The 144,179-nt window shown below is 44.4% G+C and overlaps 2 protein-coding genes across 2 annotated transcripts in view; both read left to right on the forward strand.

Annotated features, from left to right (window-relative positions):
* Positions 1 to 36,429: 36,429 nt before the first annotated feature.
* On the forward strand, positions 36,430 to 96,622 carry unc93a (unc-93 homolog A). The gene is made up of 8 exons (XM_059986544.1): positions 36,430 to 36,625; positions 67,915 to 68,096; positions 69,962 to 70,191; positions 73,530 to 73,664; positions 76,823 to 77,034; positions 83,471 to 83,606; positions 91,117 to 91,248; positions 93,799 to 96,622. The coding sequence occupies exons 1-8, from the start codon at positions 36,533 to 36,535 to the stop codon at positions 94,134 to 94,136; spliced, it is 1,458 nt and encodes a 485-aa protein (XP_059842527.1). The 5' UTR covers positions 36,430 to 36,532; the 3' UTR covers positions 94,137 to 96,622.
* Positions 96,623 to 125,943: 29,321 nt separating this feature from the next.
* ttll2 (tubulin tyrosine ligase-like family, member 2) overlaps positions 125,944 to 144,179 on the forward strand; it is an 18,991-nt gene continuing 755 nt past the window's right edge. Inside the window, exons 1-2 of the mRNA XM_059986545.1 lie at positions 125,944 to 126,075; positions 141,809 to 144,179. The exon at positions 141,809 to 144,179 is cut by the window's right edge and continues 755 nt beyond it. Of these exons, the coding sequence (XP_059842528.1) occupies positions 141,833 to 143,761 (1,929 nt within the window). The 5' untranslated portion in view covers positions 125,944 to 126,075; positions 141,809 to 141,832 and the 3' untranslated portion in view covers positions 143,762 to 144,179. The remainder of the gene's footprint in view (positions 126,076 to 141,808) is intronic.

Consider the following 144,179-nt stretch of genomic DNA (forward strand, 5'->3'; position numbering starts at 1 on the left):
CATCTGGACCAGGGGATTTATTAGCCTTCAGTTCTACCAGTCTACTCATCACAGTGGTCTTGATATGCTGCCTTGTTCCAACACCAGGGCCTCTCTTTCCTGTATCTGTCTCTCAGCTGGAATGATACATTTACATTATTTCCAGCTATGACCTGGCCTTATCCAGATACTCGAGCACAAAACCGTTGCTAAAACGAAGCCGTTGAAGCTTTTAAATTGAAAAGAGGCTTTTCAACATTTTTCTGTTCCTTCTTCCTAACGTGGAAGTTAAAAGTTCAAAGACCAAAGTAAATTTATTATCAAGTATGTATTTGTCATCAAATACCACCATGAGATTCCTATTTTTGCAGGCATCCACAGCAGAACAAAGAAACACAATAGAATCAATGAAAAATCACACACAAGGACCTGCAAGCACCCATTGAGCAAAAGAAGATAAAATGCAAATACACAAATACAAATAATCAATCAGAGAGCATGAGTTGTAGAGTCATTGAAAATGAGTCCATCGGTTGTGGAATCAGTTCAGTGTTGGGGTGAGTGAAGTTATCCACACCGGTTCAGGAGCCTGATGTGTGGAATCAGTTCAGTGTTGTGGTGAGTGAAGTTATCCACACTGGTTCAGGAGCCTGATGTGTGGAATCAGTTCAGTGTTGTGGTGAGTGAAGTTATCCACACCGGTTCAGGAGCCTGATGTGTGGAATCAGTTCAGTGTTGAGGTGAGTGAAGTTATCCACGCTGGTTCAGGAGCCTGATGGTTGTAGCGTAAGAACTGTTCCTGAACCTGGTGGTGCAGGACCTACGTCTCCTGTATCTCCTTCCCAATGATAGAAGTGAGAAGAGAGCATGGCGTGGATGGTGGGGGTCCTCGGTGATACATGCTGCCTTCTTGTGGGAGCACTCCTTGCAGATGTGCTCAGTTGTGGGGAGGGCTTTGCCTGTGATAGACTAGATTCTATCCACCACTTTTGTAGGCTTTTCCATTCTTGGGTCCTGGTGTTTCCATACCAGGCCATGATGCAACCAGTCAATATACTCTCCACCACACATCTACTGAAGTTTGACAAAGTTTTAAAAGACATGTCAACTCTAAAGTAAACTTTTAAGAAAGCAGAGGCTTCAATGATTTTCTTCCTGATTGCAATACCTTTGCCATAGCTAGTCTGTTATGTTGTTAATGTTGTGTGCAAGTGATGCCTCAACTTTTTTCTATATAATCCTACCAACTAATGAATACCTGAAAACACATTCATGGACATTAAATAAAACTGTTACACTTCCTTGTTTCTGCACAGGGGATGTGCAGACCCAGGTTTCAGACAACAGGCCTCGACTGTTGGACTTCTGATTGACCTTTGGGCTTCAACCACCTCAATAAACATTATCATCCATTACATAATATTCAAGTTGGCATTGTATTTCTCAAAACTGCATAAGAACAAGGGGACTGGGATCCTCGTGTCAATGTGAAAGAACTGGGACTGCTTTCCTCAAACTCATGTACAGTGTTTCAGACTGGGATTGGAATTATTAAGAAAGGATTCTGCTGGGGTTGGCATACTTTGATTACTCATTGACATACCTGGTTCAAAAAATACAATCTTAGTTGCAACAATTATGTCATTTGAAGAGTAGTTGTTGCTGCAAAGAATTCATTGATCAAAACCTCCATGAACAGCACTGTGATCATCGGAACATGAAATTCTCCGGACTCAGAGATGGGGAAAAAATCACTGAACAATGACTCAGACATACATCGTTAACTAGAGTGAACCCTTAATGTGTAAAACAGAAAATGTTCAAAGACATTTTTTGATTAAAATACAAAACCAATACATTATTGATTTCCTTAAAACTAGCACGATTGCGATCACATCAATGTAAAGTGTATAGGTGAAATATCATTTAAGTGTGACTAATAAATGTTCAGGTCCAGGATTATTAAGTAGAGAATTTGTTATTTATTTAGAAATATAGAGCAGAAAAGGTCCCTCTGGCCCAACAAGCCACACTACCCTGCAACCCACCTATTTAACTCCAGCACAGTACAATTACCAATTAAACTGCCAATCAGTATGCCTTTGGTATGTGCGAGGAAACTGGAGTGCTCAGAATAAACCCATGCATTCATGGGTAGGATGTACAAATCCTTACAGTCGATGCCAAAATTGAACTCCAAATTACGACAGCCCAAGCTGGCACCTTCCAGGTGGCTACAGTTAGAAGCTTAATTATCAAGTGACTTATTCCTTTTTAATGAGACTATACATTTCATAAATTTAGATAGTTTTTTCAGATGATAGAGTCCTGGTAGCAGTGTTTGTTCCACCTCAGGTCAAGGTCAGGCAGATACTGGAGGAGCTGAGCAACATTATCAGCAGGCACGTAACTGTGCACCCTGATGCCTTTCCTATCATTGTGGGAGATTTCAGCCAGGCCAGCTCTGAACCAATACCACCAACACACTTGAATACTGTCATGCAACCATCCCCCGCCCTCACTTTGGGAAGTCGGATCACTTGGCTGTACTTCTACTCCTAGTGTGTAGACAGAGTCCAAAGGTCACAGCACCAGTGCTGAGGACCAAGAAGGCATGGTCAATGGAGGCAGAGGATCGCTTACAGAACTGCTCTGAGTCGGTGGACTGGACAATATTCAGGGATTCAACTTCGTCAAGACCTGTATGGATGAGTGAGTGCCTTTGGGAACCTACTGGACATATACAAACCAAAAGCCGTGGATGAACCAGGAGACTCAGAGTCTGCTGAGGGCTGGATCTGTGGCAAGACCTCCAGGTATGACCTACAGAAGGCTATTTTAAGGGTGAAAAAGCAATTCAATTGATGTTAGAAAAGGAATCGGATGCACGTCAGCTATGGCAGGGTTTGCAGGCCAGTACTTCAGACAAAGTGAAAGCTAACATCAGGAATGGCTGTGATACTTCACTCCCAGATGAGCTCATATCCTTTCATGCACACTTGGAAATGGAGAATAAAGCCATTGCTGCGGTCAGAAGTTCCCACCTGTTTCAGAAGGAAGACAATCATACCAGAGCCCAGGAAGAGAGAGCAGGGTGAGCCTCAACAACTATCGCCCGGTGGCACTCACATCTACTGTACTGAAATGCTTTGACAGGTTGGTTATGACTAGAATTAACTCCTGCCTGAACCCACTGTACTTTGCTTATCACCACAATAGCTCTACAGTGGATTCAATCTCACTGGCTCTCCACTCTGCCATGGACAATAGCAATACCTACATCAGGCTGCCATTTATCGATTACAGCGCAGCAATCGATAAGCTACAAACCCCGGGCCTTTGTACTTCTCTCTGCAGCTGGATCCTCATCAGGAAACCAGATCAGAAATAACATCTCCTTCTCGCTGGCGCACCTCAATAATATGTGCTTCGTCCTCTGCTCTACTCTCTACACCCATGATTGTGTCGTCAGCCACAGCTCAAAAGCCATCTATAAATTTGCCGATGACAGCTATTGTTGGCAGAATCTCAGGTGGTGATGAGGAGGCGTACAGGAGTGAGATGGATCAGCTGGATGAGCGGTGTCACAATCAGTAAGACCATTGTAGACTTCAGGCAGAAGCTGAAGGAACTCACACCAGTTCTCAGGGAACAACAGTGGAAGGGGTGAGCAGTTTCAAGTTCTCTATGCAGGGCTAAACATATTGATACAATTAAAAAGAAGGCACAACAGTGGCTATATTTCATTAGGAGATTGAGAGAAATTCGTATGCTATCAAAGACAAAAAATTCCTACAGATATAAATTCTGACTGGTTGAATCACTGTCTGGTACGGAGGGGTCACTGCATAGGATCAGAAAAAGCTGCAGAAAGTTATAACCTCAGCCAGCTCCATCATGGGCACTTGCCTTTCCAGCATCCTGGACACATTCAAGTGAGAATGCCTCAAAAAGGCAGCACCCATCATTAAGTACCCTATCACCAAGGACATGCCCTCTTCTGCTTGCTACCAGCAGGGAGGAGGTACAGGAGTCTGAAGACATCATTCCGGCAATAGCGTTTTCCACTCTACCATCAGATTTCTGAATGGGCAATGAACCCATACATATGGATAGATATCCTTATTGTAATTTATAGTTCGCATTATTATGCATTGCACTATACTGCTGCCACAAAACAATAAATTTCACAACAGTCTGCCAATGATGTTAAACCTGCCTCTGGTTCTGATTCTAATAGATTTGAGAGTGGGACTTTGCCATTGCAGCATGTACATGACATAATAATTGGCATGTAGTATTACTCTCTGCTTTATACATTATTAAAACTTGCTTACAGGGGTTTCTCCCTAGCTGAAGATGGAACAGAAGAAAGCCTGCTGTTCCCATTTGTGCCTTTTATAGTCTCCATAAGACTAGAAGACATGGGAGCAGAATTAGGCCATTCAGCCCATCAAGTCAGCTCTGCCATTTCCAACATGGCTGATTTACTATCCCTCTCAAACCCACTCTCCTGCTTTCTCCCTGTATCTGTCAGGAAACGTAGAGGAGGGTTTATCCACAATCAGAGCCAGCGGAGATGATTCAGAGGTAAATGATAACTTTAATAATAACCTACAAAATAGCAAGGCACGAGGGGCCACAAAACAAAAGGGAAGAGAAACTAAATGCAACAGGTAACAAGGTGAGCTTTAGGCAGGGAGAGGCAAAGCTCAGAACGACTGGTTGAGGCTGGCTGGTTTGTATACTGACCAAGGGCTGTGGACGAGAACTGGGAAGAGGCTGCAGATGGAACAAGTGACAGGGGAATCTGACTTGCTGGCTGCAGACAGGGAGGTGTCGGCAGGTGCGGGCGGGAGGCGTCAGCAGAAGCAGGCCTGACAGGGCACCCCCCCCACCCCCCACCGCCCCACCACCCCTACGGTTTAACGCCGACTGCCCTGGGCAATCTGGATGAGTCCGGCGGGAGTCATTGACGAGGAATGGATCCAAGACGTAACTGGACAACATCCAAGACCCCTCATCTGGGCCGTACCCTTCCCAGTCAACAGGTAACCCATCCATAGAGATGTGAATCCAGCAACTGGTGACACTTCCACCGTCCTTGGTTCTGGAGGTGCAGGCTCAGGTTTGCTAAGTGGTCCATGGACCACGGTCTTGAAGCAGGACACGTGGAAGTCAGGTGTGTTCCTGAGGTTCTGTGCCAGCTGGACGACGCTAAGGGGGATTGGGTTGATGCCAAGGCTAGTCTTAAAGGGACCAATGAACCGGGGCGAGAGCCTGATGTGTACAGGGGCGGATCTGGGGTGGACAGTCAGATGTAGTCTGGCTGGGCACTGACGGTGGTTGGCCGGGCCATGGTAGGTGTGAATGGCAGCGAGGCTGGCCCTCTTTGGGCATCAGTGAACCAGGGTCCTGGCAGCCCTCTTCTCTTGTAAGGAAATGAGGTTTTGGTGGCCTCACCAGATCAGAAAGAGCCTGGAGTTTCCCATCAGACAAAGCGTCCATTCCTCCAGGGCCCATCTAATAGCGAATAGCCCTCTGTCTCCTACTCCATGATGGCACTATGGGGGTTATGACGCCATCTTCCACTCATCCCATGGTGAGTGCGGATCAGGTTAGACGAGCTCTGTAGATCCAGTTTGGTGAAGATCTGGGCCCCGCAGAGTGTTTTCAAATGCGCTCTCATCAATGGGAGAGGGTAGCAATTCTTAATGGTGGTTTTGTTGAGTCCAAAGCAGTTGATGCAGGGTCGAAGACCCCATCTTTATTCTTCACAAAGAAGGACCCTGCACCGGGAAGGGAAAGTGAAGCCATGCTGTGATGTAGTCATGCACGGCTCGGGGAAGAGAGGGAGAGCAGATGGCCACGGGGAGCAGGGTAGTGCCCAGGAGGAGGCTGATTGCACAGTCGTGTGATCTGTGAGGCCGCTTCCCTTTTACTGAAAGCAACGGCTAGGTTATGATATTCCAGTGGGCGTTTGGTGATTTCTTCCGTCTCCATGGATTAATGGGGTGAAGTCAGCTGAGGCTGCAGGCCCCCAACTCAACGGTGAACCGGATGGCTGGGGGAGGAGAGGGTCGTGAGTGGACAGCCAGGGGTAATCCAAGAAGATGAGGAGAGTGATGGAGGAGGAATTGGATGGACTCCCGATGCTCTCTATTGCTCACCTGCACAGGCCGAGGGTTCACTCTGACCATCCCAGACCTCGAGGGATATCTGTCAGTGGCCGTGATGCAGGGGGGTGAGAGTCACGTTCAGTGGGGATTTCCGAGCGCTGACGCAGAGTCCGGTCCAGAGGGTTGTCTCTGTACTGGAACCCTCTGGACCCTCCTGAGTGCGTAGAGCCGGCCAAGTGTGGGGGGGGGGTGTGGGACGAGGAGCTGTGCTCAGCTGGCTGGGTAGAAGGCCCCTCGTCTCTAACTGGAGGGGGTATTTCCCTGACATAGAGGGCATCTGATGCTTTGGTGATCAGCTGCTCTGCAGTAGGCGTTCAAGTGCTTTTCCACCAACGCTCATGCTCAAGGGGGGGGTGAAGGGAACTCTCCTTAACTGTACCAGTTCTGGAGGCATTGATGATGAGGGTCCTGCAGTCTGAAACGGTTCTGGGAACGGAACTGAGCACCAGGCTGATGAGCTGGAGGGTTGTTCCACAAGACACTTAGCAATAAAGAGGGCCAGGGTGATGTGGTTTTCAAGGCCAGGTAGACAGATTGTCCTTCAAGTACTCCAAGAAGCCATGTTGGTAATGAGCCAGTAGCTCTTTGACATTCCAGTCGCACTCCACTGCCAGGTTTCTGAATTCCTTGGTGTAACCCAGCACAGAGCACGAGCCTTGACACAGGCCATGTATCTGATCTGCTGCCTGCCTTCCACTTCCTGGACGGTCGGCAACCTCAGCAGTGAAATCCGCTTGTTTGAAATGGTGCTTTTATTGACCCAGTTAACAAAGGCCAAGGTCAGAGTTCGCACAGACAAGAGAGAGGCGAGGAAAGCGATCCCGGGCCAGTCCACGGAATTCAGAGACAGTCGAAGTGTTCAGGCACGAGATTCGGAGGGAGTGCAGCTGTTTCACCATAGTGGAGAGCCGGTTGAGAGTGGAGAGAAGCTGGCCAATGGTTCCCTGCTACTTTCGATTGTGAGCTAGTGTCAAGAGAGAACTTCCTTTAGGTGAGCATAGTCTTCCGGGTCAGTTGAGGGTTTGCTCATCTTGTCAGGAAATGTAGAGAAGGCTTGACCCAACAGTAGAGCAGCTGAGATGATTAAGAGGCCCATTGGTTCAATGAGTGAACCTGCTCTGAAGATGAGAACTAGGGTTAAATAGGCTGCAGGCAATGATTCTGGAATGAGTGGCAGGATGGAGACTGGGAGGTGCCTGCATATGCAAGCTGGAAGATGTCAGGTGGGAGGAGGCCCAGCAGTAACCATTGATGCCCTTACTAACCAAGGACCTTTCCACATCTGCTTTAGATAAACCCATTGATTTGGCCTCCACAGATTCACCTTCCTCTGGCTAAAGAAATTCCTTTTCAGCTCTGTTCTAAAGGGACATCCTTGAATTCTGAGGCTGTGCCGTCTGGTCCTAGACTCCCCCACTGCAGGAAGCATACACTCCACATACACTTTACCTAGGCCTTTCAATATTTAATAGGCTTCAATGAGATCTCCCCTCATCCTTCTAAACCCCAGCAAGTGCAGGCCCAGAGCCATCAAACGTTCCTAATACATTAACCTTTCCATTCCTGGAATCCTTCTTATGAACCTCCTCTTGGACCCTCTCAATTCCAGCACATCTTTTAGATAAGGACCCCAAAACGGCTTATAATATTCCAAGTGTGGTCTGGCCAAAGCCTTTTAAAGTCTCAGCATCACATCCTTGCTTTCATGTTCTAGTCCTCTCGAAATTAATGCTAACATTGCTTTTGCCTTCCTCACCACAGACTCAAACTACAAGCTAACCTTTAGGGAACCCTACATGACGACTCCCAAGTCCCTTTGCAACTCTGACTTCTGATTTTGCTCCCTGTTTAGAACAAGGTCTATGCCTTAACTCCTTCAGCAGAGCCAGAATGCCTGCTCTTCAGTAGAAGTATTGGATCTCGACCAGCCAGTGGAGCAGCTTCATTGAAATACAGCTCCCGTCAGCTCTGAGAAAAGATACTCAAGCAGTAAACGTCACTAGCCCAAATCACAGCCATATATCGTAAAAACATAATCTTTAAAAATTCAACCTTTCTGCGTTTCCTTCCCCAGAGACAGGCTTCGTTCTGGAGCCCTTTGCCTCCTCAAGCCTTAACCTTGTCTCAACAGGATGAACACCGAGCCAAACATAACACTTTTTCACTGTCAGGTACATTGCTGGCATTGTTAGTCTGAACACAGAGTGAGCAGTGTGCAATGTGTATTGAGATGTTTCCAGTGAACTTGGAGCTGCTTTGTGAGGGTTTCAAAATCAGAATCAGAATCAGGTTTAAATCCGCAGACATGTATACTGTATGTCATGAAATTTGTTGTTTTGCAACAGCAGTACAGTGCAATAAGTTAATAAAATTAAAATTACAGTAAGAAAGGTTTACTAAAAATTGAATTAAATTAGTATTGCAAAGAGAGAGCAAAATAGCGAACAAGTATTCATAGTTGCAAAGCAAGCACAAGGAAATCTGCAGATGCTGGAAATTCAAACAACAACACAAAATCCTGGTGGAACACAGCAGGCCAGGCAGCATCTATAGGGAGAAGCGCTGTCGACGTTTCGGGCCGAGACCCTTCGTCAGGACTAACTGAAAGAAAAGATAATAAGAGATTTGAAAGTGGGGGGGAGGGGAAATGCAAAATGATAGGAGAAGACCAGAGGGGGTGGGGTGATGTTTGTAGCTCCAAAAAGTAACTGACAGAAAAACATGGGAGCTTGTGGATAACGTGTACTTAGTATTCACTTCTAATGAGACACACACCTATATGTTGGTGTAATGATATATGCTGTTCACATACTTTTACATAATGAATGATGTAAACAACAAAGAATGCTTAATCAAACAATATATTTACAATATTACTGAAATATTAAACGCACTACAGGTTGGTTCAGAAATCTGATGATGCAAGGGAAGAACCCAAAGCACAGGAGGTCCCTAATAAAGTGGCCACTGAGGTTGTTCTTATTTCCGGTAGCAAGATTATTACAATGCATTTGTCTCCAAGGAAACTTGCTCAGCAAGCACGTCCATCCAGTAAATCTAGTAAAATCAGCAAAGGTTACTGTGGCGTTTCAGGAATAAATACCTCCCCTTTAATACTTCAGGATGGATCTGTTGCTGAGTATTAAATATTGAAAATGAGCAGTGGGAGCTTGACAACATAGCCTTCCCTTGAACAGAGATAATATAGCACATTGTCCCTCCTATATCAGTACCCAGGTTTATTATTAACAGAAGCTAATACCAATATTCAGATGCTAAATGTAGGATTTGCAGTGTTGCACTACGAAGCTATTTGTCATGCTGAAGTCCACACAGACTGTAAACAATTGATTGAAAAATATTTTAATTGTTAGCATTTTTGTACCTAATTTTTTAAAACTCCAACTATACTGTGAAAGTTGCTGTTAGTTTTATTTTAATTATAAAGGCTGTGTTAAAAAAGACTTCCCAGAATTCCTGTACTATACTTCTTCAGGTAAATATTACAGCGCCAGCGATGGTGTTGAAATCCAGCCACTGTCTGTAAGGAGCGTGTACATTTTCCCTGTTTTCCTCCAGGCGCACTAGTCTCGTCGCACATTCTAAAGAGGTCCGGTTTGGTCACATGGCGTGATTGGGCGGCACGATCTTGCTGGGCATTAAAGGCCAGTTACTGTGCTGTATTTCTGAAAAGAATTAAAAATGATAAGTAACTATGGGAAAATTACTATGACAAATAGTGAATATAACAGTATCAGATACAACAGCTATCCACATCTCTTTAAACAGGGATAAATATCAATCGAATGCTTGCAGCGTAACCATGTTTAATTGTTCTGCAAGTGTTAGTGGACTGTAACTTTAAAGAAGATTCAATGTTGCTTGAAAATGTTCATTTTGCAACTCAACTAGAGTCAAGTGGGCCTATAACTGGAAATACGGTGAACGGTTTTAATTTCCACATTGATGGAAGGATGTGCTGGAGTCTCCTTGGAATGAAGAAAGTCTCGTATGAAGAAAGGTTGAACAGGTTAAATTTGTAATTATGGAAATGTAGAAGAACGGGAGCTGATCTTATTAAAACAACAAAATTCTGAGAGAGATTAACAGGATGGATGCTGAGAAGACAGTTTCCCACATAGGACAGTCCCTCAAGTCTGTTCTCCATTCAATAAAATCACAGCTGATCCCATCTTGGCTTCCGCACCACTTTCCCCCACCTGTCGATTCCCCTGTAGTTGAAACATCTGTCTAACTCTGCCTCTAATATATTCTACAGCCATGTTACCACAGCTTTCTGGGATACAAAATGCTAAAGAGTTACAAGACCATAAGACATTGCAGCAGAATTAGGCCATTTGGCCTATCTTTCATGCCTGACATTTTCTCTCTCAACCCCATTCTCCCCCTTCTCTCTGCAACCTTTCACACTTACTAATCAAACCCCGTTTTAAATCTACCCAATAACTTGGCCTCCACAGCTCTCTGTGGCAATGGACTCCACAGCTTCACCACCCTTTGGGTGAAGAAATTCCTCCTTATCTCTGTTGTAATGAGACATCCTGGTATTCTGTTGTGCCCTCCGGTCCTAGACTCCCCCACTAATGGAAACATCCTCTCCAAGTCCACTCTATATAGGCCAGATCAATTGTCAGAATAGATTTTCACCCCATCTGCATCTGAAATTGGCAACTATTATTTTGAAACTGTTTTCCAGTTTCTATTGTCCCCGTGAAAGTGGGGTTAACAGACTTCAAAAAGAGCTTCAAGTAGAGTTCAATGTTTCCAGGTAAGAATGAACTCCGCTGAAGCTAACTATTACTTGCAGAGCTATACAAGTATTTGTTCACAGTTAAACCTGTTTAAAGTAAAATGGAGCCAGAAAAAACATGTAATGTTGTAATAATGTAGGTTTTGCAACTTCAAAATTTTGCCTTCCTCCGCTTTAACACCTCTTGCCTTATCTTCACCGTTGGTAGATTGGTTTGTTATTGTCACAGTCACCGAGGTACAGTAAAAAACTTACCTTGCACACCGTCCGTAAGATAATTTTAGTACAACAGTGCATCGAGATAGTACAAGGTTAACGAATAGCAGAATGCAGAATCAGTGTTCCGGTTCCACAGGAAGTGAAGTGCAGGTCGAAAATAGGGTGCAAGGTCATAACAAGTTAAATCGTGAGGTCAAGCGTTCATTTGATTATATTGAGGGACCATTCAATAATCTTAAATCAGCCGTGTAGAGCTTGATGGTACATGCCTTTAGGTTTTCCTATCGTCTTCCCAGTGAGGCGAAGAGAAAAGAGACTGTTTGGGGTGGGTGGAATACTTCATTATGCTAGCTACTTCATTTGTCCTCAACTTCAATAATATGATAGCAACATCCATTTATTGAACACTATTATTGTGGCAAAATTCTCAAAGGGCATTTCGTGAGAGCATCATATAACCATATATCAATTACAGCACAGAAACAGGCCACCTCAGCCCTTCTAGTCCGTGCCAAACGCTAACTCTCACCTAGTCCCACTGACCTGCACTCAGCCCATAACTCTCCATTCCTATCCTGTCCATATACCTATCCAAAATTATTTTAAATTACAATACCGAACTTGCCTCTGCCACTTCTCCTGGAAGCTCACTCCACACAGCTACCACTTGCTGAGTAAAGAAATTCCCCCTCGTGTTACCCTTAAACTTTTGCCCCCTAACTCTCAACTCATGTCCTCTTGTTTGATTCTCCCCTACTCTCAATGGAAAAAGCCTATCCATTTATCCCCTTCATAATTTTAAATATCTCTATCAAGTCCCCCCTCAACCTTATTCCAAAGAATAAAGACCTAACTTGTTCAATCTTTCCCTGTAACTTAGGTGCTGAAACCCAGGTAACATCTTAGTAAATCTTCTCTGTACTCTCTCTATTTTGTTGACATCTTTCCTATGATTCAGTGACCAGAACTGTACACAATACTCCAAATTTGGCCTTACCAATGCCTTGTGCAATTTTAACATTACATCCCAACTCCTATACTCAATGCTCTGATTTATAAAGGCCAGCATACCAAAAGCTTTCTTCACCACCCTATCCACATGAGATTCCACCTTCAGGGAACTATGCACCATTATTCCTAGATCACTCTGTTCTACTGCATTCTTCAATGACCTACCATTTACCATGTATGTCCTATTTGGATTATTCCTACCAAAGTGCATCACCTCACACTTATCAGCATTAAACTCCATCAGCCATCATTCAGCCCACACTTCTAACTGGCCTAAATCTCTCTACAAACTTTGAAAACCTACTTCATTATCCGAAAAACCACCCACCTTAGTATCATCTGCATACTTACTAATCCAATTTACCACCTCATCATCCAGATCATTAATGGATATAACAAACAACATTGGACCCAGTACAGATCCCTGAGGCACACCACTAGTCACCGGCCTCCAACCTGACAAACAGTTATCCACCACTACTCTCTGGTGTCTCCCATCCAGCCACTGTTGAATCCATTTTACTACTTCAATATTAATACCTAACGATTGAACCTTCCTAACTAACCTTCCATGTGGAACCTTGTCAAAGGCCTTACTGAAGTCCATATAGACAACATCCACTGTTTTACCCTTGTCAACTTTCCTCTTATCCTCTTCAAAAAATTCAATAAGATTTGTCAAACATGACCTTCCATGCACAAATCCAAGTTGACTGTTCCTAATCAGACCCTGTCTATCCAGATAATTATATATACCATCTCTAAGAATACGTTCCATTAATTTACCCACCACTGACATCAAATTTACAGGCCGATAATTGCTAGGTTTACTTTTAGAACCCTTTTTAAACAATGGAACCACATGAGCAATATACCCATCCTCTGGCACCATCCCCGTTTCTAATGACATTTGAAATATTTCTGTCAGAGCCCCTGCTATTTCTACACTAACCTCCCTCAAGGTCCTAGGGAATATCCTGTAAGGACCCAGAGATTTATCCACTTTTATATTCCTTAAAAGTGCCAGTACTTCCTCCTTTTTAATCATCATAGTTTTCATATCTTCCCTACTTGTTTCCCTTACCTTACACAATTCAATATCCTTCTCCTTAGTGAATACTGAAGAAAAGAAATTGTTCAAAATCTCCCCCATCTCTTTCGGCTCCACACATAGCTGTCCACTCTGATTCTCTAAGGGACCAATTTTATCCCTCATTATCCTTTTGCTATTAATATAACTGTAGAAACCCTTCGGGTTTATTTTCACCTTACTTGCCAAAGCAACCTCATATCTTCTTTTAGCTTTTCTAATTTCTTTCTTATGATTCTTCTTACATTCTTTATATTCCTCGAGCACCTCATTTACTCCATGCTGTCTATATTTATTGTAGATATCTCTCTTTTTCCAAACCATGTTTCTAATATCCCTTGAAAACCATGGCTCTCTCAAACTTTTAACCTTTCCTTGCAACCTAACAGGACCATAAAGATTCTGTACCCTCAAAATTTCATCTTTAAATGACCACCATTTCTCTTTTACATCCTTCCCATAAAATAAATTGTACCAATCCACTCCTTCTAAATCCTTTCACATCTCCTCAAAGCTAGCCTTCCTCCAATCAAAAATCTCAAACCTGGGTCCAGTCCTATCCTTCTCTATAATTACATTGAAACTAATGACATTGTGATCACTGGACCCAAAATGCTCCCCAACACACACCTCCGTCACCTGACCTATCTCATTCCCTAACAGAAGATCCAACACTGCCCCTTCTCTAGTTGGTACCTCTATGTATTGCTGCAAAAAACTATCCTGCACACATTTTACAAACTCCAAACCATCCCGCCCTTTTACAGTATGGGCTTCCCAGTCTATGTGTAGAAAATTAAAATCTCCCACAATCACAACCCTGCGCTTACTACAAATATCTTCTATCTCCTTACAAATTTGCTCCTCCAATTCTCACTCCTCATTAGGTGGTCTATAATACACCCCTACAAGTGTTACTACGCCTTTCCCATTCCTCAATTCCACCCAAATAGTCTCCCTAGACAAGTCCTCTAATCAATCCTGCCAGAGCACCACTGTAATATTTTCACTGACAAGCAACACAACACCTCCCCCTCTTGTCCCTCCAATTCTATCACACCTGAAGCAACGAAATCCAGGAATATTTAGTTGCCAATCACACCCCTCCTGCAACCATGTCTCACTAATAGCTACAACATCATATTTCCAGGTATCAATCCATGCTCTAAGCTCATCCACCTTTCTTACAATGCTCTTAGCATTAAAATAAATGCATTTAAGAAATTCTCTACCTCTTCCTCTCTGTTTATCTCTAATAGTACAAAGAGCTTTACTGTCTTTTTCTTCCTTCTCCCATACATCTGTTCCTACACACTAATTCCCCTCCCCTCTTGTACTTAGTTTAAATCCACTGGAGCCTCTCTAGCAAACCTACCTGCAAGACTACTTATCCCCCTCCAGTTCAGATGTAAACTGTCCCATCGGAACAGGTCCTACCTTCCCTGGAAAACTGCCCAATCATCTATAAATCTGAAGCCCTCCCTCCTGCACCATGTCTTCAGCCACGTGTTGATCTGTGCTATCTTACTATTTCTAAACCCAACTGCACGTGCCACTGGTAGCAATCCTGAGGTTGCTATCCTGGAGGTCCTGTCCTTTAACTTGGCACCTAGCTCCCTAAACTCACCTTTCAGGACCTCCTCACTCTTCCTACTCACGTCATTGGTCCCTACATGGACCACGACATCCGGCTGCTCACCCTCCCTCTTGAGAATACTGAGAACTTGATCCAAGATATCGCAGACCCTGGCACCAGGGAGACAAAATACCATCCGGGATTCTCGATCTCTTCCACAGAACCTCCTATCTGTCCCCCTAACTATAAAATCCCCTATCATGACTGCTCTCCTCTTTTCCCTCCTTCCCTTCTGAGCTGAGGGTCCAGTCTCGGTGCCAGAGGTGCAACCACTGCAACTTGTCCCTGGTAGGTTGTCCCCACCAACAGTATCCAAAACGGTATACTTATAAAAATTGATTGCAGGGTATATGCTAAGGCAATGTCCAAAGACTTAGTCATTTTAGTAGGGTCTTAAGAGCATTTTATAATAAATGGGCTTGTTTTGGAACTCCCGCAGCTTTAAGCTTTCATAGATCAAGGTACACTCAGTGAACAATTTATTAGCTACACCTGTACGTTTGATCATTAATCAGCCAATCGCGTGGCAGCAACTCAATGCCTAAAAGCAGGCAGACATGGTCAAGAGGTTCAGTTGTTATTCAGATCTAACATCAAAATGTGGAAGAAATGTGGTCCAAGTCACTTTGACCATAGAGCAATTGTTGGCAGTTTGATTGTCTCGTAAACTCTGGATCTCCTGGGATTTTCACTCACAACTGTCTCTAGAGTTTACAGAGAACGAAATGAGAAATAATGAAGAGACCCAGTGAGTGAGAGTACTGTGGGTGAAAATACCTTGTTAATGAGAGAGGGCAGAGGAGAATGGCCGGAGTGACTCAGGCTGACAGTAACTCAAATAACCATGTGTTACAACAGTGGTGTGCAGACAAGCGACCCTGAATACAAGTGTCGAACCTTGAAGTGGATGGGCTACAGCAGCAGAAAACCATAGACATATACCTGTGGCCTCTTCATTAGGTACAGGAGGTACATTATAAAGTGGCCACTGAGTGTATGTATACCAGTGGTGAAATGATTAAACCTGACCTGATTTGAAAGAATCATGGAGGGATTCAAAAAGGAATAAAAAGCTGAAACTGTGAGGTGCAGGGAAGTCGGGTGAGGGGCTTGTGTGATTTAGACTGACGGAATGAGGAGAGAGCAAAGGTTATTACTGAAGAATTGAATGCGCAGGCCACTTTTCAAGAGGAGTTTAAAGAGTTTCATAATAAGGGCTAATGTTTAGACTGAAAAGAAAACACAGGTATCTGAAGAGAAAGAGACAAAGTCAACATTTCAGGTTAGTGTACTTTCACGTAAAGGAGTTAGTAAATTATAGCTGAATTTCTGCCACTCTGCTCCTGCAAAGTGGGCCCTTCAAGATATTAACTACTTCTGCCTCTTCAGATGGTAGTGGTTGTGTAGTCCACTGTACTAATTTTATTAATATAGCAAAATTCCAATAATCTGGCATCTTCAAGACTTTGGTGATGCTGGATGAGCAGATTTATTGACCTATTAGATATAAGGTACCCTTATTAATACACTAACACCATTTTCATTTTTTAAATGTTACTACATCTAGAGATCATGGGTTAAAGGTGAAAGGTGAACTAAAGGGGAACACGAGAGAGAACTGCTTCACACAGAGAGTGGTCAGAGCGTGGATCGAGCTACCCATGCAAGTGTTAGATGTGAGTTCGATGTCAACATTAAGGAGAAATTTGGATAGGTACATGGATGGGATGGTATGTTGGGTTGTGGTTTGGGTGCAGAATAGAATAGAATAGAACTTTATTGTTATTGCTCAAGACAACGAGATTGCACAGCTACTCCAGTCCGCGGAAAAAAAATAGTTATAATGCACGTGGGACGGCTTAATTTTAAAAAATTCCTAAATTTACATGCAACAAGTGACTTTGATAGTCCATAACACTCAAAGGTCATTGGCAAGCCGGGGCGTAGCATTGTTCAGCTGCACAACAGGACTCGGGAAGAAGCTGTTTTCCAGTCTTACTGTCTTGGCTAAGATGTTTCTGTATCTCTTACCAGATGGCAGGAGATTGATTAGCAGATGATTAATAGTTAATGGCAGATTAATCCTTCAGCATGGACTAGATGGGCTGAAGGGCCCGTTTCTATGCTGCGGTGCTCTATGACACAATGGCAGGATAAAATTGATGAATTGACTTATTTTTGCCAAATGGACTGAAGAACAATGAAAAACTTATATTCTGTTTCGATCTCATTTTATTACAACAGTGTATTGAGGTGGTACAGGGGAAAACAATGATGTGATGCAGAGTAAAGTCTCACAGTTACGGAGAGTGCTCAGTGCCAGCAGGCAAAAAGGTGCAAGGCCCGAGCGAGGTTAGGAGTCCATCTTATCATACTGAGGGGCTGTCTGGGATAAATGCTGGATTTGAACCTGGAGGTACACGTTTTTGTATCTTCTGTCTGATAGGGGTGGCAGGGGTGAGACCCCATCCAGGATGGGTGGGATAGTTGATTATATTGGTTGCTTAATGATTTTTCCTGTGAACCAAGTGAGCTTAGAGGGATTTGAGGAAGTCAAACCATTGTCGAAAGCGGAGGCCCGGTGGGCTACAGGAGCATGGGAACAAAGTCCCAATGAGTCTAAAAGGAACGTGGGCGAAGGACTCCTGATAATTTTAAAGCAGATTGGAAATGGGAGACAGGGAATTTAAAAGAAGCGATGGAAACAGGGTGCTGGTGAGTTTAACAGGAGTGCAGGAAATGGGGCAGTGCTGAATTTAAAGAGAATGTGTGACAGAGTGCAGGGAGCATAAGAAAGTGAACCGACGAGCCAGATATTGAACGATCAGGACATCCAGACAATAACAGAGCAGATTATCAGAGCACATTGTCGACCTATGAGAGAGCTTTTGCCTTGCTTGAAAAGAATCAGACCTTCCATTAAGCAAATGAAGGCATCCCAAAGCAGTACAGAGTTTCATGCCATCAGGCACAGTGCCTCCGGCAGCAGGGTGACAGAGCTCATTCTCTCAGCACTGAAGCCTCACCAACACCCTACGTCCACTGCCCAGCCCGGGGCAGTCCATGCACAGAGGGTTCAATTCCCCACCTGGGCTTCCTATGCAAAACCCCGTCACAGACAGTCACAAGCCTGGCTAGGAAAGGAGGAAAATTGTGCATGGAGCAGGTTAACACTATTCCATAAAAACCCAGAGCTACAGAAACGCCAAAAGAAGCTCCAAAGACCTCATTCCTGGAAGACGTATGAATTCGTGTTGTGAAATCTGTAGGTTCATGGAAGCCACAAGACCGATCAAATTTCTTCATCCAGGACTACCACCAACGCAGCCTGGGACAGAGCACTTTGACAGTAGGGGTGATGGGTTTAAAATGTGAAAGCAAAGCTTTCTATGCAAGAGCTGACAACAAAGAACTTTGATAGGCACCTGCTAACTTTGGCTCTGCCACAGAGCAGCTCTTTGAAGGCTGGGACTAAGACTTTCAAAGCAGCTTGAAAATAATCTCACGGCTGCCATGATAGTGCAGTGGTTAGAGCAATGCTATTACAGCTTGGGGCATCGACGTTCAGAGTTCTCTGTAAGAAAGTTTGTACGTCCTGACCACACTGGCATGTGTTTCCTCTGGGTGCTTCTCCCATAGTCCAAAGACGTACCAGTTAGTAGGTGAATTGGTCATTGTAAGTGGACCTGAGATTAGGCTGGTGGGCTGATTAGTGGAGCATGCCATTGGTCCGGAAGGGCCTGTTCTGTGCTATAAATAAACTAAATAAAAGAAAATCAGGAGTGAATGATGAGCAATGGCGCCAATTTCGAAAATACTTTCAGATTGGATCTAATTGATATTATAGTTTTATTTATAGATGGTGAGATTGAGGCAATACTCCATCGCATGTTTCTTTTTAAATTTTCTACCCGACCTTTCAGCTTCTAAAACACAGAGTCATCGTGCAGACAGCTGGGAAGCAATGACAAGATAAACAGCCTGAGAGAGCGACGGTGGTGATGATTTGGACATCACCAAGCTCCACAAGATAGTGCCATCTTCTTCTGTCACGACGAACACTTCAAATGTATTGCTTTCAATCTGTGTAACGTTCTCCTTCGGGTGTAACGAAACGCCGAATTTAACGTCCGGATAAACCACAGCCAATGCAAACCAGATCGCAGTAAGATTAACCATTTACTGTTCACTCTTCACATTAACATATGGTGAAAACTGTTGATAAAACAATACAGGATTGATACAGTATTTGTTCCTTCCTTAATATCACATTTCAAGTGTAAATACTTGCAAAGGTGACTATAACTACATTACACTAAGGTGCAGTATACAGGGAGAGTTTACCTGCTCCATTGACTACTTTAAATACACTTCCATGCAAACTATCCGCGACTCTTTAACTAACGAAAGCATAAACATTATCTACCGTCGTTACCTCTAACAGGATCAGCATTAACATCTTAGTTCAATATATCGATTATCTATTAACTTACAGCGTTGCTCTCACTGTGATTTCTCATGCCTGCAAAACTGCTTGTGCTCAGGTGAGCCTCGTGGAAAGCCCCCACCCTCGCGCTAATTTCAAACCGGTGTTTTCCCACAAGACGCGGCGAAACCGGATGTGACGTCATCGCATGCCGATATATTTTACATGCAATGAATACACTTTAAACACTTCTAATTCTAACTAGAAAATACTATTGAATGAATTACTAAGCGAAAATATTATAAACTAAATAACTGTCGTAAAGACAGCACACTCCCCACTTGACCTTCGTAAGGTCACAATGAGCAGAGTACAAAACTTAGTCTCTTAATCAGTCATTGGGTAGAAGTAGAATAACTTCTGTAACTGGCCCTTGGTAAATTTTCACATCGCCTTGGTCGGTAGTCTTCAATTCGATCTTCCTGACATGTCCATCCTCGCTAGGGAATGTAGCAGTGATTCTGGCCATTGGCCTGCTGTTGCGGGTGGCTTGCTTGTTCCTGAGCAGGACTAAGTCTTCAACTTGAAGATTCCTTCGGGGTTCTGTCCACTTTTGTCTCTGTTGCAACGAGTGTAGATATTTCTGTCTCCAGCGAGGCCAGAACTGATTTGCCAGAGCCTGGACTTGTCTCCATTGCTTTGTGTACAAATCCTTGTCTGAGAAGTCTCCTGGTGGAGGAGGTGCTCCTGCCTTCTGCGTAAGGAGCGTTGATGGCGAAAGTATAAAGGGGTTTTCTGGGTCAGAAGACACAGGTAGGAATGATTGTGCGTTTATAATGGCTGTGACCTCTGCCATTAGGGTGCACAGTACCTCGTGGGCCAATCGGGTGCGTTGCTGCATCTCAGGTTTCCTTTTCCGGGTTTTCCGTAAGGACGTGAACCGTTTGACTGCCTGCTCTTTGTTATCTGGTGAGCGCTGGCATGGTTCTCTGATAGGCAATGGGGCAACCCCATTATTTGCTTCATCTCTGAAGACCTTGGTGTCTTTGGTTTTTAAAGAAATGGTATCTTGAGCTGATTGTGCAAGTTTGTTTCCGTCCTCGGTTTGAACGAAAACTGACTGACCTAGCGTCTCATCGGTTGCTTTACACTTGGTAATGTCTTGTTGTGCTTCTTTAGGGTATACCTCAGTGAGGCAGATCTCGGAACAAGAACGGCTTGACTGAGTTTGACCGCAAACTTCTGTACAGTTCGAGCTGACAATTGTTGTCCTGGAGTGAACCTCTCCCTCCCCGCCGTCCTGTTGTGGGGGTGAAGGAGCGTTGTCGGTTCTTTCATTCTTGACTTCATCACGGAGCCGTGAGGGTAAATTTCCTTCCTCGTATGGATGTGATGCAATCGTGACTCTCTGAGGTTCCTCGTAGCTGGGGAAGTTATCGAATACGTATGGAGAGGGGAGACGAGCCTGCCTGTCTATTTGAGATTGTACATAGTCGCTTGTGCATTCCAGTCTGGTCCTTTCTAAAGTAGATCTTGCTTCGGTCAGATCACGCGACCCTTCAGCTTCTTTTATGTACTTTGCTTCCGCCATGGCAGCTTCTTCTTCTCTTTCTAGCTGCAGCACTTGCAACTCTGTCGATATTTTTGCCATTTCCAACTGGATTTCGGCTTCTCGGGTGGCCGCTTCGGCTTCTCTGGTGGCCAGTTTCATTTTCAAAACTGCTTCTCGTTTGGCGTAATGCAGTCGCACCTTGGCGGCTTCTGCCTTGGCTCTTGCCTGTGTGGACTTACTTGATGTCGGTTTACTGCCCCTGTTGCTGGGCGGCGTCGACTTGATGCTGGATTGAGCTGACATTGCAGCACTTGAAACACCTGATAATGCCGCTTTTTCACTGTAACGTTCTCCTTCGGGTGTAACGAAACGCCGAATTTAACGTCCGGATAAACCACAGCCAATGCAAACCAGATCGCAGTAAGATTAACCATTTACTGTTCACTCTTCACATTAACATATGGTGAAAACTGTTGATAAAACAATACAGGATTGATACAGTATTTGTTCCTTCCTTAATATCACATTTCAAGTGTAAATACTTGCAAAGGTGACTATAACTACATTACACTAAGGTGCAGTATACAGGGAGAGTTTACCTGCTCCATTGACTACTTTAAATACACTTCCATGCAAACTATCCGCGACTCTTTAACTAACGAAAGCATAAACATTATCTACCGTCGTTACCTCTAACAGGATCAGCATTAACATCTTAGTTCAACATATCAATTATCTATTAACTTACAGCGTTGCTCTCACTGTGATTTCTCATGCCTGCAAAACAACTTCTGCTCAGGTGAGCCTCGTGGTGAGCCCCCACCCTCGCGCTAATTTCAAACCGGTGTTTTCCCACAAGACGCGGCGAAACCGGATGTGACGTCATCACATGCCGATATATTTTACATGCAATGAATACACTTTAAACACTTCTAATTCTAACTAGAAAATACTATTGAATGAATTACTAAGCGAAAATATTATAAACTAAATAACTGTCGTAAAGACAGCACAATCTGCTTGAGGTGCTTTTAAGACAGCACAAAGAATGCTATAGCATAGTACAGGCACTTTGTTGTGTATTACATCTTTCAGTAATCTTGTATATATTGTTTGATTAAGCATTTTTTGTTCATTTAAACAATTCATTATGGGTTACAGGTGTAAATACGTGAATTACATACATCATCACGCTACCATATGATACGTGAGCATCTTGCTTTACATAAAGAAGAAAATAAGACTTGCATTTTTTGAAGTTACAGCCCATGATGTTGTGCCAACATTTCATTTAACCTACTTTTAAGATCAATCTAACCCCTCCCTCCTATATAGCCCTCCATTTCCCTATCATCCCTGTGCCTATCTAAGACTTTCTTAAATGTATCTGTCTCTACCACCAAACCTGGCAGGGCAACCCACACGCTCACTGCTCTCTGTAAAAAGCTTACCTCTGACAAAACTCCTCCCCACTTTCCTCCAACCACCCCTAAGTTATGGCCCCTGGTATTAGCCATTTCCACCTTTGGAAAAAGTCTCTGACTATCCACTCGATCTACAGTATGTCCCTTTTCATTTTCCCTGGACACCTTTATGTCACGTTATATACGGATATTAAGTCACCTTAGGTACAGATTCTCCAGTACCTAGTATCATTTTATATGTAAACAATCAGTCTATTTTTTAAGTTTGTTTGTTTATTTATTTATTTGTACACAGTGCAGAATAGGCCTTTGAGTTGTGCCACCCAGCAATCCCCTGATTTAACCTAATCACAGGACAATTTACAATGACCAATTAACTACCAACTGGTATGTCTTTAGACTGCGGGAGGAAACCGGAGCACCCGGAAGAAGCCCAGGTGGACACAGAGAGAATGTGCAGAGTCCTTACAGGCAGCAGTGAGAATCGAACCCGGGTCACTGGTACGGTAAAGCTTTGTGCTAACCAACTGTGTATCAGCTAATCTTATGTACATATTAAATCTGCATTGAATCCAGAGTGACAATCATTTCACTCTCCTTTACACTGGTGTACTGAAGAACAACAATAAACAACCTGGAATCTGGAATTATTTTGTCTCATTATTCTGCAGGACAGAGCAAATTTCATGCGGTGAATCAATTCTCTCTTTCGGGTTAGAACAGTGTTCATGCAGCTTTTGCTGTATCACTATTCTGTGTCACTTTCATGGAACTGGCAGATTGCCTCCTTCTGAACATCGTGTTGTCAGCACTGAGACTGGACGACAGTGTTTGGTCTACTCATACGATTGGCTGCAGTTTACCATCACTCCAGGCCCTGTACATGTCCAAAGCAAAGAAGAAGGCAGGAAAAAACATTGTGGACAATACCCACACAGCAAACTCGGAAGTTCCCTTCTGGGCAGCGCTGTGGGGCTATTAAAACAAAAGCTTCATACCATCTTAAAAGTTTATTTCCCAGGCAGTTAATCTGATCAACCATTCTAGTTAGCCCTCCCCCGTCCCCTCTGCCTATAACCCTCATCAGTGCACTCACTGCACAGTCAACACTTTAATCCCAGAAGCTGCTGACCTCCTGGGACTTTCAAGCACAACAGTCTCTAAACAGTTTGCAGAGAATGGTCATCCAGTCCTGTGGACGAAAACACCTTGTTAATGAGAGAGGTCAGAGGAGAACGGCCAGACTGGTTCAAGCTGATGGGAAGGTGACAGTAACTCAAATAACCACACATTACAACAGTGGTGGTTTGGTAGGAATATGGGGAGGAGGGAGGGAAATTTTTTTTGCACTTCATTTATGAGTGTGATGGTCTGCTGGGGGAAGGGTGGGTGTTTAGGGAGGTACAATGTAAGATCTGAGGGAAAGTTGGGCATGTGCACGGATGGGAGGATTTGGAGGGTTGTGAGCAACTGGGACTAGCTTGGATGGGCATTGAGGACAGCATGGAAAAGATGGGCCAAAGGGCCCATTTTCATGAAGTGTGATTCTCCATTGCTGCTTCCTCCTGGTGACCTTAACACCTTTGACGCACACTTTGAAAGGGAGAATAAAACGACACCTGTGAGAATCCCTACAACCTACGATGGCTCCCTGACCTCTGCCTCATAGGCCAACGTCAAAATATCTTTCAGGAGACTTTCACAAGGCATCAGATCCCAATGGTGTACTTGGCAGGGTTCTTAAAAACTGTGGAGACCAACTAGTGGGAGTGTTCAAGGACGTCTTCAGTCTCTCACTGTTGTGGTCAGAGAGTCCCACCTGCTTCAAAAGGGTGAAAATGCCCTCGGAGAGCAGGGTGAGCGGCCTCGACAACTATCGCCCGGGGCATTCACAGCTACAGTGATGAAGTACTTTGAGAAGTTGCACCAAACCACCCAAGTCCATGAGAAACCTGTGTCCAAGAACCTTTGCTGTAGGACATCCTCCCTATTGTCCACCTGCACTGCACTTCCTCTGTAGCTGTTGTACCTTATTCTACAATGTTATTGTTTTACCTTGTTCTGCCTCAATGCACTGTGCAATGTTCTGCACAGACTGTAAGCCAGACAAACTTTTTACTGCACCTCAATAAATCTGACAACAATAAATCATTTGTAATTCATTGGGGAATGATCGTCCACAAGGATTTTGATTGATTCAAGTCAAGGGTCTCCGTCGGTCGGAGTTGACCATGGATACCGTGTCCTAGCTGTCTAGATACGCAAGCCTGGGCAGTACAATATGGAGAGCAAGCTGTTGCCCATGTACAAGCTCCCCATCTCCGTTCACCTGGAGAACCCAAAGGAACGGCAGAGACCGATGCAGTTTGGTGCCAGACAGCACTGAACTCAATGTCGGACTGCCTTAGGGGCTCCGGCTCGGGATCTTTCCCTCAGGGTTTACTCCCAAAGCCTTCCCCATGAGCGGGTACAGCAGAGGCTTGAGATCAGAGTTTTCCTTCTCCCAGATGAGCTGCCAACCACAGCTGACGAACCCCACCTGTCCGGAGCAACCTCTGGAGTTAAGGTGCCTGTAACTCATCTTTGCCCCTTCTCCTGTCAGTAGAAACGGTTCCTCCAAGCTTAGTAGCTGAGCCACACGTGAAGGCCAGGAGCTGGACTTGGTTGTCAGAGGCTATTCGAGACGTATACCATTAAGAGCATTGAATAGGTAGTGGGAGCTTATCCCCATATGACCCCTGGCTATAACAATCTTTAGAAACCATTTGATTGATTAAACACTACAATTGCACGTTTGTGCTAAAACTGAAAAATTCAATCACACAGAATTGCTCTATATTATTGAAATTCTAGTCCAGATAATCTACTTCTTTTGGTGAGTCAGACAGAACAAAGGTGCACAATTTTATAATTGGGCAATCAGGAAATTATGCCAGGAAATAGGTTTTTCTGCATAAGCAGCAATAAAAATGTAAAGTTATCTATCTCCTCTGTCATTACTCTGGCGTGCTGTGGGAAGTTCCAAGATTCAGCAATTTACTACTTTTTCCTAATTTTAGTAGTGAATATTTTCTGCATAATGAGCCAAACCTTTTTTTTCCAATTCCGTCTCATCCAAAACTAATTTAAAAGGAACTCGAAATACAGTGCCTGGCACTCAACACAAAATGCTGGAAGAACTCAGCCTGTCAGGCAGTGCCCATGGAGATGAATAAACGGTCGACAGTTTGGGGCAATAGTCTCCATCAAAACTGAGGATCCTGTAGTGTCCTGTTGAAGGATCTCGGCCTGAAATATCAGTTCTTTATTCCTCTCCACAGACACTACCTGGCCTGTTGAGTTCCTTCAGCAATTTTATATTACTCTGATAAGCTGCTGAATATTTAAGAGTGATAGATAGAGAGAGAGAGATAGAGGTAGAGAGAGAGAGAGAGAGAAAAGGAGAGTGTGAGAGAGAGAGAGAGAGGTAGAGAGAGAGATGGCGAGAGTGGGAGAGGGAGAAAGACATTGAGGGAGAGAGAAAAGGAGGGAGGGAGAGAGAGGGTCTTGCAAGAAGATCTGTGTACGGGAGAGAGGCTGTCTTGCCACAGTTAATAAGAGCCAGGGTGGGAGAGCACTCCTGCTTTCAATGTGGTGCATCCTTGCAAATGACCTCTGGCCCCACCTTCTCCTCAGAGTCTGTGGACGGGAGATAACTGCGACCGCACCCCAGCCCTGCCCCAGGAGCATGGTTCTAAGCCAAAAGGTTGCATTTCAGTAGCTCCCTGGGCACATCAGGGTTTCTGACCTGAGTCAGAGTAGGTGAGCGGTGCCAGTCTCGAGCTTCGGCGGACAGCTGCCAACTCTCGTCCCACTCAGGCAGGGCAGAGCCGTCACCCTCCTCGCTCTGGCAAGTTATATTTTTCCTCACAAAAAATAAAAGACTGCAGCTCAATTAACACAGAAAGGCGGTTGAAGCAACAACCTGACTCATGGGCCTTGTTATTGAAAGGGGATATGCGCAGCATTTTCAGTAGATCCATGTCATGAGGGACCACTGAGAAATGGTAGATTTTGAAGACTTAAAAGACAGCAGATTCTGGAATCTGCGGAAACCAGTAATCTGCTGGAAGAAGGTAGTGGGTCGGGGAAATGGGTGAACATTTTAGATCAAAACCTTACCTGAATACTGAGTATAGACAGTCAAGATAGTCCGCAGATCTTGTAGGTCTTTAATGCATTATTGAGGTCCCCAACAAACAATTGCAAGTGAAACAAAGAATGTCATCAGCATTAGCTTCAGATTTGAGTTTTGAACCCAATTTGCAGTTTGTGGCCAGCATGGGAGTGTCACAGTTAATGTAATGCTATCCAGTGCAAGCAACCCAGGTTCAATGCCCTCCATTCTCTGTAAGGAGTTCGTACGTTCGCTCCATGTCGGCGTGGGTTTCCTCTGGGTGCTCTGGTTTCCTCCCACATTCTCAAGATGTACAGGTTAGTAGGTTGATTAGTCACATGGGTGTATTTGTGTGGTGCAGGCACATTGCAATGCGAGGGCCTGTAACTGTGCTGTCCCTATAAATAAATTGTGGAGGAGCAGCTTAGGAGGACAATGGTGCCTAACGGCAACTCCTTTGCTTGCATCTTTGGAAACAGCTCTATTTCCATCTTTAGTATCTCTATTTTCCCTCTTCAGGGTTCTTCTGAAGACCCTGACCTGGAGTTACATGCAGACTTCAGTTCTTTGTTGGAGCGGGACCCGCTCACGGGGTCTCACGACTGGCCACTATTCGATATACCAAAGACGTGGCCCAGAAGACTAGTGCGCCTTCAGGGTTCTGAGATTCCATGGCTTTGGAAGCGGGTGGACTCAAGTTTGGTGCTGCCGCCTCGTAATGTCGTGGGAGACGGAAGATCGAAAGCAGCAAGCCAGCTGTCTGCCCAGAGACCTGAGTTCTTTGGGCACAGAGCTCGGAAGAAGCGATGCAACAGATTTTGAACACCATAAATCAGTGAGTTATTTTGTTATGTCTCTCCTCTTCCTGTGAAATGGGGACACCTCTTTTTCCTTTATTAGGGAGAGAGAGAGTGCACCTGTGGTAGGTCGAATGCCAAGTGAACGAGTAGTCTTTGGGGCACTGCAAGTCTGTGTCTCTATTGAAGCTTTGCTGCATGTTGGAGTGATTTCAACTGCAGGTGAGGAATGGTTCCCTGATAGGTCGACGTGCCAATGTACAAGTTAAATCTCTTGTGCTGCAGGGATCAATGATAGAACGTCCACTTTTTAAAGTTTATATAAGTGACTTGGTGAAGGTAGCAAAGGTGTGACTGCTAAATTATCAGGTAATACAAAGACATCAGTTGTGCAGAGGACTTAAGGAGGGCACATAATGGTAGGTGAGTGAGCAAATATTTGTCAAATATAGTATAGTGTGGAAATATCCAAAATTGTCCATTTTGGCATGAAAGTGGAAGAGAAGTATAGTATATTACCAAAGTGGTAAATGTCACAATGTGTACTGGCAATATCAGAATCCACATGCGGAGGAAAGACAGACTTTGATGCAGAGACAGCAATGAGAGTTTATTCATAATAATAGTGTTCATGGGTTCATTGACCATTCAGAAATCTGATGGCAGAGAGAAAGAAGCAATTTCTGAATCACTGAGTGTGGGTCTTCAGGCTCCTGTACCTCCTCCCTGATGGTAGTGACAAGAAGATGGCATACCCTGGATGGTGAGGGCTTTTAAGGATGAATATCGCTTTCTTACGGTGCAGCCTCTTGAAGATTTCCTCGATGGTGGGGAGGTGGAGCTTCTGATGGAGCTGGCTGAGTCTACAACCATCTGCAGCCTCTCGCAATTCTGCACATTGGAGGCTCCATACCAGCTGAGATGCAGCCGATCAGAATGGTCTCCACTGTGCACCCATAGGAATTTGTCAGAGCCTTTGGTGCCATAACAAATCACCCCATCTCCTATTGAAGTACAGCTGCCAGGGTGCCCTCTGAGATGTTGATACCCAGTGATTTGAAGCTGCTCTCCCTTTCCCCGACAACCCCTCAATAAGGACTGGTGTGTGTTCTCCCAACATTCCCTTCCTGGCCCACAATTCATTCCTTGGCCTTGCTGATGCTGTAACGACACTACTCAGCCAGCCAACCTAGCTCGCTCCTGATTGTCTGTTAATGCCTTGGAGAAGGTTTTGCAGTGTAATAGTATCTGGAAGTTTGATTGGACAGGGGTCAACCTGTAGCCTTTGAAGTTTGGAAGGGTGAGAGTGATCTTGATTGATATAGGTCCTGGTGATTATAGGGATGACATTTCCTCTTCTGGGAGAATAGAGGGTTCACTTAAAAAATGGAAAGAAATGATGAAATAGAACAGAGGTGAGGAGGAATTTCGTTAGGCAGTGGGCATTGAATTGGTGGAATTCATTGCCACAGACAGCTGTGTGGGGGGCAAGTCATTGGGTATATTTAAAGTGGAGGTGAATAGGTTCGTGATTAGTAAGGGCATCAAAAGTTATAGGGAGAAGGCAGGAGAGTGGGATTGAGAGGGATAATAAATCAGTCGTGATGGAATAGTGGAGCAGACTCAATGGACCAGATGTTCCCACATCTTATGGTCTTATGCTCATTCAGAAACATAGAAAAGTATGAGCAAGAGAAGGCCTTTGGCCCAACGAATCCTACCCTGCTGTTCAATATGATCATGGCTGATCTTCACTCCCCGTATTCTCCACATTCTCTTTTCTCTTTTATACATGAGAATTTATCTCCTTTACACACACACACTCACACACACAAATATTTGGTGACTTGTCCTCTAAAGTCTTATGCAGTAGCAAATTTCATTGGTTCTCTATGCTGCAAGTGAAGCATTTCCTTCTGAGATCAGTTCTAAATTTCCTTCATCTCCCAGTAACTGCTTATTCTAGATTCCCCAGCCAGGGATCTTCCTCCTCACACCCAGTCTGTCTAACCTTGTCAGAAGGTTGTAACTTTCAATATGCTCTTCTCCTGTTATTCAAAGCTCTGGTGAGCACAAAAACTAACTCCCCTCAGAAAACAGTCCCAGGAATCAGCCAGAGTTGAAATGCAACTTCTTTTACTCTATCAGAAGAGTGTGAGTCTTTGGAACCAACTTCCTCAATGTTTGGTGAATATTTTTAAGCAAATGGAGCTAGATAAGTGGTAAAAGGCTACTAGGGTAGGCAGGGCTATAGAGTTCCTGTAAGATGGTGACGTGCTCGCCCGCAGTGGCCTCTCATCCTTTCTATCTTTTATTTTACGATTGCTAGACCCTGCTGGACATTAAGTGCATCAAGTACTACATGACCACCCCGCTTGCGAGCTGCCTGATGACCGTAGACCTGGACTTGCTGCATACCGTGTTGCTGCCTGCTGCTGTGACCCAAGGGGGGAGGCGTGTGCGGTCCAACAGTCGGTGCAAATGATTGCCTTGTGATCACAAGGCCCTGTTGGACATTGATAATGTAGAATGCTGCAAGTCCGGTTCTCCGGTTCTTTGGCAGGGGCGTTGCGTGGGCCATGCCCTCGTGCCGCAGGGTCACGTGTGGCAGCCTGCCCGGGGAGGAGACACCAGAGATGGTGTGGGAGAGAGCTGGAGGCCATGCCCGGTCGAGGGTTAGCTCTCTCATGTCCGGTGTAAGGCGAGCTGGATTGCATTTGTCTGCAGCTGCACTAGTGCTTGATGAGAAACTCCTGCGGGCTTTTTCTTGCAGAAACATCGCTCCAGGCCAACATCCCATACATCATCAATCTACAGGCCCTGACAATCAAGGACTCAGGCTATTTTTTGTCAGTGTTGTTTTCTGCTATCGTAGTTCTATGTGCTGTATGTTCCTTGTGCTGTGTGTGACTGTTGGTACTGTGTTTTGCACCTTGGTCACACAGGAACGCTGTTTCGCTTGGTGGTGTTCATGGGTATGGTTGAATGATAATTGAACTTGAGTTGACACTACAATCTGATCAGCCATGACCTTACTGAATCAAACTAATTGGCTCTTAATATGTTGAGTTAATTCATCATAAAGTGTAGGGGAAATGCGGTAATTGGCTTGGCAACCTTAGACCAAGGAGAGGGTGAAGAGCTTGTGCGTTGTTCCCGGTCACTAGGCATTGAACGTACACTCAGACAACTAGGATGTTCTGGCTAGTGTGGAAACGGGGCCAGTGTGATGTTCTGCCTACCCCCAGGCTAACTCTGAGGATGAGGGGCTGTCCGACAATGAACAGCAAATGGATCTGTATATGCCTGTTTCGAAGAAGCTGAGCTTCGAGGAATGAGGGATGTTCTTTCTGAGGTGTTTCTCGGGGTAGAGTTCCAAGCAAGGGGATAAACGTACACTCAGTGGCCAATTTATTGGGGTGCAGAGGGTGATGGATCTGCAGAATTCTCGGCCCCAGAGGAAAGATATTGTGCAAATGTTTAAGGAGGAAGCAGATTTCTTTGTTTTGAAAGGCTGGGAACTGAGGGCTTTGGGAAAGAGATCAGTCATTATCTTATTGAGGAACTAGGTGACCCACTCAGACACTTATTTTCATGTGTCCTTAGCGTCCCAGAGCACAAAAGCAGGCCCTTTGGGCCAACTAGTCAATTCCAATTTAAATTAGTCTCATTTCCCTGCATTCAAAACCTTTCCTATTCATGTACCTGTCCAAGTACCTGCTAAATGCTTCTGTACCTGCTTCAACCATGTCCACACTCCCTTCGTGGCTACACAGCAACTACACCAGACTCACAAATAGCTACTGTCAGAATGACCATCATCTCCACCCCACCACCACTATATACACATCGCTGCTCCTTTAAACAGATCCTCAGCACCTTTCATCCCCCCCAGTTCACACTTACATTGCACACCTCACACCTACACTGACACAGTCACTGTTCCATTTACCTTGCTGCTGCCTAGAAGAGTTCCTCTTCTCAAGACTCACTTTGTCACTGAATCACTTCCTGTAAGAGTCACCCTATATAGAGGTACTCCTGCCCTAGCATCACTATGTACATGTGATCAGTCTATCTGTATAAACTAATCTTGTGTATATATGGCCACACTCAAGCTTACATTGTGTTATATACGACTGCTTTTATATTTATATTTATTTTGTTTTTTCATCACTGTATCAGATCCATAAGACCATTAGATAGAGAAGAAGAATTAGGCTATTTGACCCATCAAACCTGCCCCGCCTTTCCATCATGGCTGATTTATCATCCCTCTCAACCCTATTCTCCTGTCTTTTCCTCAGAACTGTTCACACCCTTACTACTCAAGGACATATCTACCCCCATTTTAAAAATACTGAAAGATCAGGCTTCCACAGCCATTGATGGCAGTGAATTCCACAGGTTCTGGCTGAAGAAAAACCCTCTGGCTGAAGAAATTCCTCATCTAAAGAGACATCCTTGTACTCTGAGGCTGTGTCCTCCGGTCTGGGCCTCCCTGCTTTAGGAAACTTCCTTTAGCCTGCATAGGCCTTTCAATGTTTGATAGGTTTCAAGGAGATCACAGAGTCATAGGGAAGTACAGAACAGAAACAGGCCCTTTGGCCCATCAAGTCCATGACAAGCCATTGAAACTACCTAGTCACATCGACCTGCACCCGGACCACAGCCCTCCATACTGCTGCCATCAATGTAGCTGTCTAAATTTCTCTTAAACGTTAAAATCGAGCTCCCATGCACCGCTTGTACTGCCAGCTCATTCCACACTCTCACGATCCTCTGAGTGAATAAATTTCTTATGTTCCATTTAAACTTTTCACCTTTCACCCTTAATCCATGACCTCTGGTTGTAGTCCCACAGAACTTCAGGGGAAAAAGCCTGCTTGCATTTACCTATCTATACTCTCATAATTTTGTATACCCCTATCAAATCTCCCCTCAATCTTCTACATTCCAAGGAATAAAGTCCTAACCTATTCAATCTTTCGATATAACTCAGGTCCGCCAGACCGGGCAACATCCTTAGAAATTATCTCTATATTCTTTCAACCTTATTTACAGCTTTCCTGCAGTTAGCCAACCAAAACTGAACACAGTACTCAAAATAAGGCCTCACCAATGTCTTATACAACTTCAACATAACATCATATTGATAAAGGTAGAGCAGTGAATGTAATGCATATGGATTTTAGTAAGGCATTTAATAAGGTTCCCCATGCATGGCTCCTTCAGAAGGTAAGGAGGCATGGGATCCAAGGGGACATTGTTTTGTGGATCCAGATTTGGCTTGGCCACAGAAGGCAAAGAGTGGTTGTAGACGGGTCATATTCTGCATGGAGATCAGTGACCAGTGGTGTGCCTCAGGGATCTGTTCTGGGACCCCTACTGTTTGTGATTTTTATAAATGACCTGGATGAAGAAGTGGAGGGATGGATCAGTAAGTTTGCTGATGACACAAAATTTGGGGGTGTTGTGAATAGTGTGGAGGATTGTCAGAGGTTACAACAGGACATTGATAGGATGTAGAACTGGGCTGAGAAGTGGCAGATGGAGTTTAACCCAGATAAGTGTGAAGTGGTTCATTTTGGTAGACCAACTTTGAAGACAGAATATAATATTAATGGTAAGACTCTTGGTAGTGTGGAGGATCAGCGAGACCTTGGGGTCCGTGTCCACAGGACACTCAAAGCTTCTGCGCATGTTGACAGTGTTGTTAAGAAAGCATACAGTGTAATGACCTTTATCGACCGTGGGATTGAGTTTAAGAGCTGAGAGGTAATGCTGCAGCTATATAGGACCCTGGTCAGACCCAACTTGGACTATTGTGCTCAGTTCTGGTCGCCTCACTACAGGAAGGATGTGGAAAGCATAGAAAGGGTGCAGAGGAGATTTAGAAGGATGATGCCTGGATTGGGGAGCATGCCTTATGAGGATAGGTTGAGTGAACTCGGCCTTTTCTCCTTGGAGCGACGGAGGATGAGAGGTGACCTGATAGAGGAGTATAAGATGATGAGAGGCATTCATTGAGTGGATAGCCAGAGGCTTTTTCCCAGGGCTGAAATGGCTAAAGTGAGGGGCCATAGTTTTAAGGTGCTTGGAAGTAGGTACAGGGGGGATGTCAGGGGTAAGTTTTTCACACAGAGAGTGGTGGGCGCATGGAATGCACTGCCGGTGGCAGAGGCAGATACAACAGGGTCTGTAAAGAATCTCTTAGATAGGTACATGGAGCTTAGAAAAGTAAGGGCTATGCAGGTGGGAAATTCTAGGCAATTTCTAGAGTGGGTTACATGGTCGGCACAACATTGCGGGCTGAAGGGCCTGTAATGTGCTGTAGATTTCTATGTTCCATGTTCTATCCCATCTTCTGTTCTCAGTACTTTGATTTAAGATGGCCAATGTATTAAAAGCTTTTTTTACCACCCTATCTACCAGACATCTTTGTTCTACTGCACTCCTCTGTGCCCTACCATTTACTATGTAAGAACTACCCTGGTTGATTCTACCAACGTGCAACATGTTGCACATGTCTGTATTAAATTCCATCTGCCATTTTTCAGCACATTTTTCCATCCGGTCCAGATCCCATTGCAAGCTCTGGTAGTCTTCTTTGCTGTCCACCTCACCCCCAATCATTCGCAAATTTGCTGATCCAGTTAACCACATTATCATCCAGATCATTGATAGAGTTGACAAACGACAATGGACCCAGCATCAGTCCCTGCAGCACTCCACCTGTCACAGGCATCTAATCAGAGAGGCAACCATCTATTACCACTCTCTGGCCTCTCCCATGAAGCCAATGTCTGATCCAATTTACCACCTCACCTTGAATGCCAAGTGTCTGAATCTCTCCTGCAGGACCTTATCAATGCCTTCATCAGCTTTCCTGGTAAATTCCTCAAAATTTTTTTATAAGGTTAGTTAGACATGACCTACCATACACAAAGCCATATGGACTACCCTTAATCAGTCCCTGTTGTCCAAGTACTCATATGACTCGTCCTTTGGGATACCCCCCCGATAATTTTCCCACTACTGACATTAGGGTCACTAGCCTATAGTTTCCTGGTTTACATTTAGAGCCTTTTTTAAACAGAAGAACAACATTATCTATCGTCCAATCCTCCAGCACCTCACTTGTAGCTAAGGGTGATTTAAATATCTTTGCTAGGGCCACTGCATTTTCTGTACTTGCCTCCCACAGGGTCCACAGGAACACCTCGGCCCTGGGTATTTATCCACCCTAATTTGCCCCAAGACAATACCCGCCTCCTTCTCTGTAATCTGTATAGGGCCCATGACCTTACTGCTGCTTTGCCTCACTTACATAGATTCTGTGTCCATTTCCTGAGTAAATACAGATGCAAAAAATCCACTTAAAATCTTCCCCGTCTCTTTTGGCTCCACACGTAGATTACTACCATTCTGATCTTCCAGAAGACCAACTTTGTCCCTTGCAATCCTTTTACTCTTAACATAACTGAAGGATCCCTTGGGATTCTCCTTCACCTTGCCTGCTAGGGCAACCTCATGCCTTCTTTTATCCCTCTTGGTTCCTTTCTCAAGTGTTCTCTTGTGTTTCTTATACTCCATAAGTACCTCATTTGTTCCTACCTGCCTACACCTGCTATTCACTTCCCTTTTTTTCTTAACCAGAGCCTCAATATCTCTTGAAAACCAAGGTACCCTCAATCTACCTTTACCTCTTATTCTGACAGGCACATACAAGCTTTGTGCTCTCAAAATTTCCCCTTTGAAGGCCTCCCACTCACCATGTACATCTTTGCCAGTCCCCATCCACACTTGCCAGATCCCTTCTGATACCGTCAAGATAGGGCTTTCTCCAACTTAGAACCTCAACCCACGGATTGGCCTATCTTTTTCCATATTTACTTTGAAACTAGTGGTATCATGACACCTAGATGCAAAGTATTTTCCTACCCAAATATGTTACCTGCCCTGTCTTATCACACATTCTCTAGTTTGACTTCTATGTAATGATTAAGGAAACTTCCCTGAACACGTATGACAAGCTCGATAGTACGTGGAAAGTTTAAATCACCTACTATAACTAACTTGTTTCTTACAACTGTCTGCATTCTTTCTACAAAGGTGTTTCTATGAATCCCGCGGACAGTTGAGTATTCTATAATATACTGTTCTTATTCCTCAGGCTCGCCTAGCCTTTCTAGACGGGTTCTCCAGTCTGCCCTGACTAGCAACACATCAGTCGCTCAATCTTTTGATTCCTGATTTCGTCTGAGGTCTAACAACTTTTGTCTCCACCTGTTAGCAGCCCTCCAGTTCAGGTGCAAACCGTCTCTCCTATGCAGGTCGCGACTTCCATGAAATGATCCAGAAATTGTCCTCCTTCCTACATCAAATTCGTAGCCACGTGTTACCCTGTTTCAGTCCTGAGATCACAACCCTGGAGGTCCTGCCCTTTAACTTAGCACCTAACTCCCTGAACTCACTTTGCAGAACCCCGTCACTCGTCCTACATGGCCCACAATCTCTGACTGAACGGCGAGGACCCGGTCCGAGATGTCCCGGACCTGGCAACATACCGTCTGGGAATCTCGTTCTCGTCCACAGAACCGGCTTTCTGTCCCCCTAACTAGCGAATCTCCCATCAGCACAGCCCGCCACTTCTCCCCCTCCCCTTCCCTTCTGAGACCTGTGACCACTGTGACTTTCCTAGGCTAGCTCACCCCCACCGTCCCTCCCCGACAGAATTCAAAGTGTTGTTCAGATCCTCCCTCGTTCTATCCCGATTAAAAAAATCATTTCGCTCTCCTTTACTGAAGAAAAGCAATTAACAATCTTGAACATTGTGTTCAAGTGCATGCAGTTTGCATTCGGGTGGGATTTGTGCAACGTTACGATGCTATTTTGTAAAGAGACACAATTCAGACTCAAACGGGCGAAGACGAGTGAATTGGTCGGTGTCAGCGACCACACGCGGCCGGCTGGTGACTGGACTAGTGTACCTTAGGAAACCAATCGGTTAAGTACTAGTAGGTCCCATGACAGAACCGGAGCAAGAAAATACTTCCGCTCTAACAAGAGTTATTGCAATACAGTCCCAGTTGATTGACTTCGTCACCAAAATGACAAATTTCCAGTGGCTCACATGTGAACTTTGTCATCCAAACAAGCGGGCATATACATCTTAAAACCGGGCGAACCCGGAGAGCAGGACTTGTTCACCCCGTTCCTGGGCCGTTTGTAGGGTCTCGGAAGTCGCTCGGTTTTAACCAGCGGGATTGAAATCACTCGGATCAGCAAGATGAAAATTGCTAAAGAAACGAAGAATGCCGTTATTGTGAGCTTCGGGTTTTTGCTGCTGTTTACTGCTTACGGAGGGCTTCAAACTGTCCAGGTATCTATTTTCAGTAAAATAAACTTAATACTTCAATATAACTTTCAATTTTCGATTTTAGGAGGGGTGCAAATTTATAATTTGAAATGTACGATGTGTTTTCCTTTAAGAAGAGTTAGCTTTGCCCCGAGATAAGCTTGTATTGTATAAGACAGCGTGACCTCGCCGCTCGGCTCGCAGTGTGCACAACTTGTTAACATAACAGCTCATAGTTAAAACGATCCGTCACAAACAGAAACCGATCAGTTAATGTGGGTCGTCTCTTACTGGGACTGTCACCGATAGCGATATAGATCGCCCGGTAACCAACTCCGATCTTAAAGTTGTAGAACTTAGAGAACACTAAATGCGAATTGGATTCTCTGTGAACATGTGTAGCTTAATTTCAGATCAAATCCTTTCCCGGCGTCGGTTTAGCCCAACTTTTGGCATCAGTAGAAACGCCACAATTAGTTTAGCGCTTTTGGACCGGAGAGGAGCTCTGCGTGAATGTGTTAAGACGAGGGAACCTTCCCAAGTCAGGGTACTGGGGGCGAAGCGGCGGCGGACATTCACCCCGTCTCACTGGCCAGTGCAAGGCGCGGCTCCGGGCCGGCGTTGGAGAGGAAGGTGGTCAGAGATGCGGGGGTAAGAAACTTTGTGTGAAAAAGGATCTCGTGCTTTCCCGGCGCATTTGACGAAGAAACTCTTCTCGGGCTTCCAGCCGGGTACAAATATCGATTTTAACCGACGTTGCAATAACAACTCTATCATCTTCATCAGGGACGATGCCGAGGTACTTCCAGTTCGCTCCCGTCATCCGTCCCCTCTGATTGATTAGTCCTCATCCAATCAGGTTTCCGGTGTCCCACCTTGCTGATGATCCATTTCCAGTACAGTACTTCCTAAGGGCAAGACCTTCATCTTTGTTATCGTCTGGTTTTATTTCACTGGTTCTTTCACCAAGCCGTCCCAAAAACCCATTCGCGCGGCACGGTAGATTTATGCCTTCAAAGTTAATCCTATGGCTACCGCCGATTTTTTCCGGGGAACCCAAACGAATGCAGTGCACCTCCTGTTCCCCTTGATATGGGGTCCCACCGTGCGATGCTCCGCGTTTACAGGGAACCCTGCAAACGTCAGCCGTCTGCTGTCCTTAACCATACCCTCCGGACAAGGAAGAAAGCGAGAGACTGAGAGAAAGGAGCGCTGGAGAGCTGGTTTGGGGAGAGGGACCTATTCTCAGACAGCGAGGGATTCAGATTCAGAGAGGGCGGAGAAAGCCCGAAAGAATAAGCAACAAGAAAAGTAGAAACGGAGAGAAAGAGGAAGAGAAAAAGAGCATGAGACTGAACAGCAGAGACGGACAGAGGAAAGAGCGATGAAGGGCGAAAAAAACACGAGAACCAACAGAAAGGCGATAGACAATGGTATGGAAAGATCCACATTAGGGGTGCGAAGGGAAAGAAGACGAAAATACTGAACTAGGAGATAGCGAGGGATTGGGAGATAAAACCAGCACGGATAAGCAATTTCGAGAGACGATAGAAGGCAAAGAAAAATAGAGGGAATGAGGAGAGAAAAACTGATCAGTATTTCCAGCAATCCCTATAATTATCCCATCCGCAATATCTCCACAGCCTTTTCTGCTCCTAGCCGTTCACCCAGGAGACGGGCCGACCCAAGGCGCTCCCTGGCTGGAATGGGGTTGGGCTCCTTTTTAGAAAGTAACCAGATTCGGTGATTAGGCCACTGTGCGTTAGCAGACTCTGCCACATCTGGGACAGGTAAACAGACCAGTGCAATGAGAGTACCAATGCTCCTTCACCTATGTCTGCTCGGTTTCCACCTGCTCCCCAGGAAAACACTGGCGGGTTGTCAGCTCCTTCCCATCTTTGAGTGGTTATGGGATTATCAAAGTACATGTATGTCACCATTTACTACCGCGAGATTCATGTTCTTGTACGTATGGAGAGAAGGCAGGTACAGGGTTCTGAGTTGGATGATCAGCCATGATCATACTGAATGGCGGTGCAGGCTCGAAGGGCCGAGTGGTCTACTCCTGCACCTATTTTCTATGTTTCTGTTTCACAGTAGAACAAAGAAATACAATAACTCACACACAAAGACTGATAAACACTCAATGTGCAAAATAAGACACACTGCAAATACAATAACTACTCATAATAATAATAATAATGATAATAAGTAATAAATAATAGTGATAATATGAGTTGTAGATTCCTTGAAATTGAGTGTTGAGGTGAATCAGTTCAGTGTTGAGGTGACTAAAGTTATCCAGGCAGGTTCAGATGATTGAAGGTAATAATTGTTCCTGAACCTGGTGGTGTGGGACCTAAAGTTCCTGTACCTTCTTTCACAGGGCAGCAGTGAGAAGCGAGCATGGTCTGGATGGTTTTGGCCCTTGATAATGGATAAATTAGACCATAAGATATAGGAGCAGAATTAGGCCATTTGGCCCATCAAGTCTGCTCTGTCATTTTGGCATGGCTGATCCATTTTCCCTCTCAGTCCCAACCTCCTGCCTTCCCCCTCCTCGTATCCCTTCATGCCCTGACCAATCAAGAATCTATCAACCTCTGCCTTAAATATACATAAAGACTTGACCTCCACAGCTGCCTGTGGCAAAGAATTCAACAGATTCACTATTCTCTGGCTAAAGAAATTCCCCTCATCTCCATTCTAAAAGGACACCCCTCTATTCTGGGGCTGTGTCCTCTAGTCTCTCGCATCCCAGCATAAGAAGCATCCTCTCCACATCCACTCTATCAAGGCCTTTCACCATTCGATAGGTTTCAATGAGGTCACCCCTCATTCTTCTGAATTCCAGTGATTACAGGCCCAGAGCCATCAAACGCTCTTCATATGTTTAATCCTGGAATCACTTCAGTGAACCTCCTTTGAACCCTCTCTAGTTTTGGTACATTGTTTCTGAGATAAGTGCCCCAAAACTGCTCACAAGACTCCGTGAGGCCTCACCAGTGTTTTATAAATTTTCAACACGACATCCTTGCTTTTATATTCTAGTCCTCTTCAAATGAATGCTAACGTTGCCTTTGCCTTCCTCACCACTGACTCAACCTGCAAATTAAGCTTTAGGGAATCCTGCACAAGGACTCCCAAGTCACTTCGCATCTGTTTTTTTTTGTATTTTCTCTCCATTTAAAAAAATAGTCAATTCTTTCATTTCTTCTACCCGAATGTATGATCATACACTTCCCAACACTGTATTCCCTCTGCCATTTCTTTGCCCATTCTTCTAATCTGAGTCCTTCTCTAGTGTCTCTATTTCCTTAAAACTACCGGCCCCTCCACCTATCTTTGTATCATGTGCAAACTTTGCAACAATGTCATCAACTCTATCATCCAAATTATTGACATATAACATAAAAATAATTGGGTGCAATACAAACCCCTTTGGAACATAACTAGTCACCGGCAGCCAACCAGAAAACCTTTATTCCCATTCTTTACCTTCTGCCAATCATCCACTGCTTTATCCATGCTAGAATCTTTCCTATAATACCATGGGCTTGTAGCTTGTTAAACAGCCTCATGTGTGGCACCTTGTCAAAGGCCTTCTGAAAGTCCAAGTACACAATATCAACTGAATCTCTTTTGTCTATTCTGCTTGTTATTTCAATAGCCAATAGACAATAGACAGTAGGTGCAGGAGTAGGCCATTCGGCCCTTCTAGCCAGCACCGCCATTCACTGTGATCATGGCTGATCATACACAATCAGTACCCCGTTCCTGCCCTCTCCCCATATCCCTTGACCCTGCTATCTATAAGAGCTCTATCTAACTCTCTCCTGAATGCATCCAGAGTCTTGGCCTCCACTGCCTTCTGGGGCAGAGCATTCCACATATCCACCACTCTCTGGGTGAAAAAGTTTTTCCGCATCTCTGTTCTAAATGGCCTACCCCTTATTCTTAAACTGGCCTCTAGTTCTGGACTCACCCGTCAGCGAGAACATGCTTCCTGCCTCCAGTGTGTCCAATCCTTTAATAATCTTATATGTTTCAATCGGATCCCTTCTCATCCTTCTAAATTTCAGTGTATACAAGCCCAGTCACTACAATCTTTCAACATATCACAGTCCTGCCATTCCGGGAATTAACCTTGTGAACCTACGCTGCACTCCCTCAATAGCAAGAATGTCCTTGCTCAAATTTGGAGACCAAAACTGCACACAATACTCCAGGTGGGGTCTCACCAGGGTCCTGTACAGCTGCAGAAGGACCTCTTTACTCCTATACTCAATTCCTCTTGTTATAAAAGCCAGCATGCCATTAGCTTTCTTCACTGCCTGCTGTACCTGCATGCTTGCTTTCATTGACTGATGTACAAGAACACCTAGATCTCGTTGTACTTCCCCTTTTCCTAACTTGAATCCATTTAGATAGTAATCTGCCTTCCTGTTCTTGCCACCAAAGTGGATAACCTCACATTTATCCACATTAAACTACATCTGCCATACATTTGCCCACTCACCCAACCTGTCCAAGTCACCCTGCATTCTCATAACATCCTCCTGACATTTCACACTGCCACCCAGCTTTGTGTCATCAGCAAATTAGCTAATGTTACTTTTAATCCCTTCATCTAAATCATTAATGATAATCATAATGATTCCATCTGCCATTCTTCAGCCCATTTTCCCAGCTGATGCAGATCCCTCCGCAAGTCATGGTGGCCATCCTTGCTGTTCACTACACCCCCAATCTTGGTGTCATCTGCAAATTTGCTGATCCAATCACATTATCATCCAGAATATTGATCTCGATAGCAAACAACAACGGACCCAGCATCAATCCCTGCGGCAAAATCACTAGTCACAGGCCTCCAGTCAGAGAGGCAACCATCTGCTACCACTCTCTGGCTTCTCCCACAAAGCCACTGTCGAATCCAATTTACTACCTCATCCTGAATGCCGAGCGACAGAGCCTTCTAGACCATTCGGTACCTTTGCATGTATTTTATCATCGATTCTATTGGGTTTTTTTGTATCTACTATGAGTACTTACAAGAAAATGAATCTCAGGATAGTTGGTATACCAAATGTACTTTTGATAACAAAATTTACTTTGAATTTGAAGGGACAGGGTTCTCTGAGTGTGATGGGTATATGGATGAGTTGCCAGAGGAGGTGGTAAAGGCAGGAAAAAAAAATGAGGTTTTGAAAGACATTTGGATAGGTACACGGTTAAGAAAATTTAAGAATATGCGTCAAATGTAGGCAAATGGGATAAGAATAGATAATCACCTGAGTTGATAGGGACAAGTTGAATTAAAGTGCCAGTATCCATGCTGTATAAATCTATGAACTTAGTACGGGCATTTAAAATTGATGAGAAATTCTTTCCTAATAGGGAATTCAGAACAAAAGGCTGGGTGTGCTGGGTCAATTGAATGTCTCAAGACTGAGATTAATATACTTATTAACAGTTATCATGTTAGGAGATCGAGAACAAAGATGTAGAATAGAAACTTCACAGCAGTACTCAGATAGGACAGACTGGAGGGCTCGTCTACTGAGGCCATATGGGTGGAACTGAGGAGTAAGAAAGGGATGATCAGATTATTGGAATTATGTTATAGACCACCTAGTAGTCAGCTGGATTTAGAGGGGCAAGTTTATAGATAGATCGCAGACAGTTGCAAGAAAAATAAGGTTGCGATCATAGGTGATTTTAACTTTCTGCCTTTTGACTAGGACTTGCATACTGCATAAAGGCTGGATGGGATAGAGGATGTCAAATATGTTCAGGGAAATTTCCTTAATCTTTAAGAGGTCTCAACTAGACACAGCACAGTACTGGATGTCCTATTAGGGAACGAGACAAGGCAAGTGGCAGAAGTGATCATAATTCCATTAGTTTCAAGGTAATAGGACTGGTCCTTGAGTTGAGATTCTAAGTTGGAGATAGGCCCATTCTGATGGCAGGTGTGGATTGTTTTTTATGGCAAAGGGATGCTTGGTAAGTGGGAGGCCTTCAAAATGAAATACTGCGGGTGCAGAGTTTGTTTGTTTGTTACTGTTTGAATAAAAGGCAAGGCTAACAGGTTTAGGGAACCTTGGTTTTCAATGGCCCTGGCTAAGAAGAAGAAGATGGGGCTGTACAGCAGGTATAGGCAACAAGGAACAAATGAGATGCTTGACGAGTACAAGAAATGCAAGAGAACATGAAAGAGGAAAGTCAAGAGGGCTAAAAGAAGCTACGTGTTTGCTCTGACAAACAAGGTGAAGGAGAATCCCAAGGGCCTCTAAAGATATATAAAGTGCAATACGATAGCAAGAGGCAAAATTGGTCATATTGAAGATCAGAATGGTCATCTATGCATGGTGCCAAAAGGAATGGGGGAGATCTTAATGGATCTTTCATCTCTGTATTTGCTCAGAAGACAAACACAAAGACTGAGGCAAAACAACAGTGAGGTCATAGATTATAGAGAAGAAGGTGCTTGCTGTCTTGAGGTAAACTAGGGTGGGTAAGACCCAATGGCTTGACAAGGTGAGCCCTTGGACCTTATGGGAGATTAGTAAGAAATTGCAGGGGCGCTGATAGAGATATTTAAAATGTCCTTAGCCACAGGTGAGGAGCCAGATGATTGAAGGATAGCTAATGTTGTTACATTCTTTAAGAAAGGCTCCAAGAATAAGCTGTGAATTTATAGGCCAGTGAGGCTCATGTCAGTAGTGGGTAAATTATTCAAAAGTATTCTAAGTGGCAGTATATATAAATATTTGGATAGACAGGGCCTGATTAGGGCTAGTCGACTTGGCTTTGTGCATGGTAGGTCATGTCTACCCAATCTTATAAAGCTTTTCCAAGGAGTTTACTCAGAAAGTTGATGAAAGAAAGGCAGTGGATGTGGTCTTTACCAAGGTCTTTGACCAAGTCCTGGTCCAGAAAGTTCTGTCACTTGGCACTCAGGGTGAAGTAGTAAAATGGTTTCAAAACCGGCTTAGCAGGAGAAGACACAGAGTGGTAATAGGGGGTTGCCTTTCTGACTAGAGGCCTGTTACTAGTGGTGTGCCACAGGGATCAGTGCCCGGTTTGTTGTTGTTTGTCATCTATATTTAAAATGTGAATGATATTGTAGTTAACTAGATCAGCAATTGACACCAAGATTGGAAGCATTGTGAACAATACCGAAGGCTAACAAAGCTTGCAGTGGGATCTGGAACTGCTGAAAAAAATGGTCTGAAAAATGGCATATGGAATTTAATGCAGAGAAGTGTACTTGGGGAGGGCAAGACAAGGTAGGACTAACACAGTGAACGGTAGGCCACCAAGGAGTGTGGTAGAGCAGGGAGATCTGGGAATACTGATCCTTAATTCCTTGAAAGTGTCATCATGGGTGGATAGGGTCATAAAGAGAGCTTTCATTACATTGGTCCTCGTAAGTCAGAATATTGGTGCAGGGATGTTATGTTGAAGTTGTATAAAATGTTTGTGAGACCAAATTTAGAGCATTGAGTGCATTTATGGTCACCTACCTTTGGGAGAGGTTTCAATAAAATTGAAAAAGTACATAGGAAATTTACACGGACATTTCTGGGACTTTTAGAAAAAGGTTGAATAGATTAGGAACATAAGAAAATCTTTTTTTTTGCTTTTTTTTCTTTTTCAATCTCTTTATTAATATCAACATGATAAGATTAATACATAGATAGTGGGATTACAAACTTACAAAGTTACACTGAACATGAAAGGATACACAAGCAATAATTACAATATAGTTAAGTCTTCCCAAATCATGAATGATACAAATATCATATAAACAGAACAAAACCAGATATATCATATATAAAAACACAAGAAAATCTGAGATGTTGAAAATCCAAGCAACACACTCAAATGCTGGAGGAACTTGGCAGGCCAGGCAGCATCTGTGGAAAGGAGTACAGTTGAGACCCTTCATCAGGACTAAAAAAAAAAGGGTGAGGGGTCAGAGTAAGAAAATGGGAGGTGGGGGGTAGGGGAGGAAGAACCACAAGGTGACAGGTGAAATTGGGGGGGGAGGAAGAGCTAGGAAGTTGATTGATGTCAGACTTACAGGGCTGGAGAAGGGGGAATCTGATAGGAGAGGACAGAAAGAAAAGTAGGAAGTGCACCAGAGGGTGGTGATAGGCAGGTAAGGAGATAAGGTGAGAGAGGGAAATGGGAATGGGGAGTGGTGAAGGAGAGGGAAGGATGTTACCAGAAGTTTGAAAAATTGATGTTCATGCCATCAGGTTGGAAGCTGCCCAGACAGTTGGTGTTGCTCCTCTAACCTGATCACGCCAGTCGAGGATGGGACTGGGAAACAGTATTAAAATGAGTGGCCAATCCCAGTTTTTCTGGCAGATGGAGTGTAGATGCTTGGTGAAGTGGTCTCCCAATCTGTCTCGCAGATATGCAGGAGACTGGACCAGGAGCACTGGATATAGTAGATTACCCCAACAGACTCACAGGTGAAGTGTCACCTCTCTTGGAAGGACTGTTTGGGAGTGAGGGCAGAGGTGTAGCACTAGTTCCACTTGCAAGGATAAGTGCCAGGAGGGAGATTAGTGGGAACTTTCATTGATCCTGCTATAGTTATTATTCTATCAATTTGCTGAGTGTACCAACAAGAAAATGAATCTCAGGTTTGTACATCGTGACATATGTGTACTTTGATAATAAGAATTTACTTTGAACTTTGAACCCAGCTCACTGACGCTGTAATGATGTTATGCTAACTGCTACACTATCATGCTTTCCCCCCCAAACCTGATCTGGTTAGAGCTGCTGGGTTTTTAATGACTATCCAGTTCTGTCTTTATCACCACTAAAGCTCATATTTGGTTTAAGTTCCAGATTATGTACTGAAATTAAGTTCCAGAAATGCCTTGGAAGGATTTGAACTCAAATCTCAGGGTGTCGGTCAAGGTCTCTGGAATACCTGTTTGCTGTGGCGTCCAAATTCGCCAGATCCTGGCGGTGAATTTGGGGGATTCTGCAGAAGTCGCATTTTAACGGCAAACACAGGAGATTCTGCTGATGATGGAAGTCCAGAGTGACACATACAAAATGCTGGAGGAACTCAGGTCAGGCAGCATCTATGGAGAGGAATAAACAGTCAACGTACAAGCCAGGAGGTGATTTGCAAAGCCAGGTGAAGATAGAATCCTAACAGAACCCTTCTTCTTCAGTCCTTTACCTTTCCCAACTATCATACCTACCTGCCTTCACCTTTCACCTTCTAGACTGAACTCCCTCCTCCCCCCCATACTTCTTAATCTGGCTTCTTCTCCTTTCCTTTCCAGTCCTGATGAAGGGTCTCCACTTGAAACATCAATTGGTTATTCCTCTCCATAGATGCTGCCTAGCCTGCTGCATTTTGTATGCATTCAATGGTACTTCCCCAGTTCCTTGAGGTGTCTGCTGTAGGTAGTCCTTGTCTCAGAAGCCTATAGAGATGTAGGGATCACTCTTTGTTGGTAGACCATGAGCCTAGCACCCAGTTTGAGGTTTGCTCTTCAAACACGCTTTTCATCAGGTGCTCCAAGGATTTGCATGGGCTTTAGAGGTTCACTGCTCTCTGCTTTGGCTGTGAGATAGCTTCTGAAATACCGAAATTCTCGGGGGTCTGATGTTGGGCCTTTATTGTTATTATTAACTAAGTTGAGAGAGGACCTTTGTTTTGTGGGCTTTTGGTGTAAGGTCAGTTTTCACCTATGCTCCAAATAAACAAACATCTTCTTTACTGTTCTGACTGAGGTTGGACTTGCAGTGTTTTCAGAGAAAGTTGAACCATCTCTTATTTTTTCTTTCTTTTGTAATAATATCCCTACTTAAGTTTTAAAAATATAGTAAGTTCTTTTAAAAATTGACAAAAGGATTTGCCCAACGGCACAGACTTGCTTGATGGTAAACTGCACTGGCAGGAGGTCTGTGGTAGACCATGGTCTGCACACTATCATGTTCCTGATATAGTATGGTAATCAATTTCCAAGGCTTGTCAGAGATGGGAAGGATTCTCATTGTACCTCTTGGTTGACAGAGCCAAAGGTTTTTGTAAGATCATAGGAAGCCATGTTATTTCCCCCATGTCTATCTATGTCTACGCTCATCAGCTGAACATGAGCCCAATTCTGGAAGGTAATAACTGATTCCATTAATTTATTTTAAAATTTCATTTAGGAATACAGTATGGTATCAAGCCCTTCTGATATAACAGGATACATTGCCCAGTTAGACCCATGTGACTTACTAACTTATATGTCTTAGGAATGTGGGAAACCTTAGCACCCAAAAGGAAGCCTACAGGGTCATGGGAAGGAGACACACACTCCTTACAGACAGTGACAGAATTGAACCAGGGTCACGACGCTGTAATAGCATTAAGTTAACCACTACGTTACTAGACTGCCCTGATCTACTAAGATTTAGCTTTACCTTGGGGAGCTAGCAACAACATAATGTAATAGCTGACACCACAAACTCTAGTACTTTCCTACTTACAAATTTGCTGTTGACTGTTTCAGTGGTCAATTTATTCATGTTCTAGTGATGTACATCCTTTAGTAAATTCCCAACTACTAATTCTATCTCAGCTGTTAATCCTCCAGGGTGTTTATTTGCCTGACCAGATCACCCATATTCAAGCTGCTATCTCTGTCTCAGCAGTCAGTTAATCAATGTCTTCAGTTCAACCTCTTAAGGTCAAACTCTGCGGCTTATTTGTTCTTCAGTCTTGTTTAGTGCGGTGGAGTGTACACTGACTGGTTGTATCATGGTGTGGTATGGAAACAGTAATGCCTTTGAACTGAAAATCCTGGAGAAAGTGGTGGATACAGCCAGTCCATCACAGGAAAACCCTTCCGCCATTGAGCAGATCTACAAGGTGCACTGTCGGAGGAAAGCAGCATCCATTTCAGGGACCCCCACCACCCAGGACATGCTCTCCTCTCACTGCTGCCATCAGCAAGAATATTTAGGAGCCTCAGGGCCCATGCCATCTGGAACAGTTATTACCCCTCAATCTTGAGCCAAAGGGGATAATTTAAATCAACTTCACTTGCTCCATCATTGAAATGTTTCCACAACCTATGGATGCACTTTCAAGGGCCCTTCATTTCATGTTTTCAACACTTATTGCTTATTTATTTATTATTATTATTATTTCTTTTATTCTCTATTTGCACAGCTTGTTGTCTTTTGCATATTGGCCATTTGTCCATCCTGTTGGGTGCGATATTTCATTGATTCTATTATGTTGCTTGGATTTACTGGGTATGCCCACAAGAAAATGAATTTCAGGGTTGTATATAGTGATACAGATGTAATTTGATAATAAACTTTCTTTGAACTTGAACTTGTCATGAATTTGCAGCCATTGTGCATTCTGCACCATGTGACCACAGGAGGGGAATCCTAGACATCAAGAATACCTGTCATCTTGTTTGTAACTGCCTCACACTTATCTTTACACAATTCAACAGAGCACACACATAATTACACCTTGTTTTATAAAATACATTGGGTGATTCTTTTTTCTACGTAATCAATCATGCAAATTGCCTATCTTTTATAGAAACATAGAAAATAGGTGCAGGAGTAGGCCATTCGGCCCTTTATTCTGTCGTAATTCCACGACTCCACCAATTCATAGATTCTGTGATCTTTGACCATCTTTATACAAAGCAAATTTGATGATAGAAATTTTTAGGTTTATCAGCATTTTAAAGGTTCATTCCAGTGACAATGTCAGCACAACATTTCTAAAGGTTTTTGGGGAAGAATTTGCAGTGGACAGAACCGAAGATGCTTCTTTCATCTCCATTAAGTATTCAGGCTTTTTTTTTTAAAAAAAGAGGTTCATTAAGGAACTACTTGCTTCTTCAAACCATGCTGCCATATTAAGCATGGTAATAGCTAATATTTTACCCTTGTCCTTAACTACCACTACACAAGCCCTCCATTTCCAGCTACTCATTCTCCGTGATGTCTGCCAACTCCAACTGGATCCTACCACTAAGCATATCTTTCCCTCCCTACAACTCTCTGCTTTCCACAGGGATTGCTCTCTACTTGATTCCCTTGTCCACTCATTTCTCCCCATTGATCTCCTTCCTGGCACTTATTCTTGCAAGTGGGACAACTGCTACACCTACTCATTCACTTCTTCCCTCACCTACATTCAGGGTCCCAGTCCCTTCAGGTGAGATGACTTCACCTGCGAGTTTGTCAGAGTCATCTTTTGCATCTGATGCTCCAGGTTTCACCTTTTCTACATCGGTGAGACCCATCGTAGATTGGAGGATCACTTCGTCAAGCACCTTCATCTAGTACAACAGGCATGATTTTCTGGTGACCCCCGTTTTAATTCTACTTCCCATTTCCATCCTGACATATCGTTCATAACTGACTACAGAAGCTTTGTGACTGGTTTTCAAACCCATTCATACTATCCTTTGATCTTTCAGTGGTAAACCCAACTGTCTTCCTCAGGCACAAGTTAGTCAAATAACATGTCCCCCTAGAGACATCTCCTTCTATACCCTCTTGAATGAGCAGGTGGGGCCTTTAACCTAAAACCTTGAGGGACAATGTCATTGTTCCTGCAAGTTATTAGCTAGCAGTTAGCATGTTGGCTCAAAGCTTCCTCTACTGCCATGATGAGGCCAAACTCAGGTTGGAGGAGAAACAACTCATATACTGTCTGGGTAGCCTCCAGCCTATCAGTGTTAAGGTCAATATCTCTAACTTCAAGTAATTTCTCCCCTTCCTCTTACCTCTTTCTCTGATTCTGATGAAAGCTCATCAACTGAAAATATCAATACTTTTCTCCCCCAACAGATGCTGCCCAGCCTGCAAATACTTCCATCATTTTATGGTTTATTGCATAAAATTCTCTGAGTTTTGTTTTTACCGTTTTTAGTCATCAGTTGATATGGTAACCCTTTCCACCCTTTTATCCTACTGTTCACACATGTAAGGGCTTTAATTCTCTATTTGTTTAGTTCCTTGCAGATTCTGTACTAAGCTTGAATTGTAAAGCTGTATTTCATAAGTAATTGTTCATGGTTGAATGACTTTCTCACTTTTTTAACTTAATGACGTAAATTCCATTAGTAGCTAATGGATAACCTAATTAAAGTTCATCAATCCCAACCATGAAATACCAGGGAGGCGACAAACATCACTCACTCAACAGACTCAAGTTAGCCAGCTAGTCATAGAGAAGTACAGCACAGAAAGAGGCTCTCCAGACCATCTAATCCATGCCAAAACCATTTAAATTCCTTACTCCCATTAACTTGCACCGGGACCATAGCCCTCCATACCCCTACCATCACGTATCTATCCAAATCTCTCTTAAACCTTGAAATTGAGCTCCCATGCACTACTTGTACTGGCAGCTCATTCCACACTCTCATCACCCTCTGAACTTTTAACCTTTCACCCGTAACTCCTGACCTCAGTGGGAAAAAACCTGCTTGCATTAATGCTATCTATAACCCCATAATTTTGCATACCACTATCAAATACCCCCTCAGTCTTTTACGTTCTAAGGAATACAGTTCTAACCTATTCAATCTTTCCTTATAACTCAGGTCCCCCAGACTTAGCAACATCCTTCTAAATTTTCTCTGTACTCTTTCAACTCTATTTACATCTTTCCTATAGGTAGAGACCAAAAGGGCACAGAATACTCTAAATTAGGCCTCATCGATGTCTTTTGCAACTTCAACAGAACATCTCACCTCCTGTATTCAATACATTGATTTGTGAAGGCCAGTAGGCCAAAAGCTTTCTTAACAACCTTATCTACCTGCGATGCCACTTTCAAAGAATTATGGACCTCTCTTCCCAGATTCCTTTCTCCTACCACACTCCTCAGTGCCCTACCATTCTCTGTGTAAGATCTACTCTGGTTGGTCCTCCCACTTGTCTGCATTAAATCCCATCTGCCATTTTCAGCCCATTTTTCCATTGATGCAGATCCCATACACTGCCTTGTCTTCTTCAACTTTCCTGGTAACTTCCTCAAAAACTCTATAAAATTGGTTAGACATGACCTAACACACACAAAACCATGCTGACTATCCTTAATCAGTCCACATCCATCCAAATACTTATATATCTGGTCCCTTAGAACATCTTCCAATAACTTTCCCACAACTGACGTCACTGATCTATAACTTCCTGGTTTACATTTAGAGCTTTTTTTAAAACAGTGGAACAACATTGGCTATCCTCCAATCTTCTGGTACCTCTCCTGTCGCTAAGAATGATTTACCTATCTCTGTTAGGGCCCCAGCAATTTCTACAATTGCCTCCCTCAGGGTCCAAGGGAACACGTCAGAACCTGGGGATTTCTCCACCCTGATTTGCCTCAGGATAGCAAACACCTCCTCTTCTATAATTCCTTCTATTTCCAGCATCTGCAGATTTCTTCGTGTTTGCTCTTTAAATTCACTACTGCGAAGCCTCTGCCAGTGATGCCTACACTGAAGAAGTTTAAATCTTCTCTTCGTCGGGAGTTCAGTGAAACCCTCTCTCGCGGCTCCCCATCTATAATTCCTTCTAGATGCTGCCTAGCCTGCAGTGTTCTACCAGCATTTTGTTTGTGTTGTTGTTTGAATTTCCAGCATCTGCAGATTTCCTCGTGTTACCTCCTCCTCCTGGATGGATTCTTAATGAAAAGTTCAGCTATTAAATATCCATCTCGATATTTAATCAAGACAAAGGAGCAGAATTAGGTCATTAACCATATAACCATATAACAATTACAGCATGGAAACAGGCCATCTCAGTCCTTCTAGTCCGTGCCGAATGCTTACTCTCACTTAGTCCCACCTACCCGCACTCAGCCCATAACCCTCCATTCCTTTCCTGTCTATATACCTATCCAATTTTACTTTAAATGACAATACCGAACCTGCCTCTACCACTTCTACTGGAAGCTCGTTCCACACAGCTACCACTCTCTCAGTAAAGAAATTCCCCCTCGTGTTACCCTTAAACTTTTGCCCCCTAACTCTCAACTCATGTCCTCTTGTTTGAATCTCCCCTACTCTCAATGGAAAAAGCCTATCCATGTCAACTCTATTTATCCCCCTCATAATTTTAAATACCTCTATCAGGTCCCCCCTCAACCTTATTCCAAAGAATAAAGACCTAACTTGTTCAATCTTTCCCTGTAACTTAGGTGCTGAAACCCAGGTAACATTCTAGTAAATCTTCACTGTACTCTCTCTATTTTGTTGTCATCTTTCCTATAATTCGGTGACCAGAACTGTACACAATTCTCCAAATTTGGCCTTACCAATGCCATGTACAATTTTAATATTACATCCCAACTCCTATACTCAATGCTCTGATTTATAAAGGCCAACATACTTTCTTCACCACCCTATCCACATGAGATTCCACCTTCAGGGAACTATGCACTATTATGCCGAGATCACTCTGTTCTACTGCATTCCTTAATGCACTACCATTTACCATGTGTGTCCTATTTGGATTATTCCTACCAAAATGTAGCACCTCAAACTTATCAGCATTAAACTCCATCTGCCATTGTTCAGCCCACTCTTCTAACTGGCCTAAATCTCTCTGCAAGCTTTGAAAACCTACTTCATTATCCATAACGCCACCTATCTTAGTATCATCTGCATACTTACTAATCCAATTTACCACCCCATCATCCAGATCATTAATGTATATGACAAACAATATTGGACTCAGTGCAGATCCCTGAGGCACACCACTAGTCACGGGCCTCCAACCTGACAAAGAGTTATCCACCACTACTCTCTGGCATCTCGCATCCAGCCACTGTTGAATCCATTTTACTACTTCAATATTAATACCTAACGATTGAACCTTCCTAACTAACCTTCCATGCGGAACCTTGTCAAAGGCTTTACTGAAGTCCATATAGACAACATCCACTGCTTTACCCTCGTCAACTTTCCTCGTAACCTCTTCAAAAAATTCAATAAGATTTGTCAAACATGACCTTCCACGCACAAATCCATGTTGACTGTTCCTAATCAGACCCTGTCTATCCAGATAATTATATATACTATCTCTAAGAATACTTTCCATTTATTTACCCACCACTGACATCAAACTGACAGGCCTATAATTGCTAAGTTTACTCTTAGAACCCTTTTTAAACAATGGAACCACATGAGCTAAATGCCAATCCTCCGGCACCATCCCTGTTTCTAATGACATTTGAAATATTTCTGTCAGAGCCCCTGCTATTTCTACACTAACTTCCCTCAAGGTCCTAGGGAATATCCTGTCAGGACCTGGAGATTTATCCACTTTTATATTCCTTAAAAGTGCTAGTACTTCCTCCTCTTTCCCTACTTGTTTCCCTTACCTTACACAATTCAATATCCTTCTCCTTAGTGAATACTGAAGAAAAGAAATTGTTCAAAATCCCCCCCATCTCTTTTGGCTCCACACATAGCTGTCCACTCTGATTCTTAAAGGGACCAATTTTATCCCTCATTATCTTTTTGCTATTGATATAACTGTAGAAACCCTTTGGATTTATTTTCACCTTACTTGCCAAAGCAACCTCATATCTTCTTTTAGCTTTTCTAATTTCTTTCTTAAGATGCTTCTTACATTCTTTATATTCCTCGAGCACCACATTTACTCCATGCTGTCTATATTTATTGTAGATATCTCTCTTTTTCCTAACCAAGTTTCCAATATCCCTTGAAAACCATGGTTCTCTCAAACTTTCAACCTTTCCTTTCAACCTAACAGGAACATAAAGATTCTATACTCTCAGCATTTCACCTTTAAATGACCACCATTTCTTTCTTACATCCTTCCCATAAAACAAATTGTCCCAATCCACTCCTTCTAAATCCTTTTGCATCGCCTCAAAGTTAGCCTTCTTCCAATCAAAAATCTCAACCCTGGGTCCAGTCCTATCCTCCTCCATAATTATATTGTAATTAATGACATTGTGATCACTGGACCCAAAATGCTCCCCAACACACACCTCCGTCACCTGACCTATCTCATTCCCTAACAGGAGATCCAACACTGCCCCTTCTCTAGTTGGTTCCTCTATGTATTGCTGCAAAAAACTATCCTGCACACATTTTACAAACTCCAAACCATCCAGCCCTTTTACGGTATGGGCCTCCCAGTCTTTGTGTGGAAAATTAAAATCTCCCACAATCACAACCCTGTGCTTACTACAAATATCTGCTATCTCCTTCCAAATTTGCTCCTCCAATTCTCGCTCCCCATTAGGTGGTCTATAATACACCACTATAAGTGTTACTACACCTTTCCCATTTCTCAATTCCACCCAAATAGTCTCGCTAGACGAGCCCTCTAATCTATCCTGCCAGAGCACCGCTGTAATATTTTCTCTGACAAGCAATGCAACACCTCCCCCTCTTGTCCCTCCGATTCTATCACACCTGAAGCAATGAAATCCAGGAATATTTAGTTGCCAATCACACTCCTCCTTCAACCATGTTTCACTAATAGCTACAACATCATATTTCCAGGTATCAATCCATGCTCTAAGCTCATCCACCTTTCTTCCAATGCCCCTAGCATTAAAATAGATGCATTTAAGAAACTGTCCACCTCTTCCTCTCTGTTTATCTCTAACAGTACAAAGAACTTTACTGTCTTCTTTTTCTTCCTTCTCCCATACATCTGTTCCTACACACTAATTCCCCTCCCCTCTTGTACTTAGTTTAAATCCACTGGAGCCTCTCTAGCAAACCTACCTGCAAGACTACTTATCCCCCTCCAGTTCAGTTGTAAACCGTCCCATCGGAACAGGTCCTACCTTCCCTGGAAAACTGCCCAATCATCTATAAATCTGAAGCCCTCCCTCCTGCACCATGTCTTCAGCCACGTGTTGATCTGTGCTATCTTACTATTTCTAAATCCAACTGCACGTGGCACTGGTAGCAATCCTGAGATTGCTATCCTGGAGGTCCTGTCCTTTAACTTGGCACCTAGCTCCCTAAACTCACCTTTCAGGACCTCCTCACTCTTCCTACCCACGTCATTGGTCCCTACGTGGACCACAACATCTGGCTGCTCACCCTCCCTCTTGAGAATACTGAGAACTCGATCCGAGATATCGTGGACCCTGGCACCAGGGAGGCAACAGACCATCCGGGATTCTCGATCTCTTCCACAGAACCTCCTATCTGTCCCCCTATCGAATCCCCTATCACTACTGCTCTCCTCTTTTCCCTCCTTTCCTTCTGAGTTGAGGGTCCAGTCTCGGTGCCAGAGATACAACCACTACAACTTGTCCGTGGTAGGTCGTCCCCTCCAACAGTATCCAAAACGGTATACTTATTGTTGATGGGAACGGCCACAGGGGTGCTCTGCTCATTCTGTCTATTCCCCTTCCCTCTCCTGACAGTCACCCAGCTACCTGTCTCCTGACTCCTAGGGGTGACTATCTTCCTGAAACTCCTGTCTATTTCTGCCTCTGCCTCCCGAATGATCCGAAGTTCATCCAGCTCCAGCTCCAGTTCCCTAACACGGTTTGTCAGGAGCTGCAGCTGGTTGCTCCTTTTGCAGGTGTAGTCATCAGGGAAAATTGCACTTGCCCTGACTTCCCACGTACTGCAAACGGAGCACTCGACTGCCCTAACTGCTGCCTCCATTACCTACTCCTGAGCTAATTAGATTAATTAAAGGAGCTTACCCGGCCTTGCCTCACCTGGAGTGAATCTCGGACTCAGCCTCTGCTCGCTTTTTAAATTCTCCCGCTGCCTCACGGGGCAACTTTCACGCGCTTGCGCAGTTGTGCCCCGTTCAAACTTAGCCTCTGCCTGTTCTCTCCGAAGCCTGATTGAGCCAAAGCCGACCCACTCTGCCTCAATCCACTCCAACGATTAAGCCCATCAAACTCTGCCATTTCATCATGGCTGATCCCGGATCTCATTCAACCCCATATACCTGCCCTCTCACTATCCCTCTATCCACGCCAGTATATTTCCTGTAACACTATAGGATTTTATTTTGTTAAACAGCCCCGTGTGCGCCACCTTATCAAATGCCTTCAGAAAATTTAAGTAAATGACATCCACTACCTCTCCTTTGTCCTCTCCTTTGTCCACCCAGCTTGTTACTTCCTGAAAGAATCCCATCAGATTTATCAGGGAAGATTTCCTTTTACAGAAACCATGCTGACTTTGGCTTGTTTCATCACTAAGTCTCCAATTACCCCAAAATCTCATCCTTAATAATAGACTTCAGCACTTCCCCAAACCACTGAGGTTAAGCTAACTGGCCGATAATTTCCTCTCTGTTGCCCTCCTCCCTTCTTAAAGAGTGGAGTGACAGTTGCAACCTTCCAGTCCTCTAGGGCCATGCTAGAATCAAGTGATTCTTGAAAGATCATGACCAATACATCTGTTATCTCTTCAGCAACCTCTCTCAGGACTCTGGGATGTGGTCCATCTGGTCCAGGTGACTTATCCACCTGAAGACCTTTCAGTCTGCCTAACACTTTTTCCTTTGTAATAGCAATGGCACTCACTCCTGCTCCCTGACACACACAGAATCTGGCACACAACTAGGGTCTTCCACAGTAAAGACTAAGGCAAAGTACTTATTAAGTTCATTTGCCACTCCCCCCCCCCCCATTACTACCTCACCAGCATCATTTTCTAGTGGTCCAACATCAACTCTCACCTTCCTTTTATTCTTTGTATAATTGAAAAAAAACTTTTAGTATACTTCTTTATATTTTTGACTAGTTTACCCTCATCTTTCATCTTTTCCCTTATAGCTTTTTAGTTGCCTTTTGTTGAATTTTAAAAGCTTCCCAATCATCCAACATCCCATTCACTTTTGCTACCTTATATGCCCTTTCCTTGGTTTTCATGTAGTCCTTAACTTCCCCTGTCAGTCACAGTTGCCTAGCCCTGCCATTTGAGAACTTCTTCCTCTGTGGGATGTATCTATCCTGAACTATTCCCAGAAACTTCAGCCATCTCTATTCTGCCATCATCCCTGCCAGTATCCTCCTCCGATCCACCTGGGCAAGCTCCTCTCTCGTGCCTCTGTAATTCCCTTTACTCTATTATGATACTGATACATGTGACTGGTGCTTCTCCCTCTCAAATTGCAGTGTGAATTCAATCATATTATAATTACTTGCTCCTGAAGGTTCCTTTACATTAAGCTCCCTAATAAGATCTGGGTTATTACACAACACCCAATCTAACATAGCCTTTCCCCAAGCAGGCTCAAGCACAAGCTGCTCTAAAAGCAGCTATAATAGGCATTCATCAGATTCCCTCTTGTGATCTGACACTAAGCTGATTTTCCCAATCCCCTTCCATTTTGTAGACCCCTATCAGAATTGTGACATTACCCTTTTTATATGCCCTTTCCAGCCCCCCTTGCAATCTCAACTCCACATCTTGTTTACTATTTGGAGACCTGTATATGATTCCCATAATTTTTTTAATCCGTGTAGTTTCTTAACTCCACCCACAAAGATTCAATACCTATGTCACCTCTTTCCAAAAATGTAATTCCACCTCTTACCAACAGAGCCACACCACTGTCTATGCCTTCCTGACTGTCCTTTCAATACAAAATATATCCTTTGATGTTAAACTTCCAAATATGACCTTCTTTCAGCCACAACTCAGTGATGCCCACAATGTCACATGACCAACCTCTAATTGCAACACAAGTTCATCCACCTTATTCTGAATGCTACACACACTTAAACACAGGACTTTCAGTCCTGCATTCTTCACCCTTATGAATTTTGCCTCTGTGTGGTACAACTTAATTCTTAGCTCTGTCTGCATTTGTACCCAAAATTTGATCCTTGAAAAATATTTGTCAGCATACTAAAAACCCACTTTAAAAAAAATTTTAAATGACAACATGGCCTCTATAACATGGCAGATGCAGTTTAATGTGGATAAATGTGAGGTTATCCACTTTGGTGGCAAGAACAGGAAGGCAGATTACTATCTAAATGGAGTCAAGTTAGGAAAAGGGGAAGTGCAACGAGATCTAGGTGTTCTTGTACATCAGTCAATGAAAGCAAGCATGCAGGTACAGCAGGCAGTGAAGAAAGCTAATGGCATGCTGGTTTTTATAACAAGAGGAATTGAGTATAGGAGTAAAGAGGTCCTTCTGCAGCTGTACAGGGCCCTGGTGAGACCCCACCTGGAGTATTGTGTGCAGTTTTGGTCTCCAAATTTGAGGAAGGACATTCTTGCTATTGAGGGAGTGCAGTGTAGGTTCACAAGGTTAATTCCCGGAATGACGGGGCTGTCATATGTTGAAAGATTGGAGTGACTGGGCTTGTATACACTGGAATTTAAAAGTATGAGAGGGGATCTGATTGAAACATATAAGATTATTAAGGGATTGGACATACTGGAGGCAGGAAGCATGGTCCCGCTGATGGGTGAGTCTGGAACTAGAGGCCACAGTTTCAGAATAAGGGGTAGGCCATTTAGAACAGAGATGTGGAAAAACTTTTTCACCCAGAGAGTGGTGGATATGTGAAATGCTCTGCCCCAGAAGGCAGTGGAGGCCAAGTCTCTGGATGCATTCAAGAGAGAGTTAGATAGAGCTCTTATAGATAGCGGGGTCAAGGGATATGGGGAGAGGGCAGGAACGGGGTACTGATTGTGTATGATCAGCCATGATCACAGTGAATGGAGGTGCTGGCTAGAAGGGCCGAATGGCCTACTCCTGCACCTACTGTCTATTGTCTATATTTTTCCATATGGCTGGTATAATCCGAAAAATTGATGACTAAAGACATTAGTTTTTCTAAAATATAAAAATGCTACAGAACATTTTCTGAACATACTGTTATGTTTTGAGAAGGAAGGATTAAAAATGACTTGGCTTGCCAGTGCTTGTTGTGTCCTGCTAGTTTTGTGTGAATGTGCACCCCCAGTGAGTAGAATGTTGTGTATTAATTCGGAGCAGCCTGTTAACTGTTCTGTTACTGAACACAGATCTGACACATGCAGTGTGGATAAGATCAGCCATGATATGTGTATGAATTTTTCCTAGACCTGTATTTTCATTATTAAATAGTTTAAATATATTGATTCTATTGGACACAGTTAGGGAGGTGGGGGAGCCTACCAGGGGAAGAGTGCTGTGACAGGTCTCTGCTCTGTGGTTCAGACGGGAGGAGAAGACGTGACAGTAAAGATAGGGAATTCATTGGTTAGGGGAACGGGTATCTGGTTCCGTGGGCAAGAACGCGATTCCCAGATGTATGTCACCTCCCGGGTGCAAGAATCAGGCACCTCTCAGATCAAGTCAATGGCTGTAAAAGGGGTCCGCTCGGTATTAACGACACAGCCAAGAAGGGTGACGAGGTCCCGCACAGCAGGTTCAGGATGCTAGGTCCTACCTCTCCCTCTTACTGCTGCTGCTGGAAGGTTCTCAAGCCTTGGCCCCCATGTTCAGCTGCCTCGGCAGCACGAGGGTTTGATGTTTAATGTGCTGCACTGCTTGTGCAATTCGACCGAGGGACTTCGGTGCGGATCTCGATGGTGGCCTGACTCAGTGGCCGTAGCCACGGCTATCGGCTCCTGAACCAGCTTCGCCTGCCTCTGCGGGTCGTGGTCGCCGGCTCACTTCTGTGGATTCAGTGGCTTGGTATTTAATGTTCTGTGCACAACTTGTTCGCTTTACGCAGTTTGCACTATTTCTTCTTTTTTCTTTTCCCCTGTACGTCTGATGGTCTTCTTGCGTGGGGATTTTCTTTAAATGGGTTCCATTATGTTTCTTTGTTTTGTGGCTGTCTGTAAAAAGATGAATCTCAGGGTTCAAAGTACAGGTATTATTAATGTAACTTTAAGTTAAAGGACAGGACTGCCAGACTGGTGATCTGAGGGTTGCTACCTGTGCCACACGCTACTGAGGATAAATCCGTTTAACATATGACAAAGGAGATGGTGCACCAGGTTTTTGGGCCCTCCTACAGGGAAGGGGTGACTGTACAAACGTGATGGTTTGCAGGAAGGTTAACGAGTGGAGGGGTGCTAAAATCCTCGCAGTAAGGTTAACGAGTGGAGGGGCGCTGCTAAAGTCCTCGCAGGAAGGTTAACGAGTGGAGGGGCGCTAAAATCCTCGCAGGAAGGTTAACGAGTGGAGGGGTGCTAAAATCCTCGCAGGAAGGTTAACGAGTGGAGGGGTGCTAAAATCCTCGCAGGAAGATTAACGAGTGGAGGGGTGCTAAAATCCTCGCAGGAAGATTAACGAGTGGAGGGGCGCTAAAATCCTCGCAGGAAGGTTAACGAGTGGAGGGGCGCTGCTAAAATCCTCGCAGGAAGGTTAACGAGTGGAGGGGCGCTGCTAAAATCCTCGCAGGAAGGTTAACGAGTGGAGGGGCGCTAAAGTCCTCGCAGGAAGGTTAACGAGTGGAGGGGCGCTGCTAAAATCCTCGCAGGAAGGTTAACGAGTGGAAGGGCGCTGCTAAAATCCTCGCAGGAAGGTTAACGAGTGGAGGGGCGCTGCTAAAATCCTCGCAGGAAGGTTAACGAGTGGAGGGGCGCTAAAATCCTCGCAGGAAGATTAACGAGTGGAGGGGTGCTAAAATCCTCGCAGGAAGATTAACGAGTGGAGGGGTGCTAAAATCCTCGCAGGAAGATTAACGAGTGGAGGGGCGCTAAAATCCTCGCAGGAAGGTTAACGAGTGGAGGGGCGCTGCTAAAATCCTCGCAGGAAGGTTAACGAGTGGAGGGGCGCTAAAATCCTCGCAGGAAGGTTAACGAGTGGAGGGGCGCTGCTAAAATCCTCGCAGGAAGGTTAACGAGTGGAGGGGCGCTAAAATCCTCGCAGGAAGGTTAACGAGTGGAGGGGCGCTAAAATCCTTGCAGGATGGTTAATGAGTGGAGGGGTGCTAAAATCCTCGCAGGAAGGTTAACGAGTGGAGGGGCGCTGCTAAAATCCTCGCAGGAAGGTTAACGAGTGGAGGGGTGCTAAAATCCTCGCAGGAAGATTAACGAGTGGAGGGGCGCTAAAATCCTCACAGGAAGGTTAACGAGTGGAGGGGCGCTAAAATCCTCGCAGGAAGGTTAACGAGTGGAAGGGCGCTGCTAAAGTCCTCGCAGGAAGGTTAACGAGTGGAGTGGCGCTAAAATCCTCGCAGGAAGGTTAACGAGTGGAAGGGCGCTGCTAAAGTCCTCGCAGGAAGGTTAACGAGTGGAGTGGCGCTAAAATCCTCGCAGGAAGGTTAACGAGTGGAGGGGCGCTAAAATCCTCGCAGGAAGGTTAACGAGTGGAGGGGCGCTGCTAAAGTCCTCGCAGGAAGGTTAACGAGTGGAGGGGCGCTAAAATCCTCACAGGAAGGTTAACGAGTGGAGGGGCGCTAAAATCCTCGCAGGAAGGTTAACGAGTGGAGGGGCGCTAAAATCCTCGCAGGAAGGTTAACGAGTGGAGGGGCGCTAAAGTCCTTGCAGGAAGGTTAACGAGTGCAGGGGCGCTGCTAAAATCCTCGCAGGAAGGTTAACGAGTGGAGGGGCGCTGCTAAAATCCTCGCAGGAAGGTTAACGAGTGGAGGGGCGCTGCTAAAATCCTCGCAGGAAGGTTAACGAGTGGAGGGGCGCTAAAATCCTCGCAGGAAGGTTAACGAGTGGAGGGGCGCTGCTAAAATCCTCGCAGGAAGGTTAACGAGTGGAGGGGCGCTGCTAAAATCCTCGCAGGAAGGTTAACGAGTGGAGGGGCGCTAAAATCCTCGCAGGAAGGTTAACGAGTGGAGGGGCGCTGCTAAAATCCTCGCAGGAAGATTAACGAGTGGAGGGGTGCTAAAATCCTCGCAGGAAGGTTAACGAGTGGAGGGGCGCTGCTAAAGTCCTCGCAGGAAGGTTAACGAGTGGAGGGGCGCTAAAATCCTCGCAAGAAGGTTAACGAGTGGAGGGGCGCTGCTAAAGTCCTCGCAGGAAGGTTAACGAGTGGAGGGGCGCTAAAATCCTCGCAGGAAGGTTAACGAGTGGAGGGGCGCTGCTAAAATCCTCGCAGGAAGGTTAACGAGAGGAGGGGCGCTAAAATCCTCGCAGGAAGGTTAACGAGTGGAGGGGTGCTAAAATCCTCGCAGTAAGGTTAACGAGTGGAGGGGCGCTGCTAAAGTCCTCGCAGGAAGGTTAACGAGTGGAGGGACGCTAAAATCCTCGCAGGAAGGTTAACGAGTGGAGGGGCGCTAAAATCCTCACAGGAAGGTTAACGAGTGGAGGGGCGCTAAAATCCTCGCAGGAAGGTTAGTGAGTGGAGGGGCGCTGCTAAAGTCCTCGCAGGAAGGTTAACGAGTGGAGGGGCGCTGCTAAAATCCTCGCAGGAAGGTTAACGAGTGGAGGGTGCTAAAATCCTCGCAGGAAGGTTAACGAGTGGAGGGGCGCTGCTAAAATCCTCGCAGGAAGGTTAACGAGTGGAGCGGCGCTAAAATCCTCACAGGAAGGTTAACGAGTGGAGGGGCGCTGCTAAAATCCTCGCAGGAAGGTTAACGAGTGGAGGGGCGCTAAAATCCTCGCAGGAAGGTTAACGAGTGGAGGGGCGCTAAAATCCTCACAGGAAGGTTAACGAGTGGAGGGGCGCTAAAATCCTCGCAGGAAGGTTAACGAGTGGAGGGGCGCTGCTAAAATCCTCGCAGGAAGGTTAACGAGTGGAGGGGCGCTAAAATCCTCGCAGGAAGGTTAACGAGTGGAGGGGCGCTGCTAAAATCCTCGCAGGAAGGTTAACGAGTGGAGGGGCGCTAAAATCCTCGCAGGAAGGTTAACGAGTGGAGGGGTGCTAAAATCCTTGCAGGAAGGTTAATGAGTGGAGGGGCGCTAAAGTCCTCGCAGGAAGGTTAACGAGTGGAGGGGCGCTGCTAAAATCCTCGCAGGAAGGTTAACGAGTGGAGGGGTGCTAAAATCCTTGCAGGAAGGTTAATGAGTGGAGGGGTGCTAAAGTCCTCGCAGGAAGGTTAACGAGTGGAGGGGCGCTAAAATCCTCGCAGGAAGGTTAACGAGTGGAGGGGCGCTAAAATCCTCGCAGGAAGGTTAACGAGTGGAGGGGTGCTAAAATCCTCGCAGTAAGGTTAACGAGTGGAGGGGCGCTGCTAAAGTCCTCGCAGGAAGGTTAACGAGTGGAGGGGCGCTAAAATCCTCGCAGGAAGGTTAACGAGTGGAGGGGCGCTAAAATCCTCACAGGAAGGTTAACGAGTGGAGGGGCGCTAAAATCCTCGCAGGAAGGTTAGTGAGTGGAGGGGCGCTGCTAAAGTCCTCGCAGGAAGGTTAACGAGTGGAGGGGCGCTGCTAAAATCCTCGCAGGAAGATTAACGAGTGGAGGGGTGCTAAAATCCTCGCAGGAAGGTTAACGAGTGGAGGGGTGCTGCTAAAATCCTCGCAGGAAGGTTAACGAGTGGAGCGGCGCTAAAATCCTCACAGGAATGTTAACGAGTGGAGGGGCGCTAAAATCCTCGCAGGAAGGTTAACGAGTGGAGGGGCGCTAAAATCCTCACAGGAAGGTTAACGAGTGGAGGGGCGCTAAAATCCTCGCAGGAAGGTTAACGAGTGGAGGGGCGCTGCTAAAATCCTCGCAGGAAGGTTAACGAGTGGAGGGGCGCTAAAATCCTCGCAGGAAGGTTAACGAGTGGAGGGGCGCTGCTAAAATCCTCGCAGGAAGGTTAACGAGTGGAGGGGCGCTAAAATCCTCGCAGGAAGGTTAACGAGTGGAGGGGCGCTGCTAAAATCCTCGCAGGAAGGTTAACGAGTGGAGGGGCGCTGCTAAAATCCTCGCAGGAAGGTTAATGAGTGGAGGGGTGCTAAAGTCCTCGCAGGAAGGTTAACGAGTGGAGGGGCGCTAAAATCCTCGCAGGAAGGTTAACGAGTGGAGGGGCGCTGCTAAAATCCTCGCAGGAAGGTTAACGAGTGGAGGGGTGCTAAAATCCTTGCAGGAAGGTTAATGAGTGGAGGGGTGCTAAAGTCCTCGCAGGAAGGTTAACGAGTGGAGGGGCGCTAAAATCCTCGCAGGAAGGTTAACGAGTGGAGGGGCGCTGCTAAAATCCTCGCAGGAAGGTTAACGAGTGGAGGGGCGCTAAAATCCTCGCAGGAAGGTTAACGAGTGGAGGGGTGCTAAAATCCTCGCAGTAAGGTTAACGAGTGGAGGGGCGCTGCTAAAGTCCTCGCAGGAAGGTTAACGAGTGGAGGGGCGCTAAAATCCTTGCAGGAAGGTTAACGAGTGGAGGGGCGCTAAAATCCTCACAGGAAGGTTAACGAGTGGAGGGGCGCTAAAATCCTCGCAGGAAGGTTAGTGAGTGGAGGGGCGCTGCTAAAGTCCTCGCAGGAAGGTTAACGAGTGGAGGGGCGCTGCTAAAATCCTCGCAGGAAGGTTAACGAGTGGAGGGGTGCTAAAATCCTCACAGGAAGGTTAACGAGTGGAGTGGCGCTAAAATCCTCGCAGGAAGGTTAACGAGTGGAGGGGCGCTAAAATCCTCACAGGAAGGTTAACGAGTGGAGGGGCGCTGCTAAAATCCTCGCAGGAAGGTTAACGAGTGGAGGGGCGCTAAAATCCTCGCAGGAAGGTTAACGAGTGGAGGGGCGCTGCTAAAATCCTCGCAGGAAGGTTAACGAGTGGAGGGGCGCTAAAATCCTCACAGGAAGGTTAACGAGTGGAGGGGCGCTGCTAAAATCCTCGCAGGAAGGTTAATGAGTGGAGGGGCGCTGCTAAAATCCTCGCAGGAAGGTTAACGAGTGGAGGGGTGCTAAAGTCCTCGCAGGAAGGTTAACGAGTGGAGGGGTGCTAAAATCCTCGCAGGAAGGTTAACGAGTGGAGGGGCGCTAAAATCCTCGCAGGAAGGTTAACGAGTGGAGGGGCGCTGCTAAAATCCTCGCAGGAAGGTTAACGAGTGGAGGGGCGCTAAAATCCTCACAGGAAGGTTAACGAGTGGAGGGGCGCTGCTAAAATCCTCGCAGGAAGGTTAACGAGTGGAGGGGTGCTAAAATCCTTGCAGGAAGGTTAATGAGTGGAGTGGCGCTGCTAAAATCCTCGCAGGAAGGTTAACGAGTGGAGGGGCGCTGCTAAAATCCTCGCAGGAAGGTTAACGAGTGGAGGGGCGCTGCTAAAGTCCTCGCAGGAAGGTTAACGAGTGGAGGGGTGCTAAAATCCTCGCAGGAAGGTTAACGAGTGGAGGGGCGCTGCTAAAGTCCTCGCAGGAAGGTTAACGAGTGGAGGGGCGCTGCTAAAATCCTCGCAGGAAGGTTAACGAGTGGAGGGGCGCTGCTAAAATCCTCGCAGGAAGGTTAACGAGTGGAGGGGCGCTGCTAAAGTCCTCGCAGGAAGGTTAACGAGTGGAGGGGCGCTGCTAAAATCCTCACAGGAAGGTTAACGAGTGGAGCGGCGCTAAAATCCTCACAGGAAGGTTAACGAGTGGAGCGGCGCTAAAATCCTCACAGGAAGGTTAACGAGTGGAGCGGCGCTAAAATCCTCACAGGAAGGTTAACGAGTGGAGGGGCGCTGCTAAAATCCTCGCAGGAAGGTTAGTGAGTGGAGGGGCGCTAAAATCCTTGCAGGAAGGTTAACAAGTGGAGGGGTGCTAAAATCCTCGCAGGAAGGTTAACGAGTGGAGGGGTGCTAAAATCCTAGCAGGAAGGTTAGTGAGTGGAGGGGCGCTGCTAAAATCCTCGCAGGAAGGTTAACGAGTGGAGGGGCGCTAAAATCCTCACAGGAAGGTTAACGAGTGGAGCGGCGCTAAAATCCTCACAGGAAGGTTAACGAGTGGAGGGGCGCTGCTAAAATCCTCGCAGGAAGGTTAACGAGTGGAGGGGCGCTAAAATCCTCGCAGGAAGGTTAACGAGTGGAGTGGCGCTAAAATCCTCGCAGGAAGGTTAACAAGTGGAGGGGCGCTAAAATCCTCGCAGGAGATTTTTCGAGTGGAGGGGCGCTGCTAAAATCCTCGCAGGAAGGTTAACGAGAGCTGCTCTGGTGGGGTTTAAACTAGAGTTGTAGGAGGGTGGGGACGAAGGTGGCAGGGCATGGTCGTGGAATGGTTTTGGGGACAGAAGACTTTAAGCACGCATACAAAAAACAGGAACTGAAGGTTTGAATATGGTGGGACTAATGTCTATTTCAGTGCAAAGAAAATTGTAGGCAAGGCAGATGAGCTGAGAGCAGGGGTTCCCAACCTGTCGTTCACAGACCCCTTGCTTAACGGGATTGGTCCATGGCATAGAAAAATTTGGGAGCCCCTGGCTTAGAGCATGGATCGTCATGTGGAATTATGATATTGTAGCCGTTAGGAAGGTCAGGACTGGCAGCTCAATGTTCTGGGGTTCCATTGTTTTTACGCATGATAAAGGGAGGAGGTATTAAATGGTGACAGGTGGCATTACCAGTCGGGGAAAATGTCACAGCCACGTTCAGCAAGGACAGAATAAGAGCTTGCCTACTGAGGCTAAATGAGTGAAACCGAGGAATTTAAAAAGGAACAACCACATTAATGGAATTATATGATAGACATCCTAATAGTCAGCAGGATTTAGAAGAGCAAATTTGTAGAGATTACAGACTGTTGCAAGAAAAATAAGGTTGTGAAAGTAGCTGGTTTCAACTTATTGACCTAAATTGTGAAAGAACTGAATGAGATAATAATTGTCTAATGGGTTGAGGAACGTTTACTTACTCAATATATAGAGGTCCTAACTGGAGAGAGCGTGACACTAGATCTATTAGGGAGGTGAAATCGGTGTTGTCATCAATGCCTGGAGCTGAAAGAGATGGGGAGACTTTAAATGGATTTTTTTGCATTTGTATTTACTTGGGAGATGGATATAGAGCCTGCTGAGGTACGGTGAGGTGACAAACTGTATCTGGAAGTGCTTGCCTCCTTGAGACTTATTAAGATGATTACACAAGGGGAAGTGCTTGCTATCATGAAAAAATTAAGATGGATAATTCTCCAGGGCCTGACAAAGTGTGTCCTTGGACCTTATGGGAGGTTAGCGCAGAAACTGCAGGGAACAAGTCAGAGGTGGTGAAAACGTTTGTAGCCACAGGTGAGGAGACAGCGGACTGAAGCTGGCTAATGTCGTTCCATTATTCAAGAAAGTCTGAGAATAAGCTGGGCAATGATAGACTGGTGAGCCTGACGTCAGTAGTGGGTAAATTATTGGGAGGTGTTCTAAGGGAACAGATATACAAGTATTTGGACAGATAGGACCTGAATAGGGATGGTGAACATGGCTTTGTTTGTGGGAAGTTGTGGCTAACAAATCTTACAGGTTTTTTGAGGACGTTACCAGAGAAGTTGTTGAAGGAAAGGTAGTGGACATTGTCCATACTGACTGCCTTTGATAAGGTTCTGCATGGGAGGTTGGTCATAAAGGTTCAGTTGCTTGGCATTCAGGATGAGGAAATAAATTGAATTCAACATTGGCTTAGAGAATAGCAGTAGATTGCTACCTCTCTGACGGGAGGCCTGCGACCCATGGTTTGCCACAGGGATCGATGCTGGATCCATTGTTGTTATCTACTACAACAATCTGTATGATAATGTGGAAAACTGGATCAGCAAGTTTGGGTCACAGTGAACGATGAGGAAGGTGATTAAAGCTTGCAGCAGGACCTGAACCAGCCGGAAGAATGTGCGGAAAAATGGCTGATGGCATTCACCTTGGGAGGACAAACCAAAACACAACATACACAGTGAACAGTGGAGCACTGAGGAGCGTGTAGAACAAAGGGATCCAGGAATACAGATCCATAATTCCTTGGAAGTGGTGTCACAGGTAGACAGGGTTGTAAAGACAGCTTATTGGCCTTCATAAATCAGAGTTCTGAGGACAGGAATTAGGATGTTATATGAGGGAAAATTTGATAGAGGTATACAAAAGTATGAGGGACATAGATAGGGTACATGCAAGCAGGCTTTGTCCACTGAGGTAGGTTGAGACTAGAACTAGAGGTTATGGGTTAAGGGTGAAAGGTGAAATATTTAAGAGGAATCTGAGGGGGAACTTCTTCACTTGAGGGTGGCAGTAGTGAGGAACGAGCTGCCAATGGAAGTGGTGAATGCGGGTCTGATTGCAGTATTTAAGAGAAGATTGTGTAAGTACGTAGTTGGGACGAGCATGGGACAAGGCATAATAAAAGTTCAGCACAAACCTAGAAGGGCCAAAGGGCCTGTTTCTGTGTGCTTTACTCATTTTGTCACTCCATTTTACTCATTTATTTAATTGGAATGCATTTAATTTGTATTATGTATTGTAAAGTATCAATTACGTTTAACTTATTTCCCTCCTTACTTTATTTCTGTTTTACAGAGCAGTCTGAACAGTGATGAGGGCCTTGGCCTCGCCTCATTAAGTGTCATCTATGCAGCTCTTATCACCTCTTCAATGTTTCTTCCACCTATAATGATCAAATATTTTGGCTGTAAGTGGACCATAGTTATGTCCATGTGCTGCTACGTTACATTTTCAATTGGCAATTTTCATCCAAGCTGGTAATATAAAATTTTAACTTTTATTTGTGGTTTGAATGATGTTATTGTTCTGTAATATTGCTAAGTTTCCTATGCATGTCCATGCCTTATAAAGACTCAGCATCACATTCTTGTTTTTATATTCTAGTCCTCTCAAAATGAACGCTAACATTGCATTTGCTTTCCTTACCACTAACTCAATCTGCAAGTTAATCTTCAGGGAATTCTACACTAGAACTCCAACTCCCTTCATACCTCAAATCATTGAATTTTTTCCCTGTTTAAAAAATAGTGTACACCTTTATTCCTCCTATCAAAGTGCATGATCATATACTTCCCAAGATTATAATCCGTTTGCTACTTCTTTGCCCATTCTCCCAATCTGTCCAAATCCTTCTGCAGACTCCCTACTTCCTTAACACTACCTGGCCCTCTAACTATCTTTGTATTGTCTGCAAACTTGGTCACAAAGCCAACAATTCCATTATCCAAACTGACGACTAGACACCAGCAGCCAACCAGAATAGGCTCTCTTCATTCCCACTCTTTGCCTCCGGCCAGTCAGCCAACCCTATATCTATGCTAGTATCCTTTCTGTAAGCCATGGACTCTTATCTTGCTAAGCATCCTCAAATGCAACACCTTGTCACTGGTCTTCGGAAAACTCCTTTGTCTATCCTACCTGTTATTTCCTCAAAGAATTCCAACAGAAATGTCAGGCAAGATTTCCCCTCAAGGAAATTATGTTGAATTCAGCCTATTTTTTCATATACCTCCTTGTACCCCGAAACCTCATCCCTAATAATGGACTGCACCATCTTCCCAACCACTGAAGTCAGGCCAACTTTCTTCTGCCTCCCTCCCTTCTTAAAGAGTGCAGTGACATTTGCGAATTTTCAGTCCTCTTAAGAAGATGTTGGCATGCCCAGGTGGATGGAGTTATTTAGGAAAGCACTGCTATGGTAGTAATCCAAATTTAATGATTACAGAAAAGAATTAAATTAATTAAAGATTTGTACAGCATAGAAATAGGCCCTTTTATGTTTATCCCTGCCAGGAGTTCCCAACCTGGAATCCACAGACCCCATGCATAATGGTATTTGTCCATGGCACAGAAAAGGCTGAGAACCCCTGATCTATATTAACCAGTTGCCTGCATTAATTTCATATTCTTCCAAGCCTTGCATATTCACATACCTGGACAGATCCCTCTTAAATATTATTCCTGCCTCCATGAATGGCTCAGATCCCTTATTCTGCTCACCTTAAACTTATGCCTTTTAATTTCAGACACCCCTACCGTGGGAAGTCAAGTTTGGTTCTCTCCCCTCTCTAGGCCTCTCAGAATGATATATAGCTCTACATGACTTCTGTCCGTCTCCGTTTTCCGGGGGAAACGGACCTGGCCTTTCCAATCTCTTTGAAGGAGGATTGAAAGACTGAGCCTATGCTAATAAATTTTTTTTAAGTGTAGAACAATAATAGTTTTAGTAATTTAAATAATTAAGGAGGCTGCTTGTAGTTTTATTGTTTACTCACATTTTCCCTTTTCTATTTTACCTGAAAATTTGTGTTGTACTAGTTCATTCCAATAGGGGTGTGTATTCCATTGTATGCCTGAAACTGAACACAAAAGGCTAAATTACTGGATATACATCCAGTATCAGCACTTAAGGTCTCACTGTGAAACAGATAATGTACAGGAATCAATGCCTGTGAAATAACAAATACATTACCTTTGGTGCCTGTTATAAGATACAAACATGGAATCTATGACTTCAAATCAGACTCTGTTTTCCTGTAAATCCAAATAGAATCAAGAAGTGAAATGGGAAATTTTACGTGTGGATTATGAACAGTTATAATGAGGTTATTGTTTTCCACAGGTACACGCTTATTCCCACTGCAGTAATCCTTGGACTGGGAGGAGCTCCGCTGTGGTCTGCTAAATGCGCCTATCTGACCATCTGTGGGAACCGCTATGCAGAGAAGTTCAATAAACTTCCAGAAAATGTAGTAAATCACTACTTTGGAATTTTCTTCCTTATATTTCAATCATCTGCTGTTTGGGGGAACCTAATGTCTTCATTAATATTCCAATATACTTCCACTGAAGGTACAAATACATACTTCATTGGAAGTACTGTAACCTTTGCTGCATAGTCATTACTGATGGGAAATGTTAATGCCTCAAATGACCAAAGAGAAGACATTTTAAAGGCTAATTAATTAATATTAACTGTACTTCAAACTTTTATCCTTTATTAAGTTCATTTAATTCATCTGTCAGAATGATGTTTACTTAAAATATTAGTGAAAGAGAGCTATGTACCAGGATGGATTTAATTGTTTACATCTTGCATAGATGGGGGCATGTTAGAGAAAAGTCAATTCTGAGGGATTGCTGACAATTTCCTTACGTGGCGTAATCTAGAAATTGCCCCCCCCCCCCCACTGTTCTCTCCAGAATCAGTTTATTGTCATTTAAAAACCACAAATGCAATGCAGTTAAAAAATGAGACAACGTTCCTCCAGAATGATATCACAAAAGCATATGACAAAACAGACTACACCAGAAAATCCACATAACGTTTGGCAATCCCCAGTCCAGAGTCTGGAGAGGCTGATGCGTATTAATATCGCACTACCGTAGTCACAGAGGGAGAAACAAAGTTAATGCTTCAGATCAATGACCTTTTATGTTAGAAAGTTTGAAACATCGCTCTCCAATTGCCTGTGGCTGTCAAGGGTTCTAAGTGCAAATTAATATTCATAAAATTCTTATCACCTTTGCTCTTTCTACTCTATTTTTATGATTCAGCCAACTTGGCCTTGGCTTCAGCGGAAAATAAGCATAAACATTGATACCAAATCAAAAGCTGTCTTTAGTATCGTGGTGGTGTGGAATTTAAGGGAGTGGGGTAAGGCAAGTCTCACTCCTTATGACCCAATCTCTCTCCCGCTACCCTGAGATCCACTGATCTCCCTGCTTGGCAATTTCATTCTCACTCTCCAAAGTCATTAAACTCCCTTTACTTTTTCTACTGCAGTTATGTCATGGTGACCTTTCTGCCCAATAGCTTGCAGCCAGTCAGCTTCTCAATCCCGATAGACACAGAGCAGGAAAAACAAATGCAAATACAGTAACCATATTAAGTCCCAACTACTCTGCTTCCTCTCCACTCACCCATAAATGTCCACAATTAAATTTGCATGCGGGGAAAAAATGGCCACCAACCATTAGTCACAGAATGCTCTCATATGATTCCATCGGTGCTTGCCTTCTGGGGTAATTACTTCTCCAAGTTCTTTCTGAGGGATAATTCCCAATGGCCAGAGGTTTCCACAGAGGACTATTTGGATAGTAGTTGGAAGCAACTATAGCCGGCCAGCGGTGTAGTGGCACCAGTACCAGACTTCCAAGAGAATGGTTTGAATCTGGCCAGCCCCTTGCACACTTTCCATCCATGAGTGTCGAGCCAGCAACTCGGCCTCATAGAGAACAGGGAAATGCCAAGGAAATGGCAAAAATGTCACCCGATGCGCCACAAGGCATGAAAAGGAACTACATTAGGATCTTGAGTTCTGTGCTGAAAACTGCAGATTGGCAGGAGGAAGTTGCAAAATATAGGAAGTTAGCAAGCCAGTAGATCAGGAAAATCCACCTGCAGGGGAAATAACTGTGCATCTTAAGTAGGGGCTAGCCTCCGATGGAGGAGTGGATGATAGAAAAACCATGCTGCCTTCCTGTGAGAGAGTGTGACTCCTCAGGAGTACTTTTACCATTCAATTGTCAGCACCAGAAATGGCAGTGTCGTCAACAGATGTTACCTCTTAGCTGACGATGTGCCATTGTGTTGCTGATATTTCCTGGTTAAACTCTGTATTACTACTGTATTTTGCTCTTCTTGCTATACATTTTTAAAAATTTTAATTTATAGTTACAATACTGCACTGTCTTGTTACCGCAGAACAACAAATTTCACGACATACGCCAGTGATAATAAACCTGATTCTGATTCCCCTGCAAAGCAAGGTCAAAATATTAGAGTGAGCCAGTGCATTAGTCTAAGAATGGTTCAGTAAGGCAAATATTACGTGCGAGGTGTGGGGGAATGTACTGACACCAGGAAGAGTAGGTGCAGTGAGATAGAACTAAAAAGGATTATGTAAACTGTGTGATTAGGCAGCCACTGAGGAGAGTGGTTACTGGGATCTAAGCTCTTCGCATGCATCTCCCAACTCAATGGAAATATTACACAAATGAACTATCCAGCATCAACAATTTACCTCCTCTTAGGAGGTTATACTGTTGTGTAAAACTTAATGACAGTATGTCCAACTATAAAAATTTTGCTACTGCATAATTTTTTTTTCCTGTAGGTATTTGTTGTTTATATTCTAGTCCCAGATCTTTAATATTGGTAGATCATCTGTAAGTTGGATATAGACCAGATGCAGGTCAGTGAGACGAGGCAGAAAAACGGTTCGGCTCAGCCAAGAAGGGCCACAAGGCCTGTTTCAGTGCTGTAGTGTTTCATGGTTCTAAGTTGTGATGTGAAAACAACTTCAGTTTCCTGTACTATACGCTGAGACTTAAAACACAAGAATATAACATGCCCCTATATTTACTTACCTAAATCGTTTATGCCCCTTTGAAAGGTGTTGCCAGGAATGTTTTCATTCTCCAAACTCTGAAGGGATTCGGACCTTTCAATAGCTTGTCCTCTGCCTGGACTTTGGTTTCAAAAGGAAGTAATTGCTGCCTGATTTGTTGGGCATTTCCCCCATTTTCTACAATTTCAGATTTCCAGATTATCCAGCCTTGATTTTTTTGCTTTTCGATAGGAAAACATGAAAGCCAACAGGGCTAGCAGTTACTTTCATCTTCACAGCATGTCTCCTTCATAGGAGGTGTTGACTACCTTTATATGAGAGACACAAACAAACAGGCAATGAACAACGTAGGCCCCACTGACTACATATTTTACATCTTTGTTACAAACCCCGGACATTAATTGCAGTTTTTAGGAACAACTCAATTTCTCGGTTTATTATTATGATGATATATATTAATTAACTCTTGACTACAATTCTGACCAAAATTGGTAACTAAATTTTTAATTCCTGATCAATTTTTAAAGTACTGTCATTGAACTATAGTAGAGGCGTAATATAGCTGTTATACTATTCATTCAATAAAACAAAGTAACCTCCAAATAAATACAGCAAAAATTGCATTGCTTTATTAATTTAAGTTCTCTGACTAAATCTGGATTGCAAGCTTAAGTTATGCAACAAGAATATAGTGATTATGATAATTAATTATATTCAAAATTCCTCACTCTCTCTCTCAGTGTAATATGATGCAAAGATTTGGTAGCAAAAGAATGTTACAGAAAAATCTGAACTTGTGTTTTTCTCATCTGACAAATCATGTTCTTTGGCCTACAGCTAACATCACTGAAGAGCACTTATCATATTGTGGAGCTGCTAATTGCCCAGCATATGATTCAATGCTCAATGCAAATGTAACGCAAACAAGCTATCCAGCATCCACAATTTACCTCCTCTCTGGAGTTTATACTGGTACGTAAAACTTACATCCAAGAAGAAAAAGTCTGTTTCTGTATAGTCTGTTTTCTCAGCAGGTAGTTGTTCCTGTTTGTATTTTAATCCCAGATCTTTACCATCAGTAGCACATCAGTAAGTTGTGAAAACGTTAGTTTCTGCCGCCATGTGCTGAGACTTACAACACACAACTAGAACATACAGCTACAGATCAAAGCTGTCTATGTCCCTTCGTAAACATTTCTATCTTCTGCACAGCCCACTTTTCCACCACCTTTGCATTATCAAACAGGCATACATGATCATCTTAATGCAAAATAATTCATGTAAGTTGTAACAGCTGAGTATCCAGGGCTGATCCTAGTAGTAACAGTATGCCAATCTTAAAAAAAAATCCATTTGGAAATAGAGTAATCTTTTCTCTGTCCAAGCTAAAATGTTACGCTCCCCCACCTCTGCTAATTCCTTCGAGCCTTATTTCACATAATATCCCTTTTGTTTCCTTATTATTTACTTTTCAACATCATCATCCCCTCCTTTCTTAACTTGCAGACTGAGTCTCTGGTGAGGAAGGTAAACGTAATGTTAGCATTCATTTCAAGAGGACTAGAATATAAAAGCAAGGATGTAGTGCTGAGGCTGTAGAGGGGGCGTTTGTGTAGAGTGGAAGAGTAGATGAATGGGCGTTAAGTTATCAGTCTATATGTAGTGCCAAGGAGATTGATTGTTCTATAAAAATAGATCCATTCATCACGGTGCGGGAATCTCATTGAAACCTATTGAATATTGAAAGGCCCAGACAGAGTAGACATCGAGAGGATATTTCCAATAGTGGGGGAGTCTCAGACCAGAGGGCACAGCCTCAGAATAGCAGGAAGTCCCTTTAGAACAGAGATGAGAAGGTATTTCTTTAGCCGCAAGGTGGTGTATCTGTGAAATTCATTGCTATATATGGCTGTGGGGGCAGTGGTGAAGGAGAAGCTGGTAAGGGTATCAAAGTTTATCGGGGGAGACAAGAGAATAGGATTGAGAGGGATAATAAACCAGCCATGATCAAATAGTGGAGCAGACTCGATGGGCCAAATGGCCTGATTCTACCCCTATCTCATTTCATACTGTATGAAAAAAGGCTCCCATTCTGAAAAAGACCTATTCCAACACCTGAACCTCTGTGATAACTCGTATTCAAACAGACTTGCACCAATATCGTGTGCTCTTATACTATGCACCAGCTTTAAGTGTCACGTCTTACTGAATACCTTTTGGAAATCCAAACACAGTGCACCTATAGGTTTCCCGCTATCAAGTTTCCTTGTTCTCTCCTTGAAGAAGCTTTTCCTTTCCTAAAATCATGTTGACTTGGTTTTATTGCGTTAGATTTAAGGAAGGACAATTTCAAGCTGATGAAATGTAAAATTTAAAAGGCAAGCCTATGTTACATCCTGATGAAATAATGGTTGAGATTATAAACAGCTGAAGCATTCCATTTTTATATACCATCACTTCAAAAGTGATTTTTATTCTTGCTGTCTTCTGTTAACTGATCCTTAGTCTATGGCAAGATATTACCTGCAATGTCATGAGCTCTAATCAAAGCTAACAATTTTTTGGTCCTGGAGAAGTGTCTCGGCCCAGAACGTCGACTGTTTATTCCTTTCCATAAATGCTGCCAGTCCTGCTGAGTTCCTCTAGCATCTTGTGTGTGTTGCTAAGGGGTAATAACTGTTCCTGAACCTGATGGTGTGAGTCCTGAGGCTCCTGTACCTTCTTTCTGATGGCAACAGTGTGAAGAGATCATGTCCTGGATGGTGGGGGTCCCTGATGATGGATGCTGCTTTCCTGTGACAACACTGTGTAGATGTGCTCAGTGGTGGGAAAGGCTGATCCCGGATCTGGGCTGTACCTTCCAAATATCTGGACCATACTTTCCCTTTTCTATTTTCTAATTATGATTTATAATTTAAATTTTTATTATATTTACTTTGATTTGTACTTCAGGGAGCGTGAAGCGCAGAAACAAATATCACTGTGACGATTATCCGGTGCTCCCGATGTGGCCATTTATACACAGGGGAGACCCGCTGCAGACTGGGAGACCGTTTCGCCGAACACTGGCGCTCAGTCCTCCAGCAGTGGCGGGATCTCTCTGTGGCCACACACTTCAATTCCATAAACCACTCCCACTCCGATATGTCTGTCCATGGCCTCCTCTACCGTCAAGATGAGGCCACACGCAGGTCAATGGAGCAATACCTTATCTCCCGCCTAGGTAGCCTCCTACCTGCCAGCATGAACATTTAACTCACAGACCTCCGTTGATACCCCTGCCCGCCCCCCTACCCCATCCCTATCTATTATTTTAGTCTGGTTCTCTTTCTCTCTCTTTTTCCCCCCTCACTATAATCTCCCCCCAGCCCTACCTTTCTTTCTCTTTTATTCTCCACCTTACCCCAGCCCATTTCCCTCCAGCCTATCACTTCCCAGCTCTCTACTTCATCCCTCCCCCCACTTCTTATCCCCTCTCCACCATCCCATGTTACTTCTCTCCTGATGAAGGGTTTCGGCCCGAAACGTTGTCACTACCTCCTTCCATAGATGCTGTCTGGCCTGCTGAGTTCTGCCAGCATTTTATCACTGTGATGATTGTACGCTCTAGTATCAATTGTTTGGTGACAATAAAGTATTTGTATTTGTAATGGACTGGGTGAATACAAGAAGCTGGAGAAGTACCAGGGCTTGATTGAGCAGATAGAAATTATGGGGAAGGTTAAATCCTGGTGGCGATATGAGCACCTGGACTGAGAGAATGGCTCCAACAAATCCCAGGAGCAGCATCTCACATCTCAGAGTGTAATTCAGAGGTCTTTTTCTCTATAAATATGTATTGCACTGTACAGTTACACAAAAACAACAAATTTCATAGTGATTCTGATCAAGTTTCAGTTAGTATCTCTGGATCAGAGAATGTGGCAATCAAGGAATACCCTTGTACTGAAAAATCTGTAAATTTCTGGCAGGCCAGAAGGCGCCTCTCACTAAGTTGGACTCCATACATGTCCCTCTGAACAATCTGCAGGACAGACGTCTTCAAAGAAAACTCAAGTTAAATTTATAAAACATGCAAATTTGTGCCCCTACATTTCTTTCCCCTTCTCTGGCTTTCATCCCTCTGGTAGGTGTCGGTTTAAGTGGAGTGATCTTTGTTGCTATTTTTCTGGATCAGCTCGATAAGCAAGCTGTGGATGAGTTCAAAAAGAAGAAGATAGATGTGTGTACTCATTTGGTGTCTACGTTTACACATCTAAAGGATAAACGGCAGATTCTGCTCATTGTCATGACCATGTATAGTGGCTTTGAACAGGGTTTCCTTGCCGGTGATTATACAAAGGTAAGAGCTCCAAAAGTACTTACATTGACATGTTTTCTAAATGTACTATATAATGTAAAAGGATTCTTTTTGGCCTTTAAAATGAACAATTATTGAAATGTCACCAACAAGTTTTTGTCCTCTATTGTGATAAGAAACTTTATTTTCCAGGATTAAGTTTTGCTGTTCACAGCTGGGATGGGGATGGGTGGTTTAAGTTAGGCTACATCCACACTAGACCAGATAATTTTGAAAACGCCGGTTTCGCGTAAAAACGATAGGCGTCCACACCAAACATTTTTGAAAATACCTCCGTCCACATTAAAACGGGTATTTGGGTGAATCTCCTCCTACTGGGCATGCGCAAGACTCAACTACAGAAAACAAGCGACATGTTTGGTGTCGAATCTTGCTGTGAAAATGCATGTTTGTGCAGTTACAGACTAGAAAAACTTAAAAGGAAATTGCCAAACGATGGTCAGTTGTTGGCTCCTGCGCAGGAGGACTTAAAACTAAAAAAAAACAAATACTAGAGAGTTTGGAGGCAACCGACTGAGCTCACAGACTGTATGACCCGGCTGACGATGGACATTGAAAAACTGACTAACTCTGTTGCGTTAATAAAGCACCATGTTAAATGTATAAAATATGTCTGCATCAGTGTTATCTTGTATTTCCATACAATGTTACATTAGGCTGTTACACATCTATTGTCAGAGGAGTACTTACATAAATAGGTAAAGCACCTTCATACGAGCAAGGACAGAAAACAGGGCAAAGTGAGTACAGTATACTTATTTATTCAGTAAGTTATGGTCAAGGTACTTGGTGAGTACATTTCTAACTCTTCTGGCTTCAGTCTCTTTGCCGTCTGTTCTGAAATTGTTGGGTCGTGTTCAAGAAAACAATGAAATGCTGCGCTGTCGTCACCATCTGTTCTGACACGTCATGACAGCATTTTTAGAAATCTCTGGTTACCCCGTCCACACTACTCTGCCCAATTGGCGTTTTCAAATTTACACACTCTGGAGGGTATTTTAGAAAAGCTCTGTTTTGGGGGGAGGAAAACGCCGTTTCAGTGTGGACGGAGGGTCAAAATGAAGAGAAAAAGCTTCGGTTACGGATTTATCTGGTCTAGTGTGGATGTAGCCTTAATAACATTGGATGTTTCTAGTGCTCAGTTAAGAACCTTCACCACCAACTCACCCACTAGGTTCTGGAAACCATATGGCAGATCTGCCAAAGGAAAACTACAATGAATTTGTCATACAGACTCAGGCCATTTAGTCCACTCCTTAACAATAATCTATGTGGACAGTTTCTATCTTGGGCAGACTACAGGTTTAATTTGAAAATAAAACATTCACTCCTTTTTTATAATCTATATTTTCATTTATATTTATCATTATTATTGTTATGAGCAGAGAGACAACATCTGCCGGAAGTAAATTCCTTGTAAGTGCACAGGTACTTGGCAATTAAAGTCTGATTCTGATTCAGTGAAAAATTGGCCTAAGAATTTATGTTGATTGAATCCCATAGTTGCTTGTGGGTCATATAATATGCATTTCACAGCTTTGCCAAATCAAAATTCAAGTACATTATTATCAAAGTCTGTTTAAATTATACAATCTTGAGATTCACCTTCTCACAGGCAGCCAGTAAACAAGAAACCTGAAAGAACCCAATTAAAAAACAAACCAACACCCAATGCACAGAGAGGGGAAAAAAAATACACAAATAATGCCAACAATAAAAGCAAGCGAACCAACATTAAGGAGGAACGTGAGTCCATAGACACGAAGCCCAGAGCAGCCTGGGCAGGCCCACACCCTTAGCCTCGGTTCATCACACAGCAGGGCAGATCATCGGGAAGCTTGCAGACACGAAGCCTGGAATGACCGGAGCAGGACGCAGCCTCAGTGCCACAGAAAGCTGAGTAACAGTCACAAAGCAGAACCAGCCCGACCCATTGACTTTTCAGTTTATCTGGCCCAGCAACGGTGCAATCCTTTTAAAATCCTGAAATCACTCACCCTTTTTTGATATACATATGATTAAACTCTGCAGAAGTATATAGTCCAAGGGCAAAAATGTCCTTGTTAAAGATTAATGCTAAACACAAAATTATATAAAATAAACAAAACATGGAAGCTGCATTTAAAGATTATATTGTCAAATTTATTCTGTTTTCTTACTTATTTACTTAAGCCCATCACCCCTACTGGGGCATAGGACACCAACAGCAGCTCACCAGAGTCCCCTGTCCTGGGCCAGACTTTCAAGCTGTCCCTAGGTGTAACCATCTTTGAAGATCCTTCCTCTCCCAGGGACGAGGTCTGGAGCTTCTGTTGGCTTTCCTGTAGCTCCGGGTTTTTATGGATGGAGTTGCCAGCCCCGTGCCCAACCCTCCTCGTTTTGCAGCTGGGCTTGGGACCATCCATGGCGGAGTATCATTTTGTTTTCATAATACTAAAGTGATCAAATAAATATCAAATAAACAAGTGAAAAGCATGCAAGATGTACTAATTTTTAACAACTATAGTCTCAGGTTCAGGAAGCTGTGTCAATTTCATGGAAATCTCCAGGAACTTTAAATAGGGAGCTAATATTAATTCTCTTGGAAAATGAAAGTAAGTTTTTTGTTTAGAGCTCCATCCTAGATAACAAGGTGCAGTCACAGTTGTTCTGCTGCAGTCTAACATTTTACCATAACCTCCCTGCCCTTATATTTTAAGCCCTGCCTCATGAATTCTTCACCACTTTACTGTGTTGAACCTGTGTATCAAAATCCCATGGCTCCTCACTCAACCCATAAGGTTTATACATCACGTATCCCTTTTGCTACAATGCTTCATCTTGCTTCCAATGAGCTTCCTCCTGGAATGGGGATAACTTACAGGACAAAGGAAGCTGTTTAACCAGCAACACACCCACTTCAGAGCCAAGGCTACTCGACCTCAGTCACTGACAGTTTCTATGTATGTGTACATTCGGTCATCGTCAACTCATTCGATAGGACCTTAAGACCATAAGATATAGGAGCAGAATTAGGCCATTTGGCCCATTGCATCTGCTCTGCCGATTCATCATTGCTGATCCAGTTTTCCTCTCAGCCCCAGTCTCCTGCCTTCTCCCCATATACCTTCATGCCTGACCAATCGAGAATCTATCAACCTCTGCCTTAAATATACATTTATACAAGCCTCCACAGCTGCCTGTGGTGAAGAATTCCTCAGATTCCCCACTCCCTGTTAAAGAAATTCCTCCTCATCTCCATTCTAAAAGGACACCTCTCTATTCTGAGGCACACCCACTCTATCAAAGCCTTCACCATCAATAGGTTTCAATGAGGTTACCCCTTATTCTTCTGAATTCTAGTGAATACAAGCCCAGATCCAAACTCTCTTCATATGACAAGCCATTAAATCCTGGAATCATTTTCGTGAACCTCCTTTGAACCCTCTCCAGTTTTAGCACATCCTTTCTAAGGGGCCCAAAACTGCTCACAATACTCCGAGTGAAGCCTCACCATGCTTTATAAAGCCTCAATGTTACATCCTTGCTTTTATATTCTAGTCCTCTTGAAATGAATGCTAACATTGTATTTGCCTTCCTCACCAACCTGCAAATTAACCTTTAGGGAATCCTGCACAAGGACTCCCAAGTCCCTTTGCACCTCAGTTTTTTAAGTTTTCTCTCCACTTAGAAAATAATCAATCCTTTCATTTCTTCTATCAAAGTGCATGACTATACACTTCTGACATTGCATTCCATCTGCCAATTCTTTGCCCTTTCTCCTAATCTGCCTAAGTTCTTCTGTGGCTTCTATACTTCCTAAAAACTACCTGCCTCTCCATCTATCTTCAAAAAGTCCATCATCCAAATCATTGACGTATAATGTAAATTGATCCCAACACATAGTCCTGTGGAACACTGCTAGTCACTTGCACCAGAAAAGGCTCCTTTCATTCTCATTCTTTGCCTCCTGCCAATCAGCCATGCTTTATCCATGCTAGAATCTTTCCTGTAATACCATGGGCTTGTAGCTTGTTAAGCAGCCTCATGTGTGGCATCTTGTCAAAGGCCCTCTGAAAATCCAAGTACACAACAACAACCAATTCTCCTTTCTCTATCCTGCCTGTTATTTCTTCAAAGAATTCCAACAGGTTTGTCAGAAAAGGCTTTTACTTGAGGAAATCATACTCACAACAGACTACTTTATCAAGTGCCTCCAAGTACCCAAAAACACATCCTTAACAATCGACTCCAACCTTTCAATCATATTATGATCACAGTCACCAAGGGTTCTTAAGCTATCTAATCAAATTCTGGTTCATTGCACAACACACAATCGTGCAGCATTAACAAAACTTCCCATTAGGAAATTAGTCCCCCTCTAGTTCAGGTGCAAACCATCCCTTCTGTACAGGTCCCACATTCCCTGGAAGAGAGCCCAATGATCCAAAAGTCTTATGCCCTCCCTCCTGCACCAACTCCTTAGCCACATATTGAACTGTACAACCTTCCTAGTTCTAGGCTCACTAACACATGACACAGGTAGCAATCCGGACATCACAGCCCTGGAGGTCATGCCATTCAACATAGCATCTACCTCCCTGAACTCTTTATACAACCCTCCTCACTCGTTCTACCCACGTCATTGGTACCTACATGGATCACGTCTTCTGGCTGTTCACCCTCCTGCTTAAGAATTCTTAAGACTCAATCTGAGATATCCCTGACACTGGCACCCGGGAAGCAACATACCATCTGGGAATCTCGTTCTCACTCACAGAACTTCCCGTCCGTTCCCTAACTAACAATTCCCCTATCACCACAGCTCGCCTCTCCTTCCTCTAGAGCTGGACTTACCGCCCCCACCCCCACCTTCTCCGACAGTATCCAAAGAGATTTACCTGTTGTTGAGGGGGATGGCCACAGGGGTACTTTGCATTGGCTCCTTAACCTCTTTCCCATTCCTGAATGTCACCCAGTCTCCTGTGCCCTGCACCTTGGGTGTAACTACCTTGCTACCTATCTATCACTCCTTCAGCCTCCTGAATGATCCAGAGTTCATCCAGTTCCAGCTCCAACTCCTTAATGCTGGATGCGTTTCTCGCAGTGTTAGTCATCAGGGATACGGAGGTCTCCCTGCCTTCCCCCATCCCACAAGAGGACATTTCACTATCCTGCTGGACATCTCTTCTGTCCTAGCTCAGCAGATATAAAGAAGAGAAAAACCTCAGCTTTTCTTCCCTTTGATTTCTCCGAGTGAACCCTGGAGGAGCTAAGGCCTTAAGAACACCACTTTGACCATTACCACGCAGACGACGGCGGCCGTGATGAACATCGCTGTGTTTGCCCCACCCTTCCTTTAACTTGCTCTGACTAATCGATTCCTGATCACTGGTCAAAGCTCCAATACGCTGCTGCAGCCTTTCTCCTCAGGCAATGGACCTGATGAAGTCTCGTCCTCTCCAAATTTCCGATGCCCTGATCGGTCGCTGCCGCGACCTGCTCCTGCTTTTTATCCTCAGGCAGTGGAAGTCCTCTCCTCTCCGAACTTCCTGCGTCCGGATTGGCTGCTGGTCAAAGCTTTCGACGTCGACAATGGACCTCAAATTAAACATCTCCTAAGCAAATAAACTTGCCAACCGGCCCTCATCAAAACACATTTTCCTCTGGTAGTGTAAAAGGCACTTTTGAAGGTTAACTTTATTTGTCATACGTACATGAAAATATCAAATCATCACGTTCAGCGTCAGCTACCGAAGAAGTCCGAGGATGTGCTGGCGGAAGCTGCAAGATTCAGCAAACTCCCGGCACCACGAGAGCACGTCCGCTTCTCATGGGAGGAAAACGGAACTCCTGGAGGAAACCCAAGTTCACAGGCAGAACTCCTTACAGACGGCGGTGGGAATTGAACCCCAATCAGTGACTGCTGCCACTGTACAGCAATGACCCCCACCCTACCATGCCGCCACCATAAGAACTTTTCTTAAGCAATTGAATTTAGATTTCTGCTGGGATTTGAACTCATGACTTTGAAATGTTCGACCAGACTTCTAGACTACTAGGAAAGTAACCACTGGACTACTGTAACTTACATGACTTACTTTCATACCTCAGGAGTTAAGCTTTTCTTTTAAATGACCATTTTAATAAAGTTTAAATGTAGATGATCGTAGACAGAACACTGATGAGCAAACTTTTGGTAACAGTTATCTGATGCTAGCTTGGCGCTCGTTTGTCACTTTATTATTGTGAGAACATTTATGGGAAGCTAATTAATTGCAATTGATAGCTACAACAATTAATGTTTTTACTTGGTAAGCATTTAGAATAGTTGCATTTTTTTTTACAAAATTCCCAGGAGAATCGATGTAATTTTATTTAAATATTTAGCTTCACAGATTCTTTAACCAGTTGTACATTTTAAAAATTCTGTTGATAGGCCTACATCACCTGTGCCCTTGGAATACAATACGTTGGTTACTGCATGATCTGCTTTGGTGCCTCTAATTCTGTTTTTTCTTTGACTTTTGGAAAATTATCGAAATATACTGGACGTATTCCATTGTTCTTCTATGGTGAGTTAAATAGTTTTTATTTTTAACTGACAAGACTCAACAGAACATCTGAGATCTAATCCACCAAGAAAACGTTCACACTAGTTACCAAATTTAATTCATTGTCAGATAAGAAACCACTCAGTTGGATTCTATCTCCTATGTCAATTGACTTTATGAAGGAATCTTTTCTGTGAAGATATCAGGGAAAGGATCAAGGGAGGTGAATAGAAACAGTGCTTGGAAGAGGGAGTGAGGCAGCGTAAGAAAGAAGAGAGTTGCACATGTCTGGGAAAAGTTAGAAGTTCAAAGTAAATTATCAAAGTAGGTATATGTCATCATGTACCACCCTGAGATTCATTTTCTGATGGACATTCACAGTAGAACCAGGAAATACAATAGAATCAGTGAAAACTACATACAAAAATGGACAATCAACCAATGTGCAAAAGAAGACAAAGTGTACATATACAAAAATAAACTGATAATAATGATAATAAATAAATAATATTGAGTTGTAGAGTTCTTGTGGAATCAGTCCAGGGTTTAGGTGAGTGAAGTTATCCACACTGGTTCAGAAGCCTGATAACTGCTCATGAAACTGGTGGTGTGAGATCTTATATCTCCTTTCTGATAACAAAGAAAATGTATGTAATACAGCTGTGTCCTACATTGAGGATGTTGTGATGGAGGCCACGAAAGAGAAGATATATCCACCCAGCCAGCCATAGTAATACTGGACAAGGAACAGACGAAAACAGCAGTAGTAGATGTAGCAATCCCGTAACAGTAACATCGGGCAGAAAGAACAGGCCTTGAAAAAGCAGATAGAAAAGACATGGAAAGTTAAAACCAGAATAATCCTGGTGCCTGGGAGAGTGGCTCCAACAAATCCCGAGAACAACATCTGAATTCATATTCATTTGGAGCACACTTAGAAAACATGAGGAACAATTGGCGTGTGCAGCTTTAGAATGACAAGATTATTTCAGGAATGTTCTGCTCAGTACAACTGGGTAGTTGACTGTGTCTATGCTGATCAGAAAATAACTCATCCCACTTTCCATTAGCTGATTGCCAATTTTGCAGGACAAGTGTACATCCAGACATGTCCTGTATGTGATAAGAATTTCTGCTCCACCACACATCTGGGCATGGAGATACTTCAATGATCATGCAGGCAAATGAAAACAGGGAACACACAGTGAAAAAAAATCACATTCGACAATACAGATGGAGGAGATTTAAAAAAATGGCAAAAAATCTACTTAATTTCTTGGAGCTGGAAAATTATTGGAAAAAAACCTATATATTTTAAGTATTAAAACACTGCCAATTTTGTTTTTATGTTTTTTTCTTACCACCAACCAAAGATTATATCGAATGGTGAAAGGCCTTGATAGAGGGGATGTGGAGAGGATGTTTCCTGTGGTGGGAGAGTCTAAGACCAGAGGACACAGCCTCAGAATAGAGAGGCATCCTTTTAGAACAGAGATGAGTAGGAACTCTTTTTAGCCAGAGAGTGGTGAATCTGTGGAAATATTTTGCCACAGACAACTGTAGAGGCCAAATCTTTATGTATATTAAGGCAGAAGTTCTTGACTGGTCAGGGCATGAAGTGATAAGGGAGAAGGCAGGAGACTGGGGTTGAGAGGAGAATTGCATCAGCCATGATGAAATGACAGAGCAAATAGTCTAATTCAGTTCCTATATCTAATTCGAATTCTAATTTTAATTCTAATTCGAGGGGCCAAATGGTCTAATTCAGTTCCTATATCTTATGGTCTCATTTTAGTTCTAATTTATCAGACTACTGTTAGGAATGAGTTATGAGTTACAAGTCGCTGCATCTTCAGGATTGTCTTGACTGACAATCTAGATCAGCCTTTATCAAACATTTTGCCCTGGAGGAACCCTTGAATTAATTCTCAGGTCTTAGGGAACCCCTGCATAAAAATTATTATATCTCAGCTCACCGTACATTAGCAAGTTGTAGATATAGTAATCCAAAAATAATCGTCCATGCTCTCTGTCAATGAATTTTTAGCCAACCTTTCTTGAAAGAAAAACTGGTAGTTAAACTTAGCTTGCCTTTCTTGAAATTAATTTCTTTCTTTCCCCTTCTTAAATTTTAAAAAACTCATAAGGCAAACATAATAAATTTCTGTTAAATAACTGGCTTAAGCCAAAATGGGATTTAATATTTCTAAAGGTAGGCTCGGTGGATTTAATTTAAATAAAGGCTGTAAATTGATTTTAATTAATGTGATTTACAACATGAAAATTTATGGACAATGTTAAATAGTAAAGTTGCTAAAAACCATAAGTCAAAACAATATGAATAAAGACATAGCCTAAGACAGTTTTATACAAGACTTTGAAAAAACATTTTCTTACTAAGTGACATGATCAGGCTCTAACACAGGCCTGGCACGTGAAAACTGGGCTTGTTTTTACTGCACAAATACTCAATTCTGGATTGAAATTGAGATAAGCACACATGAATTTCACCTTCAGCTGAAATGAGATGATTTCTATCCTTGCTCTTGATGCTTGTTAAACAAGAAAAAGCTTGCTCACACATGTAAGAAGTTGAAAACTGCAGCAAAATGTTCATTGCTTCCCAATGAATGGCAGGATACTCTTCTTTCACAGAAATCCAGAACTTGTCCAGGGATAGACCAGTAAATCTCATCTTGAGTGCTCACAAAATTCTTCCTCTTCTCTCAAGTCAAGTTCCCAGGCTGTGCATAAGACTTAGAGCAGGAGTTCCTCACCCAGTCACACACTTGTGGTGAAAGAGAGGAAAAATACTATTCATTTTTGTTCTGCAATTCTTCCAGGTGGTTTTCAATAAGACTCAAGACCTTCTGCTATCCCTCCTCTCTCAAAACCAAGCAACAGTGGAAACTTTTCAAGATTTCCACTTGCAACATGATTTTTTCCAAAGATTCAGTTTCCTTTTAAATCCAAAAATCTTTTAACTTGAAGTCAAAACATTTTCTCCATGGCCTCACAGAGATTTGTTCAACTGGTTCCACAAGTAATCTAGCTGAAGTTGTCCCTCCAAAGGACTGTCCTTTGACCCTAGATTCCCCCACTACAGGAAACATCCTCTCCACGTCCACTCTTTCTAGGCCTTTCAATATTCAATAGGTCTCAGTGTTATTTCCCCTCCCCTCATTCTCCTAATCTCGAGGGAGTACAGCCCAGAGCTATCAAGCATTCCTTGTAGTTTAACCCTTTTATTCCTGGGATCATTCTTGAGAACCTCCTTTGGACCCCCTTCAATGCTAGGACAATCTTTCTTAGTTAAGGGGCCTAAACCTGTTCACAATGCACCAAGTGCAGTCTGGCCAGTGCCTTAGAAAGCCTCAGCATCACATCCTTGCTTTTATATTCTAGTCCTCTCAAAATGAATGCTAACATTGCTTTTGCCTACCTCACCACTGACTCAACCTGCATGTTAACTTTTAGGAAATCTTCCAAGTTCAAAGATAGTCAATGCCTTTATTCCTTCTACCAAAGTGCATGGGCATACAGTTCCCTGAATTATATATTCAATCTGTATTCGATGCCACTTTGTTGCTCATTCTCCTAATTTGTCCAAGTCCTTCTGCAGGCTCCCTGCTTCCTCAGCACGACCAGCCTCTCCACCTTATATCGCCTGCAAACCTGACCACAAAGCCATCAATTCCATCATCCAAATCACTGACAAATAACATGAAAAGAAGCGGTCCCAACACTGAACCCTACTATTTGGGAGCATTTCATAGGCAGTGGGAGCATGTCCCCATTACCACGCCCAGCTATCCCAGCTATTACAGAGGTTTATTAAACAGAGATTAGTAACAGTCTAATGGGGGGGGGGGGGGGGGTATTATTTCCCCGGCTATAGAACCTAATGGCTGAAGTAACAACGACCTCGTATAGCATTCCTTGGAGCAGTGCAGTTGTCTTAGTCTAGTACTGAAAGTGCTCGTCTGTTCAGCCAAGGTGACATGCAGAGGGTGAGACACATTGTCCAGAATTGCCAGGGTTTTCCGGAGGGTCCTTTGTTCTACCACTGCCTCCAATATGTCCAGTTTGACTCCTTTAACAGAGCCAGCCTTTCTAATCAGTTTATTGAGCCTGTTGGCATCACCTGTGTTGATACCATTACCCCAGCACACCACTGCATAAAAGACTGATAGAACATGTGAAGGAGAGGCCCGCCTACTCCAAAGGACCTCAGTCTCCTCAGGAAGTAGAGGCGACTCTGGCCCTTCTTGTACAGAGCCTCTGTGTTGGTGGTTCACTCAAGTCTGTTTGTCCAGGTACTCGTAGGTCCTCACCACATCCATGTCCTCACCATCAATAGTAACGGGCAGAAGCTGGCTTACTCTTCCTGAAGTCCATCACCATCATCTCCTTTGTCTGACCGATGTTGAGCTGCAGATGATTCAGGGCCCTGTACTGATCCTCCGTCCTCCCTTTATACACCCACTCATGAGAGAATTTCTGCAGATGACATGACTCAATATTGTATCTAAAGTCCGTGGTATACAGGGTAAACAGGAAGGGAGCCAATACAGTCCCTGTGGGGCCCCAGTGCTGCCTATAGCAATGTCTGACACACAGATCTGAAGCCACACAACCTGTGGCCTGCCAGTCAGGTAGTGCTTTCTCCAGGATACAGTGGAAGTGCCAACCTGCATTGAACAGAGCTTTTCTGCCAGTATTGAGGGCTGGGTGGTATTGAAGGCCATTGAGAAACCAAAAAACAAGATCCTCACTGTGATGTCCTGCTATCCAAATGAGAGTAGGCTCTATTCAGCAGGTAGATGACGGCACAGAGTTAACGCCAATGTGTTCCTGGTAGGCAAACTGCAGGGGATGGACAGCTGATCTGACCAGGGGTCGGAGGTGAGCCAGGACCAGTCTCTCTAGGGGCTTCATGATGTGTGAGGTCAGGGCCACTGGACGGTAGACATTCAAGACTTTCCGGCAGTCCTTCTTGAGTACTGGGACCAGACATGATCCGCACAATCGGGACTCTTCCCAGGCTGAGACTCAGATTGAAAATGCACTGGAGAACTCCACAAGGCTGCTCGGCACACTCCCTCAGGACTTAGGGGTTCCCACTTGGGGTTCCTTGGGACCCATTGGAGGTCCCAATGCTTTGCCGTGTCTGAGTTTCCCCGCAGCCCTTCTCACCCGCTCAGTAGGTGAAGGTGAAGTATAAAGATTTAGGGGGGAACCTGCAGGATCTGGACATTTAAAGGTGCAGGTATTCATAATGAAATAACAAAAATAACTGAAATAGTGGAGGCCAATTTAGAGCAGGGATGGAGGAGGTTATAAAACTTGGATACAAATCACAGAATGTTAAAATGCAGGTACAGCAAGTAGGAAGGAAAATTTCATGGAGAGATATCATACTTCTAAAATCTATTTAAGTATGATAAGATGGACTGTTGACCTCATGAGGATCTTGCACCTTATTGCTTAACTGCACTGCACCTTCTCTGTAGCTGTACACTTTATTCTGCAATGTTATTGCTTTACCTAGTTCTACATCAAAGCACTGTTAATTTGATCATTATGGATAGTAAGCAAGACAAGCTTTTCAATGTCCAGTGTCTATAGAAGCATTCAACCCCCCCCCCCCCCAGAAGTTTTCATGTTTTATTGTTTTACAACATTAAATCACAGTGGATTGAATTTTTTTTTTAAACAAAAAAAAAAGATTCTTTTGCGTCAAAGTGAAAATAGATCTCTACAAAGTAATCTAAATTAATTACAAATATAAAACAAAATAATTGATTGCATGCTGTAAGTATTCAACCCTTTCAAATCAATATTTAGTAGATGCATCTTTGTCAGCAATTACAGCCTTGAGTCTGTGTGGATAGGTCTCTATCAGCTTTGCACATCTGGACACTGCAATTTTTCCCCATTCTTCTTTACAAAACTGCTCAAGCTCTGTCAGATTGAATGGGGATTGTGAGTGAAAGCCCTTTTCAAATTCAGCCACGAATTCTCAATTGGACTGAGGCCTGGACTCTGACTTGGCCACTCCAGGACATTAACTTTGTTGTTTTTAAGCCATTGCTGTGTAGCTTTGGCTTTTTGCTTAGGGTCTGTCTTGTTGGAAAGAAAATCTTTTCCCAAGTCACAGTTCTCTTGCAGATTGTATCAGGTTTTCCTCCAGGATTTCCCTGTATTTTGCTGCATTCATTTTACCCTCTACCTTCACAAGCTTCCAGGGCCTGCTGTAGTGAAGCATCCCCACAGCATCTTGCAGCCACCACCGTGCTTCACGGTAGGGATGGTGTGTTTTCATTGATATGCGGTGTTTGGCTTACACCAAACATAGTGTTTAGTCTGCTAACCAAAAAAGTTCAATTTTGGTTTCATCAGACCTTAGAACATCCTTCCAGCTGACTTCAGAGTCACTCACATACATGAAATCTCAGCTAGAGTTTGACAGAAGGTGAGTTTTTTTTCCAACAGTGGCTTTCTCTTTGCGACTCTCCCATAAAGCGGCGACTGTTGAAGCACCTGGGCAACAGTTGTTGTACACACAGTCTCTCCCATTGCAGCCACTGAAGCTTGTAACCCCTCCAGAGTTGTCATAAGTCTCTTGGTGGCCTCCCTCACTAGTCCCTTTCTTGCACGGTCACTCAGCTTTTGAGGATGGCCTGCTCTGGGCAGATTTACAGCTGTGCCATATTCTTTCCATTTCTTGATTATTGACTCCAAGGGATATTCAGTGACTTGGAAATTTTCTTGTATTTTTCAATAACTATTTTACGGGAGTGGCTTCATGTGGTCTTTTGTCTTCATGGTGTAGTTTTGGCCAGGATACTGACTCGGCAGCAGTTAGACCTTCCAGTACAGGTGTATTTTTACTGCAATCAATTCAAACACCTTGACTGCACACAGTTTTATACATAGCTAATTATGTGACTTCTAAAACCAATTGGTTGTGCCAGTGATGATTACTAAAGGGGGTAAATACTTATGTAATCAATTATTTTGTCTTTTATATTTGTAATTAATTTAGATCACTTTGTAGTGATCTGTTTTCACTTTGACATGAAAAAGGCTTTTTCTGTTGATCAGTGTCAAAAAAGCCAAATTAAATCCACTGCAATTCAATGTTGTAAAACAATAAAACATGAAAACTTCTGGGGGGGGCGGAATACTTTTTATAGGCACTGTATCTCAGCATATGACAATAAACCAATTCCAATTTGATAATCGCTTAAGTACTGTAATAGTTGTTCCATAAACAATCTCACCAATGATATTAAAAGGAATGGGTGGGGAGGTTAAGGGTTAGTGAAACAATAATTATTATTAATTCATCAAATAAACACCCATGGAGCAGACTAAAGCTTTCAGAAAACTATGTTTTGTTGCACATTAAACCAAAAATTGATGCAAACTTTCAATAATTACACTCAATAATTTTAAGATATAAAGGTCTATTATACATATATTACTGTACAATAATCTTACTGTTTTCATTTGCTTTATGTTACAGCAACTCTTGTCAATATGGCATCAATAATTTCATTGCTTTTATGGAAACCACATCCAAATCAACTACCGGTGTTTTTTGTGTTTCCTGTTCTTTGGGGAATGGCTGATGCTATCTGGCAGACACAAACTAATGGTATGATGAAAAGTAATAATCAATAAGATAATATCGTTATTAAATTAGAAATGAAATTAAGATTAATATTGAAAAAGAACTGTTATTGCAAGGAAGATTAAGTTAAAGTCAGATTCTTTGGTATAAAAATGTGTTCCACCTTTACTGTGTGGTCAGTACAATTTAGGTACCAGGTCAGCAGGAAAAAAAGATTCTTTTGCGTCAAAGTGAAAACAGATATCTACAAAGTAATCTAAATTAATTACAGGTCTTCATCTGAGATCCACAGGTAACCAACATTTGGTTTTCACGCAGATTGCTATAGCACAGACACACTGAAGTTGTTCAGTCCAGCGTGTCCTTAGGAACATCAAATACCCATCTATATTAATTCTATCGATCAGCACATGATTTGCACATGATAATACAAATACTCACCTAGATGCTTCTTGAATGGTCAAAGAGCCTGTCTCCTCCACCCACTTGGGCAGTGTTTTTCATATTTCAAAACCACTCTGGGTGAAACATACTTCCTCAGATCCACTCCTTTCCCTAAATCTATACCCTCTAGCTCTTATGGAGAAACATTTCTTACTATCTATCCTATCTATGACCTTCTTAATTTCGCATACATTGATCATGTGCCCTGAAGCCTCCTCCCCTCGAAGGAAAACCCAGGAAGGAAAAACCTCATAACTGAAATGCTCTAATTTCTGGCAACATTTTGGATCTCCTCTGCACCCTCTTCTGTGTAATCACATCTCACTTAAGTGTGGTGTATTCATTGTTTAGCTTTTTTTAACCATTGCTTTATAAAGTCATCCCACTTTTGATTTATAAAGTTGTAGCCTGTTCTTCTGTTTCGTGCCTTGCTCAGTGTCCCACATGCCTTTTCCACCACCTGACTACACTGCCACCTTCAGGACTACTTGGGCTTGTGCACCAAGGTGCCTCTGTTCCTCAATACACCAAGGTCCTACCATTCTTTATGTCCGTTCTACCCCAACTAGACCCCGCAAAATATATCATCCCACACATCCAGGTTTAATTTAATCCAATGTAGTTGGTTGCTGTCTTATGACAATTCTTCCTACAATCAACTACACTAGCATTTTCTGTTGTTTCCAAGCTTACTAATCATACCTCCTACATTCACATCCAAATTGCCTACATACAGTATATAATGTTCCCAGCATTGATCCCTATGGTACACCACTGGTTACAGGTTTCTGATCATTAAAACAACCCTGCTTTATCATCCTCAGCCTCCTATTACCAAGCCAATATTAGATCCAATTTGCCAACTTGGCCTGGACATCTTGTCTTAACCTTTGAATTCTACTTCCAAACATGAAACTGGATTGTGAACAATTTAATGCGTGTTCTACACTGGATCACCCTCCATGTTTTATGTACACTCAGTGGCACTTTATTAGCTACACCTGTACACCTGCTCATTAATACAAATATCTAATCAGCCAATCACACAGCAGCATCTCAATGCATAAAAGCATGCAGACATGGTCAAGAGGTTCAGTTGTTGTCCAGACCAAACATCAGAATGGGGAAGAAATGTGATCCAAGTGACTTTGACTGGGAATGATTGTTGGTGCCAGAAGGGGTGGTTTGAGTATTTCATACACTGCTGATCTCCTGGGCATTTCACAAACAATAGTCTCTAAACTTTACAGAGAATGGTGCAAGAAACACCCAGTCAGAGGCAGTACTATAGGCAAAAATGCCTTATTAATGAGGGAGGACAGAGGGGAATGTCAGAACTGGTTCAAGTTGACAGATAGACAACAGTAACTCAAATAACCACGGATGTGGAAGCTATGGAGAGGGTGCAGAGGAGATTTACCAGGATGTTGCCTGGTTTGGAGAACAAGTCATATGAAGCAAGGTTAGCAGAGCTGGGACTTTTCTCGTTGGAGCGTAGAAGAATGAGAGGGGACTTGATAGAGGTCTATAAGATTATGAGAGGCATAGATCGGGTGGATAGTCAGTACCTGTTTCCCAGCGCACTAATAGCAAACACCAGAGAGCATATGTACAAAATTAAGGGAGGGAAGTTTAGGGGAGACATCAGGGGTAAGTTTTTTTACACAGAGGGTTGTGAGTGCCTGGAATGACTTGCCAGGGATGGTGGTGGAGGCCAAAACATTAGGGGCATTTAAGAGCCTCTTGGACAGGCACATGGATGGAAGAAAAATGGAGGGTTATGGGGTAGTGTGGGTTTAGTACTTTTTTTTAAGGATTATATGGGTCAGCACAACATGGAGGGCTGAAGGGCGTGTCCTGTGCTGTGGTGTTCTATGGTTCTATTACAACAATGGTAAACAGGAGAGCATCTCTGAATGCACAACATGTCGAAATCTGAAGAATCAGAGGACCATGAACATACACTCAGTGTCCACTTCATTAGGTACAGGAGGTACCTAATAAAATGGCCACTGATTATATATGACTGCCCGTGGGGCAAAAAAAAGTGGAAGAAAATAAAATGAATGACAGATGATACTCAAATTAGAAGAATTTTGGAAAGTGACAATAATTTTTTTTCTCTTCAAGCCCTCTACGGAGTTCTGTTCCTGGAGCACAAAGAAGCAGCATTTTCAAACTACCGGTTGTGGGAATCTGTGGGATTTGTGATCGCATTCGCTTATGCAAATTTTTTGTGCATAAAGGTCAAGTTGATTATTTTACTGATTGTCCTGTTAATAGGCATGACTTTATATGGAGTTGTGGAATATATTGAATACTCAAAAGGAGGGCGTGGAGCTACTTCACAAATATTTCCTCAAAGGACTAAAATCAAAAAGATGCTGGAAGTAGAAAGTAAAATTGAGAAACCTGTTGTTGAGAGTGACATTGAAATACACGCCACAATCTCTGAAGTCAAGTTCTGAGGATTTGTATTGACTCTTACAGATGTTTATGACTGAAGATCAGTATTTTTTTTAAATCACTCTTATAATTTTATATGTAGTTTATAATTTACATAATTGAAAATATTTTAAAGTAAAACTATTTTACTGACTTGAAATTAACCAGATCGATTTTTGAAATCTTCAGTCTTTAACTGAATCAGATAATTTGACAGTAATGATTATTATTATTATGTTTTAAAATGTTAGCAGATCACCAGGTGGCAGAGACAAAAGGCTGCTTATTGTTCATAGATTTGATCCACTAATGGAATCTCTCATCTAGCTGGTTGCAGATATAATTATGTTAATGAGAAGTAGAAATTGCGGAACAAGGATTTTCCAGCAGCTTACAGTATTAATATTTTGAAGTCCAACATCCAATTAGTTTGATGAGGGATTCCTCGCTCCAAGCAACTGTTAAAATATTTCAGTTTTATGGATATTTTATTGTGCATTAATAGAAATGGATCTTCCCTAAATAAATTCCCATCATGTGATGTAACTGAAGCCAAATATACCATTCAATTCCTTATGATTAATTGGTAACCTTAATATTTTTGGACTAAAAGCACACTCCTAAGTGAGAGGTCTAATCAACGTTTGTGTTTAAAATGAAGCTGTTTGTTGACAATAGATGTCTAATATTCTTATCAAAAGGTTTTTCACAAGATATATCCATATTTTTGTTGCCGTCATTATAGATATTGTTTTGTACATTTCTCAGTAATAATTAGCTGGAGAAAGGGGAGATAACCAAAAGCATAATTAAAAGGTCAGTTTTTAGAGGCGACACAAGAGTAGAATGGTGAATCTGTGGAATTAATTGCTACACATGACTGTGGAGGCCACATCATTGGGTATATTTGAAGCGGAGGTTTAAATCATCAGGGCTGGTGAAGGGTCTCGGCCTGAAACGTCAACTGTTTACTCTTCTCCATATATGCTGCCAGGCCTGCTGAGTTCCTCCAGCATTTCGTGTGTGTTACAAAGTGCATGAAGTCTTTTTGGATGAGTTGAGTGAAAGTGGAAAAGTTGTAGCAAAAATGTAAATTAAGGAGAATTTTTACTGGAAGGCCAACTCAGAGTTTCTGTAGAAGGGGAAGCATCAAAACATTGAGTCTAAAGTAGGGACTGTTATCTGTCTTGAATTCCATACTAACTGAAATAGTTTTTGTAAACGTTTATATGATGACAAATGAGAAAGAGCAGCAAGCACAATGGACAGAGTAGTTTGGAGAATTACTGAATAGACCGCCACTAGATGAAGGACCTGACATCAACACAGATCCACCCACCCGAGGGAGAAGATACTGGTGCTGCCGATAAATCACTAAAGACCAGCAAAGCTCCAGGACAGGACAATTTGAAAGCCCAACCGGTCAAAGCTGAACCCAAAGCTGCAGCGGTCATCCTGCAACCACTGTCCACTCTAATCTGGGAAAGGGGACAAGCACCCAAGGGCAGGACAATGGGAGTCACCATGTGGATCCCCGAGAAAAGAGGATTAAGTGACTGCAACAACTAACGTGGCATCACACTTTTGTCAATGCCAAGCAAGATCCTCGCCAACTCATCGTCCAACGGGTTACAGAGGAAGGAGCAAGCTGGCTTCAGGAAGAACAGAGGCTGTGTCGACCAGATATTCACACTGTGTAATATCATAGAGCAGTACACTGAAGCAGAGGCAGTTGCATGTACATTTCGTGGACTTTGAAAAGATATTTGATAGCATCCACAGGGAGGGCTTTGCCAAGTTCTCAGATCATATGGGAACCCTTCCAAAATTGTCCAGATCATCCAGAATTTTTATGCTAATTTCACTTGAGTCAGTTCAAGAAAGACTGAGACCAAGACCCTCAACATAAAGTCTCCAACCACACTCTGCTCCTCAGGGTCATCAAGAGGACACAGCCACAATTATCACAAGGAAATGTTGGAGATGGATTGGGCATGTGATGAGAAGAGAGGCCAAATCTATCATCAAGATAGCACTTCACTGGATCTCTGAAGGGTGGAGGAAATGCGGGAGACCAAAACCAACTTGGTGCTGTTCCATAGAGGCAGAAATGAAGACCCTGAACCACACCTGAGGCACAATAGAGAAGATGGGCATGGACAGACAGAGGTGCAGGCAATCAGTAAGTTATAATGATGACCACAAGTAACAATATTCTCAATAAATAAAATTTAAAACTTATCTGTTGCACATTTAACATATCAGTAATATTTGAGTAATATTGTAAATATACTGTTGATTAAGCAGTCTTGTTTGTTTAAATAATTCAGTACAGGTTATATGTAAAAGTACGTGAATGGCATACGTCATCACATTATCCACGTAATGCGGTGTTATTCGCTTAAAGTCAAAACAAAACCAATACAAGGATTCTGGACTCTCTACATTTTTTTCCAATTGGTTCAATGTTTTGAAACTATAAAACATAACAGTACTATTAATCCGTATGAAATAATTTTACTGTCTGAAGCCTGCTGAATTCAATAAACTTTTGATACTATATTGAGTTATTATTGCTAAAAATCTGCGCCATTCTGGAAATTTATAGAGACAGAAGTTAAGCACCACCATTCAATAACTTTCTTATATGAACCCGTATCTCTTGATATTCTTCATATTGAAAAACTTATACACCCGTCTTAATTATGCTACAACTAAGCTGAATACCAGGGCCTGGTTTTCAGCACTTCCTTTAAACTTAATGGGTTCCCTTTCTATGTTCTTTTTAAACTTATGTTCACAGAAATCTATTATATTGCCGCGTAATGTCTAATTAAAACAGTTTGGAAAATTTGATAGTCCTGCACTATCATAGTCCCAAACGTGCCAAATTAAGAGTTTTATTGTACTGATATCAGATTAATTGGTTTATACTTTCCATAATCTCCTCTCCTTCAAAGTTCAAAGTTTAAAGTAAATGTTATTATCTAAGTACATTTATGTCACTATATACAACCCATGTTTTCATCATAGTGGCACTTACATGCTGGAGCCAGGACAGATCCTCTGAAATGACAACGCTGAGAAATTTAAAGTTGCTGATCTCTCCACCTCTGATCCCCCAATGAGGATTGGCTCATGGACCTCTGACTTTACGAGGAACAAACGAATAATCATCTCCTTGGTCTTGCTGGCATTGAGTGAGGGCTGTATTGAGCAATCCTGCACATTTTCTCCATAACTTCTGCCATCTCTGACAGGATTCTACAACTGTCCATCTTTCCCACCTCCCCATTTTATGTAGGGATTACTCTCTACATGGCTCTCATGTCCACTAGTCCATCCCAACTTATCTTCCTCCTGGGACTTATCCCTGTAAGTGAGACAAGTGCTACACCTACCCCTATACCTCATCGATCAATACCATTTATGCCCCCAAACAGCATTTCCAAGTGAGGGAACACTCACCTGCAGGTCTTGGGATCATCTATTGTATCCAGTGACCCCTGTGTGGCCTCTTCGACATCGATGAGACTTGCTGCTGATTGGGGTACGTCCTTGTTGAGCACCTTTGCTTTGTCCATCTCAAGTGGGGGGGAGGGATAAAGTAGAGAGCTAGGAAGTGATAGGCTGGAGGGAAATGGGCTGGGAGAAGGTGGAGAATTATGGTAAATAAAAGAGAAAGAAAGGTAGGACTGAGGGGGAGATTACAGTGAGGGGGGAAAAAAGAGAGAAAGAGAACCAGACTAAAATTATAGATAGGGATGGGGGTAAGGGGGGCAGGGGTATCAACGGAGGTCTGTGAGTTGAATGTTCATGCTGGCAGGTAGGAGGTTACCTAGGCGGGAGATAAGGTATTGCTCCATCGACCTGCGTGTGGCCTCATCTTGACGGTAGAGGAGGCCATGGACAGACATGTCGGAGTGGGAGTGGTCTGTGGAATTGAAGTGTGTGGCCACAGGGAGATCCCGCCACTGCTGGAGAACCGAGCGCCGGTGTTCGGCGAAGTGGTCTCCCAGTCTGCGGCGGGTCTCCCCAATGTATAAATGGCCACATCGGGAGCACCGGATACAGTATATCACCCCCGTTGACTCGCAGGTGAACTGGTGCCTCACCTGAAGGGACTGTCTGGGGCCTGGGACGGTGGTGAGGGAAGAAGTGTGGGGGCAGGTGTAGCACTTCTTCCGTTTGCAGGGATGAGTGCCCGGAGGGAGGTCGGTGGGGAGGGATGGGGGGATGAATGGACAGGAGAGTCGCATAGGGAGCGATCCCTGTGGGAAGCCGAGATTGGGGGGGGGGGGGGGGAGGGGAAGATGTGGCTGGTGGTGGGATCGCGCAGGAGGTTGCAGAAGTCATATCTGACATTTCTCCGCTGGGAAGAAGACTCTGTCTGCCCTGTCTGTGCCTCTCATAACTTTATAAGTATCTATCCCCTAAGCCTTTAATGTTCTAGTGAAAACAGTTTAAGTATGTACATACTCTTCTTATAACTAATACTCTCTTATCCACATGGCACCTTGGTCAATCTCCTCTGCATCCTTTCCAAAGCTTTCACATCCTTCCCTTAATGGGGTAGCTCTAAATGCATCACAACCAATACTTTGTACAACTGTGGCATGCCTTCCTGACCCTTACAATCAATACCTTGACTGATGACAGCAAGCATGTTCATATGCCACCCTACCTACTTGCCTCTTTTAGAGAACTTTGAACTTCAACCCTAATATCCCTCTGTATCTCAATGCTCTTTGAGTGGCTGGTCAGTGAGCACATTAAAGCTGGTTTCCTGGCTACATTGGACCCTGCCCAGTTCACTTATCACTCAAATCAATCCACTGACAATGCAATAGCTTCTGCCCTGTCCCACCTGGAAAATGGTGTCTCATATGTCAGACTGCTGTTTATAGACTTTCAACAGTTCAGCATTCAACACCATCATACCCTAGAAACTGTCCTCGCTGGGTCTAACATCTCCCTCCGCAACTGTATACTGGACTTCTTAACAGCAAGGCCACAGGCAGTCCAGGTGGGCAGCAATGCCCCTCACCCCATTGCGCTGAGCACTGGCACACTCCGAGGCTGAGTGCTCAGCCCGCTGCTCTTCACACTGCTGATGTATGACAATGTCGCAGGATCCAGGTCAAACTATGTCACCAAGTGTGCGGGTGACACAACGGTGGTTGATCTCAGCAAGAACAATGACAAGACAGAGACAGAGGAGGTGGAGTGACCAGAACAACCCAAGCCTGAAATCATTGTGGACTTCGGGAAGGGGCAGACAAGCCACCCCCCTCTGTGAATACATGGCTCCTCCACAGAGTGAAGTGCGCCAAGTCCCTGGGAGTTCACATCACGATGGCCTCACTCGGTCCCTGGACAAGAAGGCAAACCGCACCTCCACTTCCTATGAAGATTGAAGCAAACCAGGCTCCCCTCCCCATCTTAACTGCATTTTACAGGAGCACCATTGAGAGCAACCCGACAAGTTGCATCTCCATCTGGTATGGGAGCAGTCGAGCCTCAGACCAGAAGTCCCTAGGAAGGACTGTGAGAACAGCTGAGAGGATCATAAGAGACTCCCTGCCATCCATCGGAGACATTTATCAGGAGCACCACGTATGCAGGGCCCTTAGTATTATTAAAGATCCCACCCATCCATCCAGCATCCTCTTTGACTTTCTACCACCAGACTGGAGACTACGATGCATAAAAACAAGAATGGTCAGGATGAGAAAGTTTCCTCCCCCAGGCCATTAGGGTCCTGATCTCCCTGCTGCATTGTATTCAAAGTGTCGCTGGTTAATCTGTTCCGTACCCTACAATATTTAATATTAATGCTCTTGCTTGTTTTTTATGTGTGACTCATCTGTAGATCCTATCCTTAGTAATCTTGTGTTATGTGTACTACCGTGCTTGACACTCTGGTTCAAAGAAACACTGTCTCGCTTCTATATACATTTTTTGTTTATGTACATCACATACATGTATATAGTTAAATGACAACAAACTTGACCTGACTTTAGGGTCCTACCACTTACAATGCATGCTTCCTTTGTATTTGGCCTCCCAAAGTGTAACACCTCACACTAGCCTGGATTAAACTTCATCTGCTTATATCTGCCACTAGTATATATTCTGCTGTATCCTTTAATAACCTTCTTCACTGTTCACAACTTCACCAATTTTCAAGCCATTAGCTAACCTACTAATCAGTCCATCCAAGTCATTGATTATACCTATCACAAACAACAGAAGTCCCAGCACTGAGATCTGCACAGCACTATGGGTCACAGACCTCCAGTCAGATAATACCCCCCTCCCCTCTGCCTTCTATGTCCAAGCCAATTTTGGATCCAATCCCATGAAGGCAATGTCAATCCCATGTATCTTAATCTTCTGGATCAGCCAACCAAAGGACCATAGAGTCATAGAGCACTACATCACAGAAGAGGCCACTTGGCCCATCTACTCTGTACCAAACTATTATTCTGCCAAGTCCTATCAACTTGGACCACAGCCCTCCATAACCCTCCCATCCACGTACTTATCCAAACTTCTCTTAGATGTTGAAATCAAATCCACATCCACCACTTCCGCTGGCAGCTCGTTCCACACTCTCCCCACCCTCTGAGTGAAGAAATCCCCCCTCGTGTTCCCCTTAAATATTTCATCTTTCACCCTTAACCCATGTCAAATGCCTTACTAAAATCTATGTGTACAATATCCATCATCCTACCCTCACCACCTTCTTCACCTCCTCAAAAAACTCAAGCTTTTAAGACAAGATTTGTTTCACATAAAGCTGTAGTGACCATCCCTAACAAGGCCATACATCTCCAAACATGCGGAAATTGTGTCTCAAAGAATCCTCACTGAAGCTTCCCCACCAACATGAGGCTCACCATCCTATAACCTCCTTTATAGGAATCCAATTGTCCAATTGCCTTTCTTAAAATGGAAGGACTTTTACAGAAATGTGAAAAGGGTAAGAGGCAAATGTGACAGGAGAATTTAAAATAACAAATAAGGAATTAATAATTAAGAAATAAGGAATGATTTAAATAAATACATGTCTGTATTTACAGCAGGCAGTACAAAAAGCTCCTGAAAATACCGAAGAACCAGAGTCTATAGCAAATAAGGCAATTCTTAAAAATAACTAGAAAAAAATCTTCTAAACCTCCAGTACTGAATTATTCACATAGCAGAGTTTTGAAGGAGGTCACTACGGAAACATAGGTTATCAATTTTCAGAATTCAGATTATGAAAAGGTTCTTGCAAAATGGAAGGTGGCAAGTGGCATTCCTCTACCCCAGAAAGCAGAAAGACATAAATCAAGAGAACCACAGAACTGGCAGCTTGACATTGATAGTAGGAAAAGTGCTTGTAATCTATAGATAGTAAAAGATTAGATTAGATTCAACTTTATTGTCATTGTGCCAAGTACAGATACAAAGCCAAATGAAATGCAGTCAGCATCTAACCACAAATGCAAAGAATAGTGTTATTTACAAAATAACTCAAATAAAACTAAGTGCTACAGCACACAAATATAAAAGACCATAAAACCATAAGACAAAGGAGCAGAAGTCGGCCATTCGGCCCATTGAGTCTGCTCTGCCATTTCATCATGAGCTGATCCAATCTCCCCTTTAGTCCCATTCCCCTGCCTTCTCACCATAACCTTTGATGCCCTGACTACTCAGATACCCATCAATCTCTGTCTTAAATACACCCAATGACTTAGCCTCCACTGCTGCCCGTGGCAACAAATTCCATAGATTCACCACCCTCTGGCTAAAATTTTTTTTTGCATCTCTGTTCTGAATGGGCGCCCTGCAATCCTCAAGTCATGTCCTCTCGTCCTAGACTCCCCCAACATGGGTAACAACTTTGCCACATCCACTCGGTCCATGCCTTTCAAAATTCGAAATGTTTCTACAAGGTCCCCCCTCATTCTTCTAAACTCCAAGGAGTACAGTCCAACAGCGGTCAAATGTTCCTCATATGTTAACCCTCTCATTCCCAGAATCATTCTAGTGAGTCTTCTCTGAACCCTCTCCAATGTCAGCACACCCTTTCTTAAATAAGGAGCCCAAAACTGCACACAGTATTCCAACTGAGGTCTTACCAGTGCCTTATAGAACCTCAACATCACATCTCTGCTCCTATACTCTATTCCTCTAGAAATGAATGCCAACATTGCATTCGCCTTCTTCACCACTGACTCACCCGGAGGTTAACCTTTAGGGTATCCTGCACGAGGACTCCCAAGTCCCGTTGCATCTCAGAACTTTGAATTCTCTCTCCATTTAAATAATAGTCTGTCCGTTTATTTCTTCCAGCAAAGTGCATGACCATATACTTTCCGACATTGTAATTCATTTGCCACTTCTTTGCCCATCCCCCCAATCTATCCAAGTCTCTCTGCAGACTCTGTTTCCTCAGCACTACCGGCCCCTCCACCTATCTTTGTATCATCAGCAAACTTAGCCACAAAGCCATCTATTCCATAATCCAAATCGTTGATATACAAAGTAAAAAGAAGTGACCCCAACACGGACCCCTGTGGAACACCACTGGTAACCAGCAGCCAACCAGAATGGGATCCCTTTATTCCCACTCTCTGTTTCCTGCCAATCAACCAACACTCTATCCACGTATGTAACTTTCCTGTAATTCCATGGGCTCTTATCTTGTTTAGCAGCCTCATGTGTGGCACCTTGTCAAAGGCCTTCTGAAAATCCAAATACACAACATCCACTGCATCTCCCTTGTCTAGCCTACTAGTAATTTCCTCAAAAAATTGCACTAGGTTTGTCAGGCAGGATTTTCCTTTAAGGAAACCATGCTGAGTTCTGCCTATCTTGTCATATGCCTCCAGGTACTCTGTAACCTCATCCTTGACAATCAACTCCAACAACTTCCCAAACACCGATGTCAAGCTAACAGGTCTATAATTTCCTTTTTGCTTCCTTGCCCCCTTCTTAAATAGCGGAGTGACATTTGCAATCTTCCAGTCCTCTGGAACCAAGCAGAATCTATCGACTTTTGAAAGATCATTGCTAATGCCTCCGCAATCTCCACTGCTACTTCCTTCAGAACACGAGGGTGCATTCCATCTGGTCCGGGAGATTTATCTACCCTTAGACTATTCAGATTCCTGAGTACTTTCTCTGTCGTAATTGTGACTGTGCATATTTCTCTTTCCTGACACCCTTGAATGTCCGGTATATTGCTGATGTCTTCCTCTGTGAAGACTGATGCAGAATACTCGTTCAGTTCCTCCGCCATCTCCTTATCTCCCATTACAGTTTCTCCAGCATCATTTTCTTTCGTTCCTATATCTATTCTCACCTGTAGAATTTTACTCTTTATATACTTGAAAGAGCTTTTAGTATCCTCTTTGATATTATTTGCTAGCTTCCTTTCACAGTTCATCTTTTCCCTCTTAATGACCTTCTTAGTTTCCTTTTGTAAGCTTTTAAAAGCTTCCCAATCCTCTGTCTTCCCACTAATTTTTGCTTCCTTGTATGCCCTCTGCTTTGCTTTTACTTTGACTTTGACTTCTCTTGTCAGCAACGGTTGTATCCTTTTTCCATTTGAAAATTTCTTCTTCTTTGGAATATATCCGTCTTGCACCTTCCTCACTTCTCGCATAAACTCCAGCCACTGCTGCTCTGCTGTCCTTCCCGCTAGTGTCCCCTTCCAGTTAACCTTGGCCAGTTCCTCTCTCATGCCACTGTAATTTCCTTTACTCCACTGAAATACTGACAGATCGGATTTTGGCTTCTCTTTCTCAAATTTCACAGTGAACTCAATCATGTTGTGATCACTGCCTCCTCAGGGTTCCTTCACCTCAATCTCTCTAATCACCTCTGGTTCATTACACAATACCCAATCCAGTACAGCTGATTCCCTAGTGGGCTCAACAACAAGCTGTTCTAAAAAGCCATCTCGTAGACATTCTACAAATTCTCTCTCTTGAGATCCAGTGCCGACCTAATTTTCCCAATCCACTCGCATGTTAAAATCCCCCACAATTATCATAACACTGCCCTTCTGGCAAGCCTTTTCTGTTTCCTGTTGTAATTTGTAGTCCACATCACTGCAGCTGTTTGAAGGCCTGTAAATAACTGCCATCAGAGTCCTTTTACCCCTGAGATTTCTTAGCTCAACCCATAAAGATTCTGTACCTTCCGATCCTATGTCAACTCTTTCCAATGATTTCATTTCATTTCTTACCATTAAAGCCATGCCACCCCCTCTACCGACCTGCCTATCCTTCCGATACACCATGTATCCTTGGATGTTCAGCTCCCCGAGACACGCATCCTATAACCACGTCTCAGTGATGGCCACAATATCATACCTGCCAAACTGTAACTGTACAACAAGATCATCCACCTTATTCCTTATGCTTATAAAAGTACTGAGACAGTACAATATGGGTGCAATACTGCTTAGCGCTGTGATGTGAGGTTCAGCAGGGTCACAGCCTCAGGGAAGAAGCTCTTCCTGTGCCTGCTGGTGCGGGAGCAGACGCTCCTGTAGTGCCTACCGGATGGGAGGAGAGTAAAGAGTCCATGGTTAGCGTGAGATGCATCCTTGATAATGCTTTTCGCCCTGCCCAGGCAGTGTTTATGGTAGATGTTCTCAATGGTGGACAATTAGGTGCCGATAATCCACTGGGCAGTTTTCACCACACGCTGGAGTGCTTTGAGGTCCGATATGGGACAATTGCCATACCACACTGAGATGCAGTTGGTGAGTATGCTCTCAATGGTACAGCGGTAAAAGTCCGTCAGTATCCTGGGACAGAGGTGAGCTTTCTTGATGCTCCGCAGGAAATAAAGGTGCTGTTGCATCTTTTTGATCAGGATGGAGGAGTTCAGGGACCAGGTGAGATCCTCGGAAATGTGGACACCAGGAATTTGAAGCTTGATACACGCTTCACTACAGCTCCATTGATGTAGATGGGGACGTGAGTGTGTCTCCTAGCATGCCAGAAGTCCACAATGATCTCCTTGGTCTTCTGGGTGTTAAGGGCCAGGTTGTTGTCGGCACAGCACGTGGTCAGGTGCTGGACCTTGTCCCTGTAGGCTGTTTCATCATCCCCTCTGCTCAGGCCAATCACCGTGGTGTCGTCTGCAAACTTGATTATGGAGTTAGAACCATGTACAGGAACACAGTCACAGGTGAAAAGGGAGTACAGAAGAGGGCTCAGCGCACAGCCTTGAGGCACGCCGGTGTTCAGGGTGAGAGTGGAGGAGGAATCTAACTTAACAGATTGGGGTTTGTTAGTCAGAAAATCCAAGGTCCAATTGCAGAGGGATGAGCTGATACCAAGCTGGTGAAGTTTGGCGATCGGCTTGGAGGGGGGGTCGCAGTATTGAATACCGAACTAAAGTCAATGAACAGCATTCTGACGTAAGAGCTGGGAGTCAATGTGGATTAATGACATTTATCTGTCCCACAAACAACATTAAGGATATAACTTACAGAGTTTAGCCAGTGTATAAAGTGCATTTGAATTTTCTTAAGATTTTCAATGAAGTTTAAAACATCAGATTTCATATCATTTCATATTTTGTTATGAAATGGGAGGCCAGACAGCTGATTGAGGCAATGTTGGCTCTCCTAGCAATCTACTGGGTGGAATTGACGAATGGGAAAGGTGTAGTAACACTTACAGGGGTGCATTATAGACCACCTAATGGGAAGCAAGAATTGGAGGATCAAATTTGTAAGGAGATAGCAGACATAGACTGGGAGGCCCATACTGTGAAAGGGCTGGATGGTTTGGAGTTTGTAAAATGTGTGCAGGATAGTCTGGAGAGACTTGTGAGTTCCTGAGATCCCAACAGCAATGCCGTCTGGAGCCTAGCACCCGGTAAGGTCACCTGTGACGGTTCCAGATAAACAGCCATCCAATCTAGACCTCAACAGAGGAGCTACTGCAAGATGGTGACACATCACAACGGCAGTGAAGGCAGAGGAAGGCTGCCGCGGTGAAGTCCATGCCATTGGACCCTGACCCCAATATGTCAAGGGCCACGTGGCGGCTGCCCGTGCATCAGCCTTCCCACATCAAACAAAGTCACGCACAGGTGTTCTCCATTAAGGAAATAAACCCTAAAGGCAACATTATACTCAACTTGAGTGATCACTTTACTACTAATTTCTCAATTACACCTCACTGATTCAACAAACACCTACCCTAGGAGTGAATTTACTGTAGTTAACCCCAACAAAAGCAAGACCTCTTTGGGATGTCGGAGGAAAGAGGAGAACCAGGAGAAAACCATACAAGTGAAGGGAGAATGTGCAACCTGCACAGAGACCATTCTCAAGGGTACAAGACAACACAGTTGTCCCTGATGACTACACCTGTACAATGTGCATCCAGCTGCAGCTCCTGACAAACCGTGTTAGGGAACTGGAGCTGGAGCTGGATGAACTTCGGATCATTCGGGAGGCAGAGGCAGAAATAGACAGGAGTTTCAGGGAGATAGTCACCCCTAAAAGTCAGGAGGCAGGTAGCTGGGTGACTGTCAGGAGAGGGAAGGGGAATAGACAAAATGAGCAGAGCACCCCTGTGGCCGTTCCCATCAATAATAAGTACACCGTTTTGGATACCGTTGTTGGGGACGACCTACCAGGGACAAATTGTAGTGGTTGTGTATCTGGCACCAAGACTGGACCCTCAGCTCAGAAAGGAAGGAGGGAAAAGAGGAGAGCAGTAGTGATATGGGATTCGATAGTTAGGGGGGCAGATAAGAGGTTCCAGAGAACCCACCTGGCAAAAACTCATTTCAGGGAGGTAGCACCCCTCGTCCCCGTAACCCCATATCCTCCACCCCCTGGTTGACCTCTAAGGGTGTATGTAATACTTTGTTTAGTGATTAAACCAAGTTGGGTATATGCAGAAAATGTGACATCAAAATATGTACTTATATTATATTATCATGGAGTCATTTTTTTCCTTCTATTACAACTTTAAGCAAGTCTACAGGGAGTTTGGCCTCATCACATAGGACATCAATAGAGTAGCTCCCGAGGAGGTAGCCAGCTAATTTAACCATATAACCATATAACAATTACAGCACAGAAACAGGCCATCTCAGCCCTTCTAGTCTGTGCCAAACCTAGTCCCACTGACCTGCACTCAGCACATAATCCTCCATTCCTTTCCTGTCCATTACCTATCCAATTTTACTTTAAATGATAGTATTGAACCTGCTTCTACCACTTCTACTGGAAGCTCATTCCACACAACTACCACGTTGAGTAAATATGTTCCCCCTCGTCTTACCCCAGAACTTTTGCCCCAACTCTCAACTCGTGTCCTCTTCTTTGAATCTCCCCCACTCTCGATGGAAAAAGCCTATTCACGTCAACTCTATCTATCCCCCTCATAATTTTAAATACCTCTATCAAGCCCCCCTTCAACCTTCTACGCTCCAAAAAATAAAGACCTAACTTGTTCAACCTTTCTCTGTAACTTAGGTGCTGAAACCCATTCTAGTAAATCTTCTCCGTACTCTCTCTGTTGACATCTTTCCTGTAATTCGGTGACCAGAACTGTACACAATACTCCAAATTTGGCCTCACCAATGTCTTGTACAATTTTAACATTACATCCCAACTCCTATACTCAATGCTCTGATTTATAAAGGCCAACATACCAAAAGCTTTCTTCACCACCCTATCCCCATGAGATTCCACCTTCAGGAACTATGCCTAGAATTATTCCTATGCCAGGAATTATTCCTAGATCACTCTGTTCTACTGCATTCTTCATTGCCCTACCATTTACCATGTATGTCCTATTTGGATTATTCCTATCAAAATGTAGCACCTCACACTTATCAGCATTAAACTCCATTTGCCATCTTTCAGCCCACTCTTCTAACTGGTCTAAATCTCTCTACAAGCTTTGAAAACCTATTTCATTATCCACAACACCACCTATCTTAGTATCATCTGCATACTTACTAATCCAATTTACCACCCCATCATCCAGATCATTATTGTATATGACAAACAACATTGGACCCAGTACAGATCCCTGAGGCACACCACTAGTCACCGGCCTCCAACCTGACAAACAGTTATCCACCACTACTCTCTGGTATCTCCCATCTAGCCACTGTTGAATCCATTTCACTACTTCAATATTAATACCTAACGATTGAACCTTCCTAACTAACCTTCCATGTGGAACCTTGTCAAAGGCCTTACTGAAGTCCATATAGACAACATCCACTGCTTTACCCTCGTCAATTTTCCTAGTAACCTCTTCAAAAAATTCAATAAGATTTGTCAAACATGATCTTCCACGCATAAATCTATGTTGACTGTTCCGAATCAGACCCTGTCTATCCAGATAATTATATATACCATCTCTAAGAATACTTTCCATTAATTTACCCACCACTGACATCAAACTGACAGGCCTATAATTGCTAGGTTTACTCTTAGAACCCTTTTTAAACATTGGAACCACAAGAGCAATACGCCAATCCTCTGGCACCATCCCCGTTTCTAATGACATTTGAAATATTTCTGTCAGAGCCCCTGCTATTTCTACACTAACCTCCCTCAAGGTCCCAGGGAATATCCTGTCAGGATCTGGAGATTTATCCACTTTTATATTCCTTAAAAGTGCCAGTACTTCCTCCTCTTTCCCTACTTGTTTCCCTTACCTTACACAATTCAATATCCTTCTCCTTAGTGAATACTGAAGAAAAGAAATTGTTCAAAATCTCCCCCATCTCTTTTGGCTTCACACATAGCTGTCCACTCTGATTCACTAAGGGACCAATTTTATCCCTCACTATCCTTTTGTTATTAATATAACTGTAGAAACCCATTGGGTTTATTTTCACCTTACTTGCCAAAGCAACCTCGTATCTTCTTTTAGCTTTTCTAATTTCTTTCTTATGATTCTTCTTACATTCTTTATATTCCTCGAGCACCTCATTTACTCCATGCTGCCGATATTTATTGTAGATATCTCTCTTTTTCCAAACCATGTTTCCAATATCCCTTGAAAACCATGGCTCTCTCAAACTTTTAACCTTTCCTTTCAACCTAACAGGAACATAAAGATTCTGTACCCTCAGAATTTCACTTTTAAATGACCTCTATTTCTCTATTACATCCTTCCCATAAAACAAATTGTCCCAATCCACTCCTTCTAAATCCTTTCGCATCTCCTCAAAGTTAGCCTTTCTCCGATCAAAAATCTCAACCCTGGGTCCAGTCCTATCCTTCTCCATAATTATATTGAAATTAATGGTATTGTGATCACCGGACTCGAAGTGCTCCCCAACACATGCCTCCGTCACATGACCTATCTCATTCCCTAACAGGAGATCCAACTCTGCCCCTTCTCTAGTTGGTACCTCTATGTATTGCTGCAAAAAACTATCCTGCACACATTTTACAAGCTCCAAACCATCCAGCCCTTTTACAGTGTGGGCCTCCCAGTCTATGTGTGGAAAATAAAATCTCCCACAATCACAACCCTGTGCTTACTACAAATATCTGCTATCTCCTTCCAAATTTGCTCCTCCAATTCTCACTCCCCATTAGGTGGTCTATAATACACCCCTATAAGTGTTACTACACCTTTCCCATTCTTCAATTCCACCCAAATAGCCTCCCCAGATGAGCCCTCTAATCTATCCTGCCAGAGTACTGCTGTAATATTTTCTCTGACAAGCAATGCACCACCTCCCCCTCTTGTCCCTCTTATTCTATCACACCTGAAGCAACAAAATCCAGGAATATTCAGTTGCCAATCGCACTCCTCCTGCAACCATGTTTCAGTAATAGCTACAACATCATATTTCCAGGTATCAATCCATGCTCTAAGCTCATCCACCTATCTTACAATGCTCCTAGCATTAAAATAGATGCATTTAAGAAATTCTCCACCTCCTACTCTCTGTTTATCACTAATGGTGCAAACAACTTTACTATCTTCTTTTTCTTCCTTCTCCCATACATCTCTTCCGACACTCTGGTTCCCCTTCTCCCTTGTATCTAGTTTAAATCCAATGGAGCCTCTCTAGCAAACCTAGCAAAAGAATATTTGTCCCCCTCCAGTTCAGATGTAAACTGTCCCGCCGGAACAGGTCCCACCTTCCCTGGAAAACTACCCAATTATCTATAAATCTGAAGCCCTCCCTCCTGCACCATGTCTTCAGCCACGTGTTGATCTGCACTATCTTACTATTTCTAAACCCACCTGCACGTGGCACTGGGAGCAATCCTGAGATTGCTATCCTGGAGGTCCTGTCCTTTAACTTGGCACCTAGCTCCCTAAACTCACCTTTCAGGACCTCCTCACTCTTCCTACTCACGTCATTGGTCCCTACGTGGACCACGACATCCGGCTGCTCACCCTCCCTCTTGAAAATACTGAGAACTCGATATGAGATATCACGGACCCTGGCACCAGAGAGGCAACAGACCATCTGGGATTCTCGATCTCTTCCACAGAACCTCCTATCTGTCCCCCTATCGAATCCCCTATCACTACTGCTCTCCTCTTTTCCCTCCTTTCCTTCTGAGTTGAGGGTCCAGTCTCAGTGCCAGAGATGCAACCACTGCAACTTGTCCCTGGTAGGTCGTCCCCACCAACAGTATCCAAAAAGGAGTACTCTGCTCATTCTGTCAATTCCCCTTCCCTCTCCTGACAGTCAGTCACCCAACTACCTGTCTCCTGACTCCTAGGGGTGACTATCTCCCTGAAACTCCTGTCTACTTCTGCCTCTGCCTCACGAATGATCCGAAGTTCATCCAGCTCCAGCTCCAGCTCCCTAACACGGTTTGTCAGGAGCTGCAGCTGGATGCACATTGTACAGGTGTAGTCATCAGGGTAAATTGCACTTGCCCTGACTTCCCACATACTGCAAACGGAGCACTTGACTGCCCTAACTGCTGCCTCCATTACCTACTCCTAAGGTAATTAAATTAATTAAAAGATCTTACCCGGCCTTACCACATTTTGAGTGAAGCTCGTCCTCAGCCTCTGCTTGCTGAAGCCACTCGAGCCAAAGCCTTCCTACTCTGTCTCCCTCTGTTCCATCGCCCGCTCCTCTGATGCCCGCTCTGATAATTTGCTCACTTTTTAAACTGTCTCGCTGCCTCATGGGCACGTGCTTGCACAGTCGTGCCCCATCCAAACTGCCGAAGAAATGACCCCCTGACCAGCCAAGGGCTGATTAAAGATAGTCAGCATGGCTTTGTGCACGGTAGATCGTATTTAACGAATTTTGTAGAGTTTTTTGTGGAGGTTGCCAAGAAATTAGATGAAGGAATGACCGAAAAAAATGACCGAAGAATTTACATTACACTGAGAACACTGCAGATGCTGTGGTCAAAGCACCACGTACAAACTAGCTGGAGGAACTCAGCAGGTCGGGCAGCATCCGTGGAAACATTGACTGCCCGTTTCCATGGATGCTGTCCAACCTGCTGAGTTCCTCCAGCTTGTTTGTATGTGTTAGTTTCAATAACGTTAGCTGTGCTAATGAACGAATGACACCTGTTAAACTCACCTCAACATTTAACCCACCATGGGCAATAGAAAAGTCACTGTTGCAAACAGTGCAGCGAGCAACACTGTAAAGCCCGTCCACAGAGAAAACTGATTGGTTTCTCTTCATACTAAGTAGACCTATCAGGATGCTCCCTCTCACTCTTCCTTTGCCTCTCCCTCTCAAAAAAAAATGGATTTCCAGGATATTGCATATAATTTGTGGGCGTCAGGGAGCCGCTATAAATATGCAGGAGACTCCCGGAAATTCTGGGAGAGGTGGAATGTCTGAGGTTCTGTGGGAGAGATCGAGAATCCTGGATAGTCTTGTTGCCTCCCTGGTGCCAGGGTCCACGATATCTCGGATCGAGTTCTCGGTGTTCTCAGGACGAAGGGTGAGCAGCCAGATGCTGTGGTTCATGTAGGGGCCAATGACGTGGATGGGAAGGAGGAGGAGGTCCTGTAAGGAGAGTTTAGGGAGTTAGGTGCAAAGTTGAAGGACAGGACCTTCAGGGTTGCTCCCCGTGCCACATGCTAGCGAGGCTAGAAATAGGAAGATAAGGCAGCTAAATACATGGCTAAGGAGATGGTGCAGGAGGGAGGGCTTCATGTTTCTGGACAAGATGGGAGCTGTTCCGACAGGATGGTTTGCACCTGAACTCGAGGGGGACTAATATCCTTGCGGGTAGATTTGCTAGTGCTGCTCCGGGGGGGGGGGGGGGGTTAAGCTAGATTTGTAGGGGAAGGGGAACCAGAGTGTCAGAGCAGTTAGTGAGGTGGAGGAGGACAAAGGTCATGTGAGGACTGCAAGTATAGACAGAAATCAAAGGTTTGTATGTAATAGAAATGTTCTCAGGTGCATCTATTTCAGTGCATGGAGTATTGTAGGGAAGGCAGATGAGCTTAGTGTGTGGATTGGCAGGTAGGATTATGGCATTATTGCTATTAGTGACACTTGGTTGCAGGAGGGGCAGGACTGGCAGCTTAATGTTCAGGGGTTCCGTTGTTTCAAACGTGATAGGGGGGAGGGATGAAAGGGGGAGGAGTGGCATTACTAGTCAGGGAAAATATCACAGCTGAGCGTAGGCAAGACAGCCCAGAGGGCTTGTCTACAGAGGCCACATGGGTGGAGCTGAGGACCAGGAAAGGTGTGACCACACTAATAGAGTTGTACTATGGACCGCCCAGTAGTCAGCGAGAATTGGAGGAGCAAATCTGTAGAGAGATAGCAGACTGATGCAAGAAACAGGAAGTTGTAATAGTAGGGGATTGTAACTTTCCACATATGGACTGTGACTCCCACACTGTGAAAGGGCTAGATGGCTTGGAGTTTGTCAAATGTGTTCAGGAAAGTTTTCTAAATCAATATATAGAGGTACCTACGAGAGAGGATGCAATACTTGATCTCCTATTAGGGAACCAGACAGGTCAGGTGACAGGAGTATGTGTAGGCGAACATTTGGGGCCCAGTGACCATAATGTCATTAGTTTCAAGTTAATTTTGGATAAGGATAGGTCTGGTCCTCGAGTTGAGGTTCTAAATTGGAGAAGGGCCAATTTTGTGGAAGTGAGAAAGGATCTAGGAAGAGCGGATTGGGATGTTGTTTTCTGGCAAGGATGTGTTCAGTAAGTGAAAGGCCTTCAAAGGTGAAATTTTGAGAGTGCAGAGTCTGCATGTTCCTGCCAGGATTAAAGGCAAAGTTAACAGGCACAGGGAAACTTGGTTTTCAAGGGATATTGGCCATCTGGTTAAGAAAATGAAAGAGGTGTATAACAGGCATAGGCAACAAGAAACAAATAAGCTACTTGAAGAGTATAGAAAATGTAAAAAAATACTAAAGAAGGAAATCAGGAAGGCAAAAAGAAGACATGAGGTTGTGTTGGCAGATAATGTGAAGGTAAACCCGAAGGGTTACTACAAGTATATTAAGAGTAAAAGGATAGTAAGGGACAATTTGGTCCGCTAGAAGATCAGAGTGGTTGTCTATGTGTGGAGCCTCACATGATGGGGGAGATCTCAAGTTTTTTTGCATCAGTATTTACTCAGGAAACTGGCTGTCATAATGGGGGCAGCGGGAACACACCCAAATGCAAGACACAGACACTGAACTACCAGGAACAGGACTAGGCGTGAGAAGGAAGCAAGGGGAGTGGGGAAGAGAGGATGCTGAACATGAACCAGACTGCAGATTTCACGGACCGGACCCTAACAGTACACCTCGCTCTATGGGAGCCTCCTGGCGACCCAAAAGGCTTCCCCAGACTATGGACCACATGGGCGGGTGGGGGGAGGCATTCAACAAGAGAGAACCCAGGATAGCGAGAGTTAAACGACAGTGTCTGTCGCTGGGTCCAAGACTGACTGCATTGTTCTGTCATAATGGAGGCAGAGGGAACGGACCAAATGCAAGACACCGACACTGAACTGCCAGGAACAGGACTAGGTGTGAGAAGGATGCAAGGGAAGTGGGGAAGAAAGGATACAGAACATGACACAGGCCCTGGATGAGACAAAGATTCCGAGCCTGGGCTAGGACTTGACAAGGATAGCGGAAACAGGACTTGGAACTGGGCTTGGACTCCGAGTAGGGGACTGGACAAGGACCCAGAACCTGGGTCTGACTTGGGCTCGGACTCCAGAATTTGGCGAGGACAAGACGTGGCTACAGGATGAGGAGAGGCAACAGGACCAGATGTGTAACTCCTGGACAGGACGAGGGAACTCCAGCACCAGGCTGGGCTAGGTATTCCTGGGTTGGGTGAGGCACATGGACAAGACGTGAACACAAAGCCATGGCTTGGACAGGACAAAGTTCTCGGACGTGGCTAGGACTGGACAAGACTCCAAAGCCGTGAACCGGAATGCAGATTTCACGGACACGACCATGAGACTGGCGTAGCGTATTATGGAAGGAAGGAAAACAAGCAGTAGTGTTATGGAACATATAGAGATAAAAGAAGAGGAAGTGCTTGCTGCTTTACAGTGAATAAGGGTAGATAATTCCCTTGGGCCTGACATGATATTTCCTCGGACCTTGAGAGAGACTATTGTAGAAATTGCAGGGGCCCTGGCAGGAATATTTAAGATGTCCTTAGCCACAAAGCAGGGCTGGATAAAGCTGGTGCGGGGCCTGTAGCATATGTTATAAAGGGGCACTAAATCTAAAAAAATGCACGTAAGTAATAAAACATAAATTATTTTCTTGCATAGTAAAGTGATTCAACTTTTTTCATTTGCTATGCAGCCAGATAATACAACAAATCAAAACAACCGCCTCGGACTCCGACCCCAACTGGCACCACAGCCCCCTGGACATGGGCACCATCCCCCGGTGGGCCATGAACTCTCCCGCTCCGGACTCAGACCACAGATATGGGCACCATCCCCCGGTGGGCGATGAACTCTCCCGCTCCGGACGGACCACAGATATGGGCACCCGCCCCCGGTGGGCCATGAACTCTCCCGCTCCGGACGGACAACAGATATGGGCTCCAGCCCCTGATGGGCCATGAACGCTCCCGCTCCGGACGGACAACAGATATGGGCTCCAGCCCCCGGTGGGCCATGAACTCTCCCGCTCCGGACTAGGACCACAGATATGGGCACCTGCCCCCAGTGGGCCATAAACTCTCCCGCTCCGGACGGACCACAGATCTGGCAGCACAGATATGGGTTCCAGCCCCCGGCAGGCCATGAACTCTCCCGCTCCAGACTCGGACCATAGATATGGGCACCAGCCGCCGGTGGGCCATGAACTCTCCCGCTCCAGAATTGGACCACAGACATGGCACCAGCCCCCGCTGGGCCATGAACTCTCACGCTCCGGACTCGGACCACAGATATGGGTGCCAGCCCCCGGTGGGCCATGAACTCTCCCGCTCCGGACTCGGACCACAGACATGGGCACCTGCCCCCGGTGGGCCATGTACTCTCCCGCTCTGGACTCGGACCCCAGACATGGGCACCAGCCCCCGGTGGGCCATGAACTCTCCCGCTCCGGTCTCGGACCACAGACATGGGCACCTGCCCCCGGTGGGCCATGAACTCTCCCGCTCCGGACTCGGACCACAGATATGGGCTCCAGCCCCCGGTGGGCCATGAACTCTCCCGCTCCGGATGGACCACAGACATGGGCACCAGCCCCCGGTGGGCCATGAACTCTCCCGCTCCGGACTCGGACCACAGACATGGCACCAGCCCCCGGTGGGCCATGAACTCTCCCGCTCCGGACTCGGACCACAGATCTGGCACCACAGACATGGGCTCCAGCCCCGGTGGGCCATGAACTCTCCCGCTCTGGACTCGGACCCCAGATATGGGCACCAGCCCCCGGTGGGCAATGAACTCTCCCGCTCCGGACTCGGACCACAGTCATGGGCACCTGCCCCCGGTGGGCCATGAACTCCCCCGCTCAGGACTCGGACCACAGATATTGGCACCAGCCTCCGGTGGGCCATGAACTCTCCCGCTCCGGACTCGGACCACAGACATGGCACCAGCCCCCGGTGGACCATGAACTCTCCCGCTCTGGACACGGACCACAGATATGGGCACCAGCCCCCGGTGGGCCATGAACTCTCCCACTCCGGACTCGGACCACAGACATGGGCACCTGCCCCCGGTAGACCATGAACTCTCCCACTCCGAAATCGGACCAGAGACATGGGCACCTGCCCCCGGTGGACCATGAACTCTCCCGCTCCAGACTCGGACCCCAGATATGGGCACCAACCCCCGGTGGGCCATGAACTCTCCCGCTCCGGACTCGGACCACAGACATGGGCACCAGCCCCCCGTGGGCCATGAACTCTCCCGCTCCGGACGGACCACAGATATGGGCTCCAGCCCCCGGTGGGCCATGAACTCTCCCGCTCCGGACGGCCAACAGATATGGGCACCAGCCCCCGGTGGGCCATGAACTCTCCCGCTCCGGACTCGGACCACAGATATGGGCTCCAGCCCCCGGTGGGCCATGAACTCTCCCGCTCCGGACGGACCACAGACATGGGCACCAGACCCCGGTGGACCATGAACTCTCCCACTCTGGACTCGGACCACAGATATGGGCACAGCCCCCGGTGGACCATGAACTCTCCCACTCTAAACTCGGACCACAGATATGGGCACAGCCCCCGGTGGGCCATGAACTCTCCCGCTCCGGACTCGGACCACAGACATGGGCTCCAGCCCCCGGTGGGCCATGAACTCTCCCGCTCCGGACTCGGACCACAGACATGGGCACCAGCCCACGGTGGGCCATGTACTCTCCCGCTCCAGACCCGGACCCCAGATATGGGCACCAGCCCCCGGTGGGCCATGAACTCTCCCGCTCCGGACTCGGACCATAGACATGGGCACCAGCCCCCGGTGGGCCATGAACTCTGCCGCTCCGGACTCGGACCACAGACATGGGCACCTGCCCCCGGTGGGCCATGAACTCTCCCGCTCCGGACTCGGACCACAGTCATGGGCTCCAGCCCCCGGTGGACCATGAACTCCCGCTCCGGAGTCGGACCACAGATATGGGCTCCAGCCCCCGGTGGGCCATGAACTCTCCCGCTCCGGACGGACCACAGACATGGGCACCAGCCCCCGGTGGGCCATGAACTCTCCCGCTCCGGACGGACCACAGACATGGGCACCAGCCCCCGGTGGGCCATGAACTCTCCCGCTCCGGACTCGGACCATAGATATGGGCACCAGCCCCCGGTGGGCCATGAACTCTCGCGCTCCAGAATTGGACCACAGACATGGCACCAGCCCCCGCTGGGCCATGAACTCTCACGCTCCAGAATTGGACCACAGACATGGCACCAGCCCCCGGTGGACCATGAACTCTCCCGCTCCGGACTCGGACCACAGATCTGGCAGCACAGATATGGGTTCCAGCCCCCAGCAGGCCATGAACTCTCCCGCTCCGGACTCGGACCACAGATCTGGCAGCACAGATATGGGTTCCAGCCCCCAGCAGGCCATGAACTCTCCCGCTCCGGACTCGGACCACAGATATGGGCACCAGCCCCCGGTGGGCCACGAACTCTCCCGCTCCAGAATTGGACCACAGACATGGCACCAGCCCCCGCTGGGCCATGAACTCTCCCGCTCCGGACGGACCACAGACATGGGCACCAGTCCCCGGTGGGCCATGAACTCTCCCGCTCCGGACACGGACCACAGACATGGGCACCATCCCCCGGTGGGCCATGAACTCTCCCGCTCCGAACGCGGACCACAGACATGGGCACCTGCCCCTGGTGGGCCATGAACTCTCCCGCTCCGGACTCGGACCACAGACATGGGCACCAGCCCCCGGTGGGCCATGAACTCTCCCGCTCCGGACTCGGTCCACAGACATGGGCACCTGCCCCCGGTGGGCCATGAACTCTCCCGCTCCGGACTCGGACCACAGACATGGGCACCAGCCCCCGGTGGGCCATGAACTCTCCCGCTCCGGACTCGGACCACAGATATGGGCACCAGCCCCCGCTGGGCCATGAACTCTCCCGCTCCAGACTCGGACCGCAGATATGGGCACCAGCCCCCGGTGGGCCATGAACTCTCCCGCTCCGGACTGAGACCACAGATATGGGCACCAGCCCCCGGTGGGCCATGAACTCTCCCACTCCGGACTCGGACCACAGACATGGGCACCAGCCCCCGGTGGGCCATGAACTGTCCCACTCCGGACTCGGACCACAGACATGGGCACCAGCCCCCGGTGGGCTATGAACTCTCCCGCTCCGGACTCGGACCACAGACATGGGCTCCAGCCCCCTGTGGGCCATGAACTCTCGCGCTCCGGACTCGGACCACAGACATGGGCTCCAGCCCCCGGTGGGCCATGAACTCTCCCACTCTGGACTCGGACCACAGATTTGATGCCCTGCAGATTATAAGCTCCGGAGGCCACAGCTCAGACCGGGATCCTATGGCCGGGACTGTCGGTGCTGCCGTGGGGTCCTGCCGCCCGTCGTATTCCCCTGCTACCTCCTATTCTCGTTGTGACTCCCTGCCTTCCCTTCATCCCTTCTCCATCCCTCCGATCCCTCATCCTCCCCTCTGCCCGCTCTCCCTGAACATCCCAACACCCCTCCTCCCCCTGACACTTCCCACTCCTCACCCTCCCTTAACCCCAGTCCCAACCCTTGCCGTGTCTTCATCATCCCCCCTGACCTTCCCCTGTCTGAGGCAGAACGCTCTGTCCTCAGTAAGGGCCTCACTTTTGTTCCCCTCTGCCCCCACTTCAGCGAGTTCCGTGCCCGCCATGATGCTGAACTCTTCTACGTCTCCGAGCCTACCACTTCAACAAGGATTCCCCCCTTCCCCCCAGTGATGACCCATTCTCCCGTCTTCTACACTCCTCCTCCTCCTGGACACCCCCATCGGGCCTTCTACCTGCTCTCGACCTTTTCATTTCTAACTGTCGCCAAGACATCAACCGTCTCAATTTCACCACCCCTCTCTCCTGTTCCAACCTCACTCCCTCTGAACACACTGCCCTCCACTCTCTCCTCACTAACCCCAACCTCACCATCAAACCTGCAGACAAAGGTGGTGCCGTAGTAGTCTGGCGGACGGACCTCTACCTCACTGAGGCCAAAAGGCGGCTCTCCGACACCTCCTCGTACTTAGCCCTGCCACAGGATCCCACCAAAAACATCAATCCACCGTCTCCCGCACCATCTCCACCCTCATCAACTCCGGACACCTTCCTCCCTCAGCCAAAAAACTCATAATTCCCACACCCAGCACAGATCAGTTTTACTTCCTCCCCAAGATCCACTAGCCTGACTGTCCCAGCAGACCCATAGTTTCAGCCTGCTCCTGCCCCACTGAACTTGTGTCTGCCTACCTGGACTCCATTTTACCCTCCATAGTTCAGTCTCTCCCCACCTACATCCATAATACATCCCATGCCCTTCACCTCTTCAATAACTTCCAATTCCCCGGCCCCGACCGCTTCATTTTTACCATGTATGTTCAATCCTTATACACCTCCATCCCCCATCAAGAAGGCCTCAAAGCCCTCCGCTACTTTTTGGATAACAGACCCCAGCAGTTCCCCAGCACCACCACACTCCTCCGGTTGGTGGAGCTTGTTCTAACTCTCAATACCTTCTCCTTTGGTTCTTCCCACTTTCTCCAGATCAAGGGCGTAGCCATGGGCAACTCGCAAGGGCCCTAGCTAAGCCTGCCTCTTTGTGGGTTATGTGGAACAGTCTATGCTCCAAATCTATACTGGTACCACTCCCCAACTTTTCCTCCGCTACATTGGTGCTGCTTCCTGCACCCATGCTGAGCTCGTCAATTTCATCAACTTTGCCTCTAACTTTCACCCAGCCCTTAAATTCACTTGGTCCATCTCGGACACTTCTCTTCCCTTTCTTGATCTCTCGGTCTCCATCTCTGGAGACAGACTATCCACTGACATCTTCTACAAACCCACCGACTCCCATAACTATCTTGACTATACCTCTTCCCACCCTGCCCAATGCAAAAATGCTATTCCCTATTCGTTCCTCCGTCTCTGCCGCATCTGCTCCCAGGATGAGGTTTTCCGTTCCAGGACTTCTCAAATGTCCTCTTTCTTTCAGGATCGTGGTTTCCCTTCTGGCATCATCAAAGATGCCCTCATCCACATTTCTTCCACTTCCCGCACTTCAGCCCTTAACCCATCCTCCCGTCACCACAACAGCGACAGGGTTCCCCTTGTCCTCACTTACCACCCCACCAGCCTCCGGATCCAACATATTATCCTCCGCAGCTTCTGCCACCTTCAACAGGATCCCACCACCCAGCACATCTTTCCCTCCCTACCCCTCTCAGCTTTTCACAGGGATCGTTCCCTCCGCGACTACCTGATCCACACGTCCCTCCCCACAGAACTCCTACCCGGCACTTGCAAATGCTACACCTGTCCCCACATCTCCCCCCTTCCCAACATTCTGGGCCCCAGACAGTCCTTCCAGGTGAGGCAACACTTCACCTGCGAGTCTGCTGGAGTTGTCTATTGCATCAGGTGCTCCCGGTGCGGCCTCCTCTACATCGGCGAGACCCGACGCAGGTTGGGGGACCACTTCGTCAAGCACCTACACTCCGTCCATCGCTATAGACAGGACCTCCCAGTTGCCACCCACTTCAACTCTGCCTCTCATTCCCATCTAGATATGTCCATTCATTGCCTCCTCTACTGCCATAATGAGGCCAAACTCAGGTTGGAGGAGCAACACCTCATCTACCGTCTGGATAGCCCCCAGCCTGGTGGTATGAACATTGAATTCTCCAATTTCCGGTAATTCCCTTCCCCTCCCCCTATCCCAGGTCCCTCTCTGCCTCTCTCCCCTTTCAACTTTCTGCTTCTTTATCTCTACAGATCTTTCATGCTTATTCTCTCCCCCCTTTATCTTTCCTCTGATTGGTTCTCCACCTGGCGCCACTAGGCCCTAATCCCCTCCCCTATCTCTATTACTGGGCTTCGGCCCTCTCTACCCCCGCATTCCTGATGAAGGGTCTCGGCCCGAAACGTTGGCTACTCTTTCCTCACGGATGCTGCTTGACTTGCTGAGTTCTTCCAGCGTTCTGTACGTAATACCACAAATGTCTGGCACTTAAGTAACAGTATTATTTACATGTAGGTATCAATTTCAAATGTCAAAAGTAACAAAACTACAATTTAGAAGTTTGATTTTCTAGATTTAGCATGAGCAAATTTGTTGTTGATTCTGGAAATACCTATTTCACACAGAAGTTCATGTTCAATGCTCATTAGAGTGAGATTGTTCAATCTGTTTTGACCCATGGTGCTCCTTAATTCATTTTTAATCCTTTTCAGTTTGGAAATGAGCATTCTCCACCGCAGTTGGTAACAATGAGTGACAACTAGTCAGCGGCCAGTGTCGCAGCCTTCACCCGAAGTGCGCCTCCCAATCTCCAGCCTCTCCTCAGACCGCTCCAAGCGGACACCGGCCCACCCACTGACACCCCAGCCAATGACAGCATGCCTCTCCCAGAGCTACTCACTGATTGGCTGCGACTGTACCTGAGGGCGGACTGCTACTGGGAGCTGGAGCTGTCAGTCACAGTATGCTCTCCGAATCAAAGGAAGTTCCCCGAAGTAAATTTTATTAATCAGAATGAAACTGGGTTCACAGCTTTTAGGAAATGCATTGCTATGAACTCAATCCACAGTACTTTGTCAAAGAACAGAAGACTGATGGCTGTAAATGAATCGTCTACCCAAATCTCGTGCTAACAGTCGTGAGAATACAGTAAGAGTGCCCATTTCACCAGACTGCAGCTTGTATCATGTGCCACTTTTGCCACTAGGTTAATCCGGCCTTGAACAGGTTAGGACCTTATTCCTTGGAGCGTAGAAGAATGAGGGGGAATTTGATAGAGGTTATGAGGGGTACAGACAGAGTAAATGCGAATAGACTCTTTCCACTTAGATTAGGAGAGATGAATATAAGAGGTCATTGGCTTTAGGGTGAAAGGGGAAAGGTTTAGGCGGAACATTAGGGGTCTTCTTCACTCAGAGAGTGGTGGAAGTGTGGAACGAGCTGCCATCTGATGTGGTAATGTGGGCTCACTATTAAGTTTTAAGAATAAATTGGATAGATACATGGATGGGAGAGGTCTGGAGGGTTATGGACTAGTTATGGTCAGTGGGACTAGCGGAATAAAGATTTGGCATGGACTAGAAGGGCTAAATGGCCTGTTTTCTGTGCTGTAGTGTTCTGTGGTAGAACCAAACAGTGCAGGGAGATAGCCGCACCACAAGTGTGCTACCCTGTACAGCAGAGTACAATGTGGAAAAAATGTGAGGATTGTCACTGTACCAGAGAAAAAGCTGAATACAAGTATCTTTTCTAAAATGGCAAGAGATTGAGAAATATTTATGTTCAAAAGTACCGAAGTCTCTTTGCTCACAAGTCACTAGAAACAAACATGCAAGTGCCCCAGGCATTTTGGAAGGCAAGTGATATGTTGGCCGTATTGCAAGAGGGTATGAGTGAATATGTCTTATTGCAATTATATAGTGAAATTACCCTAGAGTACTGTGAATAATTGTGAACAATATACCTTTAACTTACCACAGATATATTTCCTATAAAGAGAATTCAACAATTCCTAGGATGATAGATCTTTTGTACCAAGAAAGACTCGATTCTTCAGAGAATGGAGGTGACCTCACACAATATTTCTAAAAGGTTCACCATGATACACAGAGACGTCTAGAAGCAGAGGTCCTAAAATAAGTACAGCTCTAATTCAATACAAGGCTAGTTAAGACTATGAGAAATACAATAAATGTTCGACTTAGATTAATATAATTTTTTACATCAATTATATATAACACCACAGAAAATAAATAGATTAAATTCAAATCTGTCTGACCAATGTTTTCGATGTAATCAAGAAATTTTTACCTTTTTACATTCTACTTGGTCTTGTTTTAAAATTCAACCGTTTTGGATAAATTTAAGACTTTTATTGGAACAAGTTACTGGAGTACAACTCCCACATAGTCCAGTATTAGTTTTATTAGGAGACATTGAAGGGACAATACCGAAACTTAAATTGAACAAGTATCAGAAAAAAATTTATAAAAATTGCATTGGCAGTAGCCAAAAAAGTTATCGCAGTTAGTTGGAAATCTGATTTATATTTAACTGGATCGTTGGAATAATGAAATACATAGTTGTATTCCATTTGAAAAAATTATGTATAATTTAAGAAATGAATATGATATATTTTTGAAAATTTGGCTCCCATACCTACAAAAGATAGGATCAAATACATAGGTCCTTTGAAGATAAAATTATAGTAATTGGGGAAAGTAAAAAATAAATATCAGAATTATTTTGAACTCCATGAAGCATGTGGGGATCCTCCGATATCCAGGCAATCTTTTTCTTCTTTCTTTTTTCTTTCTTTAGATAAGGGTTAAGGGGGGGGAGGGTTAAGGAGAGGGGGGAGGATTAATATTATCTTTCTTACTATTTTACTTTTACATTTATTCTTCGTAATTTCAAAAATTCAATAAATAAATATTAAAAAAGGCTAATTAAGACTGAAATGGGAAGAACTTCCTTCACTCAAAGAGCAGTGAATCTTTAAAGTTCTTGTTCCTGGAGGTCTGTGATGACTCTGGCATTAATCCCATTTAAAACAGATTAGGCAGGAAAGTAATGTTGAGGTAGAAGTTCAGCCACAATCAAATTGAAAGGCAAAGCAAGCTGAAGGGACCAATATAACCTACCATACTCATATTCCTTAAGTTTAAACAAATCATATGGCCACATTTGATAACACCCTATTGGTGATGAACGCTGCACAGCAGACCACCTTCTAAAAATGTCAACTAATTTTCCTGGACTTGGTTTTCCACATGGAAACTACAGACTTGGTTTCAACCCTCACCCCCGGCGAAAATTGTCAGCAGACGGGATGAAGATAAAATTACGTCTATTGTACATCAACAAAAAAAAACTCTACAGGTGTTACCATCTGATTGGAGAAATAGAAGCCTAAAGGCACACACTCAGCGATTCAGGAACAGCTTCTTCCCCTCTGCCATCAGGGAGGAGATACAGGAGCCTGAAGACACACACTCAGCGATTCAGGAACAGCTTCTTCCCCTCTGCCATCCGATTCCTAAATGGACATTGAACCCTTGGACACTACCTCACTTTTTAAATATATATTGTTTCTGTTCTTGCACCATTTAAAATCTATTCAATGTATGTATAAATGATTTATTTATTATTATATTTTGTTTTTTTCTTCTGTATTATATATTGTATTGAACTGCTGCTGCTAGTTAACAAATTTCACAACACATGCCAGTGATAATAAACCTGACTCTGATTCGAAGATGCTATAAAGTTAGAAACAAAACCAGACAATGCTACTAAGGGTTAGCAGGTCAGACAGTGTTTGTGGTGGGAGATGCAGCGTTAAGGACTATATCTTCAACTGGTCATTGGCTGCCATGGCACTACTTTCCTTCTTTCCCTGTTCCGCAAAGGAAAAAAAAAATGGTTTTTAACCTGTATCTTTTACAGTTTCATCCTCTGCTGATGTTGCCCAATCTCCTGAGTGTTTCCAGCAGCTTTTAGTTTTACTTATTTGAATTAGGACTAGCGGGATGTCAATCGGTCTTTGGAATTTGCACCGCCATTCGAAGATGGCCTGATCGGTTTCCCTTTCCCTGTCTGTGTCCCATCGTCATCCAGTCTCCTTACCCAGCCATCCCACCTCTCCCGGAAGTTCTGGGAGTCTCCAGCATATTGATAGCGGCTCCATGATATACAATATCCTGGAAATCGATTGTTTTGAGGGGGAGGGAACAGACATAGTGAGAGAGTGACAGAGAGAGCATCCTGATTGGTCCCTCTTTGTGCTAAGTAGACCTATCCGTTTTCACTGTGGGCAGGCTTTACAGTCGACCTCTCTCTTTCATTGTCCATCAGTTCAGTTTAGTGTCCTGCAGCTCCATGGCCGAGTGCTCCAAAAAAGAAGGAAATATAAAACGTACTTCACTCCAGACTACACTAAAGTGTACCCCTGCCTAATGGGGGTAAAAAATAATGGCAGAGTTGCTTGCTGCTCCATTTGCAACAGTGACTTTTCTATTGCCCATGGTGGGTTAAATGACTGCCAAAGAGCTCAGCCAGTTGATGAAGCTGCTTTTGGTGCTGCCAACTTCTAATTGTGATGTAGAAAGGGCACTCAGCATGGTGCATCACATTAAAGACGGACTTCAGAAGTCAGCTGTCTCACAAAACACTTGCGAATCTGCCGTCTTGCAAAATTAACAAATTAATTGACACAGACCGCTGTGAGGTTGAGACTTCTGGCAAGATGCCCAAATTTGCCAAGCAAGCCACATCACAGTACAAGGAAAGTTTGAAAAAGAAATAGAAAAGCTGTTTGCATTAGCATTTAGCTATTGGCATTGAGACTGCCAGCAAAATACTCAACAAGGATTGTTGTACGTGTGTGTAAATTGTTGTGTTCTTCCATAATGAAATGTCCTGTATACAAGTGGAGGGATATGGGGTTGTGCGGGTGCTACCTCCCTGAAATGAGTTTTTGCGGGCTGGGATGTCTGCCCCAACCCAAACGACGGGCCGAGCGTCCATCCCTACAGCACGCCCGCCCGGGAGACGCGGCCTCGCCCTGCGGCATGACGTCACTGGGCGTGGCCTCGTCGCCTAGTGACCGGTCCGGAGCGGACGTTTGTTATGACATCCGCGCGTTACCATGGTACCCGAGCGATGCCATGGCGCCGGACGAGGCCTTCGCCGGCTGCGAGGTGCGGTCGTGCTTGCCGAGACCGCGATGTTAACCGGTTGAATCAATTGCGTTTAAACGAGTCGGCCCTCCGCTCTGGCATCCTGGAGGGTGAGTGCTTTATCTCACCGTGTCGCCGTCCCTCACGGCCGGCATGCCGAGGTCTCCGGACCGGTAAAAGTCGCTAAAGAGTGCGGCATGTCAACACCCCGTGCCGAAGTTCGGCGTTCCGTTAGAGCCATAAAGTCAGAGGAAATTTATGGTAGAAATTGAACACACTTCCGCGGTTGACCAATCAAAAACATCTCTCAGCACCCTACTCTAACCACTGACTGTTAGTTTTTGTTGCCGATTATTGTTCTTTTGAGATTGTATTTTAAACATCACAAACAAGTTGGATTTAGTCGGATTTCATCCAGATGCAAATAGCAACTTTCATTTTGTGTTGTTCAATGTTAAAGAGGTGTGAGATGATACAACGCAAAAGGGCCAAAAATGTGGTTTTAGTTGAAGCCTCAAATGGGTTAATGGATTTTAATTGCAGAACAAAACTCTGGCTTGAAAATTAATCCCTATTTTGCTTTCTGTGTCCCTTTGTCTCTCCTGTACCATTGATAACTCAATTGGTGAGTAGACTGGAAGGTTCTGATTTAGAGTAACACATACAAAATGCTAGAGGGACTCAGCAGGTCAGGCGCATATACAGAAACGGCCGAGCCCCTTCATCGGGTCTGGAAAGGAAGGGGGAAGAGGTCAGAGTAAGATGGTGGGGGAAAGGGAAGGAGTACAAGTTAGTAGATGATACTGAAACCAGGTGAGGGAGGTGATAGGTGGAAAAAGTAAAGGGCAGAAGAATAAGGAATCTGATAGGAGAGGAGGGAGGACTGTGGGAGAAAGGGAAGGAGAGGCACCAGAAGGTGGTGATAGGCAGTTGAGGAGAAGTGTTAACTGTCAGCAAGATGTTATTTCCAATCCACACTGACTCTAGCCTCCCCCATCAGATTTCAGAATGGACAACGAACCTCTGTACACTATCTCACTATTTTTTTCCTTTTTTTTGCTTTCATTTTGCACTGATTTAATTCATTTGTTATATATTTCTTAATGTAATTTATAGTTCTTTATTACTATGTACTACTGCTGCAAAATAACAAATTTCACAAGGTATGACATTGTGGATATTAAACTTGATTCTAGTTCTGAGAAAGGATAAGGGGGCCTGAATGGGAAATGAAGAAGGAGGGGAGGGGGAGAAGTTACCGAAAGCTGGAGAATTTGATGTTCATACGGTCAAACATTTGAGGTTCCAACTGAGTCCTGAGTCTGCAAAGGTTAATTAATCTTAGCTAGTTTGCCTCTGGGATCCGTGCCTTATCCTTATTATTACAGAAACTTTAGTGGAAAGTCTAAAAGGACCTGGTGAATATGGAATTACATTAGGTGTGGTACATTCCATCTCTCCTAACATTTGCTCAGGCTTAAATGTGAATACATTTGATAGCATCCTGAGAAATCCTTGAAATTTAGGCTAACATGCTGCCTCTCTGATTTTGTGGGTTCAAAAGTGACTGAGGCCAATGTGGTAACTGGAGATTCATCCACAGGTGGGCAGTAGGTACTTGTCAGGATGGATTGTTTGGGAGTTGGCGTGCTCCTTTCATTCACACAGGGCTTCTGTATGGATTCAAAGTTCTTGGTGTCATCCTTTACCCTCCATTTTTGATTGATCACGGGACAGTGTAGATACTGGAGTTTTAAAACTGCTTTGACCATTCCCCTCTGTCGATCTGTCATCTCTTCCTGCAGTGGCTAGAAGTAGAATGTTTCAGGAGTCTGTTGTTGGGCATGGTCCTTTAATACTGCACCAAAAGCTTAGATCCTTTATCAGTTTCTGTGGCTTTTCTTTTAATCTTTACAATGTTTAATCATTAAATGTAGAGTTATGAGATTATTGTCATCTATGGGATATTGATATGTGAATCCGGCTGATATGCCTACACTAAGGTTAAAATAATTAATTTATTAGCAGTATTAGCAGAAAAACTTGGAAAAGTGTCTAACGCAAGAGGTAAATGTAGTATATTATACTGTAAGAATTTCCATGTTGCTAAGAAGAGGATGAAGACTGAGGATTAATTTAGTTGAAGTTTAAAATTGATGAACATGAAGGTGGCAGTAGGTGAAAGTAAACCAGGAAGAAACAAAATAAATATCCTGCAAAAGAATGTAAAAGGGAGATAGAAAAAGACAATGTATACCCCTTTGAGGCAGAGACAAAGGATCATAGTGGGGAATAACAAAGGCAGCAGAAATGTTAGCAATTAATTTGTGTGCCGTCAATGTGAAAGCCATTATAAACAACAGGTATTGAGTGTGAGGAACACAAAATATTGTAGTAAATATAGATAACTATATATGTTTATATAATATATAGGAATGGAAAATAGGAATTGATCTCATTCGATAATAAATAGAGTTTAGTTGTTACTGGTAGATGTGACTGTGTTCTTGACTGTGTTTTTGGCTACTTATATTAATAGCTAACAAGGGCATGGATTTGTCAAGTGAGTAGGCAAAAAAGTTGCTAATAAACTATAGAAAATCTTTTTTTTCCTCAATCTTTTTTATTAAGTTTCGAATATATAAACATAATGATGACGATACAAAGAGATCAGGATTACATTAATAACAGTTCATGTATACAGAAACAGACTCCAAGTAACATGTGTAATCTAAGCCTCCCAATCTCTTAATAATGGAGCATAAAAAAGATCAAAAAAATTTTATACAGAACAAAAAAGTCCCCCAAATGTAAAAAAACAAAATAAAAATAAAACAAAACAAAAGCTGGGCTGCCATGTTTCATCAGTTAAAATCATTATTTGTCATTAACTCCGCTCCTCTATACAAGAACAAAAAGTTATTGAGAAGGGTTCGGAAAAGGTCAGCTTACATCATATGAAAATGTTGAATAAATGGTCTCCAAGTTTTTTTCAAATTTAATTGAAGGGTCGATAGTGCCACTCCTAATTTTTTCCAAGTTTAAGCATGTTATAGTTTGGGAAAACCATTGAGATGTAGTAGGGGGATTAGAATCTTTCCATTTAAATAAAATGGATCTTCTGGCTATTAATGTAACAAATGCAATCGAACGGCAAGCTGAAGGGGATAATTGACTAGAGTCCATCATTGTCAATCCAAATATTGCAGTAATAGGATGAGGTTGTAAATCAATATGCAAAACTGCTGAAATAATATCAAAAATGTCTTTCCAATATTTTTCCAAAAGAGGGCAAGACCAGAACATATGTGTCAAGGAAGCTACCTCAGAATTACATCGATCACAGACAGGATTTATATGGCAATAAAAACCAGCTAACTTATCCTTGGACATATGGGCCCTATGAACCACCTTAAATTGTATCAAGGAGTGTCTAGCACACATTGAAGAAGTGTTAACTAGTTGGAGAATTTTCTCTCATTTCTCTATAGGTAGAGATACCTGAAGTTCTCTTTCCCATCAAGTCCAATTATATCTAAATTTTTCTTCCAACCATCCAGAAATGATCAAGCTTTTCTTTTATGGAAAATGAAGGGAATAACATGTTTTTTCATGTTTTATTCATGGATAACTGACTCATGCTTTTTGAATTGTTGTCTAATAAATATAATTTGCCCAGATCACATTTTTTCAGATATTTACAGATTTGAAACTTTTGAATGTTATTTTACCTACTTTTCCAACATCACATCAAACTGAAATTACAGAGAAAAATTTCAAAGAATATCTTAGAGGAAGAATGAGAGCTGTGAAGATGTTAGGGAGGACTGTCAAGAATTGAAGGAGTAGATCATAATAGATTTCTGGGAGGCTGTAAGTAGCAGAACAGAATAGGCCATAATAGAAAAAATAGATTTCTGGGAGGCAGATAGGATGATTCAAACTGATGGATGTATTCAAAACCAAAGATGAAAATTTCAGATTTCAAGCATTTTAATAGTAGATTATGAAAATGTTACTGTACAGATAAGTTCTAGTATATTGTGATGGTATGTTCCTTCTTGTTATAGAATAATAACCTTTAAGGCTCAGATTTAAGCAGTTTACCTGATGACAATTGTGCTATAAACAATGCAGCCCATGTAATACAAATGATGTTTCCTAATCCATTGGTTCTGTCATATTTAATTTGTATTATGGAAACAAGCATCATAGCACAACTACCTGTAACCTAATCGAGCATAGAGGCGATCACATGTTCAAAACCAGGTCAGCAGGGATGATTATTATATGGTGAGGAAATCTGAAAGGAAGGCTGAACAGAGACCAACAGGCAGCATAAGGCTGCAAAATAGTATCAGATAGCCAAAGAATGCATCAATAGGTTCTATTCCAAAGCAGGCAATATGAGCATGCATTAAAGATTAGATCAGCAAAGCAAGTACAGTGGATTCCAGTTAATTGGGACACATCAGGACCAATACATTTTGGCCCAATTAAGTGGCTGCCCCAATTAGCCGAAGTTTCATAGAAATAGTTAAAAAGGTTTTAAAAAAAAGACAATGGAGTTTAATGGAGTAAAAATATGTATTTAAATGAAATACAGGACAAATTAGATCACTACAGTACTATAAAACTGTGTATTAGTTCTTAATAGCTATCGATGGAGAAATTCATCCAGTGTACACTGTCGTGTTCTTTTGACTACAAGTGAGCAAGCATCTTGAAATGCAAAATGCAAGCACCTAGAGCAGATTATGGACAGCCATAATCACAAGCCTTTTGATGATTGCATCCTCCAAATTTTCATTCTCATTGTTCATAACTTGCTGAAGTAGCGTAATTGTTGCATTTCTGGCAACTGAATGCTTGAAATTACAATGAAGAAAACAGTTCTGAATTGTCTTACTGCTTACTTCTTGTTAACTGTTAGTGACAAAAATCATTGCTTTTTGCACACAAACACATGCAACTACTGCTATTAAAAAACCTATCGCTCTAAGCATGGTGCAATGTCTATTGGCCAGACAAGTGCTCACAACTGACACGAGTTAGAAGCTGTTCAGCAACGGTTTCCTGTCCCAATTAAGTGGCAAAGTATCCCAAATAAAAAAAATGGAATCTGGCAATTTTTTCAGTTATTTTTTGTTCTTTATGAGTTAGCCCAAGTAAGCAGCTGTCGCAATTAACAGATGGCCCAATTAACCAGAATCCACTCACAAACAGGAGAAAATCTACAGATGTTGGAAATCCAAGCAACACACACAAAATGCTGGAGGAACTCAGGAGGCCAGGCAGCATCTATGGAAAAGAATATTGCTGTCATTTTGGGCCAAAACCCTTTGGCAAGACAGGAGTAAAAAAGCTGAGGAGTAGATTTAAAAGGTGGGGGGGGGGGGGGAGTGGAGAGAGAAACACAAGGTGATAGGTGAAACCTGAAAGGGGAGGGATGAAGTACAGAGCTGGAAAGCTGATTGGTGAAAAGACAGAAGACCATGGAAGAAAGAAAAGTGAGGAGGAGTACCAGAGGGAGGCAATAGGTGGGCAAGGAGGTAAGGAGAGAGAGAGAAAAGGGGATGAGGAATGGTGAAGGAGAGGGGACAGGGGTGGGGGGAGGCAGTACCGGAGGTTCGAGAAATCAATGTTCATGCCATCAGGTTGGAGGCTACCCAAGTGGAACACAAGGCATTGTTCCTCCAAACTAAGTGTGGCCTCATCACGACAGTGGAGGAGACCCAATGTAGATTGGCAGACTGCTTCACCTACTCTCTATCCACCAGATAAAGTGGGATCTCCCAGTGGCAATGCACTTCAATTCCACTTCCCATTCCCATTTCGATATGTCCATCCATGGCCTCCTCCACTGTCAGGATGAGGCCACTTAGGTTGGAGGAATCACACCTTGTATGACTTTTGGGTAACCTCCAACCCTGATGGCATGAACATTGATTTCTCAAACTTTCAGTAATGCCCCCCACCTCCCCTCTCCTTCACAATTTCCCATCCCTTTTCCCCTCTCTCATCCTATCTCCTTGCCCACCCATCAATTTCCTCTGGTGCTCCTCCCCACTTTTCTTTCTTCAATGGATTTCTGTCTCTTTCACCATTCAACTTCCCAGCTCTTTACTTCATTCCTCCCCCTTCAGGTTTCAGGCAACGGCTTCGACTGGTCGGCAAAACCTAGTGAGGGTAGCCGATGGGCCTCAAACCCTCAGTGAGTTAAGGCTTGTCTACCTACACATGCGAAGACTGAATTCGGCTGACTACGCGGAGGAGACCACCACTTGGCGGTCCAACGAGTAGAAAGGCGGACCCAGCAAAGCGTTGTGGAGCGCAATCAGGGCACAGTGAGACACGTAGAACACTGCTGGCCATCCACTGCGTCCCGACTTATCTCCAGCCGTCTCGACTCCATCTTGCAACTGGATACAGATAGGTCGGTGACGATTTGTGCAACTCTCCCTCACTCTAATCCAAGTCAAGCGCAAGTCACGACTCCAAACCCATTCCGCTAAAAAACTTCAAGCCCTGTGGCGATGGGCTAGTGGCGAAGCAGCAGGTGTGGATACACTGGAAGCTGCAGTCACAAACCTGCACACAGGCGGCCCAGGGCATTGGGTCGTTCTCCACTGGAGTGAAGCAGCAGTGGAGCTCAGCAGCCCCCTGGGTGTCTGAGCAGTCCTCTTTAGGAATCGCTCTGCTCACCTCCATGGAGGAAGGGGCTAGAAAAGGTGCCTCAAACATAGCCTGCTTCATCTTAACCCGTTCAGCACACAGCAGCTGGCGGGGATCCCACTCAGCGGTCGAACTACAAAGAAGACGAAAGTGAAGGTGCTCAACCTTAGCACATGGAACGTGCGAACTCTGCTTGACATCACCAAGGCTGTCAGAACAGAAAGAAGAACAGCACTGGTCGCCAAAAAACTAGCCCGTTATAATGTGGACATTGCAGCACTCAGCGAAACATGCCTAGCAGACAAGGGCCAGCTTACAGAACGTGGTGGTGGGTACACCTTCTTCTGGAACGGTCGCTGCAGCACTGTACGATGAGAGGCTGGTGTTGGATTTGCCATCCAATCCCACCTCGCTTGTAAACTTGCCAAGCTTCCAGAGGGCATCAACAATCGCCTGATGACGCTTCGGCTCCCACTTGGCAATAAAAGGAGTGCAACGCTGATCAGCGCATATGCCCCAACGATGACCAACCCAGATGACATCAAAGATAAGTTCTATGAAGAACTTGACACCCTCATAGCAGCAGTCCCACAGTCAGAGAAGCTTATTGTCGTCGGGGACTTTAACGCCAGAGTGAGGACAGATTACCAGACCTGGGAGGGGATTATTGGAAGACATAGTATTGGCAAGTGTAACAGCAATAGCCTGCTGCTCCTCAAGACATGCACTACGCATGACCTTGTCATCACCAACACCCTATGCCGCCTCCCTACTCGTAACAAGACATCTTGGATGCATCCACACACTAGGCACTGGCATCTGATCGACTATGTCATCACCAGAAAGAGGGACTGGCAAGACGTGAGAGGTACAAAGGGCATGTGTGGTGCCGACTGCTGGACGGATCATCGACTCATAGTGTCCAAGTTTAAACTTCGCATCCTGCCTGTGAGAAGCCCCCAAGGTCAGAAGACTGCAAAGAGGCTCAATGTCTCCAAGCTGAAGAGCAGCGTAGTTGCAGAAGAATTTCGTGAAGACCTAGATAGCAGGCTGCTTGACCCACCCCAGGATGACCAGTCCAGCACTGAGGAGCACTGGACGGCTTTCAGAGATGCAGTCTACTCTACTGCTCTCAAACACCTCGGGCCAGCAATCCATAGACATCAAGACTGGTTCGATGAGAACGACGAGGAGATACAGGCGCTGTTGTCCTGTACCAACTGTTCAGAGCGCACCAGAACAATCCCACATCACAAGCAAAGATTGATGCCTTCACCAGTGCAAGACAGAAAGTGCAGAAGAAACTCTGTGAGATGCAGGATGTCTGGTTCAGCAATAAGGCCGATGAGATCCAGGGCTACACAGAGAGTCACGACACCAAGCGTTTCTACGACGCTTTGAAGACTATGTATGGACCTCAGTCCTTTGGCTCCTCCCCCCTCCTCAGTGCAGATGGGACTCAGCTGCTGACAGAGAAAAAGCAGATTTTGGAGAGACCAGGTCCTCAACCGTCCTGCCGAAATCAATGATGAGGCCATTGCTCGCCTACCTCAGGTGAAGATCAACCTGGACCTTGACAACCTCCCCACAGAAGAAGTCAGAAAAGCCATCAGGCAACTTTCTTGTGGCAAAGCACCAGGATCAGATGCAATCCCTGCTGAAGTCTACAAAGCAGGAGGCCCATTCATGATGCAGAAGCTGACTGAGCTCTTCCAGTCTATGTGGAACGAAGGAAAGGTCCCGCAACAGTTGAAAGATGCCAGCATAGTCCACATCTACAAGAGGAAAGGTAATCGCCAGTCTTGTGACAATCACTGAGGCATTTCCCTCCTGTCCATAGCTGGGAAGATTTTGGCTCGCGTCCTGCTTAATCGCCTTCTCCAACACCTTGAGCAAGGTCTCCTCCCAGAAAGCCAGTGTGGCTTCCGTGCAGAGCGTGGAACTGTCAACATGATATTTGCTGCACGCCAACTCCAGGAAAAATGCCAAGAGCAGCACAGCGACCTCTTTATGACCTTCGTCGATCTGACCAAGGCATTTGATACGGTCAGCAGAGATGGCTTATGGAAGATAATGGAGAAGTTTGGCTGCCCTAGTAGGTTCATCATGATTGTTCGGCAGTTCCACGATGGCATGATGGTGAAAGTTTTGGATGATGGTGACGAGTCAGAAGTCTCCCCAGTGATGAACGGTGTGAAGCAAGGATGCGTTCTCGCCCCTACACTCTTTAGCATGGTCTCTGCTATGCTGAATGATGCCTTCTGCGATTGTCAGGATGGTATACATGTCAGATACAGGACTGGTGGTGGGCTATTCAACCTCTGGCGTCTACAGGCTGTTACAAAGGTAAAGGAGACTGTCGTCAGAGCCTCTTATTCGCTGATGATTGTACCCTCAATGCCAGCACAGAGCAGAAGATGCAGTGAGAAATGGACTGCTTCTCATGAGCCTGTGACAACTTTGGACTTACAATCAGCACCAAAAAGACCAAAGCTATGTACCAGCCCGCATCCGGAAAGCCCTACTGGGAACCACACATCACAGTAAAGGGGGAGAAGCTACTGGCAGTTGACAGCTTTACTTATCTAGGCAGTACTCTATCATGAGCGGTGAACATAGCTGCAGAGATCAGCAACAGAATTGCCGAAGCCAGTGCCGGCTTTGGGAGACTCCGTGAGAATGTATGGGAGCGGAGAGGACTCAGCCTTATCACCAAGCTGGAGGTCTACCGAGCAGTGATTCTCACCACCACCCTCTATGCCAGCGAGACCTGGACTGTCTACAGCAGACATGCTAAACAGCTCAACCACTTCCACTTGAGCTGCCTCCGCAGACTTCTCCACATACGATGGCAGGACAAAGTCCCAGACACAGAGGTCCTGGAGCGGGCTAGCACCCACAGCGTCTATACCCTCCTACAGAAAGCCCAAGCCAGATGGGCTGGCCATGTCGTCAGGATGTCTGACAGTTGACTACCAAAACAGCTGCTGTATGGAGAGCTGAGCCAGGGCAAGCGCTCAGTTGGAGGGCAGAAGAAACGTTTCAAAGACTGCCTCAAAGTGTCCCTCAAAGACCTCAACATCAATCCCAGTAGCTGGGAATCGCTTGCTCTGGACCGCCCAACCTGGTGGAGCAGGACCACTAAAGGAGCGTATGCAGCAGAAATCAGACGCACCGCAGAGGCTCAGAGGAAACGCGCCACGCGCAGGGCTCGAACTACCTCCACTTCCACTGCAGCACCTACCCTCATGTGTCCCACATGTGGGCGAGCTTTCAGGGCACGGATTGGCCTCAGCAGTTACCTCCAGACCCACAGTCACAAACCCTCCACCTGACAGAAGTCGTGGTCGTCTTCGACTCCGAAGGATGAACAAAGTCACCTTGTGTGTATTCTCTCTCTCCCCTCCCCACCCATCTTTTAAACCTACTTCTTTTCTGCTGTTCCTCTCCAGTCCTGTTGAAGGGTTTCAGCCCAAAACATCAACAATACTCTTTTCCAACTCAGCCTGGCTTGCTGAGTTCCTCCAGCATTTTGTGTGTGTTAACCGGAATCCATGATACTAGAATTTTTCATTTCCTTGGGAGATAGTCTTGATGGACAAAAAGACAGCTTTCTACGTGGGCTCTTAGAGCTGTCCTAACAGTCCCTATCCCCCACATTTCCCTGTAACTAATTCCTTTCAACATATCAATCAACTTCCAGCTCTCTGGGTACACATCTAAACCCCCCCCCCCACCCCGGGTGATTGTTGCCAGTTAACCCCTCAGCATGCCATTGGGATGTGGGAGGTCACAGGGAGAACAAACAAGCTCATTACAAGGTCAGGATTAAACCCCTTCACAGGAGTCGTGCAGCAGCAGTTACAACTGTTGGGTCACTATACTGCCCAAGAGTAAAGAGGAGCTAGTATCTTCTCTCTTGTTCCTGCCTCCCTTTTCTTCAATCAATATCATGATCATCCCAGTTCCTGTAGTGGATGTGCAAGGAAAGAGAGTATGAGCTGCCAGAAGAAGTGGTGGATGCAGTTTCAATTTCAATATTTAAGAGAAGCCTGGATAAGTACATGGATGGGAGGGGTATGGAGGGCTATGGCCCAGGAGCAGGTCAATGGGTGTAGGCAGAATAATAGTTTGGCACAGACTAGATGGGCCAAAGGGCCTGCTTTTATGCTGTTCTGGACAATGTTTCTCACCCTCTGCATCCCATCTTGGCTGAACAGAGGAGCCCTTTTAATAATAGACCAAGACAACAGTGCTGCTCCAAAAAGCACTATAGGAAGTTATTCTTACCCTCGGCAATTATGAGTCAACCTATAGCCAGAGAAGTGATGACCCCTCCTGTTATACTGTTTAAGGTAACTTTTTAAAAAAAATTCTTCTCTTCTAGTATTTGTATATCTGTGCACTTGTATTGCTACTATAACTTCCTTTGGGATCAATAAAATATCTACCTATCTATTTATCAAGTGCTCTATAAATGGCATGGACCTTTATAGATATGTACTGCTTTGTAGGGAAACCATGATGATTGAATGAGTTTGCACCTATTAATCTGGTGGTGGCACTATTCCACAGCGAGAACAGAATTCAAATTGAAGAGAACACTATGTCAAGGGGGCCGTCTCCTTTCTGTTGTAAGATTAAAGCATTAGATGAAGGTTAGACATTGAGGCTTGATTTTGTCACTCTGCTAATGAAATATCTCTACATTATGGAAAGGTGTGATTACACTTCAGAGGGTGCAGATGAGCTTAAAGAGGATGGTACCAGAACAGTAAAGTTGTAGCTGTGAGGAAAGATTGGGTAAGGTAGGATTGTTTTCTTTAAAACAATGAAGTCTGAGGGAAAATTGAATTGAGGCATTATGAGGGGCCTGGACAGATTAAATAGGAAGACGATATTTCTGTTGGGAGAGAAGTCAAAATACATGGGGAAGAGTTTTGGTAAGCTCTCATGCTAGAGAGAGATGGGGTCTGGGACTCTGTCTGAGTTGATGGGAGACATGGAAACCCTCAAAACATTTAAAGAGGACTTGGATATATACTCAAAGAACTTATATATAGTAATTCTAAAGGTACAATGGCCAGATGGCTTCCTTTCAGACTACATATTTTCTGTGCTTGGAGAATGGTGTGTAGCAGGAGAAATTTTCCATCAGCTTATTGAAAGATTGACCAACTGTGACAGTAATGATTCTTAAAAGATTATTTTACATCTTGTTGACATAATTGACAATGCCTAGATTATGGAGAACAGATTCCCTCACCAGTAATTTCATGTAGCTTCTTGGTCCTTAATTATTACAGATTAATTTTTTGGTTTAATTTCCCAAGGTGGAATTCAAATGCGTGTGCCTACACAATTGTTCTAGGCTATTTAGTGCTATTCTGATAGGTTAACTAGTCAACAGATATCCAGGATCTTATGAGGTGAGCTTGGAGTCAGTTCTAATGGAAAATTCTGGAGTGGGTTTGATGCCTACATGTTCTGATTCTGAGATGGGATTTCAACAATTACAATTAAGACTCATTCCAGTTAACTACTGAGGCAAAGTTCATCACTGAATTGATTAGATATTGGATAATTTAATTATTTTTGTTGCATCAGCATTTAAGATGATGAAGTATAGGAGCAGTATTAGGCCATTTCACCCATTGAGTCTGCTCCGCCATTTCATCATGGCTGATCCAATTTGCCTCTCAGTCCCAATCCCTTTCATTGTCCCTGTAGCCCTTCATGCCCTGACTACTCTAGAATCTATCAACCTCTGCCTTAAATATACCTAATGACTTGGCCTCCACAGCCACCTTTGGCAACAAATTCTACAGATTCACCACTCTTTAGCTAAAGAAATTCTCCTCTACTCCATTCTAAATTGATGTCACTCTATGGCTATGTCCTCTGGTCCTAGATTTCCTCACCATAGGAAACATCCTCTCCACATCCACTCTATTAAGGCCTTTCAACATTCGATAGAAAAATCAGGGGTGTCCTCATTGAAACCTGACTTCTAGTACATGCAGGCTCAGAGTCATCAAATGCACCTCATTGAATAAGACTTTTGTGAACCTTCTTTGAACCCTCTCAAATATCAGCACATGCTTTCTTTGCTCACAATCCTCTAAGTGAGGCTTCATCAGTGCCTTTTAAAGTGTCAACATTACATCCTTGCTTTTATATTCACATCACAAATTTCACGTCACATGCTGGTGATAATAAACCTGATTCTGATATTCAAATCCCCTTGAAATGAATGCTAACATTGCATTTGCGTTCCTCACCACTGACCCAACTTACAAATTAACCTATAGGGAATCCTGTACGAGGACTCCCAAGTCCCTTTCCACCTCAGATGTTTTAATTTTCTCTCCATTTAGAAAACAGTCTACAATTTTATTTCTTCTACCAAAGTGCATGAACATACACTTCCCACAGTGTATTCCATCTGCCATTTCTTTGCCCATTCTCCTAATCTGTCTAAGTCCTTCTATAGCCTCTCTACTTCCTCAACACTATCTGGCTCTCCACCTATTTTACTACTGGCCACAAAGCCACCAATTCCATCATCCAGATCATTGATATATAATGTAAAAAGAAGCGGTCCCAACACAGACCCTCGTGGAACATCACTAGTTACTGGCAGCCAACCAGAAAAAGCTCCCTTTATTCCCACTCTTTGCCAGCTGCTAATCAGCCAATGCTCTATCCATGCCAGTATCATTCCTGTAATGCCATGGGCTCTTAACTTGTGTGGCAGCTTGTCAAAAACCTTTTAAAAGTCCAAGTACAAAACATCCACTGATTCTCCTTTGTCTATCCTGAGAGTTATTTCTTCAAAGAATTCCAACAAATTTCTCAGACAAGATTTTCACTTTAGGAAACCATGCTGTCTATGGCCTTTTTTTATCAAGTGCCTCCAAGTACCCCAAAAACACATCCATCCCAACCACTGAGGCTAGACTAATTAGCCTATAGTTTACTTTCTTCTGCCTCTCTCCCTTCTTGAAGAGTGGAATGACATTTGCAATTTTCTAGTCTTCTGCAACCATTCCAGAATCTAGTGATTCTTGAAAGATTATTACTAATGCCCCCACAATCTCTTCAGCCACCTCTGTCAGAACCCTGGCATGTACACCTTCTGATCAGGTGACATCTATCTTCAGACCTTTCGGTTTCCAAGAACTTTCTCTTTAGTAAGAGTACTGTATCTTCACACACCTTATGACCCCTGACTCCTGGAAATTCCGCCAAATTGCTAGTGTCTTCCACAGTAAAGACTAATGCAAAATACTTATTCAGTTTGTCCGCCATTTCCTCGTCCCTCATTACTAACTCTCCAGCATCAATTTCCAGTGGTCTGAAATCTACTCCTGCTTCTCTTTTATGCTTTACTTATCTGAAGAAACTTTTGGTATCCTCCTTAATATTATTGGCTAGCTTACCTTCGTATTTCAGGTTTTGCTTCTTCATGACTTCTTAGTTGCCCTCTGTTGGTTTTTAAAAGCTTCTCAATCCTCTAACTTAGTGGTCACCAACCCGTCAATCGCGGTCGACTGGTCGATCTTTGAGACTTCCCCAGTAGATCCCGAAAAAAAATACACAAATACTGTTGAGAGATTGTTTCCGGGTTGCGGGGTTTTAGTTCCATTCTTTCTCCCCAGTGCGCATGTGTGTAGCTCCCCCGCACTACGCAGTGTACTTCAGTGGTCCCCAACCACCGGGCCGTGAGGAAACAATATGAGTCAGCTGCTCCTTTCCTCATTCCCTGTCACGCTCACTGTTGAACTTGAACCCACGCGAGGTCAACAGTTGCCTAAACACCGTGATACCCTCTTGCGGCCGGCAGGAAGTGCCGTTGCTACCAGCTTGGAGTGCGGAAGAATGGGCGCCGCCCCTAAACCTGTTTCGCACACCAAATGTTGGTGGGGAACCCGGCGCTGAAATATTCGCAGACAACCTAATTGGGGCTCAGGGTTTCGTAAGTATCAGAACAGCTACCGCGCTGCGATCTACTGAAACAGACTTTAGTTGGCTGATAGATCCTACAAGGGGGGTGGGCATTTGTCCTGTCACACACCTCACTCGGTCGGTCGCTCTCTCTGGACTGCGATCGCCGCGGGCCAGACACGCGGACCTCCAGCCCTGACCTTGTTCTCTCACCCCAGCCGCACCTGGCCAAGGCAGCTGGCGGCGGGCGGGCGGAAGACTGGAGTTCGGGCCCGGAGGCTGTCTAATGAGGCAATGAAGCCCTCAAAACTGCTTCAGTACCTTGAGTCCAAGCACCCTGCTCTTAAAGACAAACCCGCTGAGTTTTTTGAGCGGAAAAAATGTGAGCAAGCGAGACAGCAGCTAAGTGCCAAGAGCCACGAAAACTAAATTGCGGAATAGACTGGACATAAGGAGCCTGCTTTCAGTATCGCTGTATTCCGGTCATGTTTAACAACCCCCCCCCCCCCCCACCTTTGGCTGGTCCGCAAGAATATTGTCAATATTAAATTGGTCCGCGGTCAAAAAAGGGTGGGTACCCCTGGTGTTCATACATTATTTCTACTTCCAGGTTGCGGGGTTTTACTTCCAGTCTTTTCTGCCCCGTAACTAATGTGTGTAACTAATCGATCTGGGGTCAATCTTGCCTTTCACTAAGGCTGAGATAGGGGATCTTGGGCTTAAAAAGGTTGGTGACCACGACTCTAACATAATACTAAATTTTGCTCTATTATATGCCCTGTCCTTAACTTTTATGTTGGTTATCACTTCTCTTGTCAGCTATGGTTGCATCAACCTGCCTTTAGAATACTTCTTTGGGATGTTTACATCTTGCACCTTCCAAATTGCTCTCAGAAGTTCCAGCCATTGCTGTTCTGCCATCATCCTTGCTAGTGTCCCTTTCTAATCAATTTTGGTCAACTCCTCTCTCATGCCTCTGTAATCCCCTTTATTCCATTGTAATACTGATACATCTGACTTTAGCAATTCCTTCTCAAATTGCTAAGTGAATTCTTATCATATCACATCATTTATTTATTGCAAGACTAAAATCCTTACATTTACTTATATATAAATGTACTTATCCCATTGGATTATCACTAAAAGGTGGAACTGTTAACCTCAAGGCCTAGGTTGTTTGTTTTGATAATGTCTGGCTCTTACTGCTCTCTCTTCTTTAAGGTGTGACAAAGATTTTGTGAAACCATGGCAAATTGGTCTGAATCTGAAGATCTAAGTAAGTCATTAGTTTTTCGTCTGCATGAAGGCACTCCTGAAATCATCCGGGATGTCCTCCTTGAGCGTGGTTGGGTGGAATTCGATGAAAAAGTGCAAGATAAGCATGACTGGAATCTTTACTGGCGACCTGGTTTTTCTAATGCCGAATATGAGAACATCATGCCTTGGCAAAGACTGGTGCACTACCCTAACAGCATGGGCATTACTCGAAAGGACAATCTTGCTCGTAATTTGAAGCGTATGTTAGGAATTTATGGACCTAATATATATAACTTCAGCCCTGTAGCTTTCATCCTTCCCAATAACTACACCAAATTTGTTGCTGAATATACAAAGGACAAAAAGGCTAATGGAGGAAAGCCAGGATACTGGATCTGCAAGCCTGTGGATCTCTCGCGTGGCAGAGGAATATTTATATTTCAAGATATCAAAGACCTGACATACAGTGGTTCTGTTATAGTGCAGAAATACATCACCAATCCCCTTCTCATCTCTGGTTATAAATTTGATTTGCGAATCTATGTTTGTGTCACCAGTTTCTCGCCATTGACAGTTTATATTTACCAAGAAGGTTTGGTGAGGTTTGGGACAGAAAAATATAATCTCTCATCTCTAGACAACATATATGCTCATTTAACAAATACTAGCATCAATAGATTTGGACCCTCTTATACAATGGATAAAGAACGTGTTGGTTCAGGTTGTAAATGGACAATGAGCCAATTCCGTGCTTTTTTGCACAGCATGAATATAAATGAACCACTAATGTGGCAGAGGATAAGCAATATTGTAACAATGACACTGCTTACAATCAGTCCTTCCATTCCATCCCCTCCTAACTGTCTTGAACTGTTTGGTTTTGATATCCTGATAGATGATAACATAAAGCCATGGCTTTTAGAAGTAAATTATAGCCCAGCACTAATGATAGAGTGCAATGCTGATGTGGTAGTGAAGAAGGAACTATTATACGACCTCATTGATTTGCTGAACTACAAAGAGATAGACACATTACGCCAGAAAGGTTACCCAAGGTCATGGCAATATAATACCTTGTCTCGTAGCTATCCTTCCTTTTGCATAATTAACTCTCACAGAAATCTTCATTCCAGCACATCTAAAAGAAGAAAAGGGCCTTTGAAAGAAACTTGGTCTTCCAGCATGCACAACCATTCACTGCTACTCTGCCGCAAAAGTTGTAGTCATTCTGTTGTGTGCAATGAAAGTTCTGCCAGTGAAGACCCACTAGTGGACTCTACCAAACCAGAAGTGGAAAACAAATCCCCCCAGAGCAGCAAACTGCACCTCTCCACTGAAGGATGCATCAGAAAGGTGCATGGTTCCAGGGGTGGGGGATCTGCCCATTGTTCAGAAACCAAGGAAAGCAGAAAGCTCACCAGACAACTGCCAAAGAAGACCTTGACCTCACAGTTGAGAGAAAGTTTGAATAAAAGATTGAATTTCCCACTTAGTACACGAAGTACTATTGACAGGTCAAGGTTGCTGGAAGTACATAATGCACTGCCTGATCAGAATTTTCGTAAAGTGAGTCTGCGGCTTCCTACCTCTACGTTGAAGTATGATTTGCCACCTTTCCCACAGTACAGCATTTCAGATTATGACAAGAAGCCCATAACTCGCATAGGTGACTTCATCCTGACATTCCCATTCAATGAAGTGACTCTGAAGGCATCTCAGGACCCCTTAAACATGAGGGTAATAATACAGGAACTGCAGAAGTTGCTGAAGAGACAGATGTTCAGGGAAACTAAGAACTCAAAAACAAAGTCTGAACCCCATCCTGGGAACTTCTTTAATAGAAGAGAGCACTTTGACCCTCTTTTGTGGGGACCACGCCATCCTCCATTGCTCAGTGAATACTTCTCTGAAAGCTAAATACTTGAACATATGCATTACTCTGGTTGAGTCAATTCTAGGATACTGAGATACATCCTAGTATGTGCCTATGCATCCTATGTATCATCTATACAAATAGAAATAGATTATAGTTTGGAGATTTTCCTATGGCTTTTTTAAAAATGGAAAATAAATATTTATTGGTCTGATTTATTTAAGACAACTGTCAAGCAATTCAAAACTCACTTTATTTCCAGCAGTATTTTTTGCCAGTGATTGGAATAAAGAAATGATTGTATTTGAATAGACTATGTTCTGCATATCCATCATGTGGCCAGGAAGTGATAGGACCTTAATAAAACCAGCTGTTTACAGAGTTATGATGCAACATGGTTTGTGGACATTTTTTTTATAGTGTAGTTCTTGAAATCCTATGCTGGAGGAAACTTTAAATAAT

The sequence above is a fragment of the Hypanus sabinus genome, chromosome 12 (genome assembly GCF_030144855.1).
Source record: "Hypanus sabinus isolate sHypSab1 chromosome 12, sHypSab1.hap1, whole genome shotgun sequence".
In the NCBI taxonomy this organism is placed as follows: Eukaryota; Metazoa; Chordata; class Chondrichthyes; order Myliobatiformes; family Dasyatidae; genus Hypanus; species Hypanus sabinus.

Bases quoted from the DNA above. Each gene is read 5' to 3' on its own strand.
- unc93a (XM_059986544.1), top strand. From the start codon at position 36,533: ATGAAAATTGCTAAAGAAACGAAGAATGCCGTTATTGTGAGCTTCGGG. The intron at 73,665-76,822 runs GTACGTAAAACT...TCCCTCTGGTAG, and splicing joins CCTCTCTGGAGTTTATACTG to GTGTCGGTTTAAGTGGAGTG. The intron at 91,249-93,798 runs GTATGATGAAAA...TTTCTCTTCAAG, and splicing joins CTGGCAGACACAAACTAATG to CCCTCTACGGAGTTCTGTTC.